The 143,483-nt window shown below is 44.0% G+C and overlaps 7 protein-coding genes across 11 annotated transcripts in view; 1 reads left to right on the top strand and 6 right to left on the bottom strand.

The window, feature by feature from the left end:
• Positions 1-42,765, bottom strand: part of LOC308144074 (partitioning defective 3 homolog) — a gene marked incomplete at its 5' end in the record, with an annotated part of 381,275 nt that extends 338,510 nt beyond the window's left edge. Inside the window, 2 exons of the mRNA XM_080515105.1 lie at positions 7,198-7,296; positions 42,646-42,765. Coding sequence (XP_080371231.1) covers positions 7,198-7,296; positions 42,646-42,765 — 219 coding nt within the window. The remainder of the gene's footprint in view (positions 1-7,197; positions 7,297-42,645) is intronic.
• Positions 42,766-47,884: 5,119 nt separating this feature from the next.
• cul2 (cullin 2) lies at positions 47,885-61,642 on the bottom strand. The gene is made up of 21 exons (XM_080514678.1): positions 61,559-61,642; positions 60,138-60,276; positions 59,615-59,717; positions 59,410-59,504; positions 57,033-57,138; positions 56,762-56,844; positions 56,457-56,553; positions 56,218-56,328; positions 53,371-53,533; positions 53,170-53,294; positions 52,976-53,083; positions 52,808-52,867; positions 52,587-52,715; positions 52,389-52,475; positions 51,781-51,933; positions 51,181-51,258; positions 51,019-51,085; positions 50,706-50,908; positions 50,503-50,604; positions 49,542-49,658; positions 47,885-49,033 (listed from the first exon to the last, which is right to left on the bottom strand). The coding sequence occupies exons 2-21, from the start codon at positions 60,254-60,256 to the stop codon at positions 48,902-48,904; spliced, it is 2,238 nt and encodes a 745-aa protein (XP_080370804.1). The 5' UTR covers positions 60,257-60,276; positions 61,559-61,642; the 3' UTR covers positions 47,885-48,901.
• Positions 61,425-67,769, top strand: LOC308143765 (uncharacterized protein). Of its 2 annotated transcripts, none has more exons than XM_080514679.1 (6): positions 61,425-61,550; positions 63,163-63,274; positions 64,114-64,203; positions 64,529-64,618; positions 65,311-65,419; positions 67,611-67,769. In XM_080514679.1, the coding sequence occupies exons 2-6, from the start codon at positions 63,196-63,198 to the stop codon at positions 67,753-67,755; spliced, it is 513 nt and encodes a 170-aa protein (XP_080370805.1). In that variant the 5' UTR covers positions 61,425-61,550; positions 63,163-63,195; the 3' UTR covers positions 67,756-67,769. The 2 variants fall into 2 exon arrangements, with proteins under 2 accessions (XP_080370805.1, XP_080370806.1); XM_080514680.1 differs by lacking the exon at positions 61,425-61,550 and adding an exon at positions 61,702-61,744.
• Positions 67,770-70,976: 3,207 nt separating this feature from the next.
• gjd4 (gap junction protein delta 4) lies at positions 70,977-74,076 on the bottom strand. The gene is made up of 2 exons (XM_080514702.1): positions 73,792-74,076; positions 70,977-73,227 (listed from the first exon to the last, which is right to left on the bottom strand). Exons 1-2 carry the CDS (start codon positions 73,853-73,855, stop codon positions 72,023-72,025), a joined length of 1,269 nt encoding a protein of 422 aa, XP_080370828.1. The 5' UTR covers positions 73,856-74,076; the 3' UTR covers positions 70,977-72,022.
• Positions 74,077-75,446: 1,370 nt separating this feature from the next.
• Positions 75,447-114,604, bottom strand: ccny (cyclin Y). Of its 4 annotated transcripts, XM_080515017.1 has the most exons (12): positions 114,297-114,604; positions 92,204-92,278; positions 90,543-90,563; positions 88,761-88,795; positions 88,646-88,669; positions 88,160-88,260; positions 88,039-88,074; positions 87,829-87,886; positions 87,621-87,740; positions 83,700-83,866; positions 79,446-79,608; positions 75,447-78,407 (listed from the first exon to the last, which is right to left on the bottom strand). In XM_080515017.1, exons 1-12 carry the CDS (start codon positions 114,448-114,450, stop codon positions 78,291-78,293), a joined length of 1,071 nt encoding a protein of 356 aa, XP_080371143.1. In that variant the 5' UTR covers positions 114,451-114,604; the 3' UTR covers positions 75,447-78,290. The 4 variants fall into 4 exon arrangements, with proteins under 4 accessions (XP_080371143.1, XP_080371144.1, XP_080371146.1 ...); XM_080515018.1 differs by lacking the exon at positions 90,543-90,563; XM_080515020.1 differs by lacking the exons at positions 88,646-88,669; positions 90,543-90,563 and having other exon boundaries at positions 92,144-92,278; positions 114,297-114,583.
• Positions 114,605-118,416: 3,812 nt separating this feature from the next.
• On the bottom strand, positions 118,417-122,149 carry LOC308144330 (cAMP-responsive element modulator-like). The gene is made up of 3 exons (XM_080515426.1): positions 122,052-122,149; positions 120,740-120,884; positions 118,417-119,390 (listed from the first exon to the last, which is right to left on the bottom strand). The coding sequence occupies exons 1-3, from the start codon at positions 122,080-122,082 to the stop codon at positions 119,246-119,248; spliced, it is 321 nt and encodes a 106-aa protein (XP_080371552.1). The 5' UTR covers positions 122,083-122,149; the 3' UTR covers positions 118,417-119,245.
• A 4,056-nt stretch (positions 122,150-126,205) lies between these two features.
• On the bottom strand, positions 126,206-128,602 carry fzd8a (frizzled class receptor 8a). The gene has a single exon (XM_080515059.1). The coding sequence runs from the start codon at positions 128,345-128,347 to the stop codon at positions 126,602-126,604; it is 1,746 nt and encodes a 581-aa protein (XP_080371185.1). The 5' UTR covers positions 128,348-128,602; the 3' UTR covers positions 126,206-126,601.
• Between the last annotated feature and the right edge of the window lie 14,881 nt (positions 128,603-143,483).

Raw genomic sequence — 143,483 nt, 5'->3', positions numbered from 1 at the left:
CGCCGCGAGCCGAGGTGAAAACGGTTCACACTGACCGGGTGCGTCTGCGTGTGAGGATCTACGTTCACGAGTTAATCCCCGACTCGGCAGTTTTACAGTTTTATCGTCTCTCCACGTGAATATCCGTTATATCCTCGCCACCGTTAAAGTCCATCGCACATTTCATGACAAAAACAAGGTTTCATTAAGAAAACAAATGGCGCCAGCTCGTGGCCAGGCACGTTCACTGCATCTTTTTTCTGCCGTTTCCCTGTAAACAGACATCGTTTTCAAAACGTTTCCATCTAAACTTGAAACTTCACTAAAACAAAAACACAGAAATGATGCATTTTAATTTGAAATGTCATGAATTTTACATGTCCCTGCGTGTGGGTAGCCCGCATGTACCGTCCTCCTCCAACATGCCGAGGACGTACAGTTAGATGAATCTAATAAGCTCTAAATTGACTTTTATCCCCATTTTCAGACTCATGACCTACACGGGATTGTGCTCCGACTTCGATCGGCTCCGGTTAAAGAGGCTCTGTTTACCGACAGAAAGCCAGAGAAGCTGTTACACCTGCTTATGTGTTTCAAATGCTTTCTTTCCTCGTCCTAATGCCAGTTGAACCAGTCGATCAATAGCCATCAGTTCTTTATTCCGTCAAGGGCAGAAACTTCAAATCGATTCGCTCAACAAAATAAGAAATTGGCATTTTTTTTTTTCCCAATTTCTTATTTTGTTTAAAAAAAAGGCACAAAACTGATATTTTGGAAGCATCTCTATGCACGTGTGATGCACGTGTTTAGAGAGGACAAATTAATGTTGCGCTCCGGCTAAAATGGAAACGTTAAAAGTGTTTGTCAGCTGCAGAGCAGACGAGTCACGACAGACGCACAGAAGATAGAGTAAATAAACGATTCTGCAGAGTAAAAGCTCTGCGGAGGTGACGGCGAGACGGAGCGAAAACCAGACCCAGGTCGCTGCCAAAAGAGGCTTTACACACACACACACACACACACACTCATACACACACACACACACACACACACAGAGTAATTAGTCTTTGATTTCCCCCGGCAGCGTCCTGCTACCAGGGGGCAGCTGCTGGGTCCCTGCTTTAGCCCCGGCTAATTTCACTCACGGCTTGATCTCGACCCTGCACAGGTGCCCGCTTGGCAACCGACCGCCGTTGCCATGGCGATGCCAACTTCGGGGACCTGGGAAATGCCAACCGTCCAAAGGGGGGGCCGGACCACGGTGGGGCCGAGCGGACGGAGGCGCTCATTATAAAGAGGACACATTAGCACAAATGGCAGGAAGCGGTCAGATTTGGACGTTCGACCCAACACCTTTATTTAGTTTTATTTTTTTTTTAGGGGAAGGGTGATCCATCTTTCTATTTTGAATTGACATGCATTAGTGTGAGGCAGTGCAGCAGCCCATCAGGACCGATTGCTCCTATAAGCAAGGCTTGAGCGCCCCTCTGTGGTTGCATCGTGCCACTGCAGCGTCGGGATCAACCCCTGCCTGTCAAACACAAAGCAGTGAACCGCTGATTCAAGGTTTTTAAATGAGCATTTCCCTGGCAATTATGCGAGGAAACCACACTCCACCTACGCACTCATTAAGCCCGTAGAATGGCCCTTCTTCATCATACTCGTGGTAAAACACTCCTCTTCCTCACACAGTCACTGCTTATCCATCAAACACACAAATACGCAACATGGCAAGTAAATTGAGGATCGATCGAAGCAGATACGGTTTGAAATGAAGGAGAAAGCAACACGTTAAGTGGTGGTTTAAATGATGCATCTTAAAAAAAAAAATGAAATGCATAAATAAATTCTCCCCCATGCCAAACTTTAAGTCAGAGCCGTGTAACGGGAAAATTAACCCAACTCTGCCTTCGGCTCCCCCAAACTGCTCGGCAAAACTCTTCCCCTGCTAATGAAATCAAATCCGCAAATTACATCCCCGCGACGTGTTTACGGCACTTTTTCCAATAACTTCGTGCCGCTAATGAGACGATAAGTTTGTCTTGCACAACGACACTTGACAGTTACCACGGCGATGTAATTGCAAATGGAATAGCCCAATTTCCCTGCAATGACCATTAAAGTTTAATCTAATTTAATCTAATTGGCCACATCACAGGCGTTTTCCCCTCGTCTTTATGAAGTCATTTCAGCAGCAGACCCATATTGAGAGTTTCTTACCCACGGCCATCTTCTAACCGGGAGTCATTCTAATTGCCACATTGCCATCTGGCGCATGGATGAAGTGCCTGTTTTGCAGCCATTTCCCAGGCATTCAATGACTATCACAAGTGCTTTATCACACTGAAACTATTTTTCAAAGTTTAACCTGAAGGCTCGACGCAGCGGTGACAAACACATTTTTAGATCAGGGCCCAATTTCTCCTGGAGAGGGCCGGACCGGGACAATTGGGCCACAATCAACTTTAAAATTTAACTTTTTAGAGTTTCTCTTTGCTGTATCGCAGCGAATACATGATGAAAAGGTCTAAATTCTTGCAAAACCAAACAACTACCGCAGAAAATGACCCCAATCTTAACATGGAGCTCATTTTAATGGAGCCTTTTGGTGCAGAATGCACCTCTTGCTGTTGCATTATGGGTGTTCTTACAAACTCAACCCGACAGCATGGCCGTAAAACGAATACGAGTTTGTCATTCTTAATGTACAATAAAAAAACAAAGACACTACAACTTCTTGCAGCAGTCACCTCCAGAATCAAGTCAATGTTTGGAGACTTTAGGAAGAAACTGGAGAAAAAAAATGTGCAAACTCCACATAGAAAGAATTTTTTTTTTTTTTTTTATCTCCCTGGTTGTTAATGTTAAGGACTCATCAGGTCCAGTCATGTTAAAATATACATTTTAAAAATGTTTACCAAACAAATGTCATAACAACTAAAATTGTTAGATATATAATAACATGCCAGCAGTTCTCGATGATGATTTTTTTTAAATTCCACAAATAATCCCTAAACTCCAGTTTTTGTTTATAACAACAAAAATTGAAACTCTATACATTTCTAAACTGTATTTTCTTTCTATCAACAGTCAAACATGTTCCACGGCTCAACACTTCTTTAATTCTTCTTCATTTGCACAAAATAAGAATATTCCACATAATCACAAGAAATGAAACTCGATGGAGGAAAGAAATCCTCCCATTCTTGAAAATGGAGATTCAAAAAGGATCAAGGAACATCGTGCAGAAAAAAGTTAAGTAGTAATTAAAAACCCAATTTATTTTGGAAAAATCTGGCAAAATGTCCTCTCATCTAAAAGGGTTGCAGAGATTTAGTCAATGTTTAAGTTTTAACGTTTAAAGCACTTAAAAAAAACATGAATATGTAAAGATTTCCTACCATAAAAGGTATAAGCCAGCTATAGACATAAACTGTAATTGGTCCCGATTGTATGTGCCTGCATGATGTACATTTCTTCATCTGTGTAGATTTGTATAACAATGCCTATACATGTAAATATGTAAAATATTTATGAGTTGATGAAGAATCATTTTGTCTATTCTGACAGAATATAATCTGTAATTTTTTGTCCCATTTTGAATAATTTCCTTCCATAGTCATGATAATATATATATATATATATATATATCATTTCATTGTTTCAACAAAATATATGGAATATGTTAAGTTCTTTTCAACAATTAGCATTAATATTAATGTTTAAATATGTGGAAGGAACAACAGTTATTTATAGAGAAGGGGTGGGATTTAATAAGTTGCCTCTCCTTTGCAGACATGTAACCTGTTTATCTTGTTCTGCTGTTATTTATTCAGTGTTTGTTTGGTGAAGTAGCCTGTAATTGATTGCTTGGTGTGAACCGATTATGATTTTGTTCATTGGTATAAAACACATTTTAGCAGCAAGCAATTAAAGTTATTACAACCGTCGCTTCAAAGTTCATTTGCTGCTTTATGCGCAACATTTGGTTGCACATAAACCTGCACATCCACATGAAATACATGCATTTGTTTAAAACCACTGCAGAGGTGTGTTTTCAAAGGTATGAAAGTCCTACCTGAACTCAGGGCGCCCTGAACGAGGCCTTTTGCGTCCTGGTGCGCGTTGTTTTGTTTGTTTGTTTGTTTGTTTGTTTGTTTGTTTCCTCGCGTGACGCCACCGCGACGAACGCATCCTCCTCAAAAGATTCACTGACGGCACGGGAAACTTTACTGAACTTAATAAAAGCTCTAATAGTTTCATATTCTGGGAGTATTTCGACGCCTTCTGCACTGGTTGGAGTAACTTTACGCGCGCGCGCGTCGCGTGGCCGAAAAATACACAGGTGGAAATAATCATCACTTGATGGAAGCAATTATCGTTTTGATGCAAATTATCCCCATCGTCAGTAATATTTTTTTTATCATATTCCACACTTACGAATTTTTTGTGATAGATATATAGATTTATTTTTTATTTTTTTTATTTCTCGATATTAAAGTTTATGAACAAGTGCACTATATTGGCGCTGCTGTCACCAGCAGAGGGCGCTGCTTGATAGTGTGTGTTTCCACCAGAGGGCAAGATAAAACAAGAGGATTTAGTTTGAGGTCATTCCCCTTTAAAAAAAAATTAAAGAAATGAAAGAAAGAAAAGAAATGTTAAAACCAAAGCCAGAGCGAAACCAAATGTTCAACCACACATGTGAAACACAAGTTAGATGACGGATTAAAAAAAAATCCTAAAAACAGCTCTGGAGCAGAGACGGGCAGGCTGCAGCATGCACATGAATCACTACTGCAAAATCTGACAGTTGTGCCTGTGCCAGACACACACACACACACACACATTACTTCTTATCGGACTATGACTGTAATTTGAACGCATCACGCACTTTGTAATATCGGGCTGTTTTAAGTGGAAGTCCAGTTATTGTACTACATGCAAACATAGCTGCTATGAAAAATGTCTTCCTGAGGAGGAGGGAGGAGGAGTTTTGTTTTTTTTCCGTCCACACAAACACTCACATCTGCACAACCCACAATACACAATCCACCCCCATCTCCTTAATCCTCACCTTAAACTTCAGTACAAAGTGTCTCAAACCCTAACATTTAAATGTGAGCTTGTTTTGAACGTGGTGTTGCAATAATTACATTACGTAGTGAAGCGGTGGTTTTCAGCGCCGCCTTTTATACAAGTCCAGTGGGAAATATATTCAGTTTAAATACTTTTTAAGCAGAACTATGAGTGATTTTTTTGGTCTTTTGACATGTTTTACCATGAGCGAAAGCCACATAAAGAGTTGAACTTTAAAGTGGTGTAATATCTCTAGATAGCACTGGGGCTGGATAAAGGGTTAAAGATTGAATGGTTCAGAGCCTACATGGGGACTAAAACACAGAAATCAACAAAGGGCCTTTAATTGAGTGCAACCATCAGCCTCTAAATGTGTAAAATCCAGAGCGGTGTTCACATTTAAAAAATGTTTTTAAAAAATGACACATAAGAGGTTAACTGGCTTCATGTGGATCAGACAATAAACGGGGAACGAGCTGAGGGAAAAGAACTGGACAGACTGGATTTACTTCTACAACTGTATACACACAAAGCAGCTGAACTCCCACACGCGGAGAAAAAACCTCTACAAACACACACATACACACACACACATAAACACACACACATACACACACACGGAGGAGGGCAAAGTCGTTTGTTCAAACCGACTTCCAGCCGAGCTCTGCACTCTTGACATGCAACAATCGTCAACACAGTTATTCTCCAGTCACCGTCAACACAAGTCTCACTGTTTACTTTTTTTGAGGCCGGGTGCTATTGTTGGGAGGTTTATCGGCGTATTACCGGCGGGTGGGGGGAGAGGCCATAGCTGGAGATTAATGTCTATATGATCAATCTTCTGCAAAGAAATGCGACAAAATAAACAAAGAAAAAAATAAAACGACACAGAGAAAATGAAATGTGGTTCCTGCTACACTGGTTTGATCAGTGAAGGTGTAATGAGGCAAGACAACCACCAGGGGGAGCACGCATTTACAGTGTGAGAACATGAAATCCAGAGAAAGCGACATCGTCTCTATTTTAAGTTGTAAATTTGTATTGTGCAAGAAGGATTGCACCCAGATTATTTGTCCAATTACAAATAATTATAATTACGATTTCAATAACATTATTTAGAGTCACATTTTGAAAGAATCAAATCCATCAAAGCTGCATACACCTCATTAATTCAGATATAAACCGACAGAAGAATAAACTGTTGTGAAATTCGAATCAATTGACAAAAAAATTAACATACATAATTAAAAGATGGTTTCCCTTTATACATTTAATTTATTTATTTATTATGTCTCATGTATTCTTTGCAGCTTATCATTTTCTATAATAATCTTTTGTTGAGTATTCCATTCTTCCATTTGTGAAGTGAGGGGGTTACATCTGATCAGTGTAACCATGGTGCCTACGTCACACTCATTAGCAGGCGTACACACACACACACACACTCTCATACACTCTCTCACACACACACACAAGAGTTATGATTTTGAATTTTAGCCTCTTGTGCCTCTTTGCAACTTCTATGGATGTAAATGTAATTTTTAATTTCACTTCTCTGACCTCAGTTAACTGTTGACGTAAAACTTGCACGTATGTTGTTTTCTCTCTGCTCTTTATTGTCACTATACATTTTTTTGACTCCCACATCCATCATACACACCAGCTGGATGCTTTCCCGTTGGAAAGTTTTCAAAAAGTTGCGTTATCAGTCCCCTAAAGAGCATCGACGGAAGTTTTTTTTGTTGTTTTCACTCTGGCGGGGGGGTCTCTAAAAAAAAAAAAGAAAACAACAAAAAAACAATCTGTTTCATCCCCCTTCACGACTGATTGAAGACAGTTGGTGACTCAGGTGTCGTCTCCATTGTTCCCCTGGGACCGGGGCAGTGGGATTATGGGTAATGACTTACAGTTGGCCGAGTGGGCGGAGAGGGTCCAGTGCCTCTGACACACACGTTACTCACAAACACACACACACAGAGTGGGGCCTTGACTGCGTTCTGTGGAGCGCTGCCAACAGGTTGGAGCGATTACGCGGCGTGCAGGGGGGGGGTGTGGGTGTGTGGGGGGGGTTTACCGCTCTTAAGATTGTTCGGGCAGGTATAATCATTGCCACATGAAGAAGCGGGAAGGAACACTCACCCTGTCTTTGTCATCCACCACGTCACACAGCAGGTCGTCCAGGTCCAGAATGCCGCCCTCGTGTTCCAGCCTGTGGACCTGCACCCAATAGCCGGGGTCCTGGAGGTGGAGAAAGAGAAAGAAAGAAAGAAAGAAAGAAAAAAAAAAGATCTGAGTATTAGCTTTGTAATGGGATCAGCTCTACGTGCACCATATAGACTTAGGATTAGCATTACGTAAGTAGAGCCATACAACATATTAGCAGCGCCAAGCCCTGACGATTAGGAGCTTGTGTCTCCTCAGGAGTCAGCTGATCTCACCGCCGTGTTGCTCAGGTTGCGATCCTGCCAGCTGGCGCGCCGCGGCCTCCCGACACGGCGATGGATTGACATCACGACGGCGGTTATGAAATGTTTTAATCTGCCGCTGGACGGCCCGAGCGTATGGCGCGACCTGAATCTACAGAGACAAGGCAGCCCCCCCGGTGGGTGCGGGTGTGTTTGACGTGGCGGAAAGCAGGTTCGAAAGAGAAGTTCCTTTTAATACCAATGTTTTATATTTGCCTTTTCAACCCAATGTTCCAAAACAATTCAAATTCAAATATGAGGCCAGTAGGTCAAACAAAATTGGCCATCTAATCCGGCCAAACCACCAAGAAAATTGTAGGAATTTTAAAAGAAACGCAGCACTTTTTTTGAACAAATTTAATAAAAGTGGTTAAAAGACCGAGTTGAGATATCAGCCACCTCGTTGCTAACAAACTAACATGCATGAAAACATGAAAACATGCATCATGCAACAACTATTTGTACACGCCAATGTATTTTGCAACAGAAGGTTTCATTAAAATTGACTTTATGTTGTGGCTCTCGCCATTTTCATTATTTATACTTTGCGTCACAACAAAGACAAACTCTAAAAGTTTAAAATTAAGTGTTATTATTACACTATTTTACTCCAGATGAAACTGGACTGTATGTGGTGGCTCCGGTACTTATGCGCAATATAAGCAGCGTTTTTAGAAAAGTTTTATTTTCCTCATTTCTCAGAAATCAGAGTTGTCGTATTTTTGAAAAGTTCCACCTTGGGAGCAGTTCTGGGGGAAAAAGAGGGCAGGGTTGTCGTGTAAGTTTTGTGTTGTTGGTTTTTTTTTTAAAGCTTTGAAGTCATTTTATAAGCACGAAAAAGACTTTTGACGGTGAGAGTAAAACCAAAAATCCCCATTTGCCATGCAGGCCGGCTTTTGCCCAGTTTTTCGCCTGCAGGCATCGACGCGTGGCGGCCCGGTCAGGAACCTTTCCCTGCCTCTCCATTTGCTCTACTTCCTCTGGGCCGCGCTGTGGTTAGATGCCTCCATGCGCGGCTCCGTTGTGCTGAACTTGCCTGTGGTTCACCAGGCAGAATGGGCCAAATCATGTGTGGTATTTTTCTTCTTCCTTCTCGAGGGTTATTAAACATGGGGAAGAAAAAAAAAAGATGGCGGGTTCATCCGGGTTCATCGAGACAAATCTGCCACAATGCGGCTGATGAATGAGCTCTCTGTGTTATTGTGTATACAGTGCGAAGAGATTTTTCTCGGGAGATAATCTACAGGAAACAGTATGGCGTTGTTTCGTATGGGTTGGAAAGATTTCCAGAAAAAAAAAAAAAAACACAACAACCTCTGGAAACACAGTCGAGAGGAGAGACGAGCCACAAATGCATTACCTCTGGAAGTCATTAGAAACCACAGGCTGACCCTCTGCACTGCGCAGAAGACACGCTTCACGTGTCCTCGCTCAGGTTCTCGTTCCTCAAGACGGATTACGAGGAGCGGCTCAAACCTTAATCTCGGCATCGAACCCGAGCTGGAGGAGACGGGGGGCCGAGACTTTACCAAAAAACCCCGCAGAGCAGTTGTTCTTTTGCCTCCAGCGAGCCAAAAACAATATCCTCAAAGTGTCTTTTCAAGGACTTCGCAAGGCTTCGGTGTGAATATCGGGTGTCGACTGACATGGACGCCTCAAGGATTTTCCTTTCCTGTTGTGAGCGTTTGTAAGGACTCGTTGGAAGACGATCATGTCAGCCACTCACGCTGGCAAAATTGCTCAAATCCTCCTCTTAACCTGTTTTTTGGTATCACCTTTCCTCTTCTATCTACGCAAGACTGGCAATGACATCCTCTAATTCCATTCTCCTTCATGTCTCTTCAATTTGAACTCCGGATTGAATTACTTATGGAGAAAAAAATGCCTAAAAAAATTAAATCGCGTCAAACTGGAATTTAAGAGAACATGTAAGCATGTTGGCTCATTTTCACAGTCAGATTAACGCACAGATTTGAAGTTGAGCTAATCCAGCAACACAAAACACAAAACACGAGCTCAAAGCTCTGACGTAGGAGTTTAACCAGAAATGGTCCAATACTGCTGAAAGAGTACACATCGCCATATATCCACGTCTTAACAATAAATATACTATAATCCTCTGGACGTACAGACAGATGACCATGTTGTCCATTACGGAGCTTATTTTTTATACAACATAAAATGCCAGATAAATTCAAAGTTTGCTTGCAGGTTCTGGAAAACAGTTTACTGGCGTTACGTCAAATCATTCAAAATTCTACGTGAATAACATGATCGCTCTACGCCAGGCAGTGGAAAGTGTCGTTCAGGCTGCGTTCGCGCAACGTTTCAGAAAGATTTCGCATTTACAAGGCAAAGCTTTGAAAACAATGTCCGTTTCCATGGAAACGTCACACACGCTGAAAACAACCCCAACCACACACACACTTGCGCAAGAGAACAATACGCTATAAACGATAACAACGGGAGTACAGGGACGTTGCGCAGTGGCGACACTTTATAAAAGTTGCGCTTTACCACCCGTTTCCATGGCAACGGTTTTCAAAAAGTCACTACGGACTCCCAAAACGCACCAAAAGTTTGCCGTTTTCACTTGAAAACGTAAACGGCTCCTAATAACGATCTTTTTTTTTCCCAGTAGTACCGGAAAGTTCATTACATTATTACAGGATTTGACATTTTTGCAATTTTCTAATTCCCGATTTCTTTTATGTGAAATTGTGTTTCGAAGAGCCAATAACTCCAGTAAAACTGACAAGTCACGAGGACAGGGTAGTACATACATGGAGTGAAACATGAGAGGCAGGTCCACACTGCAGTAAGTAGGCAGAGGGATTACGGCGGAACTGTAGAAACCAGTGTAACCTGTGCTGAGTAAACATCAGCTGCACTGTTCATACAGTTCATGTCGAGTGTGAAAAGTTCGCCGTGAAATCTGAACAATCTGCGTTGTATTTTGGGACGAACCGAGACCTCGATCTGACAGCATGAGGGATTCCGACGTCACCCTGAGACGACAGATAACACTCCAAACTATGACAATTGGCATGTACAAAAACACTCCGCGGGTAATTTAGCGTCAAGCATTCCTCGCAATGAGATCAGGCTCATATTACCGTCAGGTCAATGAAATGTTTCTTCACCATGACTCGTGTCAGGAGGAGAAAAGCGTGCAAATGAGCGTTGGCTGGAGAAACTGTGGAAATTGTCTCTGTACCACAGGAGTGTCAAACACAAGGCCGGCAGGAGGCTCTAATCTCGCCAAACCACCAAGCAAATTGTAGAAAATGTAAAAGAAAACAATATATATGTATTTACTCATTTCAAGTAGCATATGCAAGGAAACACTGAGACCAGAGCTGGGGTATCAGTGACACTGCCAGTCTGTAAAAACAACCATAATGCAACACTTTTGGCAGGTTTCGTTTGGACAATTGACTTAATTATGCACGAGAAGGTATCAGTAAAACAGCAGCCACACTTCCACTCATACAATACCAGATTGAAATTGAACAGACATGACAGAAAAATTTGTTAAAATAAGCATAGTAGATTAAAACTCCGGTTAAGATTTGAATTTTAATTACTACTAAAATTCAAGATTGACCCTACTGTTACAATTAATATTCACCCCACTAGTCCAGTTTGATAGAGGTGATACACGTGATGTAATATGCATGTGTGTTGAGATTGTAGTAATTTGCAGTCAGAAACATTTTGCAAAAGTTGTACTCAACACCACGATTAAACAATCACTTTAAAGGGCCCATTTAAAGGTTATTATGACAGTTTTCTACCAGTCCAGCCCATTTAAAGTGGTATGTATGTGGCCCTTGAATTAAAATTCAAATTAAAACGTAAGCCTTGTCATCACTCGGGCTGTTGATGAACGGGACGATGCTACACGCCCACGCTGAGCAGACCTGCAGGTTTAAACGTATTTTTTTATTGTTCGGTGGGACAGATAAGAGCAGATACGCAAGGTGGGGCATTCATTCAAGCTCCTGCCCCACTGACCTGTTTCACACCTTCAATCATTCATTCATACACGGAGCAAGAGGCACGCCGCCGCCGCCGCCTGATCAGGTGTCCGCTCGGGTGATTCTGCGCGGAAGGTGAGGCGAGAACAGAGAGGCTGCTGTTCTTCGCCACACACACACACACACTGATAACTGTATTCTTAGCACCTCGCCTGCTTCAGAGGCTGCTGCCTGCAGGAAATGCGACGGGGGAAAGCGAGGGCGGTGAGAAACTAGCATGTGCGCGTGTGCGCGTGTGTTCTATGGTCGCTATATTCGTCCTGCCAGGCGCTGCTATTCCCAGCGGAGAGATAGACACACTTCTCATGCGGCCAGCTTGCAGCGAGACCTCGTGGCGCAACGGTAGCGCGTCTGACTCCAGATCAGAAGGTTGCGTGTTCAAATCACGTCGGGGTCAAACCTTTTCTTGAAGTCTGAGCGGGCATGCGGATCACTTCGAGATCCAAAGAGAAAAATCACTGTCCTGATGACAGAGAGAGAGAGAGCGAGAGAGCATTCACAGGAATGTGTCTGGTTGAAGCGTTTGGAAAAGCCAGACGAAGCAGGAACAGTTTACGAGGTGCATGAAAGGTGACCTCGGCTGTTATCTCCTAAAGATGGCATCAACAAACTGTAAACTGAGAAAGTAGCTGAGATGTGATAAGACGGCAGTAAAGTATTCACTGTTCCTCATTGAACAACTATTTGCTCATACCAAGAAAAAAACAACGCAAGGATATGCAGTCTCCAACCCTGGCAAGTGCATTCATTCCCACCATACCACCATTTTTGGTTTTGACTTTTGCCCCCACAGCTGAAGAATCTCTGCTATATGGATTTCTCAGAGAGTTGAATGTAAACAGAATCAGAAGCGATCACGTCTCGACTGTATCGTCAAATTGTAAAAACAGACAGAATGGAAAGGAGGAGTGCTGAATAGAAAGGCAAAGAGACGGTCTTGTTGGATAAGATGTACCTTCTGTATTACTCGGCGGTGTCAGGGGGATTAGTGGCGGATGTCCTAACCAAATGATTTCCATCAATGACACTGAATTTTTCAACCATGACAGAACTGAGTAGGATTGATTTGAATCCCGACGGCAGATCTTTTCAAAAACTCCAACATTATTGGCAGAAACTTCGTGTTCGGTCATGATCAAGGATCAAGGAAACTATGGCTGCATTCACACTGCAAGGCTTGACGCTCAAATCAGATTTGTCTTTTACTGCACGGTGACACGTATTGTATCAAGCGACACATTCTTGGAATTAAACTTCAGGTTACTTTTAAACCAAGCTCCAACCGCAGAGCTGCGGATGTTGACTTAACAGAATGTTTCATGCTTGGAAATTCACCAAACATCTCCTACGTGCTATGAATGGAATACTGAGAAGTCATGTGATTTTCCTCCTGCCGGATCGCCTCCGTGCGTCTCGTTTATTTATAAGTTACATGGTTGCAGATTTGCTGCCGTTAGGGCGTGTTCACATTCCCCCGTTTGATCCGGACCGGAGTTCTCTTTGGGGAAAAAAACGTTTCGTTTGGGCGACGTGAACCCGCCCACGAACTCTGGACAGAATCTAACTAGCGAACTCTGGTGTTCTTGAAATATGAGGTCTCGGTTTGCTTGTAAGCGATCTTTCCAGCAGGCAGGGTGAGAGGATGGGGTTGCGCAATGCATTCTGGGTAGTAAACAAAACAGAGCGAATCGTGCAAATCAGAAGAAGCAAAACATCTCACGGACAGTAGTGAGAAAGACTTTCATTGATATCTGGTCTTAAGACTATATATCGCGATTGTTTGTGGCTACCAATTAGCCATGAGCTAACTAGCCTAGCCACCACGGGCTAAAGATCAACCTCCAACCTCAGGACTGGAAACAGGCAAACATAAATGTGTCACCACAACAACGGTGTCCTGGAATCGTGCCCAAACGTACAAACAAGTGATACGGAATCGCCTCTGGGCTTTCACCTGTCTGTCCCAGGAGCTTAAACACTGCCATTAGGCCGTGACCTCTGACCTCCAGGAGCGCGGCCCTCCCGGTGATTCTCCGAGGTGACCTCAGGGATGAAGTTGTCAAACTCCCAGTCTGGAGAGTTTAGCACAATGACAGCCGATTTACGGAGTGCATGTTCTCCCCTGTGGGTCATAAACATTAGTGTCATGAAAACAGACACACACACAGAGAAAGACACACTCCCACCTGGATAATCTGACCTCCTGCTCGCCTTTGTTGTCAGGAGAAAGCAAAACTCAAGTAAACAGTAGTGAGGAGGATATTTCTTCACGTTTCAATCAAACATTTCCAAGGATATCTTTTCTATATTCAACATTAAACATTGTGTCTGGACGGGGCTGAGCTGAAGGTGCGGCAGAAGAAGAAGAAGGAGGTTGAAAACAAAGGCCTGGACAAATCACTCATCATGGCCGCGTATCGTAGGATTACTGCTTTATTTGCTTAAATCCAGAGGCAACAGAAAAGAAGTTTCTAAAAGTAAATTTCCTTTCACGCGTGCGGCGACATTACACAGCACCTCTGATAGTCTGTGGCAGTCGGTGGTTTATGTTCCAGTCGAGTTTCGTTCACCAGGTTTATTTTAATAGACTAAAATAGACCAAACGTCGCCTCAGGGCATAGCGACGGTCTTGCGGAGAGAAACCTGGGCCCCGACGATAGACCGAGTCTGGCTGCCGAGGGAAGCCGTGCGCTGGTATTCCTCCGAGACAAAGTCACCTCCAGGGTCTTTGCATTATTGATGCCCTGCCTGTCCAAAGAGGCCGCAAGCCTGCAGAGCGCCACCGAGAGAAACATGACACCCCACATGCATGCCGCTCGCTCTGCAAGGCCAAGGCCGCCTGCCGGTTATTATCCACAGCGGCGCGTCTCTATAGATCTGCATCAGGAAGTCAAAGAACTATTTTTGCTCTTCAGGCGATTTTCACACATGAAACTCCATTCAGCAAACAGGAGGCCTGACTGTATGTTTAAGTTACACCAAGAGGTGGAGGATGCATATGACTCCATACAACTAGGTGAGAAATACCTGATTGGCTGTTTTTCTGAATTGATTGATAACAAATGGACCCACCTTAAGCAAAACCCTGTTGCTTTTCACACGACTGATGAATTAAATTAAACACCAAATGTGTTTTTTCTTGTACGTACAGTGTTGTTCTTATGTAGGCTTTCTCTTTTTGTTTGCGAATCAGACATTTAATCTGTGCATGTGGAAATCATAAAACGCCCTCGACAACCTCGACGGCCAAAATGCATTGATAAAGTGAGCATCAAAAACATTGTGTAAAATATTTGAGCTCAATCACAGAATAAATACGAAAAATGATATGTTGAGCCTTTTTATTGAGCGTTCTTCCTTGCTATTGACCATATCAATACATCTCTCTCTCTCTCTCTCTCTCTCTCTCTGTATTAATTTTAATGACCAGTTTGCGAGGCGGGACTGAACCATTCTCTGGTTTTAAAAAGTAAACAAACCAAAGCTTCCCCACTCTTTCACACGTTGCTCCTCTTCAATGAACCTTGGCGATGAATCATTCAGCCCCGTCGCCTCGATGCGGGTTCACAGATCTACGTTCAAGAACAGTCCCCAGAAATCTCAAAAAAAAAGGACAAGATCTGTCAATGATATATTCTTTTTGAACTACTTTTCAGAGCGAGATGAGAAACGTGTTTGTGAGACAGCTGCAAGAAATAAGTTATCTGAACTCAGAAACTAAGTTTTTGGAAGCGTTGTCTGCGACTCTAATGGCTTTAAATAATAGATGCGTTTGAGGCGAAAGTAAAATCCGAAGATTGCTTTTCGGGTAAATAATTTGGCATTTCCCTCGCCGGATTAAACCCGCCGTCTGAGTTTGTTGCCACGGAGGTGAGCGGGGGGGATGAAGCTGGTAATACGGCCTGTCAAACACTGAGCGGGATCCCGCGGCCATGCTTACATAAAGACCTCCATATATCTGCCACACCTTGAAACACTCAGCTGTCTGCTCTGTCAACTGATCCGGAGGGCATAGAGGGATAAAAAAAAAAAAAGAAGCCTGGAGCAGAGAAAATGCCTCGCTGTCACTGCGAGACAGAGCCACTCTTCAAGTGGGAATCCACCTGATTTACTGAGCTTCCCTGATTTGGAGGAGCTGTGTGTTTGGATCAAGCGGTGGCGTCATCTTTCCTGCTGTGTGATCTGCTTGAGCGGAGGATTTGTAGCTTCTAAATCTTGTTTCTGCAGGACTACAACCCCCCACCACCCCCCCACGTCCTCTTCCTCCTCCATACCCTCACTCCTTGTGATAAGTGCAACGTGGAAAGTCGAGCATCTGGTCCGCATAAAATTTCTTTTTAAAAAAACAGGTCAAAGTGTTCACGTCTATGTATGAGTGTGTGTGTGTCCTTGATTTACATCCCTTTTGTGGACTGAACCCTTCAAGCAGTCAACCTACACTCATGGCCTGTCAACATTTTACATGTCTTCCAGGGTTGACATATATATTTTTGGGACTGCAATTTGTGAAAGATAACCCCAGTATAACACCATGCGTGACATCTTCATCGAACAGGAGTATTCATTTTGTCTTATTTCTGTGTTTTAGTTCCTGCACTGAGAAATATAAATATAAAAATATTGGGCAATACAGCAAGTGAACCTGTAACACTAAACACAATATACAATTTCTTCTTAAGTGACCTGCAACAATAATAATAACTGCAATAACAACCTTTAAATTGAAAATGTCTCTGTTTTTGCAAAATCCAAACAATGACTATTGAGAATTACTACCATCTCGACATAAAAATGATTTTAATGAAGCTTTCTGGTGCAAAATACTGTGAAATGTCCAAAAAGAAGCGGTTGCATTATACATGTTTTTACAAAGTCGTGGCTTTGACGCTAATGTCAGTTTGCCATCTTTCATGGCAGAATCACTGATATCTTGTGTCATAATTTTATGTTTGTGTCGCTGCTCTTCAGAAACTTCTTTAAAAATTTAACATCTTATTTGAAATTTTTGCAATTTTCATGGTGGTTTGGCGGGAAGGATCGGATCCTATTGCAGGCCGATTCTGTTTGATAATCCTGAACTAAACGATTATGTTACGTACCAGGCCACATAAATAATGTGTAACAAACGTCTGGATGTCAGCCTGAGGAAACATAACCCACGATGTCAGAAAGTGAAGGGAAATTGTTGAATTTCTCGATAGAATCTAAGTTGAGAGTGGTTGAAGTCACTTTAAGGGTTAGTGTGTGTGTGTGTGTGTGTGTGTGTGTGTGTGTGTGTGTGTGTGTGTGTGTGTGTGTGTGTGTGTGTGTGTGTGTGTGTGTGTGTGTGTGTGTGTGTGTGTGTGTGTGTGTGTGTGTGTGTGTGTGTGTGTGTGTCCCAGCGTGAGCTGGAGCTGCTGCTGAGATGAAGGCTCCTGAGACATCATCACATGAGGATCTCATTGAGCACTTTCATAATTATACATAATGATCATTAAGCCAATTAAGGAGCAAAGCTTCAGGCGGGAGGTGTTCGTGATGGAGACACATGACAGACTTTAAAAAAAATTTAATAAAATCCAGCAGGTAATGAAACACATCCCCAAACATGATGTCTTCCTTGTGACTCTACAATAATTCAATATCTGAGCGGAGCCTTTTTACTGACATTACAAAGACATAACATATCATAGCTGACAGAAAGAAAAAAAATGTTTTAACGAGTCGACTGCAGGCGGCTCACAGTTTAATCTTGGCAAACAGTGAGCAGAGTTGGCCCGATTCCCACAGTCACAATTTTATGAGCGTGTTTATTAGCAATCTGTCTGGACAACTCGCTGGTTTGGGAAACTTGCCAGATTCCCCAAGTGGCCGGTGGGAAAACCGGGACGAGTTTGCGCTCAACATTAAATCTATCTGAAGGATCTGCAGGCGAACAAATATGACAGCGGCGTTCTAACGAGGAAAGGCATGATTACCTTCATTATTTCATTAAGAGCAATATCATTTTGGATTTTCTGAAGGGAATTTTAATTATTCATGAGTTGACCAATACATTTCAATTCTATATCGTCGAACACAATAGAGCAATTTCAAGTGACTTTTACAGAGAAAAACCAACAATTCCATATGCGCAAGCATGGGAGACAGCGGAAAGGAACAACTGTCTTTTAACAGGAACGAACCTGCAGAACCAGAGTAAACCAGAGGTATATATATATATATATATGTACATATACAGATGAGGTGACTTTGTGATGCTCCAGTTGGGGAATAGAAAGGTAAAAAAGGATAGGCACATGAAAAGACACAGTGCAGAGACGTGACAACAAAGACCTTGAAGACCTTGAAGGCTGAGCTGCTCCCACTCAATATATATCTAATGTTGTCTTTGGCTGCATTCCCACAATCTGAAAAGACATTCTACAAAGTAAAAGGCGTTTGTGAAGACTCCTTTAACAGTCTTAGATAAAGTCGCACCTGGACTTTGCCGCTGAGGTTTGAATCGACTCGGGTTTCTTCATGCAAACAGGCTCAGCAGTTTGTGACGAGACAAATCTTTTCCACCTGCTTTCTTCCGGTTATTGGGCCAAAGAAGAAAAGAATATGTCGTATATCTCAGAGACAAAACGAGCGCACCTCCAGACATCCCGTCCTCTCGCCAGAGCTACGTCATGCACCTTAGCTTAGTGCAGTGCTAGCAGGTAGCGCGAGTTCATTCCAAAGTAAAAATGCGCACACACTGGTCACAAACAGAGAATAAAAGAAAAAACATGACAATTTCATGATTGTGTTGTTTAATAACTACTGTTTTGGCAGGAGTTCTCCCTTCCTGGCTAAATAAGAGCATATATTAATGTAGTATGAACAAGAATCGTCATACTAGTGTGATTGTGTGCCTTAAAAGTGTTGATTTCAGGTTAAAGCCAAAAAAAAATGTATTTATAAAATCGAGAATAAATTGTGATAAGGCCTAAGAATATCGACATATTGATGAACGGCTAAATCGCCAAACCAACACAAGTTGATAGTCCATCACTAAACAGACCAGCAGACAGGAAGAAACACAAATAATGGAAATGTAGTAAACACCCGGCAAGCACCGAGGAAACCGAGGCAGAGAAAAGGTTCCTGTATCCAGAGGTTCTTGCAGTGATGTAACAGGCCTTCAGGTGCGTTCCCGGCTGTCGAACACCTCGCCTTCCACCCTCTGTAAACTATTTACATCTCCATTCAGCCTGGCTTCAGGACAGCTGAGCACAAACCACTCCTCAAATCAGTTGTTGGCAAAAGTCCTCCGGACGGCACCTCGCTCTCGTGCCGGTATTCAAACTTGCAGGTCGCGCGTTGTTGTTTATTGTACGGCCGTCAGACAGGCTGAGACAGCGGCGGATCTTCACAAATCCTCCTTACAACAACATTCAGGGGTGGAGCAAAGCCCCGAAACTGTTTCCCCGTCGCCACAGACGCGACAAAGCTCACTGGAGACTGTTTTGTACGTGAAAATTGGAGTCGTTTAGACAAATTGATGAAGGATCTTTAACTTTAGGGTTTAAAAAGCTCTGATTCTCTGACAGCCCGGCAGGGAAACATCTTCAACGGAAACAAAAGAGCCAATCTGTCAATTTTAAATGCCTTTTAGAGACAAAGAGCAGAAACAGAAGGTCAGGGTGTCAGGTTACCAAAAAAAAAAGAGAAGAAGAGCGTTTTAGTCGGAAACCCTGCGGGACATCTCCTCCCGTGAAGGACCATCTGCTCAACCTCAGTCGGATGCGATGCTGACGTGACGCGTCAATTATCCAAATCTCATTCAGCCGAAGCAAGACGGAAAGTCCATGAGTGACGCTGTGATTTTTTTTTCAAGCTGTTGAATATTGGCCCACTTACAGGCGGCGGTCAGCAAAATCTCCACACACTTCTGTTTATTGTTTTATGGGAAAAAAAGAAGAAGAAAAAAAGGCAACGTGGGCCGTGTTTGCCAGATGGGGCTCGAAACTGGCCAAGAGAAACACTGGGGGGGGGGGGGGGGGGGGGGGGGACTCCAAAAACACAGACACCCCAGCGTGGAGATGTCACGACACACTCGCCTCTTTCACAGCCTGCAGATGTGCAGCACAGAGCGGTCGCACAGGGTCCCCTAACATTTGGGCTTGTGTGGCCGGAGGAGGGGGCGGGGCTTAAGGACAAACAGCTTTGTGTTGTGGAAGACGTGACGGCGGTGACGAGAGGAGTCTCTGAACCAAAAAAAACAACAACAACAACAACAACCCAGCAGCAGGTGATTTGGTTTTGTGACTGTGTTGAAACAATGATGCTGAAGACGGAGGTCTGGAACCTGCAGCTCTGGAGCCACGTGTGGCTCCACAGCTCCCCTGTAGCGGCTGCCTGAAGCTTTCAGAAAATTATTTGTTAAGAAACAGGGGAAAGGAAAGGAAAGGAAAGGAGGGGTGCGGTGAAAAAAGGAGAACATTTGAAAAAAAGAAAGAAAAGAAGAATAAAAATGTAAAAGAAAAAGGGAATAAAGAACAAAAGCGGGAAACAATAGAAAGTAAGAAAAAGCAAAAGGAAAAAAGTAAAGATTGAAAAAAAGGGAAAAAGAAGAAAAAGAAAAAAAAAACAGGAAAAGAAGAAAAAAAGGACGAAAAGAAGACAAAGGGGAAAGAAAAATTAAGAAAATGATAAAAGATGGAAAAAGGTGGGGAAAAAAGAAAATGGGAAATAGACAAAAAAGAAAGGAGGGAAAAATGAAAAAAAAAGAGGAAAAAGAAAAATAAGTGCCAGTTCAGCTAAAACCACTCGAACCACGAGGAAACACAGAGTGATGATAGACATTTAAATAACTAAAGCGGCTAAAAGAAAGACAAAAAGACAAGATTTAAAAAATGGCTAAAACTGAAATATTTTTGGGGAACAATCTGTAAAAAGGTTGCAGACCCATGATCTCAGAGGATTTATTGATTTATTTATTTACTTTTTGGTGTGCGACGTCACCTTTTGATTGGATGGGATGCCTCACACGCCAAACAAAGAGGCAGTGACAGCGTGTGTCTGTGTGTGTCTGTGTTCACGTGTGCAAATCTGAGCAACAACATATGCAGAGCAGACTCCGGCCGGAGGGGAGTCGCCGCCTCTTCGCGCCGCAGCCGCCACATCAGCGCTGAACAGAATTAGCTCGGGTGCCCTACGAGAGAGTCGCCTCACGCCACGTTCGTACGCGGCCTTCCACGTCTCGCATCAAAAGGCAAAAAAAAAGCCTTTCGCGACTGAAAACACGCGCGCGGCTGCTCTGAGTTTTCTCAGCCGAGAAGCAGATGACAGGCGGGTTCATCCGAAAACACACAGAACACTCCCTCCGAGAGGCGCACAGGAAGTGTTCTGGCGTCTCCCCAGAGCGGGCTGCCGCCAATTACGCCGCCGTGGTGCTTCGTGGATTACGGGTGACGCGTGTCACAAATTCAACTTTTACACTGTGGATGGAAACTCACTTCCATTCAGTTCATTTTCATTCAGATGAAAGTCATGAAGACAATTGTTTTATAAACGGGGGACAAAAAATGAGCCATCGTAGGAAAAGAAGAACTCCCCTTTTCAAATGTAGAAACATTTTAGACTGGTCGAGATACGAGGCGAGAGAGCAAGAGCAATTAAAAACCACAATTTGCACAAAACGGGTATTTGTTAATTCGTTAATGTGCGGCGAATGGCGAAAATGTATCGGCAGCTCTGGTGTTGGTTTCTTATTGCTTTAGCTTATGCAGGTTTTCTGCATCTTGGGCGTCGTTTACGCAATGTTTTCAAGTGAAAATCTAAAACATTTGTTGCGTTATCGGTGTATCAGAGCCACTGGAAATGCAACTTTGTGAAAATGGCCCCCAAGGTGGAACTTTTCAAAAATACTCTGACTCCATGCCAATTAAAAACGGGGAAGAATGCAACGTTGCAAAAAAAATGCTTAATCTCCATAGTAAACGGTGGGGAAAACACAACTTTTCAAAACGCTTTCACTCCATCTCTATGGCAACAGGGGGGAAAACGCAGCTTTTCAAAAGTGCTCCGATTCTGTCTCCGTGTAAATGAAAAATGGAGAAACACAACTTTGCGAAATCGCTCCAACTCCATGCCGATGCCCGCAAATGCAACTTTTCTGAAACGCTGCTCCGGCATGCTAATCAATTACATCACTTTTCAAAAACATCGCCATCTAAACGCGAAACTTTTACCAAACGAAAATGCAAATACGACGCGTTTTTCACCCGGAACGCTGCACAAACGCCTCAACGTCTTATTCACAGTAACATGTTCCAGGAGACGCTGGCTTGGTTTGCGTGGATATGAATATATCACTACTACTACTACAGCCAATATTAAAACATTGGCTGCAGTCATAACTTGTTTGAAATATTTGTTTTTAATGCTACTTATATAATGACATGATTGGCAAACGGTCAATACGTCATTGTTGATTACATATGAGATTTTTCTCCAGAATTTTACATTAAATGAAATATAGAGTCCTGTGCTGTTATATGGATTGTATCCCTCGATTCTTCCTCCGTATGAGCCTTTGAATTCTCTCAGTCTGTACTTTGTGCTGATACATCGCCGAGCAGTGTGACTTCGCACATTCTTCATGGGCGTCATATGGTTCTTCGCTGGTTTCCAACAAATCGCAGCCCAAGGCTACCAAGTTCTTCACGAGACAAATGATTCACAGATGACTCAAGGCTTTCCCGTGGCCGCGGTTCAGATTCCTTTGTTTTAAATTGACATGTGCCAGGAGAACAAAAGCACGATGGAGGGTTAGATACAGACTCGTATACATTTTTATTTTTTTTTGTGCTGCCGTGACGATGAAAAGAGATTCCTATCAGACTGTGGTCTATGTAGCGTTGACAGATTACGGATAATGGTTAGTCTTGCTGTTGCGGTGGGTCGATGCTCACTGCGGTTTGTAAGACGAAAGCATCAATCTACTTCCTCAAATTCATTCAGACAATACAATTATCTCGATTGGTGTTTATATTGAGAGGCGCACCGTTTCTGCATTCGGTGAGATTGAGATGCAGGTGTTTTGATAACAACGTTCAAAAGATGTACTGAAGCTGCTGTTTTATTGGGAAAACTGTTTTTTTTTTTTAAATGAGTCTTAAATCTGAGCCGCTGGAAGAATTTCACTAATCGACATGTAAAGTTGGTGGGATTTATCTGCCGTGGAGTAATTTCCTGCCCAGACAGTTTTTTTTTTTTCTGGTCTAACAACATGTTTTTGCAGGATGACGAGTCGGAGAAACGGGGTCAGTGCGGTACAGGTTTGGAGGAAACGAGGCTGAAAAGACATGGGAACTATGTAGAAGCCAGATCAGGGTCAATTTCACTTCGTCGGCTGTCCCAGAAAACACCATTGGAGACACAAACTGGAAGAGTTTTTCCTTTTTTTAATAAAGAAAAACCTTTAAAAAAAACAAAACATAAATGAATAAATAAAATAAAAGTGGAAAAAAGGAAAGAAAAATTTTTTTTTTAACCAGGAGTCTTGATTGACATGACAAAATACATTGCAACACTCTTAACAAAGTTATATATTGCATTTTTTTTCTTTTACATTCTTAAAAACATATTAAATAAAATAAAAATATCAGTTTGCAATTGGAAAAGTGACTTCTACCTTTATTTTATCAGACGTTTTATGGGCTCACTTGCTAAAATACATTTTCGAAAGTATATAAAATAAAGATTCTCTGTAAAACACAACAAAATTGCACATATATCATGAATTATAGCTCAGAAATGTGTCAAATCCGATATATATTTCTGTAATATGTTATAAAATATCCAATTGTCTCATTCCCCCAGTTCTTGTCTTCCTCTGATTCAATATTGTGTCATAATTTCTCATATTTTGTCAGATTGTCAAACTAATGGATCAACTGCGGATTAACACACATTTCCAAGGCAAAGGGGGCAAAACGCATCATTTTCTTTAAAATATTAATTTCCAGCAGACGTGTCATGCTTTGTCAGTATTTACACATATTTCCCAAAATGCAACAACACAAACTGTTTCCATAGTTGGCACAACTGTTTGAATCTCTTATGAACTAGTTTGGAAGAAATAGAAAGTTTTCTGAATATAAAGCCAATATTGATGAGAAAGACAAAATCTATTTTTAAAAAAGTGTTTATTCTTTTAATTATCATTTTAATCCATATTGTTACTCTGCTCCTGTTTTTATTACATAGTTTTGATTATATTTTGTATTGTTTGTCACTTTGTTTTTATGTTAATTTACGTGCAGCACTTTTGTTTGTCTGCAGTTGTTTTAAAGTTCTTTGCAAACAAAGTTGAGTATTGTATAGAACTTTTAAGAGGCTTTAAAGGCAAACATGAAAGTTGGAGCAGCAGTTATTGTTTTCCTTATCAACACACCGTTTACTGTAGTGGAATGATTTTTATTTATTAATTTACTGACCTGGTTCAATTTGATCATTTTACCTCAGCTAAATTCAAAATCTGAAATTTTTTCTCAAAATCTTCAACCGACAGGACTCTGTTTTAATCTCTGTAAATATTTCATTTAATATTTTATCTATATAGAGTGTCTTGAGGATCCCGGCTGTCGGCTGACTGACGGCGTTTGGGAAAAACTCCGATCACATTCCAGCGCGCTGACGACGGCGCCGTGTCTGGATTTTATCATCCTCAATGGATCCGATTGTTACCAACATACCAGTCACTTGTCAACATCCGCCACCTGAAAGGTCCGTCACACGCCGCCACGCCTTCGCTAAAACCTGCTTTCAGACTCAGGAGGTGTTTACGTGCAGGTGAGGGAACCTGGTTTGGCCGGTTTTCACCACAGTTTTCCCAGAAGCCTCTCTGGCTGTAAAGACATAAATCTAATCTCACTCCTTAGTTCTCAACCTTGAATTCTGTTTAGCTTCATTAATTCATAATTGCACGAATGTTCATTTGAAAGTATTTACAGGAGTAAGATTTTTACTTTACACACTCGGCTTCATATGACGAGTCAGGAAATAGTTTTGGTTTTTCTTCATTGATCCATTGGTTTTTTTTACCACTTAATCCAGTTTAGCTAACTCTGGAATTCAGCCCTGACAGGTTGTCCATCCAGAAATCAGACATAATTTTATAGCCAGGCATCGTCATCATATGAGGAATAAAATAAAATGTTAATATATAGATTCACGTCACGTGATATTTTCAAACACAGAGACTTTCTCACCGCGAGGCGAGGGTGCGAACCACTGCACCCTCTTAATCATAACATGTCCTCCAAAAAACGAAGGCGTTTGCACTTGATGACAGTGCATTTCCAAAAACAATGAGTGTCATTTTAACCGATAATCCAATAATTGAAAAAATTAAAAGATGCTTCTGTCGAGGCCACGCCAGCGCTTTAGTGACGACTTAATTGAGGCTCTGATTGTCACCGTGTCTCATGAATCAAAATCGGAGTCAAACTTTTCCATCACAAAATGGTAAATGTCCTTTACCTTATACGGCACTTTACAACTGTATGAACAATCCCAAATCGCTTTACATAGTTAATCACATTCACACATTCGGAGGCCGGGACCAGGCAAGGCACTGTCAATCAACTGACGTTCACTGTCGTGTCTTGGTGAAAGACACACGGAGAGGTGGAGACGGGAATTGAACCTGCAACAATCCGATTGAATGCTCTGAATGCTGAAATCCTCCCAATGGTTTGACAGTGCCTTGCCTCCATTGATGGGTGAATGTGATCACCAGTGTAAAAGTGCTTCGGGGGCTACTCACATGGTGGAAAAGCCTTTTTTAAATTAAATCCATTTTGGACTGGTTAGAAATATAGATGCTTTTTGGTCCGTGTGTCTTCATATTGTGAATCCCCACAACAACTGTACGTCCCTCACATGTATAGTTTTGGTACATTCTGGTCAGATTGGCCTCTGGAATTATAGAAAAACGCTTCTTCTCTCACAAGTATCTGCTCTTTGTCGCCTCTTCAATCCGCGTGAGCTCCGGTCCTCCACCACCACTGACCACGTACCTCCAAGTCTGAGCAAAACAAGTGTCCCCCCCCCCCCCCCCCCCCCCCAACGCTTCTTTTATTGTCGCTCCCCTCGCACTGAGCCTTCCACCCTGGTGGTCCTAAAGAAGATTGATGGCGGCCGCCTCCATTACTCACTGGCTTTAATGAGCGCAGTGGAGCAGCGGCGCGAGGAGGCGGCAGACAATCGCGCAGCTACAACACGGGTTGCATCAGCTCGCGGCGGCGGAGTCGGTTGCACCCGCACAAAAGGAACGGTCGGCGCGGAGGCCGCCGCGGCGTCGTCTCTCGTGGTTATTTTCGGCGCAGCCAGAGAGAATGAGATGTATTGAGGTTGCTTTACGTTGCGCTCTGGTTTCAAGCATCAGCAGGTCCTGGAATTACCTCCAGTGGTTTGTGTGTGTGTGAGTGTGTGTGTGTGCATGTGTGTATGTGTGTGTGTTAAAGCGTTTCCACTCTCCCGGGCGTAATTGTGTCCCTAATTCACTCGTCGATAAACACCGAGCTCATTAGATTTAACCTTGCAGCGCAGCCTCCGGTGCTTTTCTCTCAACATCTTCTTTATTCCCTCTCAACCTTCCACCTTCCATTTTATTTATCCTCACTCCATTCCCAGGCTTCTGGTCTGACGTTGTGTTTTTTGTTTTTTAAATCTGCATCATCTTTTATCCTGAACCCACAGTTTTTTTCATTTTTTTTCTCTCTTTGTCAACCATCCAGAGGTAAACGCTTGCACAATCTTACAAAATCTTGTTTTTTTTGTTGTTGGTTTTTTTTCTCCAGATATTCCCACCCACCGGCTCAGACGCGTTAATCTGATCGTACGTTTTAAAAGTCCCCGTTGAGAAAACAGTATTTTGAAAGATGCGCGGAGATAAAGAGGGGATCAAGCCGTGACGTGTTGCAATGTATTCTGAGGTTTTTGAAAAGCTGCAGAGACAAAAAAAAAAAAAAAAGCAGACGGAGCTCTCACTGGCTGCTGACACACTTAATATCATCCACCGTTTCAGTTCTTCAACTTTATTTTTTCCAGCTGCTGCTCCTGTGGAGACGTGAACAAATCCACGTGCGAGCACTATTTCTGGGCTTCGCCGCACGCTGCACCCCCCCCCTCCATCTTCTGAATGCAACTCCTGAGCGCCACCGCCTCCCTCTCCGCGGGCGCTCCGTCGTCTGTGGGCGGGGATCCTGCAAGCTCCACAAAGTGCTGTTATGTTTGGAGGAGCCCGTCACCAGAAGATCGTAAAAATTACAAGACGAGTAAAAACAAGGGATGAGGGATCGCCGCCCTCGTTCGCACTTTGTTTAGGGGGGCGTTTTCAGCGCGGCGTTTTCTGACTGATAATCAGAACCGGAGACGTTGATTTATTGACGTTCATTAGGCCCATCTGAAGAGAGGACTCCGTTTCCAGCTGACAGCTGGAGCGTGCTGCTGCTGCTGCTGTGTCAAACGAGGCCTCGGCTTTTCTTGGCAGACCTGGATATAGATTGTGTTGTTTTTTCTCTCTTCCTTTTTTCTGTTTTGCCACATGCACAGGCGTGCAGACTCAACAGGCTGCGTTTCTCGCGGCGATATCTCCAGCTCGTATACATACCGTCCACGAAGACGTTTTTGAGTGGAAACGGGGAAACTGTGGTGGCATTTTTGGGCTTCCGTTACCATGACGACGGCGCTCGGAGCCACTGAAAACACGACTTTTCTGAACTGCTGCTACTGCTTGTGTACACCGCGGCCGTACTGAATAGCAGTTCTGTGCACGCGTGAGAAGATGGACGACAACAAACATGGCGGCCTCCAGAGCGTCATGATTAGTTTTATCGTTGAGAGTCACGGCACTGGCAATCCAACATGGCCGCCCGCCTTCCTGAGGTCTGCAACCTTTAAGCTGAAGGACCGTTTTTTGTTGTTGTTCACCAAATATATTTTGTCTGAAGCCTCAAAATGTGAAGAAATTAAGCAAGAAAATCTTCTAAAAATTGCTATGCAATGACAAATTTAGGTTGCATTCATAACGTGTCGTAGGGACAACTTAAGATATAGTTTAATTACATTTTCAGCTTTTATTTATTTTTTTTTACTAGGAATTTCCTGCTTTAGCAAGTTTATGCATCTTAACAACTTTAGCTGCTTTAGCTATACCAGGTCTGTTTTTCTTAATTTTCCTTTTTACTAAATGATATATATATATATATATATAATATTACTTTTATATTTGAGCTATTTGATGAATTTTGGGGACAATTCCAGCTGCTGTTTTAGCTGATTTCAGCCTGGAAATCTGTGTGGGGTGTAAATATAATAAAAAATAAATGGAACATGTTAATTGACAGATACATTTCTGAAAATGAAATGAAATGAAAATGTCATTCTCTGTCATTCTCATCACTTTTGCCGCCGAAATGCAAAGATTTTCTAAAACGAGCACGTAACAACGAAGCGTTTTCCCTTGAAACGTCGTCGTGCAAACAGGAAGTCAGACTCGCGGGTCTCACCACAGTCGTATTTTGCAGTGTTCAGTGCAGGATGGTCACAGTGTCGTGAGTAAACACGCGTCTACTGCTTACACTCGCGCTGAGCCAAGATACTTTCGCTCTCTCAGCCTTTGGCTTTAAATGTTGCGTCCGCTGCCAAGTTTGAAGGCAGTAAACAGAAACGCAGGAGAGTCGCTGTCGTGTTTCCTCTTCGCGTTTACACAAAAGGGCACGACAGAAGTACTACAGGTATGCAGGTGCCTCGAGGAGCGCTCCCTCACTCGGGTTTTCCCACATGTGACAGTTTGACTGACGTGTTTGTGTTTATGCTTCGTGTCATACACAAGTTTAGACGACTGAGAGCCTTTGCATCAACAGTTTGGGACAGCTGCAGCTCTGTAGGTCCTGCATGTACGTGTTTATGTGCTGAAGTGTCATTGAGCAAGACGTCGAACCGCCAGTTTTAATCCTACTGGAGATTAAAAAGCCTTTTGCATGGGAACTCGTTTACCATGGGTCTGTGTGTGTGTGTGTGTGTGTGTGTGTGTGTGTGTGTGTGTGTGTGTGTGTGTGTGTGTGTGTGTGTGTGTGTGTGTGTGTGTGTGTTGTTGTTGAGCTAAGAAAAGTTCATTTATAGTCTACGCCACCAAAACACCCATAACAATGTTAACAACAAAATGCAGCAAAGCACCTGCCAGTCCTAAACACACACAAAAAAAACCAAGTAAACAACAATAAACAGCCACAGTCATATGTTTTTATGATCTAAAGCAGCTTCCAGGTATCATCAGACCAGATTTACTTCTTCTGGCGGAGAAGTAAATCTGTCTGAACTAATAAGAGTGGTTAAAATTGTAAAGTTTGAATACAGCAAAAAGGTCAATCATGAACATGCATCATGTAAAAGTCACGTCTGCATCAGACCGTCGCATATATTTGATTTTAATACTTTGAATTTTGAAAAAAAAGAAGAAAAAAAAACACAACGAGATCTCATGCAGTATTAATATCATGTCCCGTCGGCCCAGGAGTGGTGAGGGTTTATTTCACGGGGCCTCTCGTCCCGTTAATGTTCCGGATAAAAGAGGGGGCGCTTAAGCCACATTAAAAGACGCTCGGCCGCCTTCACCTTAACACCCCTCCGAACATCCAAGCCTTTTGATCTACAAAAAAGTTCTCGGCTCTTTTTGAACTTCTTCTCATCTCCGACAGTTCGACCTCGCATTGTCCCGGCTTATCTCCACCCGTGAAGCTTCGGTTTAGTTTCCCTTCGCGTCGGTTTTCTGATAGCGAGGTGCTCGGCCACGAGTCGGGGAAACTTTAGAAATGCTTGGATCACTGTTCTACCGTCCGTTCACTTTTGTTTTATTCGTCACAGAGATGACAAGCGGCGGACGACAACTCTTCAACTCCTTGCGAATCTTCCCCGCTTTCATTTCTTGCCGTTTTTATTCTCTTCACCCTCCCCTCTCATTGGCCTCTGGTGTTTTCCTCCCGTGTCGCCTGTTTCCTGTTCGGGGTCACGGAGCTCTTCCTACGATGGAAAACTCGTCCATCCTGGAGAGATGAAACCAACACGGTTAACGCTGAGACTGTGAGTTGTAGCGCAAGCTCCTCGAGGGCGAGGAAGAAGAGGAGGAGGTCACGATTCGTCGCGATAATTACAGCTCTCTGTTGTGGGACCTTCTCATGTTCCATAACCTGACCTGCCCGGATGGAGACAATCTGTAGATGACAAGAAACAAACTGGGCGCCTGACCTGTCTTTGTGCCTCTTTGTGCATCTTTTGCTACAACCTTTGAAAGGCGGCGTGGGTTATTGCCGAGTCAGCACATTTGACAAAAGTGAGATACAAACTCCCTCAACAAGAATGTCTTTGAATCAACATGCAAAAAAAACTTGAGGCTGAAGCTTTATTAATGGACTCCACCATTGTTGTTGTTGTCCATCCGCTCGCACGTGTGCAGAAGAACTGCTGGGTTTTCCCCGTTTCCATGGAGACAGAGCATTTGCCAAACACCCAAAATGCCCGAAAAACACCCAGAACGCAAAGAAGCTTTTCCGTTTTCACTTGAAAATGTTGTTGCAACAAGATCGAAATCCATTTTCTTTGAGGTCACATAAAGCAACTTCCCAAAGTTCGGATCATTTCACGTCATCTTCGGGGACGGAGTCGGAGCGCGTTCAAAAAGTTATGTTTCCGATCGTTACCAAAAAGACTGAGGCCGTGTCCACGCAAGCCAAAACCAAAAAATTACACAAAAAAAAATCCTCCAGCTCAATACAGAGATACATTGTTTTATATGGTGTTTTCACTTTCCATCCATCTCAAGGGTCGTCCATCCGACAACACTGAACTTTCCTTCCACATCAAAAGCCTCTGGGTCACTTCCCCGCAAAGAGAGACACCGAATTCCCAACGAGGGAAGTCGAAACTTTAAAGGCTTTAAGCCCCCGAAACCTGCCAAGGCCGTTTCTCCTGCCTCACATTCATTAACTTCACAAAAATTAGATTTATTTTTTTTTTACTAAAGCAGAGCAGCAAACTTTTCCGACCGTTCAAGCTCACGAGTTCTCGATCGTTCCAGATGACTGAAATATCGCACGGCCCTGCCAACGTCTCAGCACTTCTGACATCCAGGATTTATTTTCTTTTTCTTCTCCCGACGATGCCAAGTCCATTTCACGGGGCGGCCGAGATGTTTGGGAAGGAGATCTCGGTGGGCAGAGGCTCGGAAAAAGACTGACACCCTCATCCCAGCGCATGAGGAGTCACACGCCCGGCATTTCAAACATTCTGTTTGGGAATAAAGCACAAGGATGTGTTATTGTTGTTTTTTTGTTTTTTTTAAGGGCAGATGCTTTTGCGAAGATGTTTTTTTTTTTTTTTTTTGCAAGGAAACACTGAAGTCCTTTTATCCTCACAGTTTAAATAATTCAATCCAAAATGCATTTGGGTCCAGTCAAAACAACCAAGTGTGTGAGTTCACGGATTGCGATCGCAGATAATCGATAGATGTGACGTTTGAGAGATCCTGTGACCTCTTTCTTCTCTGAGGATCATAAGACAATGAGACTAAAATGCACCCAGGGAGCCGCTCTATCGGCAGCATGAAAAATTAAGCTGGTGATGAATAATGAATACCGACAAGCCGAAACTTATAATGGGGGTTGAACAACAGACGAGAATGAGATTTATTTCACGGGTGATATGCATTTTCATCTCGTTCAGGTTACTGCCGATTTTTTTATGTATTTACAGTGAAGAGACCGTCAAAGTTCACGATCAGCTGACAGCTTAGTCCACATTCTGAGTGCAGACATCCACGTTTATTCACTTCCTCCAGTGAAAGAGAAGACTCTGGGTGGGTTAAAAGACCCACAATGCAAAAGCCAACGACAGGTCCGTTTAATTCCTTTCGAACAAATATGGCAAATGCATGTAAATCAATCGGCAAATAAGGTTTTGCGCTGAAATTTGCCCTTTGACGTTGGCCTTTGACGTTGATGAGACAAATTAACACGGACGCAAAAAAAAAAACCTTTTGACCTCTTTTTCTCCGGAAGGGAAACGGATCAGTGTCAGGAGAGTTTGTACCTGTAATTACAAGGTCAAAGGAAAAAACTGAACTATTTGTCCACATAGTGCTACTTAGAGGCCCTCAGGTTTTTTCTTCAGTCTTGGTTTCAGGTGTCAGCTGAGTCAAACTAATTCACAATTGACAGGCGATCCTGTCACAGCCTGAAATAATAATAATAATTTTTTTTACCAAAATTGCTTTGACCTCGCAATTCGTCGATTGAGAAACCGTTTACATAACAATGCTTCAAGTGAAAATGCGTGATTTTTGCGTTTTCGTTGGAGAAAGGTTGTTAAACTTTGACCCTGATGTGATTTGAATAGACAACCTTCTGATCTGGAGTCAAATGTTCCATTACTGCACCACCAGGTCAGTTTTTTGTTGATTTGGAAGCAAAAGGACCTTTCCTTCATGTCATATCCACAGAGAAGCATGATTGAGGTCTTAATACGCTTTCACAGGCGATTTTAATAAGTTAAAATACGAAGGATAACAAATGACACCGGAACGTCACAATTTCGTGGATGAGACGCCGTTTAAACAAAGCATCTTTATATTGATTCCCAGAAGCTTTTTCATAATTCCGCCTACATTACATTCTGTCCCATTGTTTGGGTGTGTTGCTGGTGACGTGTAGATCATTGCATAAAACTCGAGTGGTTGATAAATGTAGGTTTTAACATTTTCAGGAGAATATTGCAGTTTACCCACAAGCCTGTTTCAACCTATCTCTTCCTCTATGTTCCACCACGGGTTGCAGTCTTTGGTCCAAATCCTTCCACAGCTCGTGAGCAGAAACAAGAATGTTTCTTAGCAGGTGAGAAATGAGGCCAGTGACCTAAAAACATGAATGAATATTTGACCCATCTGTTGTTGTGACTGTAAATACTTCTGCTGTTTGCACAACAGGTCCTGGACACACACTGCGACATGCCGCAGCAGGAAAGGCACAACTGTAGTGAAGCAGTTGGTCGAGTTGAAATTCCATTAGAATTGTGTTCCAATACTCGAGAGCGGTGCTCATCTTGATTCTGTTTCGAGTTCGATGTACAAGACTATATTTAGAAATGCTGACTCTGCTGGTTTCATAGTAATCGTGTTGGTTCACACTTGTACTTCTTTGCATGGGAAAATGTAAATATCTCCCCTTGAATATCGAGGCTGCACAACACAAGGTGACCATAAGATATGAGATCAAGTACAGAACTGTGAAATTATATGACTTTGCCATCAATATAAAGAGTTATGAAGACGATTTTGATGTTATTGTGCATCGAGATTTGTTTTTACAAGTAACAGTGCTCTTTATCATTTGTATTTATCTATTATTTTATTCAATTCTTAGGCCGTTTTCCATCAGCTCATTAGACATTGTTATTCAATTAATCACAAAACGTTTGGTGCACTGAAAACAATTAATTCCACAAAATGTCCACTTACAAATTCTTGTTATTTCAAATACGCAGAGCATAACTAAATATGTAAAAGAAAGTAATAACATACATATGGATATAGCCAATCTTAATACATATAAAACAACCTGAATATAGATATTATATGATATAAAGGATATAATATATGACAGCATGTCTTGGATATAAAACAGATTTTGTAGAGAGAGGCTTGTCTCGCAATGTGGCCGGATGGCAGGAAGTAGATCATTATAAGCAGTTCCAAAATAGTTCTCAAGTCTTCTTTCTGCTTGATTAAATGCATTTAAAAGGTGAAAAGCGGTGACGATCGGCTCAATTAAATCTCTAATGTGGGAGAAGAAGTGAATACAATATGATTAAAGTTGCTCGTGTCGGGCCTGGAGTTTCCTTTTGGTTAAAGACGCGGTAACTTCCTGCGCTGTGCCGCGTCGATCGCGGCCAAAGAGAAAAAGGTTGTTGACGAAGCGGCGGATCACACCCAGGAGGGCCTGGCGCGGTCTGCGTGTCGAAACACCACGAGCCACATAGTTGGCCTCTGCTGCAACTTGCTCGTAAGTCGGATCCAGCTCCGGGCGGGAGTTGTCGTCTCACGGAAAACGCGGGACGACGAAAAAAGAAAACAACAAAAACAGGAGAGACGACTTCAGCGGAGCCACCGTACACTAAACAAAAAAGGGCCGCTTGCGCTTCGCGCCGAGCTCAATGGACCAAATCCGAGGATTTAGCTCCTGCCAATGAGCACGGTACTTTAGGCAGATCATGCCGTCCCGAGGACAAATACAGATTTAATGGATAAAGCAAACGCTAATGCACACCGCCGCTGTTGATGGGTTGTTAATGGAAACCACTGGACGTGCGTTCCTCTCCAGTCGAACGGACGAGCCACCAACCAGCGTGAACATTTCTCTGCAGGCGTTCCGCTCTGGTGTTTCACTCAGATGAAATTGTGTCTTTTTTTTTCTGCCTGAGGCTCTTTTTTGTTTTTTTGTTTTTTTTTTTAACCCGAACTGACCTTCCCAGTTGATTTCACGTTCATATTTTTCAAAAACCAGCTACAAGTCCTTGGCTGGAGTTTAACTGCGGATGATCATATAATATGCAGAGGCTCTTTGAGCGCTCCACCTCTTTACAGATTTAGGATCACCTCTCCACTGAAAAACACCAGAGTATACCCTTAATGGATGGAAAAATCCACGCCTGTATGTATTTTCAAAGCGTTAAAAAAAAGATCCTGTGGAGACGTGTGGAGTGTAAACAGTAGAATCTTTCAAAAAGGCTTTCAGCGATACACAAAGGAGGGTGAAAGCACTTTTCCATCCTTGCAGCTTTAAGCAAACATATTGTCGGCCCTTTTTTGCATGAAATACGTTGAATTAAACAACCTGTCATGTGGCAACAGCAGTCAGACAACGTGATGAGCTTGTTCAGGCTCCGTCTACATTATCGAATGAAATAAATAATAAAATGAAATGAAAAATGAAATAACGTTGAAAAACGGAAAACTGTGGTCGCGTATCGAGGTTTAGTTTGCGTGACAACGGTGCTTGGAGCCAATGAAAAGTCGACTTTTTTAGAAAACAGCTCATTTTCCAAAAAAAACGCTCCAGCTTGGTCTCCATGGAAATGGGAGGGAATGCAAAATTTCTGAAAGTGCTTACATTTTTATAGTTGACAATCACCGCGATAACAATCCAACTCCGCCACACGATTGTTGGCGTACTCCCATTGTTATAGAGTATTGTTTGTTTTCAGCATATCTGCCATTTCCATGGAAGGCGGACGTCTTTTCATAAACGTAAACACAAAAGTTTTCTGAAACAAATGCAAAAAAAACCGACGCGTTTTCACTGAGCAAGTTTGACGTCAAAGTACCAACAAGAAACTACTTGCTGAGCAAAATATAGAATAGATGCAATTATGTTCTGGGATGGGAGCTGAGAGGCACATAAAGAGAAGTCATTACGAACAAGGTGTAGGAGAAAATAGCCTCTAATGAGAGGAGACACCCGGAGATGACGAACAGCAACAGATCAAGGTACGGGTCAGATCGAAAGAGATGAATGGGGAGCTTCTCCGAACCCATCATCTTCTCCTGACTGATCACGAACAGGAATGTGTCAGGGGGGCAGGGAGGGATCAGATAGAAAGACACAGGTACTGAAGTGACCTGTGTCTAATATTTATTATAGTATCTTCTTCAGGGTTTCTATGTGGGCCTTGTGGCGCAATGGCAGTGCGTCTGACTCCAGATCAGAAGGTTGTGTGTTCAAATCCCATCAAGGTCAAAGATTAGAGCTCCTTCACATGAAGAAAATGCATAAAATACCTTTAGGAATTGGTTGAGATTCTAAATGCTTCCTGCAGTACTTTGATTTTATATTTTCATGACTTACGGGCTAAAACAATAGAGTATAAAAGGGGAATTACAATAGAAATTTGTATTGTGGGGACTTGTTGGTGATGCATGTGTTTTAGTAACCGTTGAAAAGTTTTATCCTTACATTGTGCAAATCATCAAAAAAGTGTTTCCCTTAATAAACCTACTGTAAAATCGATCTTAAGTGGAACAATCCGGCCCCGAGCTACCTCCGACATGCCTGAAGCTTGAGTTTAGTCACGCAGGACCACGTACAGGTATCGGCAAACCGTTCGGGTTAATGATCAGCCAGAATATCTGAACCAGGAGTTAATGATAACGAAAAGGAGTCTGCACATCAGAGGCCGGTGTTTAACAGGTCAGCTGCGTTAAAAACCGAGCGGAGTCACATTATCACGGGAAGCAGTGCAAACACAGACGCGGGTTCACACCTTAAATGCGGAATCTGTAAATGATCTGAGAACGGAAGGAATTTCTGCCGTTCGGCTCCCGAGTGCGAAGGGGGAAAACAAACAATAAAATAGTAATTCAGCACGGGGCCGTGTAATCCAGACTTTCATAGCGCCGCCTCCTGTCCGAGCTGACATTGACCCACTGAGATGACAAACTGCACAAACACAGACCAAAAGTGTGTCGCACTCGCAGCTTATCACACAATGACACAGTTCCAGGCCGAGTTGACGTGACACATGAAAAGCTTCGCCCAAGCGGTTGTAGCCTTTACAGAATAATCGCTATTTGGCCGACGTTCACACTTTTTTTCACTTTTTTCAATAATAAAATGCAGCGAGTATTATGTTTTTTTCTGCTGTCCTTGTGTTACGTATCCAGTAGGGGGCGCTCCATCTCCTTTCTACTTTCTACTAATCGGCGCGTGAACGTGGCATGAAAACGTTTAATCAGTCGACACATTTAATATCGGAATCGGCTCCAAAAACTCCATTATCAGTCGGGCCCTCTTATCTATCAACTGAGCGTGTGCAGTAGAACTATTTACTCCGGCCTTGGTGCGCGTAGACAGTCTCAGCATTTCAAAAAAGTTCCACCCTTTTCAAAAACGTGTGTTTTCAACGGCTTCAAGCAGCGCTGAGCAAATCCCCAAAAATGCAAAACGGGGCCTTAAACCACCCGTCAGCGTCACAAATCAAAATTAAAAAAATGGTTGAAGGCTGTTTGCAATTTCCAGAGTCACAAAGTGCCCGTTTCTAAATTGGCTGAAGCACGGCCTCGTTTGAGTAATTTCTCTACGCTGCGCTCTTTTAAATCCTCATCGCCGCGTTCGCCCTCGCCGCAGTCCTCGACGACAAGAGACGTAAACATGCTCTTACCGACCTCCGTGTAAAATTACAGGCTGCTCCCCCTGTAATTTCTCCTCCGTTTGTTCCATTATTGCTGCAGATTTCTGTGGGCTTTGCGTTCGCCACCTGAGGTGAGCTCACCGCTCCGCGTGTTTTCAAAAAAAAAAAAAACAACAGCTAAGAAGCCTTTCAGTCGGCAGGCGGTTAAAGGAGTGGATATCTTTTCAAACGAACTCGTGACTTTTGGAGCAGCAGGTGTGCGATAATTGACTGAAACACAAAGAAAAACAAACCACAAGATCCCAGCTAAAGAATAAGAGGTTTGCTGTTCCCTCGACCGACCCCCCCCCCCCCCACCGCTATGGGAGAAATTAAATAACGTGACCACAGTTGAACTGCAGACCTCATTTACCATCAGTCACTTTCCATCCCGATCATCCCCCCCCCCTCAGCTCGTATACGTTGACTGATCGTCCCCAACCAGCTCCCACAGTCCCAGAGCTCCACTCTGTTACGTAACCAGCGAGTGGAGTGAGCTAATAAGCACCGACAGCCCTTCCAGAGGCACTTCCCGCTCTCTCGCTGCGTTTCTGCACAGCTGCACCGGCTCATGTAGGGTCTTACCTGAGAGCAGTTGTGGATTTAAAGAGCCCCCCCCCCCCACCACCGCCGGAACTCACCAGTCGCACACAGACGAGCAAACGATCCCGTTCGCGTTGCAAGTTTAAGAACTCAACCACAGTTTGTTGCCGTTTGAAGATGTTGGTGAGATTTTAAACGAGTTGGTCTTCAGTACAAATAATGACCTTGTGTAGAAGAACTTTATTGCTCATGTGGAATTGTTGGGCTTTTTCTCTGTAAAAGTTCCTCGAAATGAACTTTCCCCCCCCGTTTCCACGGCGACAGAGTCACACTGTTTTCGAAATGTTGCGTTTTCAGTGGCTCCGAACACCGTTGTCCTGGAAACGGGCACCTGAAACTCTGGGAAATGTCATCTACCCAATGTGTCAAGGTTCTTTAAAAAAACAACTTCACCTTTATGAAAATGGAAAGGAGGCCAACACGTGTCGAAGGCTCCATCAATATGTTTAACCTGGAATAAAACAACTTAGAAACCGGCTGCTCGGTCAAAAACACAACTTTATTGAAGACAAAACGTCTATATTTGTGTTCATATTCCTCCCTTCTTAATCAGAAGGTTTCGTTTTGTTTTCCACAGTGTGGCCTAAGCTAATTAGCTCCTATCTACACATTCACCTTTTTTTTTTGTTCCCAGCATGTTTTCTTAACAACTTCCTCTCTGCCTTCGCCACTAATATTCAGGATGTCTTCTGTTTCTCCCAAAACACCCGACTGAAGCCTCACAAATACCACGGTGTTATGATGAACCCGGTAGTTTGGAGCAGAGCGGAGGACAATAACAGACATTTTCCTCGTCAGGTTTGGAAAGTTAAGCGGATTTAGAATCATTTGGAAAAGTGTTTTAACATGTACATTAAAAAAAAACAATTATTTTATAGAGTATGGATCTTGAGTTGAATTGTTTTTTGTTTTTGTTTTTTTAAAATAAAGGTGAAATAATTAATGTTGTAACCTCAAAAAATTTTTTGGGAGGAAATAGTCTTAAAAAAGCCTGATTGTACGTAGCTTTTAGCTTCGATGTAGGACGTCTCAACAGCTTCAATGGACCTCAAGTAGACAAAGCAGGAAAAACCCATTTTCAAAATATACCTTCATGAATTATGTTAAATCTGCTACAAATATAATATATTCTTATTATTGTTTTTCACAATCGGGTGTTTGAAATTGGTATTTTTATTCTTCCACCCTATAAAAACTGTTGTTTTGGTGTGGAAAATGTACATAAAGCATTCCGTGGCACATTACACTATGTATAATTGACTTAACTAATAAAGGTTTGCCTTTCAATCGGCACTGATTGTTCTCGTATACAGCTTTCTTTTCATGTATATATTCTTTTAATTCAGGATACACTAGAACTATTTGACCGTGTTGGTCTTGTGTAGCTAAAAACACGCTTACATCAACTGAATTTCGTGTTTTATTTTATTCAAACTTTTAGAGAAATAAGATTTCAGCCCTCGTGTCGATCACATTGGTGTTTTTTCTCGAGCAATGTGACCACTGTGCATGAAAGTACGCCTCTATTGTACGAGTCTTACATTTCTGCGAGGATCCCTTCCGATTTCTGCTTCCCACAGTTGACGGAGTCACGGTTAAGTAAGCTGACATGAATCTCCACAGGCCATTATAGATAAATAACTGGCTCGTGGAATCAGATTTGCCCTCAGACTTTCAGGCTGCCGACGAACTGACGAACAGCTTCGCTTTACATAATCCCGTTTTCCCAGGACGATCCCTGCACATCTGGGCCTTTCTACAGTTGGAAACGGGAGTCGTGACATGTCTCGCAAGTCAGCGTGTTTGGAATTTTTTCAGAAAAAAAAAAAAAAAAAAAAAAGATGATAATTATGCGCTTTAAGGCTTTCGTCTACATTCGACTGTGGGAAGGCAGAGAAAACAAATAGGATCCACACCGACTTGCAGCTCCTGAAAGATTCATAAAGCTTTGTTTTATGTTGCCCGACGTCTCAACAGCTGAGGGTTAATCCAGAAATACATTTCCCGTCATGTCCACGCGGTGTTTTCCTACGCCAACCGGAAAGCCCACAGAAAGCCACCTTGGCATAAAAAAAAACGACTGTGTGAATCCTCCATGACAGACGTCTGCTCCTCCGAGGTCCCGGCGAGACGGTGACGAAACGCCCAAAAGGTTCCCCGGAGTGGATCAGGTACAAACCCAACCATAATCCAAAGCTTCACATACAAAGTGGAGAATGCAGACGTGCATTACGGGGAGACGACGAGAGCAACATCAGCGAGAACGGAGCGAAGCGGGAGACCGCCGAGGCTAAGAGACGTCTTTCCGTGTAGAATAAAGAAAGACGAAGGCAGGAAGTGAGCATGTCCGCTGAGAAAAAGGAGGCATGTAACGGGGTTTTGATCGTAAGTTGGTTAATACGACAGTTGAAAACTTTCATAGTGTCCGTTGACACTGAGAGTGCCACTTTTTGAAAACGCTCCGACCCCGTCTCCGTGGAAATGCAACTTTGCTCAAAAACCGCGACAGTAAACGTTTCTTCTGCACGTGCTCAGTTCGCTGCAGCTGCACCCAGCCTCTGGAACAAGCTTTTAATTCCAAGCGGCATCGTGACATTTTATCGTATTGTATTTCTTTTAGATGTGCATTTTTCGTGCCGTTTTGTTATCATTTACTTTTACCGTTTTATTTATTGTGTATTTTACTGATATCGCCGTTCTCAGTTACCGTGTTGCTTTTGAGCTGTGATGCACTTTGGTCACCATCTGGGCTGTGGAAATGACTATTTAAATAAATAGATTTTTGAATTAATAGCCAATAACAACAATGGTTTCCTCCAGAGTTTCATGACTCCCGGTGCTTATTTTCCTGCGACGATAGTTGACAGTCACCATGACAACAATCCGACTCCATTTATGTTTGAAAACCTTTACGAAGCAGTGGATCTGAATTTAGCTCCAGATGTTAACTTTCTGAACTGTAATGAATTTACATTGGATTTACAGACATGCATTAACTTGGTTTTTAATTGCAGAGCCAAGAATTAAGTTTAAAACGAGGCACATTTCCACACTAAGTTGCTGTAACTAACATCATTTATTAACTTCTCTGTAAGAATATGTTGCGTTTAGATTTTTTTCTTAATTTTTACGTCATTAAAAAGTCATTTTTGACAGAGTTGGACCTTTTATGAGCCAACATTTGAACTCCATCAAATTAATCCCAAGTGGTTCTCTTTGTTTTGATTCAGTTCTCAAACAGACCTTCTACCTTCTGAACATCCTACAACTTTTTTTTATTCAGTTTTATGCCGGCAGATAAATATCCCTGTGAGAGGAAACACCCACATCTCACACAAACATGCGCCGACACTCACTCTGCTTTGGCCTCTCCTCCTCGGCTGTCCCCGTAATAAATTATGCACTCATTTTTTTTTTTTTTTAAACTGTGGCCTTGAATTCAAACGTCTGCCTGCCGGGGCCGATAAGTTTCAGGCTGACGTGAAGCGAAGGGACGGGGCAAACGTCCCCGCGGTCCAAAGGTCCAGTCGGTCTGCGTTGACCTGGAGCCGAGCGTTCTGCAGAGGAGGGTCGCACACTTCTACATTTAACACCCCGGCTGCACGGATCAATGGGCCAGTCGCCTCCGTTCTGCTGAGTCGAGGAAAAAAATCCGCCAGGCGCTGGTAAACAGAGGAGTGAAGGGTCTCAGGAGGAAGTGCTGCAGAAGCCGGTGTGGACCGACGCCATCGTTGTTTGATAAAGATCTACAGCGCGGGTTCAACAATAACACACACAAGTGTTTCAGTATTGCTGCATCGACGGCAGGAATCCACAACCTGTGTGACTAAAAGGAATGTTAATTATGCTTTATGCTAAACAAAACTCAGTGTTTTCAAGTAAACTCTTGCGTTTTGGGGTCCGGTTACATGACAATGGCGCTCGGAGTCACTGAAAACACAACTTGCTGCTGCACGTGCACATCCCAGCTGTAGTATATAGTTCCTTCTGCACATGCTCAGTAGGTAGACAATAAGGACAATGGCTTTTTGATTCATAGAGCTTTTTCACCCATTTAGCTCTTTACTTTAAGCAACTTCTTACCACAGACGCAGGTAAACTGGCATCACTTGCAGGAAATGAGCCTTTATTTTCTTTCCTCTCAGGTGTTTATTTTTCTTTTGGATTTATCTCAGGTGAACTTACCAAGAGGTGCGGTTTGGAAAGTCAACATTTGCCACATGCAGTGAAAGGCATCAGGTGACGCACATTTAAATATTTTAAACTGTTGAAGCATCTCACTTCAGTGTAAGCCGCGAGAAGACCGTTTTATGAAAGACTGTCGGCAAGAACAAAATTAAAATAAGATAATAGAGGAAGGGAGCCACTGCACTACTAAGTTCGAGTTCTGCATCCAATGGCAACAAGCAGGGAAAATCACAGTCACTAACCGCTGCACCAGAACATGAATTCATTCATGGAGTCATTTAATGGGCTTCGGAGCCCAGCCACGAGAAACCCACAAAAGGGAAAAGCAATCAGTGTCTCCTCACGGGGGTCTCACAGTCAAACATTCCACCGTTTAACACATGAGACTTGGATGAACTTCAGAGGTATTCGGAGCAGAACAGTACCGAGTGAACAGATGTGGAAATGTTTCACCGCAGCGTCCCGCGTTGACGACGAGACAGATTCAAGTGTCTCCAATGCCTGCTGATGTACAGAAAAAGAAATGTGTCCAATGATTAGTTCATTGGCCATGATGGTAAAATGACTGATTGGAACAAGGTAGCAACTGAAATGACTTCAATGTGTGGACTAACAGGCATGAAAGTTAACTTTTCCTCGTTAAATGAGTTGCCATCGTGCACATAATTCCTTTTGAATGAGGTTTTCTCTCACGATGTGGCCTCATGTAATGAGAATTACATTCACAACGACCCTGCAGTGATGGCACACATACACACACAAAAAAACCCCACTCATGCGTGCATGTTGCGTTCGGACTTTGCGCTCAGTCCCTGAACTTAAGCGGTGTCGCTCGGACACTGGCCAATCCCGCAGCGCTGGACTCTGCGCACCAACTTTGGATGAGATCTCCTCTTTAACTTCAGCAAATTGTCCTCCAGTGGTCCCAGGAGGCTCACACACTCCCGTCTCTACCTCTCCGTGCCCGGTCTCTCGCGGGTGGAGCGCCATGTTGCGGAGCCGCTCCGCCGGCGTCATAATCGCCCGGTGTGCGCAAAAAGTCGGGAGGGGCCGCTTACCTTGGCGATGGCCTTCTTGTACCTCATGGCCGCCTTCTCGACGAGGTTGTGGACTTTTATATTCCCATCCCCGCACGGAACGACCACCCGGGTCCTGCCGAAACACACCGTCACTTTCATTTCCCTCCTGCGCGGCGTTAATTCCAAAGACGCGTAAAAAAGACGAGAACCATCCCCGGTTGTGAAGGGAGGGAGGGGGGGAATGGAAGAAGAAGAAAAGAACGCAAAGAAATACACAAATCCTCCACAGTTTCGTCCAAGGGATCTCTCTCTCTCTCCCTCTCTCTTTCTCTTTGTGTCCTCGGGAGGAGGCAGGGTGGCGTCCTCCTTCCCTTGTGCCGCGTTGACTCACTGGCAGAAAACTTCCCAAACAAAAAAGGCGAGCGGAGAGGAGGAGAAGAGAGGAGGAGAGAGGAGAGCAGAGAGCACCACTGGACAGCTGACAAGCAGCGCACACATGTCAGAGCAGGCACCAAGAATGTTTCCGACACCAAGGCAGCACAATGCGCGCCGGGCAGCCTCGCGCACCGGGGAGGAACTCTGCGTTTCTCTGCGTTCGTTTGCGTTTCTCTGCGTTTCTCTGGGTGAGAAGTTGCATAACTTTGCAGGTATTTAATGAGAAAAGATTATTTTTTGGTTTTTTTTGTTTTGAAATCACCATCAATCAATTCGTGCAAAAAGAAAACAAAAACATGCCACTAGGTGTATAGTGGCTGGCACTCATGCCTCACACAGAGAAGATCCCTGGTTCAATCCTGTTTGACTTCATCCCAAAGAATTGTTGTTAGGAGTCAAATCATTAAAGTTGCTTTATTAATATGACCACAAGGTGGCGCTGTAGGTTATTTAAAGGAAGGTTTCCTGTCACTTGCAAAGGAGGATTTCGAGCAGGAAGCGCAAACAGTTTAGTTTTTGAATGTTTGTTGATTCACTGGAAAAGGGCAACCGTTGAATGTTCACACACTAAATGTTCGTTTGATACAAGAAGAAGAAGAAGAAGAAGAGTGTTACGCAGCGATTGGAGTGATATTGAGGAGGCAAAGGACGAAACGCGTCAAAATCCCTCCAGTTGCCAGTATTAGCCTCAACTTCCTTTATTAATCGTGTTAAAGGCAGACGGTTCATGGACTTATTAGAAAAGTTTCTTTGCACAAGTTTCAGAAGGTCGGATTCGGTCTCAGCTGAGCTCAGGCCTCGTTTAGACGACTTCAAGTTAATACGCATCATTTTTTTAATGTTTAGGTATCAGAAAGGTTTTATGTCTAAACTGCAACGTTTTGAAAACTGTGCTTTGTTTACTGGAATTGGCTGAGATAAAATCAAGACCAAAACCAGAGCGCGCACACGCACACACACACACACACACACACACTCCTTCTTTCACACTACTAACACGCCCTCTGGTGGACCGATGGAGGATTTTATGGGCTTATGACATCCATCAACACACAAATAATCCATTTAGAATACTTTGAAAGCTTTTTTTTTTTCTACTTATCATTGAGTAAAGAAAAATAATTCAGTCTGCAGATCTAATGGTGTATTAATGGAAACTCGCCTGTTTTCTCACTGAGCTGCAGTAAGAGGAGTTTCATTCAGGGTCTCATTCAGGAGTGTTAGGAAATGGAAAATAACTCTTAAAATCTTTATTCTTGTGCTTTTTGTTGATTATATTGAATATATAACTGAATGCTTGCAGGATATATATTTTTTAAATATCTTAATAAAAAGTTGCAGAATATTTCACATGTATTAAACAATAACCTCTGATATTTCTGGTGTTATTCTCCATAATTGATAGAATAATACAGTAAAACCAAAACAAATGTATCTAATGAGAAACTTAGAGTTTTAGAATGTTATTTGTAGAATTTTTGTCTGAATTGACTTATGCTCCAGTGATGTCACAGCACTTCATTACTCATCTTGTATTGCAACAAACCAGCAATTATTACAGGCTGTAAATATTGAAATGTCAATACGTATAAAAAAAAAAAGAACAACAACAAAACTTCCATTTGTTCATGACTGAAGCTGCAAAACATCCACATTCTTCCTCCACACACCTCCAGACTTGTCCCGTGTGGAGAGAAGTGCCGGCGTGCGGAAAGACAAATGTGTGTTTGTTTTAATTCCATGTCAGACGAGCTCCAGCCTCGTCGTCCCCCCCCCCTCCCCCCCCCCCCCCCCCCCAACCGGTGCTGATGCCTTCCAGCATCACCTTCCTCACTACAAGACAATCCAGCATGTTCACCTCCGAATTCACTGAACCTGCTTCCACTACAGACTTCTAACCTTTAGGCCCAAAACCAGACTGACACAGCTCAATTTCTTTCATTCCTCATGCCTTGATTGGTAAAATGATGCAATAGTAACCTATAAAAATTAAACTCTCAAGTTTGTACTTGTTGAATGGTTTCAATATCTTCACAAAACTACGGTGGCCGACAAGTGCAAACGCGCTTACAAAACAGAAACACACTTCAAAACAAAATTGCGCTTCAAAAAAGAAGAACCACCTCTCTTGAGCTGACAGTAGATAACTGAGTTTTCAGTCTTAGCGGGAACAATCGTGCGGAGACGGTTCAAGAGACGTATCATAGCAAATATTTCTGTGAGAGTCCAAACAGTCACACTGACGTGTCGGACCAGTTAAGCTAAATTCTTTTCTGAAGTCTTCAGTTTGTCCATATCTGAAGACTTTACTTCTGAACTAGTTCATAATTCAGTTCCAAAAATTTACGAGTTCATAGTTCTATTTTTTCCCCAATATATTGCTGCAAGCTATTACCCTCAGAATACTGGCATTTCCCTCTTGTTGCCCCCCATTCAGTTATACTAGCAGCAGCTTCCCACCCCTACAGTATATTTGTCTTTTTTAATGAGGAATTAAAAAAAAAAAAAAAAAAAAAAAGGACAGTAGTCCGAAAGGTGCAAAGGCAAATATACCAGGCAGGTTCTACAAACAAATTACAAGTTAAAATAGTAAAAGCCTCAAGGAGCCCATTGTGAACTGCAGTTTACTGTTAACAGCAAAGTCCAGCATATGTTTCGACATAATTCTTGTTCAAACACAATAACAATCTGAGGTAGGAACCAGGTTGAGGAAAGAAACTTAAGCTGTACCTCAAAGCGCAACATTCAAAGTGCAAAACATTATTTATCTATGTCACTTTTAAGTTTTTAGTGAATCAATTTTTTCCTGACTTTTTTGCCCAAAGAATAGTTCGAGAACTTGGGTAATAAAAGAGCAATATTCAGCCCATTATTGACTCGCCATTGCGGTTTCTTTTGATTTTTTTTGAGTTACTTGCACATACCTTGAAAGGCCTGCCGGGTGCTTTAGCTCAAGGTGCCGTCTCAGGTTTGCCATTGATGTCGTTGAGTTGCTCGTTGACACCCTGCGGACAAAGTTTAAACAAAAAGGTAAGATTTTTCCCACCTGGATCATCACTGCATCACTGACCTTTTCATTAAATTCTTTTACGTCATCATACGAAGATGAAGTATTAATCGTGGAGGCAGCGTCTGACGCTCAGAGGGATTCTTCTATTTATTTTTGCCGTGAAGTGTCGCATGTTGATGACGCATGCAGCGGTGCGACTCTGTGGTGGCTGCTGTTGCCAGATTGGCTGTTTCACCCCTGACAGGTTAAGGCCCGTTCATACTGTGCTTTCGTCAGTTTTTTTGCTGTAAGGCTTTATATATTTGGCAACCCTCTTAAACACCGTTAAACCGTGAGAACGCCAGAATGAGAGCGTTCACAGTAAAGTTCATCAGCACGTTCAGTTCACATGTGTGTTCTTACTGCATATATTTTACATATATAATACTATATATTTTTAATACTGAAAGTACGATTATTGACAAGGCAGGTTTTACACAGGGCGTTTAATGTCGCACAGTGTCATCATGCGTTCATATTCACTTCTGACTCTATGTTGCAACTCACGGGCTGAATGGCTCCACCTGCAGGCTGCAGGAGGTGTTGCCTCCTTTCAGGACTCCTGCTTGTTGGTTGAAAGGCTTGAATGAACATTTTCGGGCTTTGGGAGGAAGTTGAACGTGGTTCAGATTGCACGACACTGATAATAATCTAAGGTCCATATCTGCTTCTATTTCAGAGTTCACAAAATTGCTTTGTCATTTATGTTATTTTTTGTAATTTTTTTTTTTTTATGCAGGTTTCATTTTAATTATACATTGTACATTCAGTGCATACGTGGGTTTTCTATTTGTATTCCTCCCACAGTGGAAGTGAAACATGTAGTTACTAATAATGTAAAACATCAACAAAATGCATGATTATATATCACAGGTTGAGTATAACTCAAAATTACACATTAGAGGTGTGGATTATATTGTATGTTGTGTTGTCAGATGTTTTTTTTCTCAAATGAAGTTGCAGTCACACCTTTTTGCATTGTGTTAATCGTGTATGTTGCTGTTTTTTATATAAGTTGACTGACTTTACTCAGTTTTACCTTGTTTATCTTGTACTTTACCAAATTAGATGAAACAATGGCAAGAGAAATACAAAATGTGAAGCATTTTAATGGGATGCAACATTGCCAGTCCGTTTGGTGATTCTGTTTATTTATTGTTTATCATTCCGGAAAAAGTGACACCACAAAAAGGTTTGACCCCGACGTGATTTGAACACGCAACCTTCTGATCTGGAGTCAGACGCGCTACCGTTGCGCCACGAGGTCTAGTGGCCATCCATGGTACAGTAAGAAATAATTAAACCATTATATTGCGAAATCTTCAAATGATTAATTAGAATTACCGGTCGAACGCGTCTTTCTTCCTCCAGAGTCCATACATGTCACAGTTATCTCCCTCCGCCGACATTCCTATGGAGGAATATTAATATTTTAATTATTATTATGAATACTGATATTTCGGCCGGGTCAGCACCGCGGACAGCAGCACGCTGAGTGACGTCACGTTCCAAACACTCGAAATGACGGAATTTTTTTAATTGACGCCTCATCCATCAAAAACAGGAGTAATTTAATGGTGGAGAAAAAATTTCAGACACAATGGATTAATAAAAAATCATTTCATGATTTCCTTGTACTGTATATTAATAAATTGAGCAGAATTAACATTGTGGGAATACATTTCAATCAGGCAGGAATACATCCAGTTTAAATTAAATAAAAGACAAGCTTGCAGTGCAAGCTGCAAGGAATTACTATACGGTTGACAAAATATATGATTAAAAAACCCCTTACCATTTCTTTTATTCAATGATAACATGTAATTCCTTATCATGTAGGAATGACCACAGCCAATATGTATGTATATATCCAAAACGTACAGTTGCTTTACGGCAAGCCAAAGAATGTAAAAAAATATCACCTTTCTTTTCTGCAGATGAGTTTATATTCCCATATGTGATCTTCATTTCCTTCATGCACAATGGGACTCAGCAATTTTGTTTTTTTTCATCGAAACACAAACACCTGACAAATGCCTCCATAAAAGCCTTCATCGTTTTTAATTATTTATTTGACAAGCAGCAGGATCATGTTTGTCACCTCATTTTTCTTTACATTTTAAAGTAGATACAATAGTCAGTATACCAGTTTTATTACAATAGTTTTCCTAACTTCAGTACATTTAACAAAGAGAGAAAATAAAACACACAACAACTGCAAACGTGAGAAAAGAAAGCATGTTTTTTTTTTTTTGTTTTTTTTTTTAAATGTGTAGCCACCAATGTGTCATTGATGTCACCACATAATCCTCGTTTTCTTTTTGTTTTGTTTTTTTTCATCCTTTATTCTCTGTCGGCTAGTATGTTTATCCGCTCTTTCTTTCGTACGACTATAGGCATTTTCTTTTTTCTTTTTTTTGTCGTTTTTGACGCACGGGTGCGTGGCACTGGTGATGTTGTAAACAGCTTAAATCAGAACGTGGGTGGGGCGGGGGACGTCGTCGACCTTATGGGTGGCGGTGGTGGTTGGTGTCAGTTGGCCCTTCTGACGTGACGCGGTGACCTTTCACCCCTTCGCCTTCGGAGACGGGGGGGGGGGGGGCGCCGGTCCTGGTCGCGCTGGCCAAAGGTCCAAAATTTTAAAATAAAAAAAAAAAACCCCAAACAAACAACCTAAATGGATGAATGAGTCTGTTTTTGTGGTTTGCTACACGTTTTCAACGTGTATCTGCCAGACAGTCACACGGTGTGAGTGTGGTATTTTTTTTGCGTGTGCGGAGGCGCTCTCTGGCTCCGCCCCTCCGGCCCCGCCTACGCCACGTAGCTGTACTCGTCTGCCGAGGTCTGGCTCCGCTCGATGTACTGCTTGTCGATGAGCACCTCGATGCATTTCTTGATCATGCTGATACTGGGGTTGAACCTGGCTTTGGACTGATTGATGACCTGGAGGAGGAAGAGGAGGGGGGGGGGGGGGAGGAGGGGGAGGAGGAGGAGGAGGGGGGAGGAAAGCAACTCAGATTTCATGTAATCTGTACAATTTAAAATTCAGACATTACTTTAATATCTTGTGTTTGATCATCATTCCCATCTATCTTTTAGGTTATGATTATGTTTCCACAAATGTATTGAATTACCTTAATCTACACCACAACAATAATTTGCTTTAAATAATCATTGAAGCTGTGGTTTGGACAAAAACAATCGTATATTTAACATTTGAAATCATGTTTATTTGTCGTTTTAGCACACATAAAAACAGATCACACACGAAAACTGTGTCAGTGCAGAATTACTGGATTTAAGTCAGGAAAACATGGAATTCCGAACGATGAAAATAATTTATTTACAAAGATATAGCACAAAAAAAACGAAACAGCTCAGTCGTGTTGTGCACCAGATGGTTGCCCAACACGGGGGATATAAAGCCAGACGAGGGTGGTCCTGCACTCACCTCCTGGATGAGCGCGTTGTGCCGGAGCACCTTCCGGGCCTTCATGATTCTCACGATAGCAGCTTGTAAATACATTTTGCGGTCCTCGTCTACGGCGCTCCTCGTCTGCTCCATCTCCTGCAGGGAGGGAGAGAAGTTGGGACGTCAGACACGGGGGAGACAAGAGCTGCGGGGGGGAGGAGGGGAGAAAGAGAGGAGGAGGATGGGAGGAAGGTTGGAGGATGAAGGGTGGATGAAGGGAAGGTGGGGAGAAAGAGAGGATGATGGGAGGAAGGCAGGAGGATGACGGGTGGTCCTCAGGAAGGGTGGAGAGGGGAAGAAGAGCGAAGGACAGAGGGGGGAAAAGGGGAGGGTGAGGAGAGGAGGATGAGAGGAAGACGGGGAGGAACAGAGGAGCATGATGGGAGGAAGGTTGGAGGATGAAGGGAAGACGGGGAGAAAGAGAGGAGGATGGTAGGAGGATGAAGGGTGGATGAAGGGAAGACGGGGAGAAAGAGAGTAGGATGACGGTAGGAAGGTAGGAGGATGAAGGGCGGGATTCATGAAGGGTGGAGAGGGGAAGAAGAGCGAAGGACAGAGGGGGGAAAAGGGGAGGGTGAGGAGAGGATGAGAGGAGGGTGAGGAGAGGATGAGAGGAAGACGGGGAGGAACAGAGGAGGATGATGGGAGGAAGGTAGGACTTCGGGAGAACGAGAAGAGGATGAAGGGATTAAGAGGGGACGACTGAGGAGAGAAGAGAGGAGGAAGAGGGGATGATGAAAAGAGGATAAAGTGAGACAGGGGGAGCAAAAGAAGAGGACAAGGGGAGGAAACAAGTGGAAAGAGAAGAAGACAGAGGGAGGCCAAGAGCAGGTTGATGGGAGGACAGGGGGAGGATGGATGAGAGAATGAAAGGATGACAGGAGGGAGAAGGAAAGATGGTGGGAAGGACGAGTGAAAAAGGAGAGGAGGACGTCCGGACCTGCGGCGTGTCTTTCTGCATCGACGTCGTGATCTTGAACTTTGTCCTTTTACTGGTGAAAGTCATATTTAGTGAAAACGTGGACTCGACCTCGATGTCCTCCTGTGGGGCAGAGGGGACGGCCGTCAGACGAGACGAGGACGAGCGGACACAACATTTATTTTAAAACGAATACACAGTTTCCCGTTTGAATGCGCCCGGACCTTTTCGGAGTCGTGGTTGAGCATCTTGACGTCCAGCAGCGACTTGATGGTCTTCTGGAGCTCCTTCTCGTTCATCTGCGTGCCGTCCTGCAGCTCCTTGTACGTCACCGTCTGGCTGTTGTTGAAGGCCAGCAGCACGGCCATCTGATAGGTGGTCACCATGGCGACGTAGGGCTTGGACAGGTAGTTCATCTTCACCTCGCCTGCGAGCCGGGGGAGGAAACGAGAACGTGCTCAGTCTTCGACAGCTCAGTGACAGGAGCAACGGTCGACTGGTACTAAAATTGAACGTTGCGCAACTCTCCGGGGTTACCTGTGCAGAGATAGTGCAGCCAGGTCAGCTTCCGCCCGCTGAAGTGCTGGTTATAGAACATCTCGAACTGTGGAGAAAGGTGAGAACACGGGGTCACTTCACATGGCCGTGGCGAGTTAGCGGTGTGTCAAAGGGTCCGGCGGCGGCGGCGGCGGCGCTCACCATCTGAACGCTCTTCTCCAGCTCCTGAGGGATGGCGAACGTGGAGGAGGGGACATGTGATAGCGGCCAGGCTCCAGCCTGTAAAACACGACGACGCACAGGTTAAGGCGCAAAGACGGAAGAAGAAAGGGCGAGTGAATTCAGACGTCGTGGTGAAAATGAAAAGAAAGTTGAATAACAACATATTTCTAACTTGTGTCATGTTGTGAAATACAAACAAAGATGAATATTTACTGAAGGAAATCCAAACTGAATTGTGTGTTTCTTGCTTGTAATCAGTGCATTTTTAATGTCACCTGTCACTTTATATTTTATTTGGAGTTCTTATTCTTTTGTTATTTCTACTTAGTTAAGGTTAGTGAAGAGTCGACATAATTATTTATCTTATTTAAGTTTTTTTAGACTTATCCTATTTTATTTATTTTTTATTCTTTGCTCTCTGTGTGCTGTTCCTTGTCCTGTTGAAGCTGCTGGAACTCGAATTTCCCCGAGGGAGTCATCCCAAGGGATTAATAAAGTGAATCTGAATCTGAACCTTGTTTTTCCCCAAGATAACTTCAACGATCAGCAGTAAGAGGCATCGGGCTCCTCCTCACACACCTGTAATACGTAGATCTGGAAGCTGATGCCCAGGTCCACCACCGTCTCCTGCGTCTTGATGAAATTGTTGAATTTGTTGTTGAGGTCGGCGCTGACGCTCATGTCCGTGTACATTCGGTGGAGCTTGCTGGTGAACTCGTAGCCGCATGCTTGCTGTATTGGGGGGGGGGGAAGGGGGGGTTAACAAGAAGGGGAAGAGATTTATTGAGTTAACTTCAATACAAGACAATCCCATGTTACATGAAGTGGAGCACCGAGCGCCTTTGGGCCTCATTTACACAACGTTTCAAGTGAAAATGCAAATTTTGTCTGTTGTTCTATTTAAGAAAAGTTTTACGTCAACAGTTTGAAAGCGATGCGACTTGGCAATCCAGGCCAAGTTACAATTCCAGTGACTGTCAAAATAAAACTACCAAGTCCCAGAAGAATATGGACTGGGAGTCATGACATGATGGAGGCCGCCATTGTTGTTACTGTACATCCGCGGATGTGCAGTGTTTGTATACAAATACAATAGTTTTACCCCGTTTCCATGGAGACGGGAGCTTTTTCAAAAATGTGTGTTTCCAGCCGTTTCCACAGAGAGTTGCTCTTTCCCTTGGATTTACCTTTAGTTTGTTGATCATGGCTTCTTCCGAGTCCATCGACAATGATAAGCCGTGTATTAACCGCTTCGCAAGCATTCTAGCGTAAAACTGCAAAAAAAAAAAAAAACACAAAGAGAAGCGGCTGGTTATTTTCGGGCGATTCTAAAAATACACTCTCTCCAGGTATTTTAAGCTCGGCGTAAGATGCTCTCGCGTCACCTTCTGAAAGATATCCTTGTCGTCTATGTACTTGAAGACCGTGATAAAGCTGGTCAGCTTATCCTCCACCTCGTTCTCCGTCATTCCCTTTGCCGACTTTTTCAGCAGATTGTCGCAGTATTTCGCCAGCTGGACGGAGACACACGGCGGGAGGGAGGAGACCTGGTCAATGCGTGTGTGTGTGTGTGTGTGTGTGTGTGTGTGTGTGTGTGTGTAGTCACCAGTTCAGGGGCTTTGCAGATGGACTTGGGCTCCCTGAAGTTCACCACAGACGTCAAAGCCTGAGAGAGAAGGAACATTTTTTTTTTTTTTTTTTTAAATCCAACACACCCATTGTTGGAAACAAAACTCCACAATTTGGAGCGTGGCGCGCGACGACGCAGCGATACCTTATCGAGCGCGCTCATGAAGTGCTGATCGCCGTTTAGAACCGTGTTAATGAGCTGAACAAATTTACTGTGAACCTCCAGCACCGACTCCACGAACAGGGTTGGCATCTGAAAGAGTCGGAGACGGGTCATTTAAAGGAGCACGACGTCAGATATTCCGGTCAGATAGTCACGAGGTTCGTTCTGGGACCGACATTTTCCTGAGAGAGGTTACTGGTGCCTCGGATGCCCTCGTTGTGGATGTGGACCTGCAGCTCCTGGATCATGTGAGGCAGCCCGCTGGCCACGGCCCGCAGCAGCGTGTACATGTTGGCCATATCTGCAAGAGAGCCCCTTTCAATCAGTTGGGTTTTTCACACCCCCTCCGTCGGGTGAAAGACTGGAGCCCACTTTACCCTCTCTCTTCTCCTGCCGGATGATGCTCTGGCACTCGCCGTGCAGGAACTGCAGGTGATCCGCCACCATCCTCTGCTGGCATTCGTGGATGACTTTGGCATAGGAGCTGGGGTGCAGGTACTTCCGACATCGCACCTCTTCGTCTTTCAACCGCGCCAAGACCTGACGGGTGGAGGAAAGACACACCTCAGACATGAGCCGAGGACCAACGTTACCTGCACTCTTAATCGTCACCGTGTGTAGAAACACGCGAGCACAAATACGTGTGGGAAGCTTTTCCGCCGACACTGACGTTTGTTTCCTCAGTATCGTTTCTACTTTGACATCGAGTCCAACCTTAAGAGGTCCATGTGACGTATTACAGCATGTAATAAACACGTTGTAGCTTGAAGTTTAATTTCCATGGCACATCTAACAAGAGGACTGTGTATATTTGAAAAAAGTGGTGTGAGAACCAACGTTAAATACAGATGTGTTTCTTTTCTGGGAGTAGATTTATGGAATGTCTCAGTGACGACATAAAACTGCAAATCACTGTTCTGCTTCAAAAAAAACAGTCAAAAGAAAAATAATTAATGGTTACAATGAACAATAAGTTCTGTTACTTCTGTTTTGTTGGGTTGGGTTTTTCTCATATATTACTTCTGTTATGTTATGTTCAGTTGCTTTTTTAAAATTTGAATATATTTTTTGTATCACTGATGTCTGGGGTAACCGCATGGGTTTTTAAGGGAAAGGCTAAAATAAGCCTTGGCTTCAGCCGATACCCATTTCGGTTGCAAGTATATTGTGGTGCACTTATACTGAACCCGAAATAAACCATTCATTCATTCAATAAAACAACTCAAAGTAAAAAATTAAAAAACACCTATCTGTAGTTCAATAGCTGCTTATGGGAGACGGCAGAGCACTGGATGAACGGAGAGACACACAAACCACTTGCACACTCAACAATCATGGGAAATGAAGAGTCGGCAATTACTTGTAAATTCAGGAGTGTTTCTGAGGTAAAAATACATAGAAATTCAAACCATGTCGATCAGGGTAAACGTAAATGAAGGTGTTTAGTGTTGTGCAATGAGCACAGATCTCTCAGGTAAGTAGAGTTTAAAGGAGAGGGAGGGAGAGAGAGAGAGAGAGAGAGAAAAAGAAAAGCAAGGACACGAGAGAAGCCGAGCTTGTCCAGACAGGACGGCACTGAGCGGCAGCGTCGCTCGTATCACATGTCAATCTTCACCTCACCTCTGCTCGCAGCAGAGCGACGGAGCGAGCGGGAGGGAAGAGTTCCCCCGTGAGCCTGTTTACATGCCGCAGGGGCAAATCTATCAGACCGATCTGATTTCTGCCGCCATGGAGGGGAAAGACGGGCAGACGAGGGGGGGAAAGAGTGCGAGCGAGGTGGCGGCAGCTGACGAGGCTCGGGGGTCTGGCAGGGTTAATGGGAGAGCTAATACTCGGATTAAAACTCTTATGTCACCAGGCTGACATGCACACTGGCCACAGAGTTGCACACACAGACACACACACGTTTGTACAGCGTTACTTGTGGGGAACCCGGTGGTTGACATAATGCGATTTCTCACACATTGTTCTATATTTAACCATCACAAGCCGAAGCTTCATCTCAACCTAACTGCAACCTCAGCTCTAAAAATAAATAAATAAATAAATATATATATATATATATATACACACTTTTCAAAGACACATGAACTTAAACATCTAATAAACTGAGTGGAAACATTGCAGAACATATCATTTGGTTTCACTGAGCCTCACTGAAAAGAGACTGAAACTTCTCACAACTTTTATAACATCTTGTCTTAAATCTAAAATGTTCCTTTAAAACACGGATGAGATCAAAGGATACGCATGCACAAAGCCATCCTAGTCACTGCTGATATCTAAGTAATTTGCATTAAATCAGATATCGAGCAGATATTGAGTGAGCATTTAAATGAAACTCCATTTCAGGTGAGAATGCGTCATTTATCTGTTTTCATATCAATAAAGTTTTGCATTTCACTAGACTATGGACTGGGAGTCGTGACACTCTGGAGGCAAACACTGTTGATTTCAATTGAATTTCTTTTTTTTTTCCATGTAAATCGATCTTAACACCGAGCTTAACCCGATCCTGACCTTTGCCCTAAATTTAAAATCTTTAAATGTTTCACTTTGAAGGTAACACTTATACTGTAACGATTAACTTTCCAGGAACAATGTAACTTGTTTGAGACGCATTTCCTCGCCCCTTCATCCCGAGCTCAACTATCAGTTCTTCAGGCCCGATCTAAACGCCGACCTTGACCTAATGTTGACTTCAGCCCAGAAAATACCTCGAAAGATTAGAAAAATAGGGTCAAAGTGTGGACTTCTCAGGTTTAGAGCCGAGAGCAAGGGTGAAAAACTGATTTTAATATTTTCTCCATGATGAAACGCAAATCTTGTGAGGTAAACACAACCAATAATGTATTAATGACCTTTAACATGAAAAATAAGACTATTTGATATTATAATAAAGACAATAATAAATAATAACGACCACTTATAATGCTCAGGTCTGTCCGAGAGAGACAGTACAACTGGAATACTTACACACACACACACACACACACACACACACACACACACACACACACACACACACACACACACACACACACACACACACACACACACACACACACACACACACACACACACACACATACTGTAATCATTTCCCTCATATTATGGGTCAACAGATTCGAGTCTCTTCATAAACACACACACACACACACACACACACACACACACACTCCCGTCGCATGTGACTCGCGTGACGCCGTGATCATCTCTCCTACCTTCTCCATATACTGTGAGCAGTTGGATTCCTGGAGGAGATTGGAGGCTTCCTGTTTGTAATACTCTCCTGTTTTTATCAGAAACGGCCCTTCAAAGATTTCCTGATAAAACTGCAATGCAGGAAAAGCAGGAAGTCATTACATGCAGGAGTACATATACATGGCTTTCAGTGAGTACGAGACGTACGTTATGACGAATAATTTTTTTTTTAAAAAGACGGTGTTATTTGTGGTCTCACCTTGAGTGGAAATTTCTTCTTGTACTGTTCAACATGAACAAAGGAGTTGATGACCCCGTGGATTACCTTCTGGTTGGGGTTCTCGCCACAACGGTCGCTGTGGGGAACAAAGAAAGGCAGCGGCTGACCGAACAGGGAAACTCGTTTTTTTTCATAAGCATGCATTCATTTTCATAACTGCAATTTGTACGAAATCTGCAATATAGAGTTTCATTTTGAAATGGAGTTAATCGTAATCCGGCGAGATTACAGCGAGACGGTGGGAAAGTTAAAGAATCACAGCGCGCGGTGAGTGACAAACCTACTTTTTTATTTCGTTTAGCAACATCCGGATGAGGACAGCCTGAAGGGGCTCGATCATTAGCTTCCTCCACATATCAAGCGCCAACTGGAAGGACAAGTGAGGACAGAGCAAATCCGCAGGAAGGTGAAAAATGAATGACGTTTTAATTGTTTCGTTGATGTTGCTTCATCTGACCACAAGCCTTGTAGTTTCCTTCAAATCCCACCATCAAAACAGACTGATTTTTGTTATTCCCAGTGCAAAAAAACAACAATAAACAAACCAGCCCGTACCTCTCCGATCTCCATGAGCGGCTCATTCATGTCCACTCCGCCGTAGCCGTACTGCAGGTCTGCTTCTGTGAGTTTGTTCTTCTTGATGAACTGTGTGTTCAGATACCTGAGGCGTGAAAGGAAACGTCAGTTAACGATCGACATCGCTGGCGTCTGTAGGTTGGCAAGGCGTCAGGCCTTGTTTACGCCGACGGTCAAATAATAATAACAATAACGCAACGTCGACCGACAGGAGGCTGGAGGCAAATCCACCTCTGATTAAAGCTTCCGACGAGAGATAAATATGACAATAAAACAGTAAATGGAGCAACACAGTGAGCCAACGCATACAAACACTCGTTGCTCTTGTTGTGCTACATTTCTGAAGCCACCTTCAGGTGTGGACCGACGAGAGGAAGACAAAGTGTCGTTAATCGAGTAACGCATGCCAAGTTTTGCTCCTGTTGCCTCCACAAATGCAACATCGTTGCATCTTGAGATACTAACTTTTCCTGCCACCCAGTTAGTAACACTTTAATTAATACCTCGTATGCAGCCATGCGACAAGTGAAAGATCTACATTGAATCTTAGTGGAAAAATCTATATATTGTGTTGCATTTGTGCTTTTTCATCCAACAATGACACTTCTGTATTATAGAATAGATAAAATGCTTTTAAGTAGTTTGAAACAGACTGAATATACTGTAACTTCGCCTATTCACTGCTTCCAAGCGTCTGTGTTGGTATTATAATTCTTCATAGGAAGTGGACAGTATTTAGTTTAGACGCATGACGTAACAGCAAATTCGACTTGGTCGCCTGTCGGTTCGCTCTGAACTTCCACGCCTCAGACCCAAAAAGGATCACATCATCTGCAAAAAGCAGAACCACCACTTTCCACAAGAAAGCCGTCATTGAGCCAGAAAAACACACCCAACCATTGATACGCCATCGACAAAGTAATGTGTAGTTGCAAGCGGGAAGACTCATCCTGTACCGCCCCGGGGAGGACGATACATTACGTGCTCACATCATGTCCACACAACAGCGACTGTGTTAAACGTTAAAAGCTCTTCTGCAGGTCAGAGGGAGCGAGGGGAAAGTCAGACACCGCGGCACCCGCCGTAAGTCTGATCCATGTCAGCTTTTCCAGACCGCCGTACGCGACATGCACTTAGCGCAGCTGTCTCTCCGTCTGCAGACGGGTGTGAGACAGCAGCGTGAATCTGATCACCACCACAACAAGGTAAAAGCCGAGTCCTGCTCATCACGAGACCTGGAGAGACGGGGGTTTGTGATTGAAGGTTTGGATTCAGCTCAGCCTCCGGTGCTGGTGATTGGGGAGTGTAAATGCACACGCGCATCTCATCAAGAGGATAACAAGCACCTCTTGTCTATTATAAGACAAAAACGCCGCTCCGCCACGGCACCTTCTCTCTGACACAATAAATTACAAAGGCATATATGCACAGGCAGTGTGGTGGGAAGTACACATAAAAATAGATCTGAAAGCACCCCCAAGGGTGTATTGATTTAGAATGAATCAGGGCACACCAAATGCCTTTTGGCACCTTGTGCTATTCTTCTCAAGGTGATAAATCAAGGTAATACTTTAAGTGCACTAAAACCACCGGCACGAATATTGAAGTGTGTCTCAAATTAGTTCTAATGCGCCGGGCAGCCTTGGTTCCTATAAATTTGATCAAATCCTGAAACAAAACTGACAACGTGTCTGATTAAAAGTGAAACTGGAACCGAGTCGGTGTGTTTTGTAACCTGTGTTCATAGCAGTGTGAACTGCTAATGACTCTGTAACTGCTTCATCCGAAAACATTAAAGCAGAGGTGTCAAACATGAGGCCCGTGGGCCAAAACCGGCCAACAAGAGGCTCTAATCCGGCCAAACCACCAAACAAATTGGAGATATTTCCAAGAGAACATTGATTTTTTTTTTTTTTAACTATTCTTTTTAAGTGTAGGGGACACAATACTGAGACCCAAGCTGAGAAATCGGTGATTCTGCCAAGAAAGATGGCCCGCTAGCATTCGCCTCAAAGTCATGCTGTCAGGGTGAGTTTGTAAAAACTTGCATAATGCAACAGCTAAAAGTAACTTCTTTTTTTTTTTACATTTTATTTTACACCAGTCAGTATCAAAAAAATTGGCTTTATGTTGAGGCTTTTAATCATTTTCCATAGAAATTGTTTAGTTTTCATTTTGTGTATTCAACGCCACAATAGAGAAAGATTTTTAAGTTTAAATTCAAAGGTTATTATGGTACTATTTTACTGGTCAAAGATAACATTGGGCTGTACATGGCCCCTGAACTAATACATGTTTGATACCCACAGATTAAAAAAATAAATTAAATAAAAAGGGGGGGGGGGGTGTGTGATACCTGTACAAGCAATCCATGTAGTCAGCTCCTTTGCTGTACTCGTCCCAGTATCTGTGGTACATCACTAAAACCTTCTCCTCCGACTCCAGAACTTTCTAAACACAAAACACACACAAGACCACGATAGATTAATAGAAAACAGTAATATGCAGGAACACAGATTTTTTTTTTGTTTTGTTTTGAGAGAGCTTTTGAGGGTACCCACCTTATACAACTGCCGAACATGATTCTCCAGAAAAATCTTGGTCTCTGTGTATAATCTTTCCCCAAGAGGCTCTGGATATGCCACGCACAGGGCATAAATGTCACTGGTGTCAAAAGTCAGGATGAATACTATGTCTTTATATGCAGTGAATACACTTATAATATCTAACTTGATAATGACACTACAAATATGAAAGGCTTGATCCAATTTGATAAATAATAAATTACAATGTCTTATAACAGTAAACTACAGGTTTGTAACCAGACATTTCCTGGTTCATATCCTGCTGCTGACAGGTCACCGCTGTGGGTCAATTTACCTCCAACCGCTCAGGTTGCATCGGTAAAAAAAAACAAAAACAAAAAAAAAAACTGAAACATGCAGGTCACATGATCCAGTGTGGTGAAAATCAGGATCAGTTATTACATCTTTACTAAATGAGTGGGATTGTGGAGGATTTGCAGCACTTGAGCACCTGTGCGACTAAAAAGTTCACGAGCAGGCTGCGGTGAGCAAAAGATACGAGAACCGGTCGTTCCATGTGGCTCTCTCCACGTAGTCGAGCATCACAACAGCCTTGATTGTCGTCAGTAACTTGTTCCATGTCTCGTCAAAATCCACCACCCGGGGCTTTAAGGACATCGTACAGTCTCTCTTCCAGCCTGATTGAAAAAAAGGGACAACACACGGATGAAAAGAAGTTTGGCTTGTTCACAGCAGTAAGATCAAACCAGGCTACATTGGCAAGATGCGTAAAATGCATCCTTGCCAAGAGGGGGAGTAAACACAGAGACCAAAATAGTAGAAAGTCATTCATACAATGCTTCGGACATAAACAAGTAGTAACAACCCAAATAATAACCTCCTGACCCTTTTTAAATTTCATAGTAGGCAAATATATTCATATCGCACCATTCAGACACAAATCCATTCACGGTGTTACACAAGGAAATAAAGCCAATTAAGAATCCTAATTTTAAGCATTTAAGAATATGAAATACATTAAAACAAAATGATTAAGAAAGACATGAAATATTTATTAAGATAAATGCATGGCAGATGTAAAATAAAATAATAATGTTAGAAATCCAGATTTTTAAAAAACGTGAGTGTGTTAGGGAGATAGGAACTAAAAGTTGCTTTACCTTGTTTCTTCTAGTCCCGACAACGCTTATCAACACACGAATGTCATTATTTTAAAGACAAAATGTAATTTGAAATTACAATCGCTGTCAACGTGGGGCCAACGTGTTTTGAGTGCATCAACACAAATGATCATAACAGAACTATCCTGCTTTACCAACATCTGCTCATGTTACTGTGGCAGCAACAGATGAGACAAACACTGTGTTCCCGGACGATCGGCAACATGGAAAACGACCACCTCGTATTCGCACAATCTACGCGATCTACCAAGTGACACCGCCGCAAATAATAACAGCAACTCGTTGGGAGTCGTGCCAGAATAAATCATAGATCACCTGCCAAGTGAGGGGAACTAGGCCGTGTTGTTTCTCGTCATTCAAACCAGTTGATTTCACCTCACAGAAAACATTGCAACATCATCATGTCGTTTCCGTTGAATCCCGCACGCCGGCGTTCGACCTCCATTAAAAACGGAACTTGTTCTAACTCAGCGCAGATCCCAGTTAAAGGCAGCATGAGTTGAGGTTACCAGCTAGCGGAATGCCAATCCCAAAATAGGAGGTCGAGCTAACAGGCTAACTAGCGTATCTTAGCGTGATGCTACCTCTTCCTGTTCAGTTCCCCGTCCGCTTTCAAGGCTGGAGCTAACCGCCTAGCCGCTTAGCATGTACCCAGCGGTAGCAAATTCTCATCCTCTCTCCACAATTTCCCCACATGGGGCATTGACAGCTCGGCGAAACGTGGCACCGGCGCGGAACTGAACGGGGTACTGAGATGAAGCGTGTAACTCGTACGTACCTCCGTAAAGTAGCTACTTGTTGTAAAAGTCAGGTTTCTCCGCTGTCACAGGCTTGATTTGTCTCACTTACAGGTCTTCCCTACCTCTCGGGTCGTACCAAAGTCATGGATGGGTTTGTGTAATGGACATTTTCGATTCAAACCTGTGTTATACGTTGTATTCTACTACGATAAAGATTTACACAGGTGATTTATCCATTCAGAATATCTAACAAATGTATTCATGGGAAGTAGAGATAAACAATACAGGCAGTTCTTAAGCAGAAGAACCCCCGTATTTTAGTGGTATCGCCTAAAACTACGGAAGCCCACAAGAAGCCGAATATCGTTTATAAATGAGTGAGAACATAACCACAGAAACGTTTCTCTTTCACGTGTTTTATTTTTTACATTTTAAATTAAAACACATATAAAATATGTCTTTGGTGTTGCAGGTTGTGCGTTTCATACGAAGCTGATTTTTTTTTTTTTTTAAATTGCACAAAACTTTCACTGCATGATTAAGCCTGTGGGGAAAAAAACACTTAACAAACGCAAGTCTTAATATTTGAAATGAACTGGAGACGTCTGTAGTATTTAATTGTTGTCAATATAAAGACGTCACCTTTGCGTTTCCTTGACAACCGATTTGGATTAACCAGTCAGAGCCGTCCATCAAGCGATAACAGCATATTAAATTAAGGGGGAAACAACAGATATTTCATCTTCTTCAAGTAAGCAACTATTATTTTATGTCAATTATATAAGGATGGATGAAAGTATTAACATTTTTTGCACTTGGTTTAAACTATCTATGTGATATTTAAAGAGATATAGTTTATATATCTGAACCGAGGAGCAACCGGTGTGTGACGTCATGAGCGTTGGACATTATAAGCGGACCTGCACGGCACTGTAATCACTGTTTCACTTCATTATTCCTCACTGTTCTTCTTTAACTTTATATTTTCCATCAATTTGTTTTGAGGCTGTTTCCCCAGTGCGAATACATTTTGAATTGAGATATTAATTGATCGCCGCGACGGCAGAGTAGATGTGCGCTCCATAAATTCATGTTTCTGCAGTTATAACAGACGTGACCATTGTTATTGACCTCATTATTAAAGATAAACCTTCTCCTGAGCTTGAGGTGATCTCCAAATGAAAGTTACCAAAATCATTTAAAAAAATCTCAACAAATAAGTAACACATAGTTTGGGGATATTTGCATATTTAAATCCCATTCAAAAATGTAGATTTAAAATGAGCAATATTTCACACATTATAGTGAGATAATGAGAAGAGCCTGATGTAACATTCCCATTTCACCTTCTCACATTTTGTATTTAGGTTGATAAGTCTCTTTGCAACAAAGATGAAGCAAGGTCATGTTTCATTAGTGTCACACATGCTTTCCAGCACCAAAGTTCAACACAAATACATGCTTACCCATATTAGTGGGAGTGAACGCGAAACAAAACGGCATGTATTGCACATCGGGAAGCCTTTTCTAGCATTTATCGGTCAAAAGTCACCGCCCCTTTTGATTTTCGGTGCCGTTTGTAGTGTCGTCACTCTTTTCACCTGTGTGGGTTCATTAAGAGTGTTTATGTCTGCAATAACAGGCACAGAGCCCTCTGGATCCGCAGCCTCTCAACATGAACCAGAACACGGACTTCAACACAAACCCCCCCGTGCCCTTTGACATGTGGTCACAAACCGGCCTTCCCATGTTCCGTAAGCATGTCCCACCGTCATCGTCACGGTCACCGCACCCTGCATGTTGAAACACAGTCCTGAGCAACTGGTTGAAACAAATGTCATTGATCACAGTCACTTGTTTCTTAATGCACAAATCACTAATTCTGCTCAACTTAAGTTATGTCATTTATTTGGAGGAAGATGCTCTGTTTAGTTCTACATAAAATCTGCAATGTAAAAAAAAAAGTATGAAAATGACATTTGAATAGAAATAATATGAGATGTTAGATATTAGATGGTTATCTTTCTTTTTTTTTTTTTACATTTATTTTTTGCGAATACTGTAAAGTGTGTATATTTGTGTATATTTTTACAAACCCCAAAATGACTCAAATCTCAACATTAAGCCCATTCTAATGATACCTTTTAGTGCAAAATACAGTGAAATGTCCAAATAACTTATTTAGCTCTGGCATTTTGCAGGGTTTTTTTTTTTACAAACTCGGTTTTACAACACCTGCCCACAAGAGGCTCTAATCAGGCCCAAAATGGTAAAAACATTATTAAGAAAATACAATTTCTTTCAACAAATGTCTTAAGAGTAGTGGACATAAACCACTTGAGACTCAAGCTGAGATATTAGTGACCCGGCATGAAAGTTCACTTCCCCATTGTTATCAAATTAGCCTCAAAGCCTTGCTGTCGGGGGGAGTTTGTAAAAAACACCCATAATGCAACAGCTCTAAGAGAAGTTTTTTAGGATATTTCACTGTGTTTTCCCCCCCTGATGTAAATAATTAAATTTGTGGAATCAGTAGTGTCGGACAACCTTGATCAGAAAAGCTTTATTCTAACTCTTTCACTCTCTGCCTCAGAGAGCCAGGACCCGAACGACAGATATATACCAATCTATGGTGTGCCGACGCCGGATGAGGAGCAGAACTCTCCGGACCTTTTCCAACAAAGTAAACACTTTTTTTTTTTTTTACACAGATCCATGTTGAGTTTAAAGCTATGGTTGTCTTTTTACGTGTTTATCTGTGTCCATCAGTTTTTTTTTTTTTCCATGTATCCCTCTTTATAAAGCAGGCTTTCACACGGGTGAACTTATTGGTTCCACTCAGTTCAAGTAAAAAAAAAAAAAATGTAGATTAGGTGGATCTTCATGGTGGTTAGATTTACATTTATAATCTCATTCTGTTTTCTTTGACTGAGGACTGACATATTGATTGATAGACATTCTCCTACTCCACTAAGTAGTACGACCTCACTATTTATTCCCCTCCCAAGATGGCCACTTCGTGCCAAACTGTGTACAACAAGCTCCACCAGGACAGCCTGGCTTCAACAATGGTGGTCTGGATTGGTCACAGCAGTTCGGTAAGTGAACACGGCAACAAGTATTACCTGCTGAAAAGACCGTCACTGCTGGCAGGATGGGTTGGATTCTGGATCTGGAAAGAAACAAACGCACCAATACTGTGAACGTCAAGAGAACAGCGCGGACGTTGATTCCTGAGAGCACCGATACGGTCGCTAACCTCAATTAAATTGCATTTCATTTTGATTGCGAGCGATGCAACACAGTCGTTTCAAGGCAAAAGTTAGTTTTAACAGGAAGTAACCTGCAGAACCAGGCTCAAGACAAGTCCAGTCCTTCATTTGTCACAAACAGTTAAACGCAGTTCTTGTTCCACACTGAAAGGACCATTTTACTAACAACAGCAGAAAAGTACACATTTAAATGTGATAAATTAGTGCAAAAAAAAAAAAAAAAAAGAAAGGTTTTAGGGGATTTCATTTTCGATTGGGGCCATTATAACTTTTAAATTATTAAACTTTAAAGTCTTTCTTTGCTGTAGCGCAGAGTGTACATGATGAAAATGTCTCTATTTTCTCAACAAAACAAAAACAACTAATACAGAAAATGACTATAAGCTCAACATGAAGCCAAATGCATTCATACAACTGGTGCAAAAACAGTGACATGTCCAAAAAACAACAACAACAAAAAAATAAAACCTTCCCCCATAGCTGTTGTATTGTGACGTATGGTCTTGTGTCTGGCTCAGGGCCCTCTGGAGACGTGAATCTCTGGACGCCGGTCACCTTCACTTACGGCCTCCCGCAGGAGGACGACAAAACCTTCCTGAGGGAGCAGAGCCGCCTCAAAAGGAACAGGTACCCTCCACCGGTTCCCTCCAGCGCCCTGGTCCAGCCCGTCACCGCCAGCCAATGTTAGGCGACGGCGTGACGCAACTGGTGTCAGTGGGAGTTGGTCCGGTGGCCGTCCGGCTCCAGTGGATATTTGCAGCACCTGCAGGAGAGAGCTCTTGTCTCTTCCCAGCCGTGCTGTGTAATCTGCAAACATGTAAATGACAATGGAGGACGACTGGTCCATGTAATGATACGTTTTCAAACCTTTCATCACGGCGCCACACGATTCTTCTCCAGCCGGGGTGTTTATTCGCCGACACGCGGGATGTCTCCTTGCTATCTGCTCTATAATGTTGGTTTTACGCACGATATGTTTTCTGTGTCGCTGTGAAGACGCAGGTCTTGCCTCTGGATTTTCTTTTATTCACCTCCAGGTTTGGTGATAATATCCTGATTATTCCGTCACTTCTACTTTACTCTGCAGGATAGTTGACTTTCTGAAGCCATCCAGGCCCCCAGTGAGCAAATCAGCCTCAAACCATGATGCTCCCTCCGCCATGCTGGACGGCGTCCCCATGTCTGTCCTCAGTGCTGCATGTCCTCCACCGATAATTCAATCTTAATTTCATTAGTACTCAAAACATTTCTTTAGTTGTATTGTCGAGGCATAACTTTCTCTTGGGCGACCATGAACACGCGGCCATGTTTGTCTTTTCATCCGGTGGGTTCCTGAACGACAGATGTCGTCGATTCCTTTAAGCCACCAGGACTTTTGGCTTCTTTTGCGTCGCTTGTAAGGAAAAATCGCCACATTACTAAATGACCTCCTTTTGTCTGAGTATGAGAAGTCTTTGAGCTTATTCTGTATCACCTTTCAGCATTTCCTGCTCGAAGATTGCCGACATCGACAAACGTTTCTTGAAACTCAAAAAGTTTTTCTACGTTTTCTTCAAATCGGCGTCGTCCTGGACTCGCCTCAAGTCTGTTTTCGTTCGTCGCACTTGAGATCTGCTCACTTCTAACTCCAGTTATCTCTTTTTCAAATCGAAATTCTGAGTTTTATAGTGAATATTCCACTTAAACGAGGACAAATCTAATTGGTTTCCCACTGAATGGAGCCCGTGCTGTTTGTAGGTACTTGTGACTTCGATAAAGATCAGGTCACATTTCATGACCCAGACCGAGACGTTTCCAAGGGTTTACATACTGGACATGTACCTTGTCTATTTCATTTATTTCATTTTATTGAGAGCCCCATTAGCTTCTGACTTATTGCAGGAGCTATTCTGCCTGGGGTCTCCTTCAATTTCATTACAAATTAATACATAAAAAGCAACATAAACACACATACACACACACACACACACAACAAACCAAACAGTGGAAGTTCAATGTGAAACAAAAAACATATCACATAATGATAGCAACATTATCATTTTGCTATCACCTACTGACAAGTTTAAATTAACAATCAGAATTCATTGTTGTGTAAACAGAAACACTTTCAACTTCTTTTGAAAACATATTTTGTTGTTCTCTGACAACAAAAATCCAGGTAAAGCATTCCAGGCAACCATGGCTCTGTAACAAACAGCTCGCTGCATTTGGTTAGTTTTACAACCGGGTAAAACACACCTTGTGTCAATGGCCTGACGTGTTTCATAATTATGGTTATCTGAGAAAAATGACAATTTATTATATATGATTTGGGGTGTTTTTGTAACAATTACATTCCTCATAAATGTTGTTAGGAAGTACTTTAATCTACATTTAACTGTTAACCACGCCAAACTTTCATGCATTGTCCTCACATTGGTTCTATATGGACAACCTAAAATAATTCTTGCCGCTTTATTTTGAGCTATTTGCAACTTCTGTAGGTTCTTTTCATTTGTGTTTGAAACAACTGATGCATAGTCTAAGTACGAAAGTACAAGTGATTGAACTATTCGCTTGGTCAACCACTTGGGAATACATTTTGTAGAATATTTAATCATGCTATTCACATTGTGATTTCACTGTAATCATGCAAGTTTCACCTCAGAGGACTGGAGTCTTTACAAAATCACTGTCATCTTAACATTCTGAAATAAAATATAAGTGAAGTGAAAATATAAATATATTTGAGTGGAATTAGCTCTCTGTTGAAGCTGGGAGATTAACCAAGGTGTTCAGGCTTCTCTTTCTTCACATTAACTCTTGTTGTCGCTTGCAGGATGGCTGTTCAGAGGTACCGTCAAAGGAAGAAAGCACACATCGAATGCCTCAAAAAGCGCGTGCTCGAGCTGGAGGACAAAATAAAGGCTCTGACAGAGGAGCTCAATCTCTCGAAGATCGTCAACAGAATTATAAAGGAGTGAATCCTGCGATAAGACGTGGGAAATCACATTGTCCAGTCTGACCGAACAAAAACAATAAAATAAAGATCAAAAGCCAAACCTGTTCACAGGGAGAGACCGGGGTCTTATTGAACAGGCACACTTCCAGGGAAAGAAGACTCACTACTCACTTATCGGAGATGCAGACTCAGATTGACCCGATCAACCTGGAGGAGAATTTGAAAAAATAAAAACCTCCAGACTGCACTGCATCTGACATTCCTCTCTGATCAATTTTGGCGTCGTCGCTCTATTGAATCGCTCTGAAAATTAATGATCTATGTCAGTTTGTTCGAAGAAAGCTTTATTCTGCCACAAACCAAATGTTAAATCTTCATATTGTTTGATTTTTATCACAATTCCTTGCAGGCTATTTGTTTCTTTGGCTCCATTGTGCAGCTCTTTGAGGATTTCTTCTCTCTGGTGGCATTATCAACTATTTGGTCCCACTCTCTCTTTCTTTTTAGTTGTATTTAGAAAATTATTTAATGTATTTCTAATGAGTCATTTGCTGCTGAATTCTAGTTTTATTTTTCTTCCACACACACATTCGATGTTCTCCCCTGTAACACAGTTTTCCAGTGATGGTCACACCATTTTTACGCAAGGCAAAAGTATTGATACCTTTCAGACACAAATCCTGTGTGTAAATGAAACAAAGGTGATTAAGAATCCTAATTTTAAGCGTTTGAGAATATGAAATACGTTAAAACAAAACGATTTATTAAGACAAAGGCATCAGAAGAGCCACATGTGGCACCCGGTAAGAAAACTCCAGTTTAAATCGGTCTCATGCGTGTGATGATCTGCAGCCGGTTCCATTCATTTGATCTCCCTTTAGAGATGAACTACGGCAGCAAAACCCTGCAAGACTTTCCACGAGTCTTCCGACGGCGACCTCGGCTCTCGGTGACCCACTGAGATGAACGTCGAATCTCCCGACCTCCTGTCCCCAGCCGGCCGTTGGAGACGCCAGATGTTGGCAAGTAAAAAGGGCCTCCGGAGCTCCGCCAGGTTAAGAGATCCTCCGGGACGTGGGAGTCGGGGAAGGTTGTTGCATTTCATCCCATAAAAGTGGATTTAAGAGGGCCGGTGCAGAAGCTCCAGCTTCTTTTTCCTTCCCTCTGTTCTGGTTTAAGGTCGCGGGGGTCAATCGTTGAAATGAAAGCTACGCGTCTCGTGCAGTTTGGAAACAGTAAAAGCTGCGGGTTTGAATTACACGGCTGCTGAAATTTCCGTTAGAGATAAATCTGCCTCACCTGAAATTAAAGAGGATTAGAACAAAGGAGACTTCACAGCATCACCCAATTTCAATCTCTACATGTTTGCATGTATGTTTCCTAAAGATCATTACTGAGTGTTCATCCAGATGTAATATCAGGATTCGTCCACTTGAGGGAGCCATCAAACTGATGTTCTCGTGTGGATGGAGGCGGAACAACAGCGAAGAAACTAATGCGAAGCCAAATTTGAGCTAATTATTTATAAACACAACTTAATGTTTTTTGCTTTTTTTTAGTATTGTGTGAAAGATTAAAAATAAATAAAACTGAAGAACTTGCATTTAAATTAAAAAAAAAGCTTTTTCTACATTCAATTTAATTCAACTTTATACAGAATCAAATGCAACCGTCAATTCAGGGCACTCTTACCCCCACAGATGTCTTTTATGGTTTTCTTTTAGTTTCTCAATGACCTCGATAACCTTTTCTTAACCTACCTTTTAAGTTTTTTTTTTTTTTTTACATCTGAAGTATCTTGAGATTGCTTGACTGTAAAGTGCATTACAAACAAAATCTATTATTATTGACTCTTCTTATTTCATCATATCATTTCTGTTTTAAATCATCTCTACATGGGTTTTCCGCTATGCTTTGCTCTTACTGTCCAAAAAAAGATGTGCTTGACGCTAATCAGTGAGACAGAACTTCAAACATTAGGCTCCTGGGCCAAAACTGGCTCCAGACAGGCTCCATTCTGACCAAATCACCAAGAAAATGCTAAAAACTTGAAGGAAAACGGATAGTTTTGGACATTTCACTGCATTTTGCACAAGAGAATTTCATTCAAATTGACTTTATGTGGAGATTATAGTCCCTCCCGGTGGTAAATGTTATTTTTTTTTTGCAAAAATGTCAACATTTCCATGACGCGTACTCTCCTGTACTGGAAACAAGAGGCACATCGAACTCTTTACCAGATTTTTTTCTCCCACAATCCTCTCTGCTGTGTGCACTGCTTCTCCAGACCTGCATTCCTGTTGGTCACCCGAGCGAAGCGGCGGCGATTCTCCCTCCAGCTGGAGTCGTCAGCCGGCTGAACCTTTTCTTGGAAAAGACCCTGGGTGAGAGTCGACGGTGCCTTGGAGGGCGAGATCACTCTAAAGCAGGAACAGGAGCCTCTGAGATACTGATGATTTCACACAGGGTTCATTAATACTAAAGATTGGTCATTTTGTATTAATTCTATTTCATAAAATGCAAAAAAAAAGAAATACTGAGGATACTACTGCAATTTCATAAAGTAAAATTTTCATTTTTTGCTCTTATGCTTACTTAAACGCATCAAACTCCCCAATTTCTACATATTCCTTACGGGGTAGCGTCAGAAAACGGAAAAAAGTCAATCTTGTTTTTCATTCTTTGTTAAAAAAAAATTGTATGCATCAATTGACCTTTCGAAGTAATTTGAAGATCGAAACGTGTAAAAATGAACCATCACAGTCCCAGAAAGCTGCCGATTGTGCGTTTCAACGGGAGGCAGTACTTCATGTTGTGTGTCACTGGAGGGCAGCAGGAACTCAGTCTGCAGTGTGGATGAGACGTAAACACACAGCATTGTGACACACACAACTTAAACAAAGTAACTTAAACAAAAGCATCTTTATGAGAAGCTGTATACATTAGAATTACAAGGAAGCAGCAGTATAAGCAATTTAAAAAAAGGCATAAATCTGAGCCATGTAATCATTTTCAGGTTATTTAAAAATTCAATTGTTCATTTATTGAATAAAACCGCTTTACAAAATTTAAAAACCTCCAAATTGAAACATTTTGAGTTTGCATGAAGTATTTTCATTGAATTAAAATGGCATTTGCATGTATAAATGACAAACTACATGGAGTAAAGCCCCCCCAGGGGGCTGCACTGTGTAGCTGGATGACATACGAGGCTAAAAGCTTTTGTTGTCATCTTCAAAAAAAAAAAAAAAAAAAAAAAATGCCACAAGAGGCACAGAGATCAAGAGCTATCCCTTTACACAGAGGCCGGCGCCTTCGGATAAACGGCGACGGAGACAAGAGTGATGAGGCCGAGTTACTGTGTGTGTGATCAATTAGTCCGTACGCTCTGCAAATCTGGGCTGACAGTCCGCACGGATTACGCGGGACACATTTCGGCAAACGGGCGTAAATCAGACGGTCCGCTGGCTGACGTGGGCGGCGGAGGTGAAAGCGAAGCCGCAGATGTCCTGAAGGGCAACGGGCCGCGTTCCTCCACCGCGCTCTATTTCCAGTGTCACAGTGCGTTAAGGTTTGTATTCCTCCTAAGCTCCACGAGGCCCTGAAATAGAGTGACAAGCCGTCTCCATAAATACTGAAGCCCCCCGATGTGGGGGTGGGGTGGGGGGGGGGTGTAATTGCTTTGTGATCCCTTGTCAGCTTTGGAGGGCCTTCGCCATGTCCTTCTGAAGAGGAATCCTTTTCTAGTCTTCCTCTCTGGTAATAGCCACCTTCGTGAGCTTTTCATTTTGACTCGACCCTTTTTTTCATTCCAAAAGGTCATCCAAACACCTCGAGGCCGCTCGTGTCCCCTCTGACCCCACTGACCCCCCCGCCCACCCCAAACACAAGAGGGAAGAGGTGTCAAATAGAGCGTCCGAGGTGGGAGGGTTGTGTGTTTAGGACAGTTCAAGGCCTTGCCTTTGTTCATGGAAGGCGTTTCGGGGCAGTCAAACCCCCCACCAGAGGAACAGGTGGCCGGCACTCCTTCAGATATCTTTCAAGGTTGAGGTTTCGCCTGAAGGACGCTTGAGCCTCAAGAGTCCCGTCATTCTTGTCTGCTTTTGTTTCGGACGGCGCGTTGGGAGTCTTGTCACTTTGCATCGCCGGAGCAAAGCGTCACTTCGGGAGGAGACGTGGTTCCGCCGCCGTGACGGAAACCTGAGTGGAAAACACCGTCCCTGCCGGCGACGGTTCGTGTGAGGACATCGGACCGCAACCGCTTCTCAATCGCAAGCCGCCGCTCGGCGTCACACCCACTCCGACCTCTTCTCCGGCCCGTCCTCATTCGGCGGCGGCTCCGCACCGCCGCCCAGCTCCACCAGCGTGTACTGACCCACCCTCCGGGTACAGATCGCGGTTGTCGTGGAGACGTCCCCGCCCGGGGCTGCCGGCGGTAATCCCAGATTCCGTCTGGGCGGCGGCGGCGGTTTGAGTTTGCTGCGCTTGCTGACCCGGATGGCTCGGGGCGTCCCCAACAGCTCCTGAGGGCATAGCGCCACCTCGCTGCCGTCCCGCTCCAGCGAACCCTCCCGGGAAAAGTAGCCGTTGTTCCCGTTGGCGTTGGAACCCGGGGATCTGGGAGAGCAGCGCTCCAGCGGCGCCAGCTCCTGACCTAAATCAAGAACCCCCCCTGCAGTCGAACCTCTGCTGCCTTGCCTCTTCCGGAAACTCTCCGTTCGGCCGGGCGCCGCCTCCAGATCCTGCTGGGCGACGGGGTGGCCCGGCTCGGTGGCCGTCGACGTTTGTCTCGCCGTGAGAAAGCACCGCTCCTCCTCCGCAAAGAGTTTCTCCACCACCATCTTCCTCTTGCTCTTCTGCCTCAGCGAGCGCTTGACGGCCCAGATGAAGTCCAGCATGTCCAGGAGGAGCGCCAGGGCGGCCACGCCCAGCATGAAGTTGAGCATCACCGTCTTCTCGGTGGGCCTGGAGATGTAGCAGTCCACCTGCGTGGTGCACGGCGTGTTCTGGCACAGGAACCTCCTGGGGATGTAGAACCCGAACAGGTAGTAGTGAGCCGCCCCGAAGCCCGCCTCCAGCAGCGTCCTGAACGTCAGCTGGACGATGTAGGCGCCGGCGAAGCACCGGGCCAACGCCCCCTGCTCCGCCAGCAGTGGCGCCGCCGCCGCCGCCGCCCCGAACGGCTCCTGGCGGATCCGAAACAGCCGGAAGGCTTTGGCGTTCCCCGCGGAGTTGAGGTCCACCGTGAGGACGTTGGACACCTTGTGGACCACGTAGACGATGAAGACGAGGGAGGGGAGGCACAGGGTGACGAGCTGCACCAGCCAGAAGCGGAACAGCGAGATGGGGGTGAACAGGTCGTAGCAGACGTTGGCGCAGCCGGGCTGGATGGTGTTGCACACGAACCTCTCCTGCTCGTCCTGGTAGAGCGGGTAGCCGGCGAAGACGAGGATGAGGAGGCGGAGGAAGATCATGACAATGAGCCACACTTTTCCTGTTAATAAAAAAAACAACATAAAAATCAAATGTCATAAAGACTTAAAAACCTCCATGAATTTAAAAGTAACTTAAGACGACATTTCCAAGTGAAAACCTAAAACTTTCATCGCGTTTTGCAAATGCAGGTTTTTGAAAACTGTACATCTCCGTCAAGTAAAGTCCTTTGTCACAATTCAATGCAGTATAACGTTGCAAACACTAAAACGAGCATTTTAATAGCAAGAGTAGAAGAATAAATATCTAAAACACACCGTTAATAATCATAATAATGAAAATTAGAGCACGCAACAGACAAGTATGTATATTTATATGCATGTGGAAGATAAGCAAGGTAAAATTAAAGTGTCAAATAGTACAAAAAGTATATGTTGAGGGCAGTTTGAGGGAGAATCTTCATTCTTAATGTGACATTATGCATCTGACTGTCACAGAAACGCTGCAATGTAAATTTACAGTGTAAATGTAAAACTTTTCTGAAACGAAAATGTAAAAACGATGCTTTTTATTCCCCCAAAAATAACCGTTTTCAAGCCTCATTTCAGCGGCGGCGTCGACTCACCCATCAGAGTGATGCTGTGATTGACAGCGATGAAGAGGACGTCGAAGGCACTCGGTCCCGCCATGCTTCCAAATCCTCTCCAAACTCTCCAGGCGCTCCACTTCCGGCCCGCGAGGGCGAGACCTTTATCCCCCCCAACGCTCAAGTATCTCACCCACCGTCTCCAGACGGGTTCGTCGTCGGGCCGAGGAAACGCGTGTCCAGATCCCGGAGCGTTAAAAAGTTCCAAATCCGATCCGACCTCGAAGGGAGAAGAAAACGAACAAAAGCCCACGAGTCCCGTCTTGCCGCCTCCTCTGTTCCCTGCAGACAAACCCGTCTGTCCTCAGACAACAGAAGACGGGCGCGAGCCCCTATTGTGGGTCTATTCTTAACACGCTTCCAAAAGCACGTCGCCGTCCTGGCATTGCGGAGATATTTTGGTGCCGCCGGTCGTCCTTGCAGGAGAGGAACGAGCCTCCTGGCCCGCTCAGTCTGACCCCGCGGTACAATGGCGAGCACGTTTTAACTGGCTGCTCCATAAAGCAATACGAGCGATGAATTGAGTTAATACGGAGATATGAGAGATATTTGCTCTCATGAAATCTCAGCAGGTTGTAAAGTGTCGAGGATTGACTATCGCCATGTCATATGGAGAGAAATCACAAAAAAGTTGGATTTTTACAGATAAATCTGATTTTCTTTCCCACCTTTCAGGATTTTTTTGGAAGGTCACGGCTGAAAACATTTGTCTGCACTTATAATCACTGTAAATCAGGGCTCATTAGCACTCCCAGGTCGGCTTATAGAAACGGGAATCCTCCATGAATTACACAGCTAGAATTAGACAGCGACCCTTTAATGTGCGTGAAACAGAAAATGACCGGAATATCTCACAACGTAATAATATAACGTTGGCATATGTATTTAAAAATGGAGTGCGCTGCATGTTAAGCACATTGGGAACAGTTCCGTTTGAGAAAACCATCAAATAAAACTAGTGAAACCCTCACGGACGCTACAGAGAAGCAATAATATAGCAAGAATTAAGTTGGACGTGATATGCAGAAACAAACTTGTGTTTAAAATCGGCTCATTTCAATCACAGCGTCGCCTTATGGAAAGCCTTCTGTTGACTTGGAAGGGTCCTCGGCGAGCCGAGAGGGAAACAATGCACACCTGTTTTCAGTTACTGAGCAGAAGATCTACGAGCAACCGGCAAGAAGAAGAGTCACGTCTACGCACTAATAATAAACCCCAGTCAAGTTTCCGTGAAATATCCGAGCCCCTTCTTTTGGAAAAGTGATGAAATGTTGAAGGGTTTTCGGAGTTACTGGCAACTTTTCATGCCTCGTCTGCTGTTGCTGAGGTTTGCAGGGTAAATCTGGTAAATTTGGTCGCACAAGCTGTTGTAATATGAAGGTAAAACAACATATTTTCAATTAAGCAATTTAATCTATTATATTCCAGCTGTCTGCAGTGGAATTCCAACCAGTCAAGTGCTTGTTTTGTCTCACCTCGAGGTCACCACAGCACTGCTTTTTTTTTTTTTTTTTTTGCTTTAAAAGCTTTAATCCATTGTAGGAAACAGTGAAGCTGTCAACATTTTTTTTTTTTATGATAATTTATGTATTTCACATGAAACAGAATAAAACACACACAGTTGGTGGCAAGGGTTTAAGACTTTAATTCTTCTTTTTGTTTTCCTAAACATTGTTTCAGAAGAGAAATGGGAGCAGTACTTAAAAAAAAAAAAAAAAATCATACAGACGGAGTTTGGCAAACCGAGAACAGGAGCGAACGAGACAAAATTATAGAAATGAGAAAAGTACGACTGCTTGAAGATATGAATGAATGAGAAAACATATGGAAAGATGAAAGATCAGGACAGAAGTCAGTTCGGGATTCAGAGGAATCAAGATGAAAGTAAAACTCTATGCAGAGGTAGAGTTCAGTGCGATGAGACACACACACACACACACACACACACACACACACACACACACACACACACACACACACACACACACACACACACACACACACACACACACACACACACACACACACACACACACACACACACACACACACACACACACACACACACACACACACACACACAATAAATAAGATATACAATCGTCGAACACCCCCAACGGCTTTCTGGCTTCTCTTTCCGACGCCCGACTTTCTTCGTGGCTCCGGGGTCGTCCGTCACGTCTCCGTCGCTTTGGTTCTACTTCTGATCTCTTCTCCAGTGGCGGCGCGAACAAATGAACCGACCTCAAGGAGGCGCAAGTCGCCAGTAAAACACGCAAATCGCAGATAATTGAAATTGGACCGTGAAATAAAAATGAATCAGGATCCTGCAGAGCTTCTTTAGACGTCACCCGCCACTTGATTTTTTTACAGAATAGACAGAAGAAAATGGGGAAAATAAAAAATCCCCATCTGGGAAATTCCGACTTCTGAGTTGAGAGTGTTTAACGAAAAAGTTAATCGATTTGAAATACTGTGTTTTACACGTCAACCTGCAGTGGGGTTTGTCATTCCACATTTTTTAATGTAAGGATGCCACCCTGAGTGACACATTAGTTTCTGGGAGCTTTCCAAAAAGTTCCCATATTCCCAGTTTTGGATGCATTTCCCTCGTCCGGGTATTGGAGCACGGGAAATCTCCATGATCAGGAGTTTGAGATCACTGCTACACTCAACCGCATGACCTAGTGTGAATCTAGTTTTAATTTGCCTCATCCTTGTAAAATGAGAACGACTACGTTCGTTGTAGATCCTCGGTTGTTTTCTATTTCATCTGTAAGAACGGTCCAGAAAATAAGAGTGAGCCAGGAATGAAAAGTAGAAACAACACAATGACAAAGTAATCGGGAATAAATGCATAAATCTGAATGATCAGAAGTCATCACATCAGTTGTAAAGAATGAAAAAAAGTCATTTCTCAGGCGAGGCACCAGATAATTTAGTTTTTCCAACTAACAGTCTGTGTTTGGTCTGAATTTGTGGTTTTACGTGAGGTTAAATCATACTGATCAGGAGTTTGATTCACGTTATGAACCTAAAAAGTTCTGACAGGCAGTAGTTCTAAAAAATATCAATAATGATTTTAAATAGCTTTGATTTCCCTCAAATTCATCGAACAAAATTAACTGAAACGACAATTTCGGAGAAAACTTGGCATAAAAAAAACCCAAAACAAATACGCTGAGAATTTTGGAATGGACTGCATAATGTTGCATTGAAACCACACGTTCACGTCCAGAGCTGAATTACTGGAAGGTTTGGAGTCATGAAGATGAAGAGCGAGGAACGGCGAAAAAAAACACCAAAAAAATCCGGCAATTCAAAAACTACGGCGCCTTAAATTAAAATAGAAAACGTCTGATAAGCTTTTATGCCGTTTCTATGGCAACAAATCGCTTCAAACATGGCGTGTTTACAAAGCGAGGACAAAAAAAAATAATCTAAAAAAACAGAAAGCTTGAATCTTAATAATTATTCACCACATACAGTATTGAAACACATAAAATTGGCTTTTTCTGCAGCGCAACAATGTTGAGAACAAAAAAAACAAACAAAAAAGAACCTTAGTGGTGTCTCCCATTTAATACTTTACCATTCTCTTGATTTGTCGTAGGATCACATGTTTTCTGTCCCCTCAGTTAAAAACTCCTCCAATATAAATAGTCTAACGTCACTCTGCTCTAGTTTTTTTCCGTCTTTTTACACCTCAGCCTCCAGATGCGGCCGTATTCACACTATACAAAGAGGATTTAGCAAAAAAAAAAAAAACAACAAAATATTTATACAATCTCTGCTTCCTGTCGTCTCAGGTGTGGCTTCTGAGACGTTTGTGCTGTTTGACTCCCGCTGGGCGAGAGCGACCGTACAAAAAAAAAAAAGAAGTCCCAGAACGAAGACGAGTAAAAGAGCGGAGAGGTCCTTGTTCGGAGGAGTCAAACAAGCCGATTTACAGGCACCGCGGGTCGGGACGATGGCAGTGAAGGAAGTCTACAGTACGTCTCCTCCGGTCCGTGGACACGAAGCCATGCGCTGCTCTGTGTGGAATGTACGCGTCTTTTCGGCGAGCGGGAAAGGAATGCAAAAAAAGAAAAGAAAAGAAAAGAAAAGAAAGAAATGTGCAGTGTGTCCCGACAGACGGTCAAAGTCCCACCTGGAAGGGGAAGATGAGACGTAGAAGGAAACGCACGCGTCCTCCCTCCGCCGTCGCCGTCGTCCGCGGCGAGACGGAGGCGACGCTGCTCTCATCGTGTCCTTTTCACAGTCTTTCCTCCGTTTGGTTCAGTGCAGGCGGCCCGGCAGGACCTTCTTTCTATGTACAACCGCCAGAGGGGGCGCCGTCGCACAGGTTAAAGTGCCTGGTTGGGTGGACGTGTGTGTGTGTGCGTGTGTGTGTGTGTGTGTGATTGGACTGCTCGCTCGCTCGCTCACCGGGCAGGAGTACGGCACAGGTTCTGACCTCTACCCTCCCCCGGCGGCTGTTAGGAGACGATGGCCGGACACCACCGCACCACCGCCAGGTTGTCGGAGCTCACCGAGCGCTTCTTGGCCTGCTTCCTCAGGTCGTTGTACTTGTCGTCGCACAGCCGCGAGATCGCCTGAGGAAACCAAGCGGCACATATAATGAGACTCCTGAGACGGTCTGGCTTGATAATCCAGAAGATTTCTCTGATGCGTGTCTGAAAAAAACGACCAACTAACATTTCGAGACACTTCTCTTGGCTTGAAGACGCTTTCTTTCAGTCACTTGGCAAAACAAAAACACAGTTTGAAGGCTAGAAATTCCAGTTGATTTGTAAACATACCAAATGTGTTGTGATTGATTCGGAAAACGAGTTGGAAAATAGTAAAAAATGGTCTTAGGTCTATTCTCTGTGGAGAAGGGAGACGTTTTATGGGAAGAATATTTTAATGGGGTCATATTATTCAGCTTTTCAACACTTTCACATGGTCTCATTGGTGCAAAAATATTTTATTCAAAGTTTCTTGCCCCAAATCCAGCTTTTCCTTGATTTTTACCCCATTTGAATATTGGATCATAGGAGCTGCATTGAGAATCTGCTGTGTCTGTGTGAGCTGGGCTGGCTCCGCCCACACACGCCCATTTATGGGAAGAGGAGAAAGTGCTTGCTCTCGTGGCGCCATGTGCCAGAGCAGAGCTGCCTAATTGTGGGAGGAGTCAAAGGGGGAGGAGCCCACCTTTATTGTGATTGGCTAAACCCCTGATGACCCTATATAGGGTTTGATTTCCGATTGGCTGGTTGGAGCAACACACTTTTTAAAACCTGAAACGAGTCAGGGAGAGAGAGAGGACACACTTTCTTCACTCGGTCCAGGCACGGGGACGATTAACCTTCAGAAAGTTGATTGATCATAATATGACCCCTTCAAAGACTTTCTTTCTGGTAGAGTCATTTTAAAACTGAAGAAGCTGAGAATCTAAAGGTTTCGTAAACTGGTAAATAAACAACTGCACCAAGAGCATTTCCATAACTGCTTATGTCGGCTCTTCCTGGTCTGTCAAAAGTAGAAAATGTAGGTTTTAATAATGTCTCAAAAGTCAGAAATCACCATGCATGTTGTGTATGTGGCCGCAGGAACAAGGACGGACGTGTTGCCCGGTGGGTCTTCCTCACCTCTAGTTTCTGAGCCTTGTCCCTGCCGAGCGGCTCCAGCGGCAAACTCAGGTTGTTGGCCTCGGCCAGCGAGCGCAGGTCGAAGTAATACCTGGCGTAGACCCTGGACGGCACGTTGATGTTGAACTGCAGCAGCTCCAGAAACTGCCGCTCCAACTCATTCCTTTAAAAAAACAAAAAAACAAATGACAAAAGAGAGAGCAGAGAGATGTGAGCCCGAGTCAATGATGAAGCGCAACTTGAAAGGCTTCATCCACACGGCCTCACACGTGTGGCGTGCCAATCCCCGGCAACGCCCACGTGCAGACGCCTCTCCCGCGCAGTGAAAAGCGGCGCGATCTAATCTCCCAGCATTACGTGGAAAGAAAGAACATCAATCCCGCATCCTGAAAAATGCCTACTGTCACGAACGGCCTCGCGCTCGCCGGCTCTGTGATCCGCGGCGCGGCGACAAGACGCTTTCATCTGCCTCTCTTCAGTCGTGGACGATTTCGTTTTCGCGATCCGTCTCCTCTCCCGCGCCTCTCGTTTCTCCCCGGCGCACATTCGCAGGCATGTGGCAACAGACGGGCTAAATTTAGACGCAGCCAAACTAATATCGCCGCGCGTTATTTATCCTGCACCCGCTCACCTTTTTTTGGTGGATTTCTCTTCACTCTTCTCTTATTAAGAGTGATCCCGAGAAGCAGTTTGGGTTTTAAATCCTCTCTATATGGGAGTTTCTGCCTGAATTGGTTTGAGTTTTCGCCTCTGGTTTACTCTTGCAGTCCAAAAGAGATGCGTTTGAGGTCAATCAGACCAAAATTAGCCTGCAACAGGCTCCGATCCAGCCAAACCACCAAGCAACGTTTAAAATTTAAAAAAAAAATCAAAGAAAAATGTTGTTGGTGACCTTTCACTGTAATTTCCAACAGAGGGTTTCAGTAAAATGGACTTTATGTTGAGAATTTTGTCATTTTCGGTCATAATTGTTAGATTTATGGAAAAATATAGACGTTTAACACGAGTACGCTACGCCGCAACAAAGAAAAACCTCAAAGTTTAAATTCAAAGGTTATCATGGCACTATTTAATGCAGTCTGACCCACTCAAGATGAAATCGTTCTGTTATGTGGCTCAGCTAAAACATGTCCGACACATATCTGATGTGGAGGATTGATGTAGCGCAGGTTGGGGAGGTAAAGATATTTATTCCTACGAGTTTCTCCGTCACGTCACTTCCAACTTTCAGGGAATCGGGAGGCTTGAAAACGCTGGAATGACTTCGCAGGAAAGTCCGAGTCAAATCCTGAGTCACCGTCTGGCGTCACCGAACAGGTGGATCACACAATCGCCGCTCCAGAGGACAAGAATAGACAGGCACTGGTGCGTCGGAGTGTGAAGGCAGTGAGGGTCAGACGTGGCAGCAGAGGCGACACGTCTGAAGCGTCGTGTTCCTCCTCAGGGTGATCCCCCCCCCCCCTCCCCAGAGATTCCTTGTCGTTGGACCGATATGGTGTGTAGGTCCGAGTGGCGAGAATAAATATTATGGTTTGGAGGAAGTGGGAAAAGCCAGGTTTAATTGTGGAGCTGTTGACAAGACGACGAGTGGAGAGCCGCCAATTATGTAGAACCGGGGTGTCGAACATAAGGTCCGTGGGACAGAGATGGCCAGCAGGAGGCAACGATATGGACGGACCACCAAGCAAATGGTCAAAATTAAAAAATAAACAACCTAAAAACTAAACATTTCCTGAAACTGATTTCTGAAGAGTAGAAAGACCTGAAACCCCAAAACCTGGTTCCAATGGACGCTTAGCTAGTCGTTTCTCGACTTGGAGACGCACGCATCTGTCTGCAGATTTTTTTAAACGATGGCCTTTTTAGAGTAGAGAGAGCTTTATTCCTCCCCAGGGAGAAACACAAACTTACAACAGCTCAAGGTAAAAAGGCGCAGAACTTATCAAGTGAAGGAATTCAAATATGTAAACATATGTAAAAATCTAAACAAGAGCAAAAAAGAACACAAAAAAATAGAATATGTGAAAAAAATAAAAAATAAAACAATCCAGCAAAAAAGAAAAATCCTCTAAAAAAGAGTAAATTGCCAGGATTGCTATACACACAGTGTAGATAGGTAAAAGAGATGTACTCAGTGCAGGTGTAAACGGTACATGTAGGACCTTTACAGTGAGTTGTTAAATATCCTAACAGCTGTTGGGATGAATGACTTCCGGTAGCGTTCTGTTTTACACTGCGGGTGTCGGAGCCTGCCGCTGAAGGAGCTGCTGAGCTCCTCCACTGTCGGGCGCAGTGGGTGGAGTGTGTTGTCCATGATGGAGGACATTCTGGTTAACGTCCTCCTCTGTCCCACCTCCTCCCCCGAGTCCAGTTTGACTTTAAACCTCTCTCTGATTCTGTGCTGCTCAATGTGAGGACATTTTCCTATTATGTCTGAAAGATTTTTTTGGCCAGGACACCTGAAAAAGACATTTTCAGCCCAACAAGGTTTTTCCTGGTTAAGTTAAAAAAGTATATGTGACGAAAACTGAGCTAAAATGAATTCGACCCCCCCCGGATCGAGAAGGAAAAGGTGAAGAAGCGAAGGGGTGAGCGGCGGTATATGTTTTGGTGGGAGGTGATGCGAGATCACTGCCTTTCTTCTAAATATTGTTCCTGCAGTCAGAATCGCAACGGAATGCCTTGAAGGGTGCGCGACGAAGTGTGCAGGGGTCACGCCGAGCACGTCCAGGCCACCGTCGATACGACGCTCAACGCCTCATGAGGGGCTTCACAATCGCAGTCTATTCTCAGCCTGCTGGGAACAGAGTGGGCGGAGTGTGTGTGTGTGTGTGTGTGTGTGTGTGTGTGTGTGTGTGTGTGTGTGTGTGTGTGTGTGTGTGTGTGTCGAGAGATACACCAGCAAAGAGGAAGTGTTTACGACAACAGCTGAAGATCATTTAAACTATTTAAACTGTCCCGAGTTATTTCTGGAGCTCGTGTAGCACAAAGGGACCATTTAAAGCTCCCTCAACTATGAATATTTGGTATTTTGCGTGGAAATTAAATGGGAAAATTGTATAAAAGTGTTCACACGCAACTCTTATTGACACTCAACTGTATTCAATCTCAATCTAAAACAAAGATCAGTCGAATGCATCTGTAAATAATAGATTTTTAAGGAAGCAGCATGTGCAGATAAAAACTGTTGATTGGAGTGAAACGGCCCGAGAGAGCAGCGCATAATTAGTATGATAGCAGTCCCAATTTGCTTTATAATTTATGTTCCGTCACAATCACGTTTACATACTCAAGGTCACAGAGCAGGGGGGTCGAACACGAGGCCAAACCACAGAGCAAGCGGTCAAAATTTTAAAGGAAATATGGATTTTGGTTTATTTTAAATCAATCTGTAACGGGTAGCGTTCAACAAGTCGGAGACCTTGACATCATTGTGAGCAAACTAATACTAACCTCAAAGCTAATATGTCTAAAAACATACGTAATGAGACATTTCACTGTAGTTTGCACAAGAAGGTTCCATTAAAACCGGCTTTACGTTGCGATTGCAAGGACATTTTTGGCAGTAATTGCTTGGTTTTGTGAAAATATAGACATTTCCATCACGTACACTCAAAGAAAAAGTTCAGTTTAAATGTCATAATGGCACCATTTCACCCACTCAGGATGAAATTGGGCTGCACCAAGTGAGACATAAGGCTAAAACACACGACCTGTACCAAGAACAGAGCTGATGAGCAATAACCCGTCGATCCGCAGGCACCGATACTGCGGTTCCCTTCGGCTTGGTATATTATCACTGGTCAAATTGACAGAAAATGGTCAAAACATCCCGAGGCGACCAGGAAATTGGTCCGATGCTCCCGACTCGGTGTCTGGCAGCTGTGTGTGCTGCCTCTTTGGTTAAAGGCTGCAAAAGTTGGATTAAATAAATAACTGATGTAAATGGATTCGTTTTTTTGGGGGGTGCCAAAGAGGCACAGCGGTCGGGACGGTTTGCTGCCTCGAGGCAAAACGACAGATTTAATTCTGTGTGTTTGGATATTCTCCGTGTGTTTTTTTTTTTTTTTCCATTCCGGCAATCTAAGATGGATTTGATATCGCAAAAGCTAATAATTTATGCAGAAAGTGATCTACAATAATAAATAGATACACAATAATCTGAATATAAAGCCCATTTTGATGAAACCTTCTGGTGCGAAATACAGTGAAACAGTGAGGTTGTTTTTTTTTTTTTCCCCCCCAGAGACTCACATGTCCTCCACCGTGATGTCCTTGAGGATTTGGCAGTAGTCCACGTTCCAGACCGCCTGGTCGTCCCAGACTTTGGAGGCCAGAAGGATGGCTCCCAGCACGATGCGCTTCCAGCTGGCGGGGCAGATGTCGATCTCGGCGTAGGTCAGGAGCCTCTCCAGGTACACCTGTGAGCGAGACACGCGCTGCGAATTAGTTGCGTGCACGTTTGTTTCATGTTCAACGCTTCGACAGTTTGAAGTCTAGGGTCAATCAGCGGACGGAGTCAAACATCAAACCATAAAGATTAGGATTAAAAGTTGACCCACTGCATCCCATCTGAGCTAAAACCAGGTAGGGCGCATACCTTCACCAACGACACATTTGTCACCATGGAAACCAATGGATTACAAGGGGATTTGATCCACGACACCACTCTTTCCATTTGTCATGGTTGTTTGAATCGCTTCATGCTATCACTGTTTGACACAGATTTGCACATAGTTTACAATTTCCATGTACCCCCCCCCCCCCACCCCCCACTGACCTTTGACCCCAACCGCTAACCAAGGAAATGATGTCACTGCATCATGTGGCATGTCAGAGGATAGGGAAATGACAACGGAACATCAATGGGATTCAAATTGACCGCATTAAGACGGAAATACATTGTTTGACCATTTCATGACCGAGACTTTGACCTTTGACCCAATTGAATAGAATAGAGCTTTATTCCTCCCCAGGGGGAAACACAAACCTACAACAGCTCAAGGTAAAAGGGTGCAGAAATGATAAAATTAAAGAATTAAAATATGTAAACATATGTAAATATCTAAACAAGAGCAAAAAAACGAGCACAAAAAATAGAATATGTAAAAATAAAAAAATAAAAAAATCCAGTAAAAAAAAGAAAGAAATCCTCTACAAATAGAGTCAATTGACAGAATTGCTCTCAAAATCGAATCGATTAGTCCTCCCTCATTTGGACGATTTTTGTTCTAACACTTACAAATTCAACGTCTCAAATATAAATCCTTTGTTTCCCCCCCCTCATCACTTCCTCCTCCTCCTCCTCCTCTTCCTCCCCAAAACAGATCACCCTGTGAAGAAATCCAGCCTCCCTGGGGCTTCCTCATGAAATATCCATGCCAATAGAGAAAGCCCTTCATTCCGTCCACACCTCACACAGCCCCGAGGCAACGGGGAGCTGGAAGATCCACTGATCGTCACGTTGCCGGCGCTGGTGAGAGGAGCCATTCTTCTGCTCCCGCCGGCTCGGGGCGTGTTGTAATTGAGCTGCGCGACGACATTCTGAAGCACTTTTTTTCTTTTCTTTTTTAATTCCATAAAAGCTTGCAAAACACGAGCGGCAAACGTAATAATTTTAACGAGCGCTTGCCGCTTTCCCCCACCTGACAGGATTGAAGAGTTTTTCCTGCACACTCAGCTAAACTCAGAGCTGCTTTCAAATTCGGAAATCTGCCAGCTCTCAGACGAGTTTTCAGACATTTATTTATTTATTTATTTTTAGGGCAGGACAGAATGTTCTGGGCAGACGAGCCGTCGCTGTCACGACCCCGATCCACTCACCAAAACACCAACGTACACTTTTAATGGCCGTTTTTTTAACGTCGGACTAATAACCAGAGGATGTGAAACAGATTTTTTTTTTTAAATAAAAAATTCATTGTGCTGTTTCAACACTGCTGAGCTGGTTAATTGGGTGAGTTTCTGCCTGCAGGCGCTGTTCTCCCGTCTCAGCTGCGGCTCAGTTCTGGCAGCAGGTGGAAAACAGCTCGTAGAAAATGATGGCTGATGCGACGCACTGGAGGGGGTGTCGTTTTCTGGAAGAATGCAACCGTATACTACATGCATCATTGCGGTTCTTTACATTTGTCGATGATGCAGAACGCGAGTGACACTGTTAATAAGTTGCGTCTTTGAAGTTTCCAGAAACGAGGACTCCATACAACTTGGCGACTTGTTACGCGACGTCATCCGTCAACAGCAGGTGTGTTATTGTGCGACCCCTGGGCGACCCCGACAGGCTGAATGGAACCTCGCATGCAGAAGATAAGGATTGAAAGTGACACACCTGTTTGGTGGAAAGAAGATGTGTAATGAACAGAACTGAATATAAAACGCCACCTAGAGTATTGGAATATGTTCCTTTATCTGGGATCGATCTGCATTGACTTGATGTGCAGGGGAACCAATCAAGCGCAAGGATCCGCCCACTCATACTTTTTTTTTTTTTTTTATGTTTTAAAACCGATCTTTAGACCCACTTTTATTCTCTTGCTTTTACTATGGTCAAGACTCTGCACCCATTTTTATTGTTTTATTTTCATTGTTTTACTGTATTTTATTGCTCATTCTTTTTTAAAAAGATTTAGATTATCTATTTATGTGAAGCACTTTAGCTTCAGCTGGATTTGTTTTAAAACGCTCTATAAAGTTGACTTGAAACAAACTGAATGGCACATTTAATCACGCATTTTTATATTAAATTCCAATTAATCAATGTAATTAATTAAAGAGACATTTACGTAATCATCATATTTTTGACTTTTATCATGTCGAGCCCTCCATGTATGTGTGTGGTTTCATATATCAACTATATCACTATATCAACGTCAGTGTTTCAGCCATTTCCATGGAAACAGACTGTTTTTCAGAATGTTGCCATGTAAACTAACCAAACTAACTATCATTTATTTTATTTCGGGTGTACATTTTATTTCACTCATACATATATATCAACATATTTTATACTTCATCCACACATTTCTTCTCCAATGTTTAGTTACAGTAAATATATTTTATGATCGCGTCCATTTTAAACTTTTTTAGCACCGTCCAGTGGAAGAGGATTCATTTCCATCATGCAACTTGTGTGACGACATGTAAAGGCATTCGTTTATTTAAATAGATAAATGGGTCTGGGCAGCACGGCGCTGAAGGGGTTAATCCTCTCGACTCAAGAGTGACAGTATCTTAGATTTGAAGGCCTTTCTGGGAGAATGTTGCATGTTCTACATGGGCATGCTTGAGTTTTCCCCAGTTTCTCCTCACAGTTTAAAAACATTTGAGGTTAAGTGGTTTCCTTTGCTATTTACTGAATGTATTAATGCAGGAGTGTCAAACTGATTTTAGTTGAGGGGCCACATCAACCTAACCTGACCTCTGGAGGGCCGAACAAGTCAAACATAACATATTAAACTGCAGATATGGACAAATGTCAAAGCCTTTCCTTCTTTTGATTCTTTTGTAACTGCAAGAATTTGCCAGTCTATTCTGAAATATACATATTAAAGGAAATCAGATATTATTATATTTGCAAAAAACAAAAACCCTCGGTCACCTGTATCTGGATATCGTATCAGGATTAAAACAATTTGTCATCATCGAGTTTACGTGTCTAAAGAATCACTTCACATAAACTGGACTCGTTGTTTTATTGTGAAAGGTGTTGCGTTATGTGACCTCCACAGAGGGGGTCGGGGGTCAAATTCTGACCAATGTCATTTTTGCCAATCTCGTGTTTTTAGATCAGCGTCTGTCGGTTTTCATATTTATACTTTAAAAAAAAAAAAAAAAAATCACATGGCGGGCCGGATTAGATCCTCTGGCGGGCCGGTTCTGGCCCCCGGGCTGCATGTTTGACACCCCTGTATTCATGTGTGTGATCGACTCAAACTTGATTCATCGCATCAAAAAGTACCGCGTTCGTACAAAATAAAAGTTGCTATAAATGGAAAAAAAACGTAAATTGATCCCGTCACATTTTTTGGATGTTAAGAGTTAATTTTCCAACAGTTTGAACAATAAAAAAAAAAGAAGAAGGTACCAAGTGAAAGTATAAAGGGTAAAAGAAGAGCGTGAGGAAGCAGCGCCGCCTCCTGGCGTCGGTGCAGAAGCGTGAGCGAGCCGGGCGCTCACCAGAGTGACGATGGCGCACTCGGAGGTGAGCTGCGCGGCGCTGAACAGCGTCCTGACGAAGCGGTAGATCTGCTTCTGCTCCGGGTCGTGTTTTTCGTAATCGGCGGGAATCTCGGCCTTCTGTCATAAAAAAAAAAAAAAAAAAACGACAAAGAAGTGAGGAAAAGAAACCCCCCCTCGTCTTGCCGGCTCCGGGTGAAGGCCTTACCGTCAGCGGATGCAGCTTCTCGTCGAAAATGTCTGACACCATTCTCCTGTCGGCGTCTCTGAAATCACATTGAACACATATAAAAATATATAAATGATCAATGGTACTAAACCATTTATAAAACTCGTCATCCGAGTGATTTTCTTTTCATTTAAAGTTCTCAGTCATCCAGACTTGTTGCAGCACAAACAATAAAGCCATTCAGCCCACCTGTTTTTGATGTGGTAGTATATTGCCAAGGCTACGCTGTAAACGCAAGAGGAGACGTTAAAAAAGGTGAACGGGGCCGTGGTGACGCCGGACGAGGCGCGGAGAAAGACGAGCGGGTCACCATTTGATGGTGTACTTCAGGTTGGGCTGACTGATGGTGCTGTCGTCGAGGAATATGGTGGAGCAGGAGCTGTACTTCCGTCTCACCAGGCCCGGACGGTGCTGGAGTCCAAACGCGTCCGTGCAGAAAACACACACACACATAAACACAAACACACGTCAACCGACAGTCGGATCAGCCAGAAGGAGAAACTAGCGTCACACTGAATACACACATGCACGGTGGAGTTTATCTTTAGATAAAGCACAGATTCACTACAATGACAAGGCAGTCCCCCCCCCCCCAAAGAATTCAGAATAAATACTTCCCTTGTATGGAATAATAAACAAACAAATGAAAAAGTCAGGAGTTTGTTCCCTCGGGGTTGAGACACTGATGTAATGGGATGGAACTACTTTGTCTACATTTGCAGGAACGACTGCATGTGGGTGGAATCCGACGGGACGGCGATGGAAGGTTGGGGGTCACTTGGAAAATGTCCTTTACCTTGCTCTCCGAAATGTGTGTGAACTTGCAAAGAAACACAAAGAAGGAAGACAGTCACTATCAATAGCGGGTACGAGAAAGCTGCTCGCTGATGAGACGCCTCCACGTCACTTACATGGTTAATGTAGAGGCTCTTCCGCTTTTCTCGCACTGCAACAAGAAGACGACAGAACAGGGTTCAGCTTCTAGGATGGGTGGCGGCGCAGTACAGCGCCCCCGCAGACAGGGGGCGCCATTCATCCAGGGTTCACAACTCCCACACTGAGACACATGTAGAGCCAAGAAGCTGCTAATCTTCCTCTTTCATTAGTCCAACCCACAGTGAAGCAGCTTCGGCAAATTGCATCCACCCCCCCTTCACCCGCCCCCACCCCCAACATGAACACACAGCATGTGAAAGGTTTTCCGGATTAATTCATCCATTCATCATTCTGTTTAATTTCTGCGCCTTTTATTCTCTTCAATACAAATGTGGCGACTTGAAATGTCGTGGTGATTTGGCGTCACGCTCTGTTGTGCTTCCATCACTCTGTGTACGGCTACAGGGAATTGTGTGTGTGTGTGTGTGTGTGTGTGTGTGTGTGTGTGTGTGTGTGTGTGTGTGTGTGTGTGTGTGTGTGTTCCTCCAATTCAAAAAAAGAATCCCACACATCCAGTGGCGCAGCGCGCCGTCTTGCACCTCGTTAACTCTGGATACAGATTCAACCAGCTGTGACTGTGTGTGTGCGCCTTTAAAACAACAACAACAAAAATATACCATCTTATAGATAATGGTGCATGATTTAAAGAAAAATACACCCATAAATACATATATTCTTACACACACACACACAACCTGAGTTGAAGCAGTCAGTTTTTCAGTTTGAAACTCTTCGGATTGACCTTCGAGTTTATTCTAGAGTGAGTGACGGAGGGTGGAAAAACACAAGTTTTAAGAGTAGAGAGTTTTTCCTTTTCCGTTCGGCAATTTTTGGGTGAAAACTTTCGTGAAAATATTTTGAGCCCAAATCATCTTGAGAGTTGGAAGAAAGAAACAACTGGATTTTAGAAATGGTTTTCTATCATCAGTGGCTCTGCTAATGAACACGGGGGAGCAGTTTTGTGGCGTGGTGGCGATATTAATCAGTCTGATGCTGAGTACAGGGGGCTTTCTGTGTGTGTGTGTGTGCGTGTGCGTGTGCGTGTGTGTGTTTTCCCTGGGTGAAGTGATGCCAATTAAAACGGGAGAATGACGTCATCGGACTGGTTTCCTCTCAGCCTCAAGTCTGTGCTGCATTAGACTTTATCATAGGATCAAGAAGCCTTCGACTTTCAATCTTTTTCACTTCAACGTAAGTGGATAATGTGCACGTTTTTGGATTTTTTCCCAGGTATTTTTGACTGTGAAGCATATTGAATTAATTGCTTGCAAAATAAGATGTCTCAGGTGGTTAAAGTAAAGTAAACCCACATCTGAATCCACCATCTCTCTCTCTCTCTCTGTTAATCATGTGATCGACCTCTCTCAAGCTTATCTGGGTTAGACTCCGACACCGACTGAATTTCTGCAAGAATTTTTAGCCTTTATGCGGACAAACGGACGGAATTCAGCTTTTTTATTACACACAATCAACTGCCACGTTGCGGAACACCGTTTCACGGTCATGCAGCCGGATTCACCACGTTGCATCTTACAAACTCGACACGTGTGACAGAGAAAGAAACACACACACACACACACACACACATATAGAACAGCAGCAGCAGCAGCTGACCAGCGAAGGCACGTAACCTGCTGACAGAACACCACACACAGATCGTGAGACCACACAGACGGGCCTGGAAAACCAGAGTGCGGCCCCTTTAAACACACACTTTTTTCTTTTTACCAGCCCAACTGGGCTCGTTACAGGCTTACCTCTCTTGTTGGGGACGGCAACTGAAAAAACAGAAGTCCAGGTTGGCTCCATTTGTACATAACAGCGTCATTCACACAGTGCAAGAAAACGTTGCAGCAAATCCGACGTGTGTAAAGTCTGCTGAGAACCTCATCGATCAGACGTCCGCGGCTGCTAATAAAAGACGGTACAAAAGCCTGAATCCGGATCAATACCTGAAGCCTTCGGGCTGCAAAAACTCCCAGAGATTACTTTGCAACTGGAAGTTGTGTTATATGAAAACTAACTTCCCACATTTTCGCTGATGTGGTGATCAGTCGTCCTCTCTGCACGCCAGAGACGATCAAACCCGAGCAGACACTCAGACAGCTGGGATGAAGGTTTTCACAGGTTTTTCTTGTTTCGGGGCCTTCACGGCGGATGAAAGCGCGCCGGTCACTGCCACTTTTTGCTTTTTTTTTTTTTCCTTGTGTCAGTCTGACTGCGTCGGTTTTCCCCAAACAAAGCGCGGCATATGTCGCTTGAGTCGATCCGAGTTTGAAAGGACGCTTTGAAACGAGCTTCTTAGCTTGATGTGCAATCTGCTGCGTACGGCGGCGCTCGTGGAGCGGCTCAGAGCCACAGGTTGCCAGGAATTTCAAAGTGAAGATGCTTTGTTTTTGTGTGGGGGGGGGGGGTTTTGGTTCAAGAAAAGTTTTGCGTTGAGGCTTTTGAAAACGATGTCCGTTCACAGGGAACTGGCAGAAACGCTGAAAACGACGTCGTCGGCATGCCAGGCCACCAGTTGGCGCCGTCTGCTTGTTTCTGCAGTGCGTGCACGTAGAGAACAACACTCAAAACGTTAATAATGGCGAGTACACGGACAGAAGTTGGACTTCTATTCCGGGTGACTCAACTATTAAACTATTACTTTGGATACGCAGTAGCAGCTGTTCAGAAAAGTTGTGTTTTACTCCGTTTAAAACGAGATGGAGTCGAAAAGTTGCATTATTTTTCGAAGCTTTCCTGGACACGGAGCATTTTTAACCACATTTCCATGGAGATGGGAGTGTTTTAAAAATGTAAAAAAAAAAAAAAATTCCCCCGTTTACACAAAGGATAAATCACATTTTTTTTGTTACACTTTTGTTTAATTTCTTTGCGTCAAGCTGATAATATAATTTCAAGCAATTAAATTGTGGATTGGCCAAAAACGTTTTGTGTCAATTACAAGTTTTGCCAGGTTTAGACTCATTTATAATTTGAAATGTATTTAATTAAAATTACTGAATGCAGATCAATAAATGTACAAAATAAACAGGATTTTTTCCCCTGTTTTTTCCTTCTTTTTTTAATAAGTCAATATTTTTAAAATGGTCATATTAACACTTGCAGAGACGCAACATGTTTTCTCCATTTAATCTTGTTGAAAATATTTGAATCCAGTTATATTTGACTTGGTTTTATTGAATTATCACATATTTCACATAAACCGTTTTCTTGTCTTTTGTTATGATCTGTGAAGCACGAGAGGAGCCACATAAATACACATTTAATGAAACTCCAACTTCCTCATCTTCTTTCGCCATGTGAAGTCAGCTGTATTCGTCTCAGAGAAACATTGAATTAACAGACGAGAAACAAGTTTTCGAAATGCTAATCGCCGTCATGCAGAAGGAGGAAGTCATGAAGCAAGGCTCACCGTCCGTCTGCGACTTGCTGAGGAAGATGGTGCTGGCCCGAGGGTGATCCGATGGATTGTACTCCATGGGAAGATCTGGAGAGGAACGAGAGAAAGAGTCTCACGAGGGTTCGATGCCAAACAGACACGTCGAAGTTAAATATACCGAACAGAGACTTTGTGGTGGAAACAAAGGTCAGCGAGCCTCAGGAACATGAAACGTGGTCCAAGTCAAACATGTGGACGGTAAATTCTGGAGAACCCAGACGGGGAGCCGCAGAAAGGCGACGTCAACATCTAAAGATGAGCTCTTCTGTGGGTTTGGCGTTAAAGGTTAAATCAGGGGTGCCAAACTCATTTTAGTTGAGGGGCCACATCAACCTAACCTGACCTCTGGAGGGCCGAACAAATCAAACGTAACATATTAAACTGCAGATACGGACAAATGCAAAGTCTTTCCTTCTTTTGATTCTTTTGTAACTGCAAGAATTTGCCAGTCTATTCTGAAATATACATATTAAAGGAAATCAGATATTATTATATTTGCCAAAAAAAAAAAGCCCTCAGTCGTCTGTATCTGGATATCGTATTCTGAATTAAAACAATTCGAGTTTACGTGTCTAAAGCATCATTTCACATAAGTTGGACTCATTGTTTTATTGTGAAAGGTGTTGCGTCATGTGACCACCACAGATGCATTAATGTCGGGAGTCAAATTCTGACCGAGGGCGGTTTTGAATGTCATTTTTGCCAATCTGGTGTTTTTAGATCAGCCTCTGTCAAGTTTTCCTTTTTATACTTCACACTTCAAAAATCACATGGCGGGCCGGATTAGATCATCTGGCGGGCCGGTTCTGGGCCACCCCCCGGGGGCCACATGTTTGACACCCCTGGGTTAAACCGTCTCTCAGAGCTGAAAAGGGAAACCATCTGTCAGCCGTGGGAAAAAAAAACAACGTTTGGAAATCGATGCATTGAGCGAACGCAGCAGAACGGTATGGATCGGTGTTCAATCTGCCGCCTGGACACAAGCGATCGGAGCAGCCGGCGAGAAAAGCGACGGGAAACGAGCGGCAAATGGTCCTTTTGGCTCTGAAGCGCTCGGCTGCTTTGTACACGCGCCCGCAGCTCCAGCAACCTGCCACAAGGGGGCTGAAAATAGATCCATAAAAACCGTGGACCATGTCGCTCCAGCATGGCGCCTCTGTATAAAATCTGAATACATCATTCCAGTGTCCCACTTCTTTGACCTGATATAGGGCCACGAGCCTAAACATGATGAAACAGGGCTTTGAATTGTTGAGTTATAAACAAGATCAACTAAAAACTGGCTGTGTGGCGACTGCAGGCATGTTTGTGGCGTCGAGTGAACACATTGACAGTGAAATGGGCGCAATGCGAGAAAAAAATGTGTTAAATAAAACATGATAATTAAATTATATTATATTGCATTGTGGCAGCAACTAATGCAGTGGCATACACCTTCAAACATCTTCCACAATATGTGAGGAAGTAAAATGATGAGTTTGAATTAATTACCATGGAATAAATCTGAAATAAAGCAGAAGTAAGAGACTGTTTGTTTTATGTTCTTCATCAGTAATTAGAATATAATTGATGAAACCTGATTAGTTGACCGTTTCAGGTGATTTCCTGAAAAACCCGACTTCAAATTGTGTCGGCACGTTGTTATGATTCAGTAAAATTTAATTCTTCAATGTCCTTCGGGGGGGGGGGGGGATGTGTGGCATCGCAGTGTCCTGGCTCTGTACGGGTTTCCATAGAAACAGGGCAGGACTTGGTCGTGAACACGGTCAGAGAGCTAAATATTTGTAAAGTCTGAGTCTGAAGTCCAACAAACGGCGTGGACACTGGAAGATATTGACACAAGGATCCCAGACGCCATCGGGAGGGACGACAAGCTGAACAAACAAAGCGCGATGGGACCAAACCTCCAAACCAGCCGGTGGACGTCCATTTACCGTAACGCAGAGTAAAATATCTGTGACGACGGAGGGTGGACTGGTCGGTGATTCTCAAACTTTTTACTGTGTGTAAACACCCCCGACTGCAAAGTGACGGAGGGTTGAGCTTCCCTCGGGTGCGTGACCTCACATGGCCGCTGGGGAAGAAGGGGCGAACGATGAAAGAGTGAAGGAACTATGTGGGCTGAGGGAGGATGTGGGTGATGAAAATGGGATGAGAGCGAAGGTGAAGATGCTGGAGATGGCGGCGGCGGACGCGAGCCCCGGGTCGACGTGCAGCTTTGGTGCGTGATTAAAAACCCGGCGTGGCGGGAACAACAGAGCAATACCTGAGATCACAGGGCCTCTTTCAGCCGCTGCCATTGTCTCCAAACTCTTTTGAACCGCGGTCTTTTTTGTGCGGGAGAGCCTCTTAAAGAGCCTCAAAGGACACACACACACGCGCATACACACGCGTACACACAGCTGTGATGGAGGAGGAAGTGCCACATAGTGCTGAATAAAAGATGGGTGTGTGGGAAGAAGCAAAGAGCACTGGAGGAGAGCTGAAGGTGGGCTAATGATGCTGAGCACAGTGGCCTCGAACAGTGTGTGTGTGTGTGTGTGTGTGTGTGTGTGTGTGTGTGTGTGTGTGTGTGTGTGTGTGTGTGTGTGTGTGTGTGTGTGTGTGTGTGTGTGTGTGTGTATAAGTGTATGTGTGTGTGTGTGTGTCATCTATATACGAATCTCTCTCCTTTGCTTGAAACTGTCGTCATATTTTACGACAGGATATTAGCTACATCCCTCGGCTTCAGACCGAGGGTGTGTCCGCCTCCCGGCCTGATGTCAGCGACCTCTGGTGTAGCTCCGCCCACTCTCCGCTCCTAGTTTTTTGTGTGTGTGTGTGTGTGTGTGTGTGTGTGTGTGTGTGCGCGTGTGTGTGTGTGTGTGTGTGTTTCGGGGGGGTCCGCAGGCACCCAACATCCGGACTTTCAGGATATGAGGTGGAGAGGATATGAAGCCATGGGGTGTCGGCTACACATTGTTAGTGGCTGAACAAAGAGTGCAGGGGACAGGTCAGTGCAGACGTGGACGACTGGGGGACCGCGGGACGCTTTAGTGGCCTGCAAGAGCATTGCAATGAGGAGGTCATAAATAAAGGAGAGGCTTTGGGTGAAGCGATGGTACATCACATGACATTTATGAGCTATATAGCCACACTTTTAGTCACAAGTTTTTCCCACCAAGGAGTCTGTAACGACACAGCTCACCTCTAACGTTTCTCAGGTCTCCTTGAGAGTCGAGGAACTCAGGTTTCAAAGCCGTGGGAATAATGGGGATTAGTTGTTTGAGTGTCGACACAGGGAACTGTTTGATATACCGAGAATATTTAAGCAAAAGAAACATGTTGCAGCATAAACACTACAAGGCAAGCAAGAAGCTGAACCTCATAATATCACACTATGAACACAAGTCCAGCCGTCAATAAGAAATCTGTATTGAATTTGTGTGACGGGGACACACTTCCACTACGTGTGGCGTCGGAATATTTAAGGCATTTAAGCACAACGTTCTTGGGAGAACCGTCGCCAGTCCAGTGTTTCCCCGGAGGAGGATTTACGACACCCATAACTCCAAATATAGCAATGAGTAAAACTGTATCACGGATCACAAAACTTTAAATATCGTATCTATTATCCACTAACATATCAAACCCGCTTTAGTCACGGACTTCTGCATCCCAGACGAAACGTTCTTCCTTGTTTGTGTGCGTAATAATTCAGCTTATGGTAATGGCGACATGAAATGTTCCTCCTGCTACAGCGTGTGGATGTAATTCTGCTTGGTTCTTCAAGCAAGCTGTTCGCTGAAACGCTGACCTTTACAAGCTGGGAGAAATGCCTCGGATGTGTGAGTGTGCCGCTTTCTCAAGCCGGCAGCTTCACTCGATGAGCTGTGAAATTTAACTGTTGTTTAAAAGGCGTTCTGGGTTTTTTTTTTTTTTTTTTAACAGAGACATCGATGGTCCCCGGAGGCTGGTGTTTACACCCTGAAGTATCTCTGCAGTTTTATCAAAGCCACTATGATCGCACAATTTCTGCAGCGCGGTGATGAAGGGCTCTGAATGGGCTCACACACATTACTTCACTTATTTATATAACATTGGCATCGATTTTAACTCCGGACATCTGTGGCTCTTCAAGAAATATTATCAGAAGTGAATATCTATTTACTCTCCTCAATAAATGTCCAACTGGAGTGTTGCAATCTGGCAGATAGAATTAGAACCATGTTCATACAAGAATAATATGCATTTTACTGCTGGAGCTGTCAATTTGAAGAGAATTGTGACTTCAGAAGAAACTAAAAGTCAGTCATAGCTCATTTTTGGACTTTTTTTTTTATTACTTGAGTTTATCTAAAGAGACCTATCAGTGAGCTTTTACAGTTTATTTAAACCACCGTGTGATACTTTCTCTCACACAGGATATGAATCAATTCTCATTGAGAGCGGAGCAGAATCCCCTCGGCTGCGTTTCAAGGGAAGCCCATGGCTATAAATCGAAGATCAAACACATGTGAAGTAGGAAGTTTTGGTCAAATTGCAGACTTTCTGTAGCGCCACAATGGAAGATATTGCTGTCAAGCAGTTGATAAATCGGCATGTTAAGACGGGTGGTAGAGTCTTGAAGTTCTTGAACGCTTATCATCATCGACCTTCATCATTTGCTGCAAATCAGTTCTGATACGCCGTCATCGCACACATTCAGGCCACGTTTACGGAACCTTTTTCAGTGAAAATTGAACTTTTCGCAAATTTGCCAACCCCGTTTGGGTGTAAATGGAAGAAACTCAACTTTTACAGCAAAGCAAATGTATTTCTTCGTCTGTCTATACGTCTTTGTACTTCCATTGTTAATGTTCATAACTCATTGCCCTTTGCGCACATGTGTATGTGGTTTCTTTTGCACACTAACTACAGCATTTTTGTCATTTTGGAATAAACAGACATGTAAAATCTTTGTCGTGTAAACGCGAAATGCAAAAAACACTGCGTTTTCACTTTGCTCTTATCGTATAAATGAGGCCTTGGATCCACAATGTTGTACAGCTACATCATCCGGAGAAGGAAGAAGCCAAGAGAATCTAAAGAAAACTGATAAGATATTTCATTTGGGGGAACTGAAACTGAAAACAGACTTAATGACAGTTTCACTGTGTGTAAAAACCCAGTGAATATACAGGGGGATCAAAATTCTGTACCACCTGTGCCTCATTCGGAATGTAAAGTATGTTTCTCCACCAGATGCAGAGGAAAGTGATGCTGCAGAGATGCGCTGGCATATTTCCTGCACAAACTCCCGGCGCCCATCACGAGCTTCAGGTTTCGACACTGATGCAGGCACAAAAGGCCCCCCCGCCCTGCTGGCTCTGGGCTCTGCCCCGTCCAAGTTAACCAGCAGCATCCAGCTGTCGACAGCTGTTCTCTCAAACAGTCCGCCCACACCGCGAGAGTGGGAGGCGCAGGGACCATTGCGTATTTAAGTGTTTAGGAAGCACGCGCGAGACGTGTGGCTGGGACTTGGAAATAGACGCGGTAAAAAGGGGGAAGCTATTTTAGTAACTCACAATGCTGAGCGTGTTGTTTGCAAAATAAAAATTCTGCAAGCTGCTGGGATCAGTTGTACAAATGTTTTTTGTCACGTTGCACATCAGTCTGCCTTCATAGGGGTTTTTAAGTGATTCGCCGGTAATTTTCTTCAATGCAAAAGAGCCGGCTAAGCCCCAGACAATGGAAGCGCCTCATTTGACCGGAGGTTCACTCGTTCCCAATTTTCTGGTGTAAAACAGCCTCTTCAGTGCAATTTGGGGCAGCAAAGCAAAAACCACAATTCATCCGACAGCCATCGCGGCGCAGACTTTATGAGCGCTGCACCACATGATGCCAAGAGCTGCTTGCCTTTGGTAATAGAAAAAAAAAAAGGGGGCCAACAAAAGAGTCATCGAGCATCGTTAGCGGAAAACTTATAAGGGCTCACCTTGTCTGCTAACAAGCTCTAACCTTTGACTAATGCTTGGCCGATGCAAAGGGAAGAGAAGGACGGTAGCTGTGGTTACACACACCATAAGTGATCTGCATACATTATTAGTAATGAGCTGCTTTGTGTGATAACACTTCATTTAACCCGATGATCCTTATCACACACACACACACACACACACACACACACACACACACACACACACACACACACACACACACACACACACACACACACACACACACACACACACACACACACACACACACACACACACACACACACACACACACACACACACACACACACACACACACACTGACTCTAGTGTCTGGTATAGTTACAGTGAGAATTCCTTGAAGAACCGATGAAAACATAAATAAACGATCATTTCCGTCAGCTGAACCAGTTGGTCATCCTATTTCTCGGAGCTGAATTGGCAAAAATGGACGTCCTCCAGTGTCAAGTTACTGGCTGTTCGAGAGGCTGAATGAATGGACGAGAGACGGATGTTCAAGTGAGTCAGTTTCCTCTTTGTCTACAAACAAATGAAAGCGCACATACAAACAATGGCACAAACCCCCGGCAGCGCCTTCTCGGCTCTTTCCAAGATCTCCGAGCGGCTCGTGACATTGATCTCCAACATCTAACCGAAGCTCTGTAGTGATGCACACTCATCATAGAAGAGACGGCTGATATTTCATCAAAGACAAGCCAACAGCGACAAGATGATGAAGGGAGCACAAGTTTTGGGGGGGGAAATTTATCTGAGCTCACGAGAAAATAGACCCCTGGTTTAAAAGGAGACGCACGTCAAGGCGAAGGCTGGTTGAAGCACAACTGTTTTGCTTTACTTTCTCCTGTGGCTGGGTGGTATGGCAACAATAACAAACATATCACAGTATCAGGTTTTTGGATCGCGTTTCAAGACCAACCTGATTGAAACCTGAACCCACCATGAAGAAACAAGCGGCTTCACTTATTACTATAAAATTAAGATGCCGTTTACACAACAGTTCAAGTGAAAATGCAAAATTTTCTGGCAAATTCGTTTAAGAGAAGAGCAAATTTTGGAAAAAGATTTGCGTTCACACAAACGGCAGAAATCCTGAAATCAGTGTCGTTTTCATGTTCAACCACTAGTGGCTGCTGCTGTTTGTTTTTGCGATGAAAACCAGCTACAACTGCATGGCGACAACGATGCAATTTGTTTGAGTACAAGAATACTTGTATAGACTGCCAAAGTTGGATTACTATTACAAGTGACTCAACTACAAAACTACCAAGTCTGAGGAGAAAATGTAGTGTTTTCAATAAGTGGCATTTTCAGTGGCTCGGAGTACTTTTATCATGTAAACAGACACAAAACACATCGAAGGTTTCGCCTTTTCACTTGACAAAGTTGTGTCAACGGCGCCTAAATGGCATCCTTTTCCATTCTTGAGCATAAAAATGTTCCAATGGAGGCATGCAGTGTCTTGCTCAAGAACGCATATGGACAGATGTGGGGGGGGGGGGATTGAACCTGCAACCTTCTGATCGAGAGAACCCTGCTCTCCCCACTGATCCACATCATTACAAGTTGACAAGATGGCACACGTCGAACTCAGACTTTATAACTCTGAGGTTGTTTGTTGACCAAACTTGTCTTCAAAACTCTCCAAACGGGCGTGAGATCGTGATTGGTGTGTCTCTGACAAAAGACACCGAGAGAAGAAAAGACAGCAGGACTGAGACGTTCCAAACAAGTCGGAGATGTTAGGGGTTGAGGAGTCCACGAGGCAGGGAGAGCTCTAATTTACCCTGCACCCAGCTGAGAGCTGCAAACCCTCCCTACCGCTTGCTTTCCTCCCCCAGCCCTCACATCCTCTGCTCACTTGTAACCAGGCAACGGCTGGCTTCAAGCAAATCACAGGCAGCCCCCCCCCCCCCATCAAATGCCAAGACAGACAGACGCTGCCTTTTTCTGCCTTTTAACAACTCCATCGCTATGTCTCTGCCTCGACCACCTGCTTGTACTGTACGCTGCTCCGATCGCTCTGTGTTGTTGGCGACACAAATTGCGAGTACTCTGCCCTTTTGCACGTACTTATGCACAGTTTTACGTCTTGTCCTAATGACGGGGCCACAACGGTGGGCGAACACCAGAAGGTGTAAATTACATGTCACACCGTGAGACGGGATCCACGTTGGCTACAGCGGCTGACGTAATGCCGCCTTCGACTTGGCTCACGAGTCGCAATCCCCGACTCGGCGTGACGTCACTTCTCGGTTGAAGCCAGAAAGCAGGGCGGGCAGATCAAATGAAACTGGTCCTGTCACTTTTTAAGAGTTTGAGGAAAAACACGCTGCTGCATTTCAATCTCAAGAACAGAGCGACATTGTTCTACTAATATGTCAACGCAGCCCGACGGCATCCTCAAAACATTACAATGCGCTGTCATCAAGCGATAGTCGGCCTCTCTCACATGGAAAATTCTGGAAGACTGGCAATAAAGGATGAGAGGTTCTGCTGAAGTTGCGGGGATCATCTGACACACTTGCTTGACCTCAATCTTTTGCCTCCAACATGATGTCACGACAACTTGCGCACCACAGGAAGGAGGGAAGAAAGACGACGTGTTGCCTGTGATTGATTGAACATGATTTGTCCAAAGCTGATGACTCACAAACTCATGCAGAGCAGCAGCAGGTGAACACCGACGTCTCCGCCTATAAAACTCTGGCAGTGACGCTACGGTAGCTTCAGTGTCAAAAGTCGGGAGTTTAACCAAATGGTGTTCTCGCAGAAGGATGAAAAGAAGTACTTTGTCAATCACACGTACCTAGAAATATGGTTCCCCCCAACACAATCTGCTGGTCCAAGGATTCAAACCACCATCCTCCCAGTTCACTCAGCTAATCCGTTACCTGCCACAGACGGAAAGCTTCCAGTTGAGTTTGCAGCGGTAGCAAAGCTTCCAATGAATGTTTGTCAGTACTTTTTGACGTTAAGTATTCCGCATTTTCACGTCCTTTATCGCTCGTCCTCAAACGAGAGCGGGAAGGCCTTAAAGCGAAACGGGAGGAAATAAAAGCTCGCGCTAGGTAAGATGATTAAGAGAGAGAGAGAGAGAGAGAGAGAAAAGCAATCCTTGCTTTCTAATATGCTGAGGATTGTTCAAACATTAAAGGCATACATGTGTCTTTCAGAACAGACGCGCGAAGCCAAGTACGCATATGGGCTGGCGACGATTACGAGCCCACACAAACCACGCTGAGTCGTGACCATACTTAAAAACACCCTCTTGTGACACACTGGACAGGAAAGGCCTATTACCAACAGAAGGAGTGGAGAAATTAAAAAAGAAACGGGGAAAAAAGGAACTCAAAAATGCAACATAACCATATGTTTATGTTTGTCCACGGATTACCTGCAGCAGCATCCAGATAAAAGGCTCTGCAAGCAGCGGACTGGACCGATGTCATTTTATAGACGTCGTGACACTGGAGGATGAGACACATGAGCAGTTTTGGCAAGTCCGACGCCAAGTTGCATTAAAAACGGGGTCAAAAACCAGAGAACCACTTCCACCCAGGAGCTAATACATGACAGTCAATTACGCGACACGTCTTTTTCGATGCTCTTCCTTTCCACCCTGCTCGAGGAAGATGTGGTCGTCCTCGGAGGAAAATTAGCCCACATAGGAGCAGAAGTCAGGATTACTGAGCATTTTTTGTTTTTTTTTATAAAGATGAATGTTGTCTGTCATTTTGACAGATTAGATTACAGAGAGAAGGCTTATTATAGTGACGCTGTCAAAGTGACAGACAAGAAAAAACGAACGCAATCCCTGCATGGGAGGGTTGTCAAGCAAATGGAGCTCACCTAGGAATCCAGGTTATATAAACGCTGGCCTATATGCTGGATGCAGTGCTCACGCGCTCTCTGCATCACTTCTTTTGTTATAGGTACTTTAACAGCTCCACAGTACATCCAATCACTGCACACAGTCGTGATAGGTGGCCCTGTCCTGGGAGGCGTTCCCCTCAAGCGTGGGACTTCCTGTCTCCGCATGGAGTCTCTTAGGTACTTTGACTTCCTATGAAAATCTAAAAAAAATTTTTTTAAATTGCATTATAGGGGTGAGAATGTATAAAATACTTCGTTGAACAGCAGTTTGCATAAATAAAGTTGGTTCTATCTGTATTATTTCCCACCGCTCTCTTAGTCCCTGATGACCATTTCTTTCCCGCTCATTTATTAGCAGCGTTTTCATCCCTGATGACCGTTTCCAACGGTTTGGTATAAAAACAGTTTCTCAGCCGGTGGAAGCGGATTAGTTCGGATGCACCAGCTTGCAATCACTCAATAACTTCCCACACCTACACACAGCTCCTCGTTCGCTCTCGACCCACCGTCTCCACCCCTCCTTCTACGAGCGGTAGAATAACAACGGTGCTTTGGTGATGTGGGAAAACATGCAAATCTGGTTAGCCGTCTCCAAATTCTTGCAAAAAAAAAAAAATGTATAGAAAGAAATTGGATAGTAACTAGAAGTGACAGACAGAAAATAAAAAAACAGAGATTCCCCGTGAGGAATAACAACTGCCGGGAGAGTCAGTGAACCACATCACGGCGGTAACCTATTAAAACTCAGCCACGGCTGTGCGTCGATGACTGTGTTGCCCGTCAGGTAGTTTGCCGCACCACGCTGGCAGCCGGGGTCGAGCTCCAGCAGCCAACAGGCAGCGTGTAATTACTCTCACACCTGCTCACCAAATCATCACCGACGACGACGACGACGACTCCAACAGTCCCATCTGATGGCCTCAGCGGGCTTAATCAGCCCCGACTGCACAGGAGGAAGCGCCAGGCTCCTCCCTTTCGTCACCCAGGGGATTTTCTACAGGCGAGCGTCATATGATTACGGTTCCCCTCACTGGAAAGTCACATGACGGCCACACTGGATTCTCATGCACACGGTTGGAGAGGATAGGCGGAGCGTGTGAAAGCTTAACTCGGCGTTAAAGGTCGCAATGCAGACGATATATTAGAATATATCATGTTTCACAGGTGGCAAGGCAAAGTGTACAAAATAAAATTGCGAGTGAACTGGAAATGGAGCTTCAAGAATACAAAACCAATATCTTAAGTCGATAATTACGTTTTTTTTGCATTTTGGATTATTTGCACGGCAACCGTGCCCAGAGTAAGTGAAAATGCGACTTTTCAAAAACGTGAATGTGTAAATTCCATTGTTAATGTTTACAACCTATTGTTCTCTGCATGCGAGTGTTTGTGTGTGGTTACATTACAAAAACAACCAACAGCACACAACTCACGGCCTGGCATGACAACTGTTGTTTTCGTCGTTTACGTGGTTTCTGTGTCAATCGAAATCATGTTTAAAATGCTGAAACTTTTGTTTTTTCACTTGAAAAGCTGCTTAAACAATAGATTAAAACTGAATTTCACCTTTAATCTCAGACTTGAAACATTAAAATCTAATCTAGCAACACAATTTTTTCTAGACTTTAGGCATTTTATCATTGTGAGATTTTTTCGCACTTTATTCTTAAAGTTGCATTATTTCTTATCTCTGTGATTTTGTTTTAATTTTCTTATTTACTAAATGTGAGCTACATTTGCCTCGTCTGAAAGCATCAACAGATACCGATGTCTCTGAATCGTTTTTTTTCAGAGGAGCTCTTCTATCAAGCAAATCAACCTTGAATTACAGTTTACAGCTTTGGGGAAAAAAAAAAATTGGCTTCATCAGTATATTGGTAACAGCTGGAAGGATGATCATAAGTGTAAGTATCTAATCTTCCTGAGTGAAGTGATGATTGAATGTCGGTTCATCGTCTCCTGTTGGAAAAAAACAACAACAAAAAAACCCCCAGAAACGTGAATGTGTACAGGTTTGTCCTGGAAAATAAAGCATCGCTTGAGGACATTTCAGCGCCGGATAATGAGGCATGTAGAAACGCTAAAGCGGTAGACAAAAAGATAAGAAAATGTAGATAATTGGCTGTGGAGTCTTCCAGTGACGATTCATTTTAATGAACCTTTTGAAGACAATTTTTTGCATTTAAGCTTCAGAAAAGTTGTACTTTTCCACTTGAAGTCGTTACGCAATCAGGGCCTTCGTCAGCCTCTTTTATTTGGTTTTTAATAAAAGGACGACGAGATAAATGCGATTCTCCACTTTGAAATCTCGTCACCGGGAGCTCGGCAAGGTCGAACGTCAAAACAAAGAATAACCCTGGCAAGGAGGAAGTAGCAGCCATGTGGAACGAGCGTCGTCCCTCCTGGTTTCATCCTTGCAAATGTTGCCGTTAATGCGAGCGGCCTGCAGACAGCTGCGTCCCGAACGCCACATCCAACAGCCTTGTTCATGACCGTGTGTGTGTGTGTGTGTGTGTGCGTGTGTGTGTGTGTGTGTGAAGCTGAAAGCTCTGCTTCTGTATGCAAACGGACAGATCGCATTAATCCAGCCGATTCCTGACGAGGCCCCTCAACGGCACCGATGGGAATCTGCTCACACACTCAAACCTGCAGGCGTCCACACATTTCTAAAATAAAAAAAAAAAAAACCCCAGCTCTCAACGCTCTTGATTTGAGGAGGGGGGGGGATACGCTGTGGACTTGATTCGCCGAGGCTACTGGCTTTCGGAGAGCCCGAGCTCGGGAACTGACAGCGCAACAACCAAAACAAACAGAGGTTAAGTAATTCCACTGCACACATCCTTCGGCTCCTCTTTGTTTCTCGCGAGCAAAAGTCGGCTCGCTGTGATCAGAACGTCGTCGGAGCAGACCAGAGGGAAGGGCTCATTGTGAAGCTCCCTGTCGTCTCGGGGGAACGTCAGGCCCGACTTCAAACAGCCTATTAATAGCTCAGCGTGGAGGTGGTCGGACATCATCACCTGCTTTTACAGGTTTTTACATCCATTAGCTTTTTTATAAGTGTTGATGTTTTCCCATGTTTTATATACATCTGGTGTTTCTTCATGTTTGATTTTTTTTTTTTTTTGTCCTCCCTGCCGTTAATTAAGTGCGATCTCAGGAACTCCCCAAGGATTGATTCTTTTATGAAACTCACAATTCAGGTATTAACGCAAAGATTTGGACTAGAAAGTTTAAAATTTCTGACATATTCCAGCAGAGAAAGAGCAGGAGTCATTATTTAGCCTTATAATGACCATATCCTGTTTTAGCTAATATGTATTTTTTTTTTGGGGGGGGGGGTATTCCTCTATCCAGTACAATCATGATAAAATAAAAGTGCAAGCCAACTCCTGTCTCAAAGTATTCACACAAAGACAGAATTGTGAGAAAAAGCAGAGTATTGCACTCGCTTAGGAACAAAATGGAATCAAAATGATTGGATTGGATTGGATTGGTAAAATCCAGTTTTTCTTTTCGTTACAGTGGAAGCTGCAAATATCACAAAGCACCGACCTCCCTGTTTATTAGAAACTGCTAGAATTGTTTTGACCAAATCTCAGGCCCACACACTATAGTGTCTCTTTGAGGATCACGTCTGACATGATTTGACATGTAAAAGGTTACTAGAACTCAAGAAAATGCCAGAGACCGTGTGAAAAGACTCCCTAAGGTATTTTATTCTGGATTAAAAAGCCAAACGCTGGTGTTGTTCAAGCCTTGGCCGAGGCACCAGACATTCCCCCCCGGAACGACGAGGTGGATCATTAAAGGATAGCGGAGGACTTCAGTTTCTGCTCGCGTCGACATCGTGTCGTCTTCTCTGAAGCTATGTGGGATGTAAACTCCCCTCGGATGCTGCCTGAGCTTTAGGCAAAGCAGAATAATGTGCGCAGATGAATAGGATGTGCTTTTTTGAAGTGCTGTTTAAACGTTGGGGTGTCTGCCAGGAGGGAATTGCTGTTTTTTATTTCTTTTTCTGGTAGATGTCTCTTGTATTCTATTCTTTGTCCATTACGCCATCTTGAAAAGCGTGTGATCTTTATCGCCGCCAACGTGTTTAGAGCAACGTAGCACAACAATAGACGTGATAAAGAAGTACGCTTCTGATTCTTTCACAGCTCCTGTGGATGTATAGATTTCATACTGGAACGAGCGGAGACGCTATCTCTTATTTTAACGAGTGTCCCTGATCAGCCATCCGGAGGCTTCCTCTCTTGTCTTCATCAGAACTGGCAGAGCACTATTGAATTGTGAATTTCCCAGGGGGACGGCGGTGCGGCGAGGGAATCGGGCGCGCAGGTAATTTGTGGGCAGTGGCTGCGTCTTCCCACGCGGGGTCGAGCCGCCGGGATGAGATTGTCACAGGCAATTGCGTTTTCATTAACACTCGGCGAATGAGCCGATTTGTTTTTAAAAAATGAAAAACCCATTTCCACTAAAATGATTTGTTATTCCTGCAGGGAGCGCGTTGGCTTTGGAGAGCAGAGGAACGGCGCAATGAAGTGGGTGAGCGGCTTCTGTGAGTTTAGCGGGCGCGATCCACAGCAGCGGGCTTGATGGATGGACGACCAGGTTCACGCCATTTTATTACTTTTTACTCTAAAGCACCAGTTGTGTGCTCGTCTCTTTTCGGGGCTGGAAGTGACGGATGGATGGATAACAAGAGAAATGTCCCCCGATTTGCTGATATAAACACGAGAAAAGACAGAGTTGACTTGTTGGTGCTGTAAAAACTGATTCCATCTTTGAACAGCGACCGGCCTTTTGTCAACGATTTCAACCAGAACCAAACGCCCGGGGCAGGAAATGAGGTTACACCGGCCGAGACGTATTCAGAGAAGATAAATGTGTTTTCCCTTTCAGCAACAGGTGTGCAGGGTTCATGCTCAGCGATTTCTTACAGCGTAAAAGAAGAAGAGGAAGAGTCGGGCCAAGCCGTGCTCAAGGTGACAACCAATGGCTGAATCAAAAATTAGCGAATGTACAAAAGTTGAAAATCCGGCGTTTTTAGAAACTGATACCAGATCAATCATTTCTACCTCCTGTGGCAGCAGAGAGGTTAGTGGGGCGAACTTGGGATTGGAGGGTTGATGCTCATGGTAAGTGGGCTGATACGACGGGAAAAAATAAATAAAAAATCCGAAGAGACTGAATGTTGACATTGTATTGGTCTTTGCCACCGTGGGGATATGGTCGCATTAAAAAACAACTTATATCAAACTACTGTTGTAAGCATTTCTTCCATTTCAGTGGGTACAGCGGTCATCATCAATACATAAACACGTGAAAGCAAATCTAAAGCATCGACTATATGGGGCCAACTTACAAGAAATGTAACCAATCATTGGTTTTGGCCTATATTGTAGCTGAAACCTGATAAAAAAAAAAATACACAAACAAAACAGACAGTTTTGCAAAGAAAAATATTCCGATACTGAAACGATCGTCAAAGGTGTCATGTGTCGCTCGTCATAAGAGAACACCGCAAAGCATAATAGAAAACAAAACTAAATACAAGTTTTGTCTCACCAGCAATCAAAATAGTATCCCCCCCCCACCCCCCCACCCCCCAAGATGTAGGTCAACTCGTCTGGAGTTCATCGCTAGGAGACTCCCCGGGCTCATCAACCAGGCATGAATAATCCATGTCCAGATTTCAATTAGCCTGCGAGCTACACTCATCAATGTGTGTGTGTGTGTGTGTGTGTGTGTGTGTGTGTGTGTGTGTGTGTGTGTGTGTGTGTGTGTGTGTGTGTGCGCGCTCCACAAATTACTAATTTCAACCCTGATGAGACGGAGACCAATGTGAGGCCTGGAGCCACGGCTTCTTTACAGATGTCTCCGTTAAGTAAAACCCAAACAGGGCGAGAGATCCATCTGTTTTCTATCCACACATCACGCCTGTCCCAGTTCCAACCTTTACTTAAAGCTGCGGCGCGCGCTCCCATCAAACCAGACCAAAAATAGCACAGCTGTTGATTTTGAGGATCTGCAAACGGCAGAGTGCACGTCTGTCTTGTCGAGGGAGCGCGATCACAGCCGTGGTTTTCCCGTTGATGGACGCAGAAGTGTAATCCTCACACCGCCTCCCTCTACTTGTTTTCTTCAAAGACCACATGACGATGTAGATTTTCCCTTTTTTTGAGGGAAATGCACACAGCCCGTTAAGAGAGATGCCATTTGGATTAAGAAAATATTTAACCTGCAATCTTAATCTTAAATCGAATGCTAATCTGTGTTAATCGAGCTCTTTTTAAGAGAAAAATATGAAAGAAACCTTCCAATGATGCGAACACGATGGCATAAGAGAACGAAAAGTTCATAAATAAACTCCTTTATGGACAATGCAAAAAATATGCTGTACTGACTGCAATCTTATAAGGGTGTTGATTCATTTAAATAACACAACTTTTACATTTAATGATCGTGTATTACCTCCTGAAAACCGCATACAAGCTTAATTCCATGCATTACCATGGTTCAACCATTCAGCCCTCAATACTTAGTCAGTCAGATAGACTCAAGCTGGGCGCACGTCTTGGTATAACTTCCCGTCACGCTGGCTACTTCCTCTTTGGAACAAACCACAGCATCAATTACATCACTGTCACATCTGGGCCAACGAAAGAAACCACAGTTTTTCGATAAAAAGCAGCTGTTCTCTTTGTCCGAGGCCCCAATTACACAGCCGCATTGTGAAAGTGCATCCTTTTTGCATTTTCGTTTCAGAAATGTTTCACATTCACGTCTGACATCAGCAGGAAGGGACAGAAAAAACACCTGAAGTCTCTTATATTGTTGCACTGAGCGCATACAGAACGAAATGACCTTTAAAACTCACGAGGAAGGGAGCCAAGCAAAGGATTTCTCTATCAAACCAAGGTCTAGTAGGTCAGCAGAACCCCCCCAACCCGAAAAAAAAAAAAACATTACGTTTGACGGTGCTTTCCACCCACGTCACTGCTGACATCACCAGAAAAGCCGCCCATTACCGGCTTTAGAAGATGCATCTTTATTTAACTACCTCTGCATTTTTCATATTAATGCCCAAGGACTGGAAAAGCATGTTTTTCCCAGTGAAATCTCGGTGACCACAGAGGCGGGGAGGAGCAGCTCCAGCTGCAGAGCTGCAGCGGTATTTAACCAGAGATTTCCCCCCCCCGCGCGTCGGGAATCGATTACTTAACCTCTGTGTTGCAACCGTAAAACCCAACAACCCGTCACGCCCGTGTATTCCGTCGTCGACGCGTCTTTATCACGGCGAGAGACGGGTGGTGGGTTTGACCCGGAGAGGCTCGCTTCGGCGCGGCCGTCCGCAATGGGAAGGAAAGAGCTGCCGAGCGCGGCGGGCTGGAGGCAAGGCGAGAGGAAACATGAGTCTCCAGACTCTGTGTGTCCGACTGGTAAAAGTGTTGGTGAAAGAAAAGGAGGGGGTGGGGGGGGTGGGGAGTGGAACGCAAAGAAAGTAAGCAATCGCTGAGGCAAATGAGATTAAACTGCTGATCTGTGATTGCTGCCTCTGGAAAAACTCGCTTGTACTCAGAAGAAGGCTGTTCAGTGAGGTTTGTGTGTGTGTGTGTGTGTGTGTGTGTGTGGTCACTTCTTCTGGCCGATTCCTTCCCCTTTCCCTTTCCTAACCACCAGTACAACACAGAGGCAGATACACCCTGTATGCAGGGACAATCACGCTATTTATTGGAGCAGGAAGCAATTTAGCATGAGACACACGCCGCCTCCATATAGAACATGACATGATGTCATATGATGTTACATGAAAAGATCAAATATGAAAGGGATGCACCCATACCTACAGGGTTCTTGTACTGGGACTGCAACCAATGATTCTTTTGCCAAATGATTAATCTATAGACTATTTTCCCGATTAATTGATTAATAGTTTATTTTGTCTTTCTTGTTTAGCTTTTGTTTACCCAGGTAAGCCATTAAGGAAATGTTTTCATGAAGACAAAGACACAAGAGAATTAGGCATTTTAGAAAAATAGTTTTCTCTCGTTTTCTTGCATCTTTCAGCATCTTGCTTTATGCGTCGCCTGCGCTGTGGCATGTGACGGAAAACAAGGCCAACTATTGGCTGTTGGTAAATTGGATGCTCGTTACTGACACTATGGTAGCTTGTGGGACAAACCAGATGGAAATTAAAAAAAAAACAACAAAAAAACAGACTACTTACAGTAAAATATGTTAACCAACTAATCAATTCACAAACATTTTAATTATCAATTCTAATTGATTGAAATCAGCAACCTCAGCAGCAGGTAGACAAGAGAACTGAGCGACGTCAGCGGTGTGGAGATTATTTAATAATAATGAGAACGACAAACGTAAATAAAGCAGACTGAGATAATCCCCCCCCCCCCCCCCCGGCTCCCGTCTTGTTGCATCACATGACCGGCCCACATTTCCAAATTAACTCCTCACACTGTCCTCCACATTACCCTGGAGCCACGCTGGGGCAGCATGACCCGCCAAATATGTGACTTTCCTAATTTACTCTCTGGCTCAGACGAACACGCTCAGCCCTCCGCAGGAAACGCGGACAAGACTCCCGACCGGGAGACGCTATTAACCGTCCGGCGGCGGGGTCAAAGGGTCAGCACTCGCAGAACAGCGTAAACCTCTTATCGGGACTGACAATGAGTATCATCCGACCTGCTTGAGCGCTCAGGTTTCAGTCTGAGCGAGCGGGGCTCTCAGCCAAGTGTATCTCTGGGTTTGCTGATCATTGATCTTTCGCTTGACGACTGTTTAAAAGGCAACAGTTAAGCACTTCTAATGTATTTCGCATGCAGTGGCAACGGAGAGAAGAAAGCAGTGCTTCCAATGCTAATGGGTTCATATTTAAATGTATGACTTGAAGACATTAATCCTGTCTGTCTTCAAGTCTTCAAGTTGCCGGATTCTTCCAGTCGAGACTCAAGAAACAGTTGAGACCTTTAGTGTCTCAATCATATTTATGAATGTCCATGCTGAGGTTATGCTTGTAAATATTAAAGATATCAGTAGTAGTATGTCGCCGTTTCAGTGCACATTGAAGGATCACCTGTAAATATGAATGAATACGTGCACAACTCATTCAAGGTAGAAAAGCCACAGCATCACAATACAGGCATCTCATATCTTCTCCTCCGGAAGATTTATGAGAAGGGAAGCAAAACTTTAAGAGACACCTTAAATGGGACGTGAAGGTTGGTGTTCGTCGTGCACTGAAAGCTGTAAGCTGCCGTTCCCCGGCTCCACTGCCCACCACTCGTCTCTAAACTGAGCGACAACGCATCACTTTTTGCATTTTCATTTCAGAAAAATGTCACATTTGTACTTCCAACATTCCAAAAACGGTGTCTGTTTACACGGAAACAACAGAAATAGGTGTGCTATTTGTTTGTTTTTTTAAATTAAACCACACACACAGGCACAACACGCTAGAAACACAAACGACGGGAGAAAACAGACATTCGTACGGACAGACAACCAAGTTGGATTGTTGCTACGGTGGCTGTGTTTCAGAAAAGTTGTGTCCCACACCCCCCCCCTGTTTCCATGGAGACAGGAGTGTTTTTTGTAAAGTCGCATTTTCTTCCATCTCCATGGAGGAAACTGGACGTCAGACATTTAAGAAAATAAATAAATTTAAAAAAAATCTGCATCCCACACACCAGAGCTTGGACTGTGGCTTCAGAGGGGAGCTGGTTGAGGCCGTGTCGACTCGCGATTAGGATTCCACCCGCTCACTTCCCCGTGAACTCATTCCAGGCACGTCCAGTGAGGAGGACACTCCTGGACAGAGCCAGAGAGGAAGGCCACTGAGAATAAAGATCCCGTCTGAGCGGGGGAATGCCTTGGGATCCCGGAGGGTTGACACCGGGAAAGAAATCCCACTTCCTTCAAGCTTTTGAGTTACAATTCAGACATTCAGCAAATTACTAAAACTTACATAAGTGATCCCTCATCTCACCCGCTGGATGTCTGATCTATTATTTACTTGGGGGGGAAAAAAAAGTAGTTCAAAAGGTAAAGCTTCACTGATTATGAACAGAAAGCTTTGTGCTGAGGCGAAATGTCTTTAATACGACCCGCTATTCCACCAAGGCCAAGGTCGTGATTACATTTTTCAAGAGATAATTCAATGACAGGCAGAGTTGCTTAGGGTAGGAGTTGCTTTACGATCTCAGCGGCATTGCTGGGACGACTTTCTCCCCTCTCCCCTTTCTGATCACCGGGGTTCCTGTCCATTAGTGTGTCAGATCCACAAGACGCAGTTAAACCCTCGATAAAACCCTCATAGCTGCGGTCTGTCGAAGCTATACGTCTCAGTAGTAACAGATCAAAGTGGGTTTTTTCTCTCCTACAACCGCCGCGGTGGTGCTGATAGGTTGTTAACGACACATCAGACGTGTCCCACTCATCTCGCCAGAGGACGGGAACGAACACCTCGACCGCCGTTCGCCGCTACGACGCCTCCCACTGGAAAACGCACGATGACCCCCGGGATCGCACATGCCTCCGCCCACAGACACCCGGCAAAACTTGACGTAACTAACAGATGAAGTCATCAGACTCATTCGAAAGTCCCCGCAGCGTTTAAACACAGCTTCCTTCTGTGCGATGGCAGGGGTCCGCGACCTGCGGCTCTGGGGGGAAAACAAGGGGCTTCTTCAGTTTCTCTGCCGCCGCCACTCCCTTCGCTCGCAACACAATCTGCCTTCGAAGCCATGGAAGAGACGCATTTACTCTGGAAAATGTGCCACTTAAATTTCTTAAATGCAACGTAAGCTGCAGTTGGGAGTGTTCGTATCAATCTGACTTAGGTGTGAGGGGGAATCAGCGGACCGGGAGTGACGGCAGGAGACACTGTGGACAGGTCAGAACAGGCAAACATAAAGTCAGAGACATTCACACCGACCCAGTCACCAATTACACACAAATGAGTACCAGGAAAAACCACACACACACACACACACACACACACACACACACACACACACACACACACACACACACACACACACACACACACACACACACACACACACACACACACACACACACACACACACACACACACACACACACACACACACACACACACACACACACACACACACACACACACACACACACGCACACGCACACACCAAGGGGAAGGTGCTAAAAACCAGGACTCAAACCGGATTATTCTCACTCATTTGAGGCAAGATTGTTAACCATTAGTCCAGCCTGAGGAACCTGTTTAATCATGTAGAGTAGGAACATGGAAACTTTCAGCCACTTTCCAGAAAAAAAACAAACAAACAAACATATATTTCATGTGTTTCACAGCTGATCTTGGGAGAAAAGAGTATCAAATGCATGCATTAAAATAAAGAAATGCATTTAATTCATCCATCTTCTGTACTGAACAGGTCAACAGACGGACTATTTAAAATAATTATTTGTTGGGGTTTTTTTTTTTTTACATTAAAATAGATTTGACAATTCACATAGATTGTCGGTTTGCACGGTGACGCAGTGGTTTGTACTCACGTCTCACGGTGTGAAGGTCTGGGTTCAAATACCGACCGGGCCTTTTTGTCTGGAATTTGCATGCTCTTGTTGCGTTTCCTCCACGGTGATCAAAACACATGCATGTGGGGGTTCAGGAGTGACCCTAAATTCCCCTGCTATTGGTGTGAATGTGTGTGTGGTTGTCCGGCGTTGCACTGGCAACTCGTTCAGGGTGCCTGGATGGTAGGGCAGTGGATGATGGATGGATGGATGGAGCGCCTTGCATGCATTGGTATTTGATAAACGAAGTAAAGACACTGAAGCAGTTCAAAAGCTGGATTTCGGTGAAAGCGTTATAGAAGATCTATGTTCTCAATCACAATTTAAGCCCTTTGGTGAAGACGATGACACTTCTGCAAGTTCACCCATCCTTGACATGGAGCAACGACCCATAAGAAGTGTCATTGTGTTTGAGTGCGATCAGATAAGGATGCCGTGTTGACATGAAGCTGTCAGATCTTCCAGGAGACCAGCTGGGGAAACCAGATCTGTGCAGTGACCCACAGGACACTGGAGTTATTGGCTCGAACGGCGGGTGGGTGCAGCGACAATGAACCCCGGCGATCGGTGAACGATCTCTCCAGCCATGCATTTCTCCAACACCCCTTCCTTACCGTCGAGGTTCTCCCGGTCGCTGATGTGCTGGAGGTTGCAGCCGATGTCCACGCGGCTCAGCTCGGGGTCCGGCCGGTACGGCTCCAGCCGGGAGTGGTTGCTCCTCCGGTGTTTGGGGCTGGACGACACGCAGCAGGAGCTGGTGTTCCCCATGGCGACAGTGGGAAGTGTGGCCAACGAGCCCCTCGGCCGGAACCTTTATCCGACCCCTTAATTTTTTATTTTGGTTTTGGTTTTTTTGCACGGAGGAAAAAACGGGGCGGTAACACGGATACTCACTGCAAACTATCGCCGCTGCACACCCCACTTTCCCCCCCACCACCCGGTGTCCGTTAGCGTTACACGCCCTCCTATGTCCTCCTAAAACACGACGAGAGGAGCCATTATATCAGGAGGAAACACCAATAAGAGCTAATAATAATAATAATACTAATACATCCGAGCAGTCCGCCCCCTTTTTTCCTTTCCTCCTGCTTCACCGTCCACTCCCGCAGCTCGCGAATCCCCGTCCAGGCGTCAAACACACACCATGCAGCTGTAATGTGTGCAGACAGGGGTATTTAAAAAAAAGAAGAAGAAGAAAATCGTAGTTTTATCTCGTCGGAAGGGGAGAAATGCCTGCTGTCTGCGCTACATGGTGGCCAATGTTCTGGAGACGGCTGCGGCTACATCCGCTGCCGTGAGGCCTTCCAGGACCACGGGGAGTGTGGGAATTTTCAGCTTCGCCGAGCGACGCCTTTTACGCACGAAAACGAAAACAAAAAAATATATATTATGGGATGTGATTTTGTTCATATTGACTTTGAAAATCATTTTAACTTTCTGTTTGAGAGCTTTTTCGTGTATTTAATGACCGTATGTTAGAAAAGGAATCCTACTTAACAGATGCATATTTCGTTCGTGACGTCAAAATATTATAGAATAGAATAGAATAGAATATTAATAAATGGAATCGAATAGAATCGAATAGAATAGAATAGAATAGAAGATAATAGAATAGATTAGAATCGTTTATATTAACAGAAGGATTTTTTTTTTTTCAATCAGGGTCTGGAAACAAATCTGGGGAAAAAAGACAAGTCTGTTGGTTTTCATAATAAGTTCAAGCAAAACATTACATTTTCTCAATTAAAATTCTTTGCATGCTGTTTGGTGGATTTAGTTGACTTGATGAAAAACCCCCACAATATACTGTATATTCCTAGTAATGCACCCTCTCGTCCAATTCAATCCATATCTTCCTTTACCTGTGTGGTTTTAATTAATATACCCATTATTTGTTGTCATTTAACGCTTTTGATTCAACTTGAAGACCACCTGAGGACCACTGACACACTCACTTCTATTAAATGATCTCTAAAAGATCTTTATCACATTTGAGCTGACGTATTAGTGATTTATTTGAATTTCCTGCGCTTGCATGTTGTTACTTTGGCTTAAGAAATATTTATAAATCAAATTTCTGATGTTACTAGATTATGTAAATGTCATTGCAAGAATGCAACAAAACAGACTTAAAAGCCAAATCCCATTGGGCATCTTTAACAATTGTGTCGACCAGTATGTACGTATCTACCTTCAGGTGAATAAATAGATTTTTCTGTCCACAGATGAAAATATACAATTTCCATGATCAGTCCATAACGCACCTTGGAAACCTTGAGCCCTGCAGCTGTGATGGAAAAGGTTCCGGTTCAGGTGTTTGACTTCAACTGTGTGATAAATGGACAATTATGGTGCTCCCTTTGGGGCCTGCAATAAATCATCAAGAGCATAGAACCGAATGGAATGGAACTCCTGATAGATGCATGTGATTTTTTTGTTGTTGTTGTTTTTAATGAAAACCTGTTTCTTTTGTTATTATTATTATGAATAATATATCAGAGGGCTCCAGTTTCAATCAGTGGGTGAGCTGCCATGTATCCTTGGTGATGGTGTGTTGTGTATACAAACATGAGCCATTGGCCTTTGAGTTTCTCTCTCTATTTCTGCCCCTGTGTGTGTGTGTGTGTGTGTGAGTTAATTATTTGATCTTGACTGATGACTGACAAATCCAACCAGGGCTTTGCTTTTGTCTGTGACAGAGGAAAATGGCTGCTCAGTCTAAACCTCTTTGCAGGATTAAGAGGGATTTTTTTTTTTTTCCCCCAGAGGTCAACGTAAACAAAGGGGAGTTCTGAGGAATCCAATCCAGAGACTCTCGACTGACGTGCCAGGCAGCATGAACTGTACCTGCAGCCCCACACTGGCATGGCTGTTGAAGGGAGTGTGGCGAAATTTGATGGGGGGGACTTCTGAGATTTAATTTAATTGTGGAGATGGTAAGGAGTGGTGCTGCAGTGCTGCCTGCTGGTGCTACAGCTGCATTGCACGTTTTGAGAGTGGCCCTTGTATCAGGCTTTCGGAATATGTGCAAGTTGTTCTGTACAACTTGATCCCTGTAACGCTTTCTACAGGCTCCCAAACCCTACATACCTAAAAGAGCAATTTGAGCGTCCTTCAATGTTAAATAAAAAGTTTGCAAAACAGATTAAACCTCCAAAGTGAAGGCAACAACGAAGCTTTCAAATACAGTTTTAGTATTCTAGTCAAAACTAATTTATATCGCTTTTATGAAACTAAAATCAATTATGAACCATGGTCAGTTTGACTATTTTTAGCTCTTTCAATGCAATTTTCACACTTCATGCAATTCATTGTCACAGTAAGACATTGCAAGTTGCAATATTGGGTGATGATGGCGCACTCTATCATCCACTCTGTCCTTTTTAGGTTCAACCTTTCTTGTACAACCGGCTCACAAGACACTGAAGAAGAAGAAGACAGTATAATTTATTGATGACCTTGGGGAAACAACTTCTCTATAATGAACCTATTCAGTTTGGCTCAAAGAGTCTTGTTCCGCAGTGGAATTTGAACCTGCACACTTCCGATTCCAAGTCCTTCCCTCTCTAACCTCGAGTCCACCACTTCCACTGGCCCCAAAATTGACTGGCTGTACCATCTTGTGGCACATGGAGGTTTTACAGGACTGGGTGAGCCTTTGTTCGTGGATCAACTTGCTTATTAATTCTGCAGCCGGCCCAGTGGTGAAGTGATCAGCACTTGTGGCCTATGATCCCCAGTTTGAATCCTGCGTTTCTGTGTGGCGTTCATATGTCATTTGTGTGGCTTTTTATTCAGGTTCTACAGTTTATTTTGTAAATGTGTAAGCTGATTTTGCCCATTTCTGTGGTTTTATCCAGTTGTGTTGAATCATCAAAGCAAAATCAAATATTCTAAATGATTAAACCATTTCTTATGAGTCTACCGGCACGGCGACGATCCAATAATCCTATTTTCCAATACGAATGTAGAGTACCGATTGACAACACGACCAACTGTACTTCCTCTTCCCAACTGTGACATTCCAGTGTAGCTTTGTCCCAATCAGAGTGGAAACGATCTGTGTTTTCTTAAACACCGGACAGGAAAAGGGTTTCACAATAGGCCCAGGTGCAGTGGTCTCAATGGTATTGTTTTTTTTTTTTTTTGTTTTCTTTTCTTTTCATTGAAAACAATCAATGATGGCATTGCAATCGTTCTGCTTTTGGTCATTCCCACCAGAGAGAATTATTTGACCTCTTCTCTGGGGTTCTGTCTGGCAAGAGAGTCACACAATTTGCCATTTTAAAGACAAAAAAAAAAAAGCCACTTTTTTTTTTTCCTCCTCTTCCCAAGCAATGCATCGGCATTCCACTGGTTGTTTTGAGGAAAATGTTCTTAAATGCTAAATCTTCTCCTGTCAGCGCGAGCTGTGTTAATAACAGTGTGGCTCTTCCAGCGACGTGCACGGCGTCGGAGGAAGAAACGCGCTGGCAAATCCCCGCGATGAAAATGAGCCGCTGGTGAAAGGACAGCACATCATGTGCTGAGCAGAAACCCAAGGTTGAGAGACGCAGGTTGGATGATAATAAAAGGAGTGAAAGAGACATTGTGGCTCTTCGGCGAGTCCATCTTTCTGATTGTGCGTGTTCGCAACACAGAAACCCAACATTCTGCAACGCATAATGAGATCTTGTCTCCAAGTGTGAAATCATCCAGATCAAAGAATAACAATAAACAAAACAACATTTTTTTTTAAATGGTGTGACCGTCACAGGAAAACAGTGTTACAGAGGAGAACATAGAATATGTGTGAGAAAAAAATAAAAATAAAACTGGAATTCAGCAACAAATGAATCATTCGAAATACATTGTATAATATTCTAAATACAGCCAAAAAGGAAGAGAGTTCAATACTATTTCCACAAAACGTGTGTGCTTTTTTCACTAAATATACAGAAGCTTAAGAGTGGGACCTAATTTGCCCAAATAGTTGATAATGCCACCAGAGAGAAGCATAGAAATCATCAAAGAGCTGCAGAACAGATCCAAAGATACAAGTAACCAGCAAGGAACTGTGATAGAAAATCAGACAATATGACGATTTAACATTTGGTTTGTGGCAGAATAAAGCTTTCTTCTAACAAACTGACATAGATCATTAATTTTCAGAGTGATTCAATAGAGCGACGACGCTGAAATTGATCATAGAGGAATGTTAGATGCAGTGCAGTCTGGATGATGGCAGAACTTTTTTTTTTTTTTTTTATTCTCCAGGTTGATCGGGTCAATCTGAGTCTGCATCTCCGATAAGGCGTAGTAGTGAGTCTTCTTTCCCTGGAAGTGTGCCTGTTCAATAGGACCCCGTTTTTTTTTTTGGTTATTTAAAAAAATTGTTTTGGGGTGGTTTTTTTTGGCTGGTGGTGGTGTATGGATAATTCAGAGCATCAAACACTGACATCATCGTGTAAACACATTTAACAGTGAGGACAAGGCCTGTTTTTGTGCGAGTCCTCGAGACTCGCCGCAGAAACAGACCCAACACAGTCTGTACAATCTGAGCTCCCACGTCTTATCGCAGGATTCACTCCGTTTTGACCCGATAGACGTCCTTCAAGACCCTCAGCTCCTCAATCAGAGTCTTGTTTTGATTCTCCAGCACGGCCACGCGATTTTCGAGGCATTTGACGTATTCTTTCTTCTTCTTCCGGCACTCCTTGGCGGCCTGCCTGCAAGCGACAACAAGAGTTAATGTAAAGAAAGAGAAGCTAATGTCACAGATTCAACAGAGAGCTAATTCCAGTTAAATATATTAAAATTTTCATTTAACAAAAAGACAAGAGCCTCTCTTGTGTGGGTGCAGAATGTTAAGATGACAGTGATTTTGTAAAGACTCCAGTCCTCTGAGGTGAAACTTGCATGATTACAGTGAAATCACAATGTGAATAGACGAGGTACAGTCGTAGGAATGTCCAGTACGTAAACCCTTGGAAACGTCTCGGTCTGGGTCATGAAATGTGACCTGATCTTTATCGAAGTCACAAGTACCTACAAACAGCACGGGCTCCATTCAGTGGGAAACCAATTACAGTCAAGATTTGTCCTCGTTTAAGTGGAATATTCACAGTAAAACTCAGAATTTTGATGTGAGAAAGAGATAACTGGAGTCAGAAGTGAGCAGATCTCAAGCGCGATGAATGAAAACAGACTTGAGGCGAGTCCAGGACGACACCAATTTGAAGAAAACGTAGAAAAAAATTTTGAGTTTCAAGAAACGTTTGCCGATGTCGGCAATCTTTGAGCAAGAAATGCTGAAAGGTGATACAGAATAAGCTCAAAGACTTCTCATACTCAGACAAAAGGAGTATTTTCCTTACAAGCGATGCAAAAGAAGCCAAAAGTCCTAGTGGCTTAAAGGAATCGGCAAAAAGAAAAACATGGCAGCGTGTTCATGGTCGCCCAAGAGAAAGTTGCACCTCGACAATACAACTAAAGAAATGCTTGGAGTACCAATGACATTAAGATTGAATTATCGGTGGAGGACATGCAGCACTGAGGACAGACATGGGGACGCCGTCCAGCATGGCGGAGGGAGCATCATGGTTTGAGGCTGATTTGCTCACTGGGGGCCTGGATGGCTTCAGAAAGTCAACTATCCTGCAGAGTAAAGTAGAAGTGACGGAATAATCAGGATATTATCACCAAACCTGGAGGTGAATAAAAGAAAATCCCGAGGCAAGACCTGCGTCTTCACAGCGACACAGAAAACATATCGTGCGTAAAACAAACATTATAGAGCAGATAGCAAGGAGACATCCCGCGTGTCGGCGAATAAACACCCCGGCTGGAGAAGAATCGTGTGGCGCCGTGATGAAAGGTTTGAAAACGTATCATTACATGGACCAGTCGCCCTCCATTGTCATTTAGATGTTTGCAGATTACACAGCACGGCTGGGAAGAGACAAGAGCTCTCTCCTGCAGGTGCTGCAAATATCCACTGGAGCCGGACGGCCATCGGACCAACTCCCACTGACACCAGTTGCGTCACGCCGTCGCCTAACATTGGCTGATGGCGTACCTGTTCTTCATGAGGCGGAGCTGCCTCTTCTGGGAGGCTTCTTCCACAGGTTGCATGGAGGCGTGGGCGCCGTCCCCCGCTCCCCCCTGCGGGAGGCTGGAAGTGGATTTGGACAGCGTCCAGATGACGAAGTCGCCAGAGGACCCTGAGCGAGACACAAAACAATACGTCACCTTCTGGGATTATGCTTTCACCAGTGACCATTTGATGTTTTTTTTTCCTCACTACAGTTATGTGGGAAGGTAATTTACAGTGGAATTCAGGGTCGTCAACCAAGAGGCAGAAGTCCAGCCAAACCACCAAGCAAATTGTAAGCATTTCAAAGAAAACATTGATTTTTTCAGACAAATTTCTTCAGAGTACCAAACTTATCACCCGAGCTGAGGACTGAAATGAAAAGTAACGACCTCATTACAGAAAGAAAACGCAGAAAAATGAGGAAATCTTTAACCTGTTCATCACAGCTTTTGTATAATAAGTCAAACTGTTTGAATTATACCAGCAATGTGTTTCATAACAATGGTTCACAGTTCAGAAACACGTTTTACTGTCATGAGCAGCTCAACTCGATTGCAGCATATTCATTTTAAAATGCCTCAGTATTGAACAAGTCTTTTTCCCCCCCAAACATATTTTCTTAACCACATCCAAGCAAAAGTTGTGACCCCGTGCTGATTAAATCCAATCCAACAGAAACACGTGATATTCTTATCAGCGTCTCCTTCGGTTTGATTGTTTGCTGTCAGCAGGACACGCTGCTCCTCAGTGGAATAACGCGGAGGCTGGTTAATTTCTGAGATATGCTGGAATCGCAAAGAAAAAAAAAAAAGGATAAAGAGCTGCGTGTATTCGCGGCGCGGCCGCTGACGTCATGTGCGCCTCTTTCACACTGACGCTGCTGGGGGCCTGTTCCGGGAAAAAAAAAACCAGTGACGTCAGCCACTGCTGCTATGTGCTGTGAGTGGGCAGAGAGAGAGAGAGAGAGAGAGAGAGAGAGAGCGAGAGAGAGAGAGAGAGAGAGGAGATGGAAAAAAACTGCTTCGATATGATTTTTCAGAAATCAGCTTGTAGCAGAAAAGCAGAAAATGCGCATTTTATTTCTCTGATTATCACCAACTTTTTTTTCTCTCTCTCACTGACGCTATTAGACAAAAGGTATTAACACGAAACCATAAAACAACAAACGAACACACACAACTGTGTGACTCCTGAGACGCATTCTCACCCAAATCACAACAACCTCGACGTAACGCACGTGGTTATTATGTGGAGGAACTTGACGTGGTGGTAGAAAAAAAAAAAAGAGACGTACCTGTTTCCGTCTCGTCCCCGGTCACAGCCATGCCGTGCGTAACGTCTCCCCGGCGCTTTCCAACAAGAGACCCTTCCAGACTCTTCTCTCCCTGCGAAGTGTTCACAGCGAGGCTGTGTGTGCAATTTACAATTAGAGGCATTGACATCAGCATGACATCACTGGCCTCCTGATGTCAACAGCCTCTCTCTCTCTCTCTCTCTCTCTCTCTCGCGCGCTCTCTCTCTCTCTCTCTCGATGCTATGAGTCAGGCACTGTTTGTTCTTGGAGAATTTTCTTCAGCTCTTCTGCAGCAATGTTTAGTCTTGTTAGGCATCAGTTACACGGACCCCGAGAACAAGGAACCATTATACTGTATGTCCACACTTCTTATACTTATACTCACTTATACACTGAATGGTGCATCTGATGTACAGTTCTACTAAACATGTCAAATTCATTTGCAGTTCAGCACAATTTCATCACGAGTGGCCTGAATGGGTGAAATAGTGCTATAATGAGCTTTCAATTTAAACTTGGAGGGTTTTCTTTGTGACAGTGCAGAGTATACGTGATGAAAGTGTCTATATTTTTGCAAAAACCAAACCAATTTCTACTGAAAATGACGAGAAAATAAAACCGATAATACAATGAAATGCCCCCCCCCCCCCCCCCCCGAAAAATTGTCTTGTTGCTGTTGCATTCGGTTGTTTCGGCCAAATTCTGACTATCATTATAATGTGGCTGCGGAAATTGAGATTCATCAGACCAGGCAACGTTTCTCAGGTCTTCTATTGTCCCATTTTGGATAAAAAGTAGCCCCATCATCTTCAAGGATTCTCCTTTGACCTCTGGCATTTTTAAATCCAAGAAATCTCAAAAGATCAGCAGTTCATAAATACACAGTTCTTCCACATCCTCGTGCTCTGTGTTTAAATTATCTTACTGTAGTAAATTTACCGCCTTTTTTTTACATCACACGTTTCAAAATACAAAAAAAAACCCCAAAACTTTCAGAAACTTTATTTTGTCTTGTCAGTTGAGGCGTCTGTCTTCGAAATGAACTCATAAACGAATGACGTCATCGTGTGGATGAGTTTTCCGCTTCCCGGCAGCAGCGAGTCAGTTCATACTCAGCAGCTGGCGCCCTCTGCAGGGCAAAGCAGGGCAGTGCAGGGCAACGCTATCTTCCACTGTTGGTGAGATCATGTTGAACATACAAGAAGTAAAAAAAATCTTTAATGCAACCTTGTTTTTTGTATGTAGGCTGTAGCTTTTATTTTCCTTTTTTTCGTGAAAATGGCTCTTTTGGTGAAAAAGATTGCATGTGAGTAGTTTTGTGTATCAAGAAGAAGTAAAGGAGATGTGTGCGGCTGCAGCCTGACTTCACCTGCATTAAGACATTAAAGAGTGAAATCTAAAAAAAAAATAAAATAAAAAATAACTTCACCCAAGTGAAACTGAGAGATCGATAGTATTAAAAAGCACGGCTAGTGTAACGGCGCTCGGCCTCGTCTTTCATCAAACGACGGCGTTAATATTTGATAGGCAGCAAGTCTGAGTGTTCCTGTGGAAACAAGACGATTCAATCTGCACAGGTTCCGTCTGGAAGAACATCCAGGTGCATCATGGGAGATTGAGGTCATACGAAGCAATTCACTTCAAACCGAGACTTCTCCTTTCTTAGTCTTTTGCTTTTATATATATACTGTATATATATATATATACTGTATGTATTTCAGTTTTTGCTTTTTCTTTGTGTGTGTTCATGTTCTTTGTGTAATTCGCTAATTCTTATTTGTATAAGTTTCTACAGGTGTAAAAGAGATAGAGAAAGAGAGACGTGGGTAATTGCCGCACGATAAGATTTATTCTTGCAGACAAATTAGAAAATATACTCCCGATTGTCTCAGAATTTACGCTGCATCGTGTTATTTATGATATATTCATATTTTAACTGTTTTGCCTACTTGTACATGCAAATATTGTTACTTCCAACCAAATTACCAAACTTTGATCAACTCCAGATTTAGAAAACTGTTTGAACTCGTGTATAAACTGTCATGAAAGATGCAGCATTTCTGCAATAAACAGACCAAACGTGGCCTCGGATCAGCTTCATTACTTTCCTTACTTGGCTGAAAAGGCTGAATGTGTTCAGTGTAATGTTTTGCTTTGTCAATATTAGATTTTATTTCATGTACATGTGTAATATACAACCCTCGATCATTGTGTAGTTGTTGTGCTTCCACCTCCTGGAAAAAAAGGTGTTTATTTTAATTGGTGCAAGAGTGAAATGTATATATATATATATATATATATATATATATATATATATATATATATATATATATATATATATATATATATAGAACCCTATATGTAAGAAACATGCTTGTACTTGTAAGTATTTACTTTTAAACATGCACAAAATAATTTTGATAAGTCACATTTAGTGCATTCTTTTGAGAATTAATACATTTAGTATGTTTAAAGGCAAATATTCATGGTGAATAAGTGGGATTGATAGTTTTTTGGGAGTTAGATATCTGCCTGTCATATTGATGTCTTTATACTTGTTACTTCACATGTAAACAGTTGAGAAGTTAAAGTGAAGGGTCACCTGTGGCTGTGCAGTGCTTCTTGCACCACTAGATGGCGCTGCACATCAGTGTTTACCACTTTGACTGAGAGGAGCAGCAGAGTGAGGTTTATTTGGGGGTAAACACCATAAATAAACAAAGCTGGGTGAAGAAAAGCAGTCATGACTGATGGAAACATGCTTGATGCAAATACTTGTTACTCACTAAATTAAAAAAAACAACCAAACAAACGTGATACCTGATGGGATGAGCTTTTTTTTTTTACCAAAATACATGTAGCTTCTTCAACTGTCCCAACAGATTCCAAGAAGAAGAGGCCTTTCTTTTTTCTTTCTCCTGGTGTTCACGTCGACACTACGAGCGTGAAGGAATAAAACAGGAACAAAGCCCCCCACTACAAAGCTCACTGTCGCCATTGACCGGCAAATCAAAGGCACGTCAAAGGCTGCGTTACACTGTAACGTCTGATGCCAGTGCATTTGGGTTAATTGGGACCAAAGCAGATACATTAGTAGCAAAAAGAGAAGTGGAGGAGGGTGGTGGTGGTGGTGGTGGTGGTGGGGGGGGACACCTCCATTAAGGGGGCTCCAAAAGATGTGAGATCATGTGAACAGACCACCTGTGGGGCTTTCACTGCTATTTCAATATCATTCATGTCAAGGCCCCTGCACTCGCTGACACAGCTTGAGCCGAGGGGAGAAGATGTTTCAATTCATGGAGGAAAAAAAACAAAACCCAACAACCTCTAAACACAAGACGTTAGGGGCTCTGGCAGGTTCTCCCCCCCCCTTCCACCCTAACCCCACCCCTCAAGACATCAACACCCCTATGAATTAAAAAAAAAAAAAAAAGGGTTCCAAAATGCTCTTTGAATTGCAGGACGTCCATCAAAGCGTCCAAATGGGGACGTTTAGGGGGAACCTTGGCACATCAGACAGACACTCCTAATACACACCACCTTTATTCTGGGCTGGTAAGAAGAAAAAAAAAAAGAGGGAGAGATCAAAGTTTTCTGCAGATGAAAAGGGTCCGTTCCCTGCATTTATACCCCCACCATTCACCCTCTTTTTCTTTTTCCTTTTTTTTTTTTTTAAACCGAATTAAGAAAGCAGGCTTCAGCAGGCATGTGAAGAGGACTTTAACAATTATGGAGATGCTCCAACTCAACCCCTGCCTCTAATTACTGGTCTCTGATGGTTAAAAAAAAAAAAAAAAGAGGCTTCCTTTTTAGAAGAAGGGAAAAAAAACAACCAACTCAACTTAACATGACCACAAAAGGAAAAACTACAAAACTTAACACGGGATCTCCAGATTTATCAAAGGTTTTATTGTCAAAATAAAGATCATATTTGCTTTCTCACAAAAAAGGAGAACATCTACACTTTGTACAAATTTACACTTTATCTTATAAACCTTTTTTCTTTTATACACAAATGTACATGTTTTTTTTACACAACTTTTTATATAAATACATTTGAAATTACAAAAAGAAAAAAAAAGAAGACGCAATGACCCGTAAAAAATACTTGGGCACTATTAAGGCTTAATTTAAACCATCTTTGATGTGATTGAGTTATACATTATCATCTGGCACTGTGTAGATAAAGAAAATGGTAAAAAAAAACAAAAACAAAAAAAAAACAAATCCCCCAAAATGTTTTGTGTGAAGCTTTAACAAGTAATGCCCAGGGTGGCTGATAAAACCAGCCTTTACTACATATAAACGGAGGGATTAGAACCTGTGTGAATGCCAGGTACTTTACTTTGGGGCAGGTTTTTCTTTTTTTTGTTTTTGTTTGGGGGGGAGTAGGGGGGGGGGGGGTGATGGAGGAGCGGCAGGGTCATTTCCATGCCAATTGCAGGAGACATAAGGAGTGATGGGTTATCTCTCCAGACAATTAGCAGCCCTCATAAGCTGCTTTGACCCCCCCCCCCCCCCCCCCCCCCCTCCTGCCCCCTCCCTAAACCTCAAACCTGGGATAATGGCATCTGCTTGGGGCAGGACACGGAGCTGGCCGTGCCAGACCTCCACGTTAGTCCCGTGCTCACGTCGCTGTACATGGAGCCGCTGGTGCCCTTGCTGCCCCAGCAGCAGCGCGTGCAGAAGGTCCTCCACGAGTCCAGGGTCTTCCCGGACCAGATCCACACCCCGGAGGTGATGCCCACCAGAAGGCACATGAAGTACTTCAACATAAAAACTGCATAGTCCGGACTCGTGCGCTCGCGCTCCAGTAAACAGTTGGCGCACGTGTGCGTAATCTCCCAGCTCTGCCGGTTGTGCTGCTCGTAGAAGTAGCACGCCACGATGATCGTGGCCGGCACCGTGTACAGCACCGTGAAGATGCCTATTCTGATCATCAGCTTCTCCAGCTTGTCCGTCTTGGTGCCGCCCTGCTTGATGACGCTGCGTATCCGGAACAGCGACACGAATCCGGCCAGCAGGAACATAGTGCCAATAAAAAGGTAAATCACCAGCGGGGCCAGGACGAAGCCCCGCAGATTGTCCAGGTTCTGGTTCCCCACGTAGCAGATGCCGGCCACGGAGTCCCCGTCCACGGAGCTGAGCGCCAGCACCGCGATGGACTTCATGCTGGGGATGAGCCAGGCGGCCAGGTGGAAGTACTGCGAGTAGCTCGCGATCGCCTCGTTGCCCCACTTCATCCCGGCGGCGAGGAACCAGGTGAGGGACAGGATGACCCACCAGATGGAGCTGGCCATGCCGAAGAAGTAGATGAGGAGGAAGACCACGGTGCAGAGCGCGGGGCCGGTGGTCTCGTAGTGGATGTGCTCCGTGTCGAAGTCGCGGCTGCACGCCACCTTCTCGTGCCCGGCGATCAGACGCACGATGTAGCCCACCGACACGAACATGTAGCAGGCGGAGAGGAAGATGATGGGTCGCTCCGGGTACTTGAAGCGCTCCATGTCGATGAGGAATGTGGCGACGGTGGCGAAAGTTGACACGAAGCACAACACGGACCAGAGTCCGATCCAGAAGGCGGTGAACGCGCGCTCGTCGTGCGTAAAAAAAGGATTGTGGCACGGCATGGCGCAGTTGGGGATCTGCCCGGTCTTGACCCGGTTGTACAGGGGGTGGCGGTCTGTTTTAACGGGCACCATGGGCTCCAGACACTTGCAGCCCGGCTCGCACGGAGCGGCAGCCGGGATGAATTTCCCCGGCACGCCGGGTCTGCCGGGCTTGTTTTTCGGCAGGTTGTAACCCTTCCCGGGGTTGTTGGTGGGTTTGGAGAGCACCGGGGACACGGTGGTGGAGTCAGTCCGGTTGTAGTCCATACATAACGTGTCCGGGTTGCCCTGCACCGGCAGCAAGTCGCACTTCATCCTGTCCGGCCACGGGAAGCCGTACTGCCTCATGAGAGGCGCACAGCCGGCCCGCGCTCTCTCACACACGCTCCGGCACGGCGGCAGGGGTTTCTTGTAGTCCTCCAGGCAGATCGGGGTGTACATGCTGCACAGGAAGAACTTCAGGTCCGGGGAGCACTGGATTTCGACCAGAGGCCAGAACTGGTGCACCTCCAGCCCTGCCTCGTCCTGCGTGTCGTGGTTGAACTGGTTGGGCATGTAGGTGTAGTTGTAGCCGATGCCCTTGCACAGCGGCACGGCGATCTCCTGGCAGGTGATCTCCTTGGCCGTGGTGCAGCTGGACCGGGGAAGGAGAGCGACGGAGAGGAGCAGGTAAATCCCAAACAGGTCCATCTCTCCGGCTCCGGCGCGTCGTGTCCCCCCCTTCTTCTGACGGATCCTCTCAGCCTCCGCTCCGGTTACACGCCGCGTATCGGGCCCATCGCGCTCCTCCCGGGGGGGTTTCCTGCGCCGAGTTGCGAGCAGTGTGCGAGCCGTGTTTACTCTCGAGTCGAGCGAGAGGAGAGAAAACAGCCTTCAGGGGGGCGAGCGGCAGTCAAGATGGCTGAGAGGAGAATCCAGCTTCTCCTTGTGATGCGCTCCGTATCCTCAAACAGTGCGCTCAGAAAAGAACAAAAAAAAAAAAAAAAAAAAAAAGCCCAAACAAAATGAAAAACCCGAGGTGCTGCCGTCCGATCGCCACAAACAGGAGGGGAAAAATGTGGGCCTCCTTTTCTTTCTTCCACACACGGCGACTACATTCAGTCGGCTCGTCCCACCTCAGTCCTCGTTCCCATACAAATCATCAGCGTGAAGACAGAGCGCCGCCGATATATACTAGAGTCTGGCTGGCGACTCCTCCAGAGCCGCCTCCGCCAATCACACGGCGGCTGGGGCGGTGCTTCCCTCCTGTCAGTCATGTTTTCACCCCAAATACTGTGCTTAAAAACCCTCACCATCGCGCTGGTTGTTCCAGTGTTTGCAGCTCCGGGGCGCGGGATGGAGGTGCGGATGCGCTCCTGCGCACGGGAGGGCTTATCAACATGTCCAGTAATGGTTCAAACAAAATGACGGGCACATATTGAGGTGAAATAACACTCTCCAACGTGCACATGTAATGTGCATGAGCATGTGGATGCCTCGTGCTATAATAAACTGTAATAATAACACAGTAACAAATGTTTACAACCGTCAAAACGCGCTGGAATTTCAACAAGTTTATTTTCGGGTTCACACTTTTGTAAGACAGTAACACACAGATTTCAAAGTGATGATGCTTCTCCTTCCAGATGATTGTTCCAGAGGGAGAGAGAGAGAGAGAGAGAGAGAGCGAGAGATGAGGGCCAGTTTGGTAAATTGGCTAATTTGCGCATGATAAGACTTCCCAGGGAGCTGTCTGTCCTTGTGAAAAGCTGTTTTATTTTTTAAATGAGGTGCTAATGTTTCGTTTAACGCTCGCACAGAGCTCTGCGGGAGGCGTAATTGCGCGCAGCCCAAAGACCAAGCGGCACAATAAGAGTGAGACACAGAGACAGAGCGCTCATATCAGTGTTAACACGCTTCTCCCCCAGTCTGTCCCGGAATCTCAGCCACTGATGTGACAGTAATCTTATTGTAGTCACTGCTATTTTTTTTTTTTTTTTTTTATGTTCTATGGAAAGCTGTAACTTCTCCGATTAGTTCAGCTTCATGCTTCCACAGCAGCTCTCTGAAGTACATATGCAGCACCCTGCTGACTATAGATTAACGATTCATATAGAAATCGTGTGCATCCTTGCAGCATCTCAATGAAACTAAATATGTATAGAAGAAACGATTTGAAGTATTTGGTGTAGAGTTTGTGCCTATGGGGCCCCAGAGACTCCACATTTTATGGTTGTAACGGCAACAGTTGCACTACTCTGTTTCAAGTTTGTCATCTGTACATCAGAAAACATTTCCTGGTGCAATTAAAATACTTTCTCTGCTGTCCACAGAGTACCAGCAGTAAAATAGCATGTCAAAGAGCATATAAAGGATAGAAACCAGTGCAAAATCAGTCAAAAACTATGTAAAACATGTAAACAAAAGGTAGTGTATTGTTAGGTAAAGCGATGTTTATATGCAAATAGTAAAACAGGAGTCATAAAAAAGCAGCCTGAGTTGTGTAGAATCGGCTCTGAGTCGAATGTCTTATTAGTCTGTGACTCCTGTCTGTTCTTCAGGAGTTTGATGTCAGTGAGGAAGAAGTTTTTAAATCTCGAGTTCGCTGGTATCAGGACCCGACCTTCAGTCACCCTCATTTGTAACATCGAGGAAAACAGAATCTCTTTCAGGAAAGTTAAAAATGCACCTCTGTCATATCCAACCATTTAATAATCCCACGTTTTAAAACATCCCAACCAAAAACAATAATAATTTGAAAGTGACTAATGAAAACCAGCATAATGTTGCTCTTCCATGATGTCATAACGATTTGCATTTTTCACTTGAAAACAGCCCCAGTGCTGTATGGTGTCGACTACTTAATTTGTTAAAAAAAAAAAAAAAAATCAATGTTTTCTTTGCTTGGTGTTTCGGATTACCGGGTTTGACCCCTTGTGTCTGACACCCATGACTCAGTTGTACTTGATATTCTCCATGATCTTGTACTAAAAGTGTATCAGGTTTAAATCCATTTCCCAGGTGCTACTTGTCAGTTTCCACTCAGTTTATCATTAGAATTCTTGCACAAACACAAAAAGATTTCTTCAAATGGAATCTCTGCAAAAAATCGAATTTACAAAAAACCAGAAATACTTTCCCTTCTGAAGTTGATCCCGGAGTGTCACTCACGCTTCCTTCTGCTACGCTGCAACAGATAATTTACTCTTTGATTCTGTCTTTTTTTTTTTTTTTTTTTTGGACGCTACAGATGTGCAATTGATATTTAATTAGTCTGTAATTGTTGCGGCAGATTATTTCTGGGACGAAGAATCGTGCAGCTCCTGGAGCAGAAAAAACGAGACGTTGGAGGTCAGGCATGTGATCGGCAAACATCTGTTGGAAACTCGATCTGCGAGACGCGTTTGTGAATAGACATTTTGTACACACACTCTCACACACACACACACACACACACACACACACACACACACACACACACACACACACACACACACACACACACACACACACACACACTCACATACAAGGTTCCAGAGGCCCACGTTTGCTCTCTGTATCTTCCTCCCAGTGTGTGTCGGTCCGGGGCGCGGTGCAGTTTAACTTTAGCGGTTATCGTGTGCTTGGAGTGCAGCCAGCGCTTTATCGTTTTGCGAAACCGCCGGGCGAACAAAACGAGCGCGCATTTAGCAGAGCACAGATTCATGAAGCGACTTGACAGTGTGAGATAACGAGTTAGGAGCTCGCTTAATGGCTGTTTGCTTTTGATTAGCCGAACAAGAGTCGCGGCGAGCCAGCGCCGCGGAGGTATGCGAGTGTGTGTTTGTGCGCAGGATGGATGGAGGTTTCGCCAAATATTAAACCCGGGAATTCAAGACGTGTGAAAAAAAAAAAAAAGAAAAAAGGGACGCGGGGGGGGGAGGGAGGTCACGGTGGCGGTCAGAAGTGTGGGAGAATGATGGAGGGCGTCCGGTCTGTTCCCCTGCAGAGATAATGATTCACTCCAAGCTGAGGTGCGGCGGCTCCCCGGACCCAGTCGTGAGAGAAACACTCGTGACTCCGTGAACAAAATCCACAATCTCGTCGAGAGCGCCGCGTTTTAAAAGCCCCTCTCAGAATCAAGTGGCGCCATCGAAGAAAGAAAGGCCGCTCGTCGAGTGTGACTGCTCGCCAATGTCCCGGGCTGTACTTCCCCCCTCCCCCCCCATGGATGTAGATATGTTAATGCAACTTTATCTTTGCAAAGGAAAGCTTGGAGGAGATTTAGCCAATCTGCTGGACACAATTCCGAGAGCCTCGGTGGCATTTAGCGGACTCGCGCTAACCCGGGGCCGCCTGTTAAGACTTCATTAGCCGTGTTTGCTCAGGCCTCTTCTCTCCAAAGGGCTGGAGGAGGGCTCCCCGGCCCGGCAGCCCCGGCCCCACCATAGGCCCTCCATATGGGGCTTGTTTGCTCACGGCTGGCCGGGTAATCACTTTCAGGTGGAGCCGGGGGGGGGGGGAGACGCTGGAAGGCGGGGTCCACCGGAGGTGACGGAGCAGGCAGCGCGTACCCTGTGAATTAGCTCGCCTAGACGCCATTACCTTAACAAACAGAGCCGGCCCTTCCAATCAGCCTCCTGCTGGGGGTGGTAGTTGTGTGTGTGTGTGTGTTGGGGGGGGGGGTTCCTCCTGTAAAACCCTCACTTCTTCAAGTTTCTGCTCGGAGAAAATTCGGAACAGAATCAAAGTCTTGACCGAAGAAGCCAATTTCTATTGCACAGGCTCGAGATTCTGTATTAAAAAGTGGCACTTCAAGACGCGATTTGGATAATCTAACGATGACTTCCAGATGTTTCTAAACTCCTAATTCAACAGGTTGTTGAACAGCACTTGCCAAAACTTCACAAGGTTTTTGTTTCTGATGCAAGTGGCCAACAAAACATAACTAACTAATGAGGCTTCTTTCATTGGGGGGGGGATTGAATAATCTGATCTGTGGTTTCACTATGATATTAAACTAAAAATGCTTCTGAATGGCAGATGTGAAGCAGAAAATCAAAGCCTGCTCGAATGCTACAGCCCGACGTGCTAACCACATAACCGTCATGTGTCCTGAAAATGTAAAGATGGAGAGATGTTTTCATGTTCGGATGATGTCAATTACATTGTCCCAGTTTGTGATGTGAGTTTCACGTTTGGAAAACAATCTCCGGTTTCCATGGCAATGGCAGAAATGCTCAAAACGATAAAGGCGAGTGTGCCAGGCTACACACACACACACACACACACACATGCATGCAGAGAATAATACGTTATAAACAATAACAGTGGGAGAACATGGACATTCTCGTGGACAGACCACCAAGTTGGATTGTTATTACGTTGCCTTTCAAAATAAAACCAATAAACCAAGTCCCAGGAGAGTACAGACTGGGAGGAAATTGAGACATTTTGGTCTTATTAAAATAATTTAATTGACTCAATTATCTTCCAATATGGGCAATTAATCCATTCAACCCAAACTAGCCCCGTACTGCTGATTAGACTACATCACGTTAACATAAATGGTCTTTTGTTTACACTGGCCGCTCTGATATAAACGTAAAGGGTATATGTTGCTGGGCAGTGTTGCAAATCCGTTACATAACGTCACAAACATCTGTGGGATGGTTGTCTCAAATTCCTCGAAAAGCCAATCGTTCCCCTCGCTCGCCGAACTAATTAAAAAACAACATTTCCTGCAGGACGAGGCCTGGTGCCGCTTCTCCTGCAAGCCAAAGAGCTGACTGCTGCCGGCTGCCGTTCCCGGCAGGCCAGTGTGTGTGTGTGTGTGTGTGTGTGTGTGTGTGTGTGTGTGTGTGTGTGTGTGTGTGTGTGTGTGTGTGTTATCGCGCTATTGTTTGGACGTCTCAGCCATCCGATGCGACCAGGGCCGCCATGACGCCTGATACCCGACACGCCTGTCAGATTTATCTCCCCTCTTGTAAAACAGCGTGCAACTTGTTCCCTCTGTCCAGAGAGGTAATCGAGCCCACAGAGGTTCTCTCCAGGAAACACACGCACACGCACACACACACACACACACACACACACACACACACACACACACACACACACACACACACACACACACACACACACACACACACACACACACACACACACACACACACACACACACACACACACACACACACACACACACACACACAAGGATGATATAATAGCTTTATTCCAGACTCTACGTGTAACCAGAGACGAGGCCTTGCGTGTCTGGCGAGACGCACTCGGGTAAACTCGCCATCTGGTCGAGACACGACGGGCTGAACGCCGCTCTCCGGCTCGTGAAAGGTGGTAATTTTGCTCGTGCTGCTGTGGCAGGCAGAGGCGAGGCAGAGCCGGACTGGTCGAACTGGTAGCTTCAGGGCTGGGGAAAAGGTCACGGGAGGTCGTGGGGTCTCTGCCTTCATCTCTGCAGGGGCGGAAGAGAGGGAGCGAGTGCTACTAATTACCTCTCCTCCAGTCTTTGAGTCCAGGTTGCTCCGCCTCCACCTGTGCTCCTTTAACCTCCCCTTCCAGGTATTAATTGTTCTCCATGCAAGGAGATGAAACTCCTCCAAGTGCTCGCGCTGTCGGACGGCAGCGAGCTCCAGCAGCGTCGACGTCGACTGCAGGTTTTACGGACATCCGACGAGAACAATGCAAAGACGGTATTGAGAGAGACACAGTGTAAATTAGCTTTGTGAATTCGCTCTCCAGTAATCTTGTGGTGTCAAAGTAGATCTCAGAATGTTGGAGAACAGCTGAAGTAAAGGGAACCAAAGTGTTGGGCAGCTATATACCAATGTCGAGAAAACCAGTATGAAGTGTAAACAGGAAACTTCCATTGTGTTTCTGGGGGTCTGTTTCCATGACGACGGTGCTCAGAGTCAGTGAAAATGCAACTTTTCAAAAAAAAAACGCTTGGACTCGGTCTCCGTGGAAACGGGGGAAAACGCAACTTTGTGAAAACGCTCAGGCTTTGTTTGAATTTTCTTCACCTTTTTTTTTTGATGCATTAAATTCAATTAAACTTTATTTATATAGCAACGCGCACAACACAGCCATTTAGGTGCATTTTAACAGCGAGAAACCCAGCAAATACATATAATCTGCAGTTCCAAACAAAGGTGTTTCAGAACATTATTATTTCATTTTTTTTTCTACTTCTGCACGGTGGCCAGGTGGTTAGAAGTGATTATGGCTGTCAATTACATTTTACAGTTGTTTTTTTAAAGTTAATTCATGCTTTTAAACTCTCGTTGAATTTGCAAATCATTGACACACATAATTTATTCCAATTCAGTCACATTTTAGCAATATATAGTAGCATTTCTGGAAAAAAAATCCAAAAACATCTTTGAATTTGGATCTTATTTGGTCCTGATCCAGGAGTCAAATGGTTTCGACATGTTGGGGAAATCTGCTGATTGTCTTGATGAAGTTGTGTGAAAAGCGTCCAAGAGGAGCCTGCAGAACGCGTGCGCTCGGCGGCCTTCACGTCTTCCTTCGCTCGCTCATCCTCCACCTCTCCTCCCTCTCTTGCCTCCCTCCGTCTCCGTCGTGTGGCGCGCTGCGAAAAAAAACAGATGGCGAGAGGCGAGGATGACCGGCAGCCAGGAGGAGGGAGCGAAGCGAGAGGCGGAAAAAAAAACACACACAAAAAAACGACAAGGTAGGGAAGCGGGAAGCCGCATCCAGAAGGTGAGGGACGGAGAAGCGGGGAGGGAGCAGATGTGTTACAACACAAACGACCTTGTGGAGTCGGCGGCTCGTTCTTGGCGGGCTCCGATCAAACCCCCCCCCCCCCCCCCACAGTTCTCCTTCTCTTCCTCCTCCTTGCTCGCTCGCTCTCGTTGAGAACATCAGAAGGCTGAACGCTGCCCCAAGTGAGCTACCCCGGGCATCCCATACTGCTCATTAGCAGTCTGATGAGGACATGTTTATTTATGTAAACACAGGCTTTATTTACAGTATTAATCTGGCCTTCACACTGGGTGTACACAAGATGCTGTCAGACAGATTTGATTTTTTTTGGGGGGGGTGGGGGGTGGGTTGCTTAGTTTTAAGCACTCTGGCAAACATCTGCGATGAGCCGGGGGGCCGCGGCGAGACTCTCGGGTGGGTGGTGTTTGTTTAAAAGTGTGTCAGCGAGAGAGAGAGTAGAGAGAGAAAAAAAACTCAGCCTCCCTGAGGCCGGATAACGGGACACTGATGACCTTATCAGCTCTGAGCTTCCAGCCCTTCCATCTCTCCGCGGAGAGGATCGCCTCCTCATCTCGACAAGCTTTACCCGCCACCCCCCCCCCCCCCCCGATAAACTCTGACAGGCATTTCATTTCTCGCTAAATAATTAATACGTGTTGATAACGAACAACGTGGCTCCCCACATAAGACGCTCCGGCGGTGTCACAAGCACTCAGCATTGTCTCCCGCCGCCGGTGTCAGGTGTGTCGGCGTCAATAAGCAGAGAGAGGAAGGGCGCAGGAGGGGGAAAAGAATGGCTTGATCTTCACTTTTGAGTGCAAAAGTTATAAAATTCCTGTAACGCATCATTAAAAGAGCGTCACGATGAAGCGGCGTCGGTTTATGTGAAAACATGTAAACCCTTTGAGTATAATTGGCTCAAATCATCTATAATTCATCGTCTGACGTCCTAAATGTCAGATACCGAGCGCTTTCAATTGACATTCTTGAAATATCAAGACTGATCAATATATGATTTCGGGTGTTCCTTTCAGACACGGCACACGTAAGACTTTTATGATATGCTTCCAACTTTAAAGTACCGGTGTGAGGAAAGTCTTTTTCGACCCAGATATGACTTGGTGGATTTTGAAGAACTTGATTGGCCTGTCGCTGAGATTACAAAACAGACCAACATTCCCCGTCGTCAGTAGTTCAATGGTGACATTTCATGGCTCAGCCCAGCCTCCTTGCTATAGACATTGTGAAAATGTAAGACTTTTATATTTTTAATATTTTTTTTGATTGTCTGTTTACATGACAGTGTTGCTCGGAACCACTTAAAACACAACATTTAGAAAATTATCTTTGTCTCCATGACAAACAATAAACAATGCTAACTTGTAGCCGGGCATTTTAACTACATCGTTTTCAGTCTTTCCGCCATTTCTGTGTAAACGGACATCATTTTCAAAAGGTTGCAGTGCAAACACAATACCTTCATGGAATGGAAAAATTATGTTTTGCTTGAAAAAAAAAATTAAGGAAAAAATGAAGGAGGAATATTAAAAATGTCTGATATAACTAAAATTGCTGTAACAAAAAACAAAGCTGCCATGTAAAGCTGCAGCAGCTATAATAACAAAAAACCCTTCAAAGAAAACAGCAAAACTCTCTATAAAAGCCCCAAACAATTATAATATGGTATAATATATAATAATATGGTATGTCTGAATTGTACTTTCATGAATGCAACCTCAGTTTTGGTATCTTCATTTTCTTTCGCTGTTTCCCCCCCTTAATTTCAGGTAATGAGCTTGTTTTGTGGCTCCAGACAAATTCTATTTGTTGTAAAATCATGAAAATGGCTCTATTGGTCATAACGTTCGCAGACCCCAGTTCTCCAATAAAGAGTAACTGAATTTGAATTACAGTTTTTCGTTCACACAGGTGAATACTGAGAGGGCCGAAAGGACGAAGGAAGGCAGTTTCAAGGAGTTAACTATTTACACTGGATTGATATGTTCGTACAAACATGGTTATATTAGGAATATGCAAACAACATCCTTTCTTCACCGTTTTCAATATGTTGCCATCCAAAGTGAAACATCTCAGAAAAACCGTGTCGCTTTGCAACAAAACCTCCGTATGGCTGCAACATGAAGCCGCGCCATATGTCTGCTTTGCCGTAACAGACAGATAACCTGTTTGCGACCTTTTCCTTACAGAATATGAGTCACCTCGGCTAATGTGCCGCTTCTGTTTGATGTAATGTTTTCGCCCCCGATCCGACCGTTCAGTGTGCAACAACACAGACAGATTAAGGCTCACTCCTGACACTCTCCACCCCTGACGTGACGGGGGCTGCCACTCCAGCGGCCGGTAATTGGATCAATTGGAATCGTGGCGTGGCAGAAATGAGGTTAGTGGACTGAATCGAGCTCCTTCGAGGGCACTTTGTTTTACTTTCGCTGACTGCGGGAGACAGGTGAGGCCTGGTGTAATAATGCTTCCACTCTGCTGCTGCTGCTGCTGCTGATGTTATCTCAACCTCCCTGCTCGTGGACTGAGGGCGTCTTTATCAGCCGATGACACCATTAAGATCGGCATCTCCAGACAATGCGAGTGCACTCTTGGGGAGGGGAACTGATGAGCTACTTGTGCAATCAAGGAGAATTAGCAGGGAGGCTGGGAACAGATTCCTAATGACAGACTGGCTGGCCCACTGATTGGTGCACGTGCAGATTTATAGTCAGAAATGATCCCTGACGATTCAAGGCATGGCTTAAAATCTGTAGTCTATGTGTGTGTGTGTCTGCAGCCCACCGAGTTGCAGTGTAAGAGTATATTAAGTTCTCACTGTCAAAATATCTGCCAAACGGAGAGAGAAAATGGGAGAGAGTGGAACTCCGGATGAATCTGAGTTCATTATGTGCCATGAAAGACATGAAGGTGAAAGGAGCAGCAGAGGTTGAGGAGAGGGGGCAGTGAAGTGGAAGGCAGAGCCTCCCCTGAGCTATGCTGTATGATGTCTGATTGACAGGCTACACGCTAAGCTCACCTGAGCCCCTGACCTTCCTTTTTTTTTTTTTTACATTTCTCTATGGCTCTTCTCTTTTTTTGTCTTCTGTTTTCCTGAGAGCAGGGGAAACCTGAGGAGGGCCTCCTGATCCTGGGTGGATTGGCTTCAGGCTGCGACCTGCTATATAAGGGGGGGGGGGGTCATGGGGAAACAAAGGCCATTCAGGTGAAGCGCTCTGAGCTGGCCCGAGACAGGCGGGCTCCCACAGCAGATAACACTGAGGCTAATGTACTGCCGTTTGCAGTCAATGGCACCAGACCCGGCCAAAGCGAGTGCTCGGGGGTGGGGGTTGGCGGGGTGCAGGGGTGGGGGTGGGGGTGGGTGGGTGAGACGTCTGTGTTGTTGTTTCAGTCAGCGAAAGAAAAAGGAAAAACAGACTGACAGGTGAGTAAACGAAAAAGCTCTGAAAAGCTCCACCGAGCATTCCTGGAATGGCTCTGCTGGTGTTGAAAATATTCCGCTCCCAAAGTGGTTATCCTATTCATGCAGGCTAATCTGAGGCAAATTCAGAAATTACAAACCACATAAGAGGACTTAAATAGCCGGTAATTTCTGGACGACACGACACGATTCTAGGACTCAATACGGCTCGAGTCTACAGGGTTTTTTATTTTCTTGGGACGTCCTCATCAGACTGTTGACGACTGTTTGTTTGCATACCAAACCATGTGTTTTCATAGTACAACCACGCATGCAGCAAAAGCTGTATAAATTGAAGCTCCGTCCCTTTATGTAAGAAATGTCACGTGAATGTACACGGAATTCAAAATCGGGAGCTGCACAAACACTGTCTGAGAACTATTGACTGTCACCAGAGTCCACGTTTCAGAAAGGTAAATTTTTCCTCGAAAACAACGTTGATTAAACACGGCCGCAGCGCTACACCTGCTTTCTGGAAGTGGTCAAAGTTCTACTTTGCTCACACAGTGTTGATTCCTGACATTAGCCAGCGTGCCGGTTTATTGAGATGATCTTGGTGGGAAATGAAGCGTTTACCAAAACAAGGTCCCATGCTCTGGACACAACTCCCACTCCTTAACACGAACCAGTAGGTGGATTGGTTTCCTACCTCCTCCGCTGTTCCATTTATTTGTAAATGTTTAGAGATCGTGTAAATTCTGCAAAAGGTTTCAGGTGCTTTCAAACCCCCATGAATATCTATGCGGTGAGAAGTTCCTGTGTTGGTTGGAGGTTCGGCCAACCATGTCAACAAGAAGACTAAGAGCTAAAACCTGTGGTTTATATCATCCATCCGAACAGTGAATCTTCACAGTACTGGCTTGTTGTGTTTTTGACTGCTGTTTATTGGAAGATTCTCCCCTCCAGCCATCGGGCTGGTGACCCCCCCCCCCCCCCCCACGGGGTCTCATTTCTTATTGAAACTAAGGTGTGTGTGATTAAAAGTGGTTGAACTGAGCCAAGCAAACCAAAACAAACACGAAATCCAACCTTTCAGTCCATTTTAGAACAAATAGTTCTGAGGCATATTTTCCTCCTCTGGCCAGTATTTAGATAAGAAATCTAATAGTACATTTTGTCTTTCTGGGTCTTGAGAGGCACACACCTTGTTAGCATAGCTTAGCATAAAGCAACCTTTTGATCAGGAGATCAAAACACAGAAAAGTGCACGAACCACAAAGTCTTGGAGTGTTTCTTGTTGTTTTCCAGGAACCTGGAGTTTGCCAACGTTACCAGACAGTTTGCTGAACTAATAGTGACGCGGCATTAGCTTTGAAATGAGCACCAAAGCTAATGTGGAAGTATTCCAAATGATTCTACAAAAAGTCGTAAAAGCATCCATCCCAACGTCCCAGATTTTCATTAAGATGTCAAAATGGAACTTGACTTCTCGAGACGAGAGGGTATAGCAGCACTTTAGCAGACTCATGGCGGAATGCTGGGTGGCAATTTCAAAAGTGTGAGCTTAACTCTTTCTCCAGTCAGTTTCTGCATGAACGGTCGATTGATGTTGGGAGTTTTGACTCTGTGCTGATTATTTCCCCACTAAAGTCCACCCACCAGGCCCACGAAACTGATAGAGGTAAAAAGTAGTGTCAGGCAGAAAGGTCGTCAGTGGCCACAGACGGAGGATTGAGTCCCAGCTGAATGGGAGTCCAGAGGCCACGCTAACATCTCAAAGCTTTAAAGTGTCACTGTGGGCCGTGAGTGTCGGCCGGGCCGCTCCTGCCCGGGCTGCTTTCCCACAAAGCCACAGTGATGAAATGTTACCTGTGGCTAAAAATGCTGGTTTGAATATGACTCCCCCCCCCCCCCCCCCCCCCCCGCAGCCATCTTTCCCATCTCTCTCTCTGAGCAGGTTTCACTCCTGCGCCCGTCATTCTTCTGCCTTTTGTATCTGTGGGCCCTTTTTTTTTGCTATTGAATGCCTCTTTCTCTCCCACCCCCACATCCCTCTCTCTTCTCTCCTCCTCCCATCCCCTCCCCTTCTCTCCCTCACTCGCTCATTCACTCTAGGGCCTAATTATGAGATAGCTTCGAATAAATACATGTATTTCTTCTCCTGCGAGGGGAGAAGGAGGGGGAGAGGAATCCTTGTGCTACACATTTTTCCTTCTTTTTTTGATGGCAGGTTGAATTCTCAGCTCAAGGAGGTTTTATTCAGCGAGGTCCCCCCGCGGATCGGAGTGGTCGTCGGGACAGGAGATTTCCTGGGTGCAATAATTGTGTCTCATTAATTCTTACTGTAATGCCGGGTAGCCAAACAGGCCGCGCAATTAGGGGGCTGAGCCCTGAATGGGCCGGCTAATCAGGGGACAAAAGCTGCGGCTCAGAGGCCATTAGGCCCGGAGGAAGTGCTTCCATTGTGAGGAGTGGTCCGCGGTGCCTTCATCTTCCTCCAGAGTGGGTGTGGACCAAACCTTAGGGGACAGATCCTCTACTTCCAAACAAAACAATGTGCGTGTAATACCTGGAGCTTCTGGCACAAACAAAGCTCTCATCCTTCTCGGACTTGTGGAAGATCAACAGTGGATTTCCTGGCTGCACAAGCGTAAACGCTTAAACTGCTTCCCCTCTGAAACGCCTGTCGAACGGCTTTGCGTCATTATAATAGCTGTTGGACTGCGTGTACACGAGGGAAAACGCGTCGCTTTTGGGCTTTCGTTTCAGAAAACTTCCCCGTTTCCAATGTTTCGAAAACAATGTGGTTTTCATGTAGCGCCACCAGTAGGTGCTGTTGATTGTTTTTCTATTGAAGCCACACATTAGCGTAGAAAATAATATGCGATAAACATTAACAATGGCCAGAAGACAAGAAGTTGGGTTGTTATTACGGTGACTCTCAATTATAAAACTCGCCCCAGGAGAATATGGGATTCATGACTCTCTGGAGGAAAACATCTACTGAGCATGTGTCGTCCAAAAGTTTCGCATTTTCACTTGAAAACATGACCTCAATCACGATTTTTAATTTTTTTTATTTTACAATGTCAGTCCTCCACTTGCATGCACCTCCTCCTCCAAACTGTCGACTCAGGAATCTGCGAGACCTCATCTGCCACCAGGAGAAGGTGGAGAACGAAACAGAATAGAAGACCCTCAACATTATCTACCCCCCTTTTCCCTTTCTCCTCATCAACCCCCCCCCCTTCCACACTCTCCGCCTCTGCTGGCGTCATCTTTCATCCCTATTAATCACATCGTCGGGCTGCCCAGGCGGAGAATGAATGAACTCTCCTGGTCATTAAAAGTAGGCATTGAATTATTGACATGCAATTAGCCTGTCTTTTTTTTTTTTTTTTTTTTTGGGGTGGTGAGACAGTGAAAAGTTTCTTCCTGCAGCGTGGGGCGAGGAATAATGTGACTGCTGTAGTCATCAGAACTGGTGGTTAAAAAAAAAAAAAAAAATGGCAGAAAATTCTAACTTGAAAAATCCTATTTATCACATAATAAGTGCACTAAGCCTGGTTCCATCTCATTTAGCTGAGTTTTATTCCCATAAGGAGTGGTGTCTTGCGCTCGTTATCTGCTTCGTTACGGAGAGGCCTGCTGCCGCTGCCGCTGCCGCAGCCCCTGGATTATTCTGTGGATTATGTTAATGTTGCTGAGACACGTGGACACCGTGGACACATTTAGGTGATCTCTCTCCCCGCGCCGTACGTTCGCCTGTGCGCCGAAAACTCAGTTTCCATTTGGCATTATGCAGATTCCATTATTCTAATAACCGAGCAGATCTCCCTAAGTCCATTTGCCGTAATCCCCTATCACTCAAAAATGCAACAATAATTTGAAGGAGGGAGACAAACATAGTAAACAATATTTTTTTTTGGAAGGGGTGGGGGGGGGGGGGGGTGCTGCCTGCATATTCTTCTTTCACACTCGCTTCCAATTACAGTGACAATCGCCTTGGTAATTTTCATTGAATAGCAAGAAACACTTACTGTGCTTGTTAGTCAAATACGCATTCTGCAGCCTTTTTCATGGCAGCAGAGCAGGGGTTTGACAAGCTGTTTACGCTAAGCCTGAGTAAATCAAATTCGGAGTTTGCCTTCCCTCCCCCGGTAATCTCATTTTGTTTACCGCTAACGCTAAGTACATTAGCATCTGCAAGGCCTGTCTGTATTTACTCTATTTACCCCTACTGTACTGGCTCCGAGCCAAACGGAGACTAATGTTATGAAATGAGGGTAACCAGCTGTATATTCATGAACGACTCGCTCCTAATCTGACACCGAGGCAGGGATCGGGAGCGTGCGGAGCTCCAGACGGAGCACACACTGACAGGAGATGTAGTTTTCGCTTAAGTGAATGGAGATATTAACCGCCTCTAAGCTGCGATGTTTTCCTTCTCCCCCGTTGAGTGTTTATATGGGAAAGTGAGGCATGACAGGAAGGGAAATAGCAAACCTCCCTCTCAGGAAACCCAAAGATACACACGGGGATGTAATGGTTTGGGTTAGATCATTCCGGAGGAGCGAAGCTGCGCCACGTTTACATAGGAAGCACGGGCAATTTGACCTCCCGAGTGCGGGGGGGAAGTGACATCAGGGTCAGGGACTTGTCGGGTTTCCGTGCCTCTGTGGCGTCCATTTTAGAGTG

Source organism: Blennius ocellaris (assembly GCF_963422515.1).
Source record: "Blennius ocellaris genome assembly, chromosome: 19".
Taxonomy (NCBI): Eukaryota; Metazoa; Chordata; class Actinopteri; order Blenniiformes; family Blenniidae; genus Blennius; species Blennius ocellaris.
The sequence above is the reverse complement of the archived record's forward strand: the minus strand, read 5'-3'. Positions and strand labels throughout refer to the sequence as shown.

Bases quoted from the DNA above. Each gene is read 5' to 3' on its own strand.
- LOC308143765 (XM_080514679.1), top strand. From the start codon at position 63,196: ATGAACCAGAACACGGACTTCAACACAAACCCCCCCGTGCCCTTTGAC. The intron at 64,204-64,528 runs GTAAACACTTTT...TCCCCTCCCAAG, and splicing joins TCCGGACCTTTTCCAACAAA to ATGGCCACTTCGTGCCAAAC. The intron at 64,619-65,310 runs GTAAGTGAACAC...TGTCTGGCTCAG, and splicing joins GGATTGGTCACAGCAGTTCG to GGCCCTCTGGAGACGTGAAT.
- fzd8a (XM_080515059.1), bottom strand. From the start codon at position 128,347: ATGGACCTGTTTGGGATTTACCTGCTCCTCTCCGTCGCTCTCCTTCCC.
- cul2 (XM_080514678.1), bottom strand. From the start codon at position 60,256: ATGTCCTTAAAGCCCCGGGTGGTGGATTTTGACGAGACATGGAACAAG. The intron at 56,329-56,456 runs GTGAGACCACAA...CCTGCATTGCAG, and splicing joins AGAAGAAATTTCCACTCAAG to TTTTATCAGGAAATCTTTGA. The intron at 51,934-52,388 runs GTAAATCCAAGG...CCCCCAATACAG, and splicing joins CCATGATCAACAAACTAAAG to CAAGCATGCGGCTACGAGTT.
- LOC308144330 (XM_080515426.1), bottom strand. From the start codon at position 122,082: ATGGCTGTGACCGGGGACGAGACGGAAACAG. The intron at 120,885-122,051 runs GTACGTCTCTTT...TGTCTCGCTCAG, and splicing joins CGGGGACGAGACGGAAACAG to GGTCCTCTGGCGACTTCGTC. The intron at 119,391-120,739 runs GTACGCCATCAG...TGTCGCTTGCAG, and splicing joins CTCCGCCTCATGAAGAACAG to GCAGGCCGCCAAGGAGTGCC.
- ccny (XM_080515020.1), bottom strand. From the start codon at position 114,450: ATGGGGAACACCAGCTCCTGCTGCGTGTCGTCCAGCCCCAAACACCGG. The intron at 88,796-92,143 runs GTTTCTCGTCTG...TTCTTGTTGCAG, and splicing joins GATTAGCATTTCGAAAACTT to TGCGAGAAAAGCGGAAGAGC. The intron at 78,408-79,445 runs GTGAGGAAGACC...TGGTTTCCTCAG, and splicing joins ACAAGGCTCAGAAACTAGAG to GCGATCTCGCGGCTGTGCGA.
- gjd4 (XM_080514702.1), bottom strand. From the start codon at position 73,855: ATGGCGGGACCGAGTGCCTTCGACGTCCTCTTCATCGCTGTCAATCAC. The intron at 73,228-73,791 runs GTGAGTCGACGC...TTTTATTAACAG, and splicing joins TCACAGCATCACTCTGATGG to GAAAAGTGTGGCTCATTGTC.